We start from the raw sequence: 121896 nt of genomic DNA, 5'->3' as shown, positions 1-121896 counted from the left end.
TGACCCCGTCTAGAAAAGCGTTCCGAACCAAGACGCCGACGGAGGAAGGGCCCACAGGGACCTGCGGGACCAGCTCCGCTGTGCAAACGCCGCGGCGCCGCCGGGGACCCGCTCCCAGAGGCAGTGGGAGGCCTCAAGGCCGAGTCCCCGGCGCAGCCCGTCCTCCGCGCGCGCCGCCCGCAGCCACGAGGGGCCGGGGTCCTGACCAACCCGCGCGCGTCTAGCCCGGCCGGGGAACGGACGCGGGGGCGGGAAGCCGGTGCCCTCGCCAACCCCGAGCCGCTCAACCTCGGGCCCATGCTGGGCGGGCGCACGCATCGGGGAGAAAATGAAAACAGTTCCGCACGTGAGTACGCCCAGCCTGGACGCCCCGGGAGAGCGGCGACTGCGCCAGCTGCGCCTCCTCCAGAGGCGCCCGCGCGCACGACCAATAGGAAGCTGTGCCTGTGGCAGCGCTGGGGCCAATCACAGTGCGCCCGGCATGTGGGCGGTGCCTGGGTGGCCGCCCCGCCCCCCGGCATTGGTGGGAGCGGGTCTGTCAGCTTGAAGACTTGGATGATGGCTGAGGCTTCTCCTCGGGTCCAGGTGTCCGGCCGCCCGGGGTGCGAGCGCAGGTGACCTGGGACGTCCGTCCCGTGGGATGCAAGGTTCTTTCTTCAATGGGAGCGACGCGGCCGCTGGGGTCGCCTCCCCTTTGAGTTCCTGACACGCCCCCATGTAGTCCAGTGGGGTGTTTAGGCCAGGCCAGGCCTCTCCGCCTCTTACCCACTCATTGTCCTTTATTTTGCTACTTCTTTCTTTTTTTCCTCCTATTTGCTGAGGCAGAGCTTTTTCTTCCTCAGACAGACATGAGCCTGGTTTCCGAGGAGACTTATCTCAGGAGGCCGCCCCTGCCTGCCTTGACCTATCCGAAATTCGACCATCTTATCCAAAGAATTCGTAAAACATCTTCCCCTTGGGTTTTCTCCCTCCCTTCCTCCCTCCCTCCCTCCCTTCCTTCCTTCCTTCCTTGCTTCCTTCCTCCCCTCCCTCCCTCCCTTCATCCCTCCCTCCCTTCCTCCCCCTCCCTCCCTTCCTTCCTTCCTCCCCCTCCCTCCCTTCCTTCCTTCCTCCCCCTCCCTCCCTTCCTTTCTCCCTCCCTCCCTCCCTTCCTTTCTCCCTCCCTCCCTCCCTTCCTTTCTCCCTCCCTCCCTCCCTTCCTTCCTTCCTCTCTCCCCTCCCTCCCTTCTTTCCTTCCTTCCTCCCCCTCCCTCCCTCCCTTCCTCCCTCCCTCCCTTCCTTCCTCCATCCCTCCCTCCCTCCCTCCCTCCCTCCCTCCCTCCCTCCCTGTTCCTTCTCGTCCTTTTTTTTTTTTAAAATTTTGATCTTAACTAACAGCATTCATTTGTTCAACAAATATGAAACGTTCAGTCTCTAAAGACACACGGGCTGAGTTTGAACCCATCTGCTACTGCCTTGTTTGAGTGGGTGAACTCTCCTCTTGCTTCAGTTCTCATCTCAAAACCGAGGGTGGTGGTTCCCTGGTGGTGGATAAGGATTGTTAATACTTGGAACCAGTAGACCTGTGCCTGATACCTTGTAAATGTTCCAAAGTTACTATTACTGTTAGGTACCAGTCACTTTTCTAGGCTTTAGGACATAGGGATCAAGTCCCTGGTGTCGTGTCCTGGTGCTTATAAGTTAGTTCAGACACTTTGATACATTTTTAAGATACCTTTATTTTCATAAACACTGATAATTTTTGTTGAGTGAGGCATATTCTCAAATGAGTGTCTTTTCCAGTATTTAAAATACTTGTATTCTTTTAAAAATGTAGTTACTGTTCAAAGGGACATGGGAATGACATGATTTTGATAACACTGTAGAGGAGTCTTCTTTATTCATCTGATCTTTCCACATGTGGACCTCTGGCTGCTCTGAAAATTAACCTATGAATCATGGTTGCAAGGTACACTGTGTCCATGGTTCTTTACACCCAACATCTTTCAGGCTCAGATTTTGCACAGCTGCTAAAAAAGTTCCAGTGCAGAAAATGGAAATGAGCTTGCCTAGTTGGTGTGCTACTGTTTGCGCAAGTATACATTTGGGATAGAGTGAACAAAAAAGAGTGAAAGCGTGGATGAATAGATGTCTTACAGTAGACTAAAAAAAAATAAATAAATCTCCTCAGAGGAACTGCTTGATACCTACAGCAGGGATTTTGCAACAAATTTTCGAAATGGAAGAAAAAGGAATACTGGAGAATAACATCTTTGATGCTTTATAATTTAATTTTTAATCCTAAAAACTGTCAAGGGCTTCCCTGGTGGCGCAGTGGTTGAGAGTCCACCTGCCGATGCAGGGGACATGGGTTCGTGCCCTGGTCCAGGAAGATCCCACGTGCCGCGGAGCGGCTGGGTCCGTGAGCCATGGCCTCTGAGCCTGCGTGTCCGGAGCCTGTGCTCCGCAACGGGAGAGGCCACAACAGTGAGAGGCCCGCAAAAAAAAAAACAAAAAACTGTCAAATACTGGTTTGGTGACTGCTTTGTAAGCTCTGCTGTGTTACATGTGGATCCCTAAAGAAACTTGTTTGTAAGTTTAAATGCAGAATGCTGAAATTGGCTTAAAAGGATTCATGGATAGTCACAGTCTCTGTGTGGGAAACAGTATAATTAAACACCCACGTTCCAGCTCGTGCAGCACTGGGAATACAAAGTGGAAACTTAGAAGAATTTACTGCAAAGGATATGGTGTCATTTTATAGAATATTCTGTGATGAAAAAGTGGATCAACAATCAACTTTTAAAAGTAAGATAAATAACATCTCTCAGTTGATAGTTTCTAGCCTGAGTCCTGAATTAATAAGCCAAGTGTGCAGTGCCCTAGTGATTCTTGATCAGACATTACCTCTGATTATATGGTTTTTTTAATGAAGAACCAAATAATATCTCAGAGGCTTTCAAGTCTACGTAAATATGTCAGATGGCTGAATCTCAGTTAAGGGGAGTGTATACTAAGAAAACAATAAAAATAGACAATAATAATTTAGAGATTTATATTAATAAATATAGATTTATACATCTATATTTATTGTAAATATTAATTTATTGATATATGAAATACGCAGAAATTACTTTAGTAAGATAAAAGAATTTTATATTAATGTGAAATTTTATATTAATGTGAAATTTCAGTGAAATAAAAATACAAGGAAGTGAAAAGGAACTTAATTCAGGTAAAATTTCAGTGAAATGAAAATGCAAGGAAGTGAAAAGGAACTTAATTCAAGTAAACTTCTTGTAGGATTGGACTCAAGGGAGACTTGTGTCAAAAAAAGGAATTGAATTGCATTTAGTCAACTATAGATCCTCTGTTTTCTAATTATGGTCAGGTTTGGGGACAGGAGAGGAGAAGGCATGGAAGGGAAGAGTATGAGTTGTGGGTAGAAAAGGCTCTGGAGCTAGAAAAATTTAGTTCTAGTCCTCTGTCATTAAATAGTTCTCTTGAGAAAGAACAAGAAAAGGAAAAGAAATTGCTATTAATTATTCACTTAATTCCTATCTGTGTCAGACCCTGTATCAAGAACTTTCATCACATACCAGCTATGTGACTTGTGACAACTCAACTGACTTCTCAAACCTCAGTTTCCTTGGAGATGACAGTTTTAGGGTTGCGTGAGAATTAAATGATTCAATGCACGTAAAACGCTTAGAACAGTGTCTGGCACAGAGAAAGTAAGTACACTGTACATATTATAATTTTTATTTTTATGTCTGATTTTCTACCGTATCATCTTGTAATTCACCTCATCTTTTGTGTCTGTTTCTTTATCAATAAAATCCAGAGCAAGAGAAGTTAGGTTAGTTGATTGCTAAGATCATTTACAAAATTTTGTGGTTCTTTAGTTAAAGAGAGTGAACCAGGCAAAGAGAATAAAATAGACTGAGTGGGAAGATAGATTGGATAAATTCTGATTTGTTAAAGTATCCAGTTAACCATGATGCTTACTTGGGGATTAGGCTTCAACGGATTTTCCTTTCCCGTTGAAATCTTGTAATTAGTTGATTTCCAATTGTTCACAGATCTGTACTATTTAAAAGAGGTTTTCTTGACCTCAGGTCAAAGAGGTTTGTAGATATGGTTTGTGTTAGAAGATTCATGAACCTCCAGAAAGTGTACAGTTAAGTGTGTTTTCTGGAGAGAAGCTCTATACATCACATTTTTAAAAGAATCTGTGACCTCCCCAACCCCTACCCCAAAGCTTAAGAATTACTGATTTAAACCCTCTACATACTCCATCCTACCTTCTGCATTTCTTTCATAGCGTTTACAATGGGACAAAAATATCTTCATGCTGTGACCACTCAGAAAGGTCTAGCCAAGGACCTCTTTGTCACTCATTTTCCAATTCTGTTGCTTTGAATTCCTGACCACCCAGCCAGCCAATTAGCCACTGCTCATGAGTCAGTGTGGATATGTACATCTGAAAATCTCCCCCTCCAGGAAAAATGGACAACCGGGGCATCACTTGAAATTCTGCACACTAAAGGGGTTTCCATTCATCACAATCCTTCATAGTCCCTGAAGAGAAGGGCTACTGAGGGTACCCCAGGGTGGGGATCAGTGCTGTAGCGATCTGCTTTCAGGTGGTACCAGCATATTACACAGACTCACTGTAAATTTTTCTTCCTCCATCAACAAATCACAAAGAAGTTGCCACATGACCATATCTGGGTTCAGAGAGAAAAGACAGTGCAGCAGAACGAGCCATGCAAGTCTGAATCTCTCATTTTGTTTTACTTTTATCTTCAGGCCCTGCTGGAGCCAAATCTCATATATAAAGCCTCAGCTTGATGACAGAGTGCTATTATGCACATTCAGCTTTCTTACCTGGTGGCTTAGACATCTCCCAGTTCTTGAAGGGCAGATCAGGTTCAATGGGTACTTGGTGGCTTTTAGATGTTCTGTCTACTAGGTGTAGTGGTGAGCCAGAAGCTATCAAAAGAGAACACATCTGTGGAAGATGGCAGAGCTTTGGTCAAAATCCTAAAAGTTTGCAATGTGATTCTGTAGAGACCTTCCAAAGGCTCTGTATAGCATCCCTGTCTGCCATAAATACTTCAAGCACTTTTAGATCTACCCGATCATAAGGCCCCAGTGGCAGATTAATTTGTATGGCAGCCTGGACATATTGCAGAGCATTATTTTACTCTGGTCCTCATTCAAAACTAATAGCCTTTTAGATTTCTTGTTAAATAGGTCAAAGAAACACACTACAAATTCTAAGAGGCCTTCACTTTGGAAGAGATATCTTAAAATACCCCCAGAACTTTGGACCTGTAGACATTTTACCAAAGTAGCAAGGCCTTGTGTCTCTAATTGATTGTTTCCCATCTCTAGCATGTATTTATCTAGTCAATGTATCAAGAATGTTTGCTCGATTTTGCTCGCCATATCTAATTAACATGATATTATTGATGTAGAAGACCAGCATAATGTACTGTGGATTATGGAGGTTGGCAAGTTCCTTGTGAATTAGATTATTATACAGAGCTGCAGAGTTGATACGTTTTGCTGACCCTGCCAGCTGAAAGTAAACTGGTTTTAGTACCATTTATTAAAAGGTATGGCCATAAAAGAATTCACCACATTATTAGTCACATACCTGGTAACAGGACATGTGTTCATTGTTTCAGTAAAGGAATCACAATTGGAACAGCATCTGCAATTGGAGTTACCATATGATTAAGTTTATGATGCTCCATTGTCATTTTCCAAGATCCAAATCTCCTGTATAAGAGCTACATCCTTTAGGTCCTTGATGGAGGCCCTAATCTCCACATATCCTCCAAGAGTTTTATAGTCCTTTTATTGCTTTGTAAGTAGAAGCCTTCCAACTTTACCTTTTCTAGTATAATAGTTCTCACTCCTCTCTCACAGGTGAGGCAACCAATATAGAAATACTGCCAGAGCCAAGCATTTTTATTCTAACTTTGAATTTTGGAATTAGAAAAATAACCACAGAATAAATTTGGAGACTCACTGGGTCCACTGTGAGATGTAACTGAGCCAAAACTACATTAATCACTGCCATAAACTCTTACTTTGACTAGTGGACCATAATGATATTTTGGGTCCACAAGAATGAGTATCACTTTAGAGCCAACATCTAATAATTCCTACAAAGTTTATTTCCCTTCCCTAAATACAGTCATCCTGATAGATAGTCTTAGGTCCCTTTGGAGATGAGTAAGAGGAACAACTGCAGTATTAATTTCTGGCAGTGTGGCATCGTCCTTCCTCAAGGATATCAGGCCTTCATTTCATTCAAAAGACTCTGGGTCTGGAAACTGACTCAACTCTAGAATTAGTGGAGAGGCTTTAAACTATCTGCTGTGGTGATTCAAGTGAGACATCTGTTCACCAGACATGAAACATAAATTAGGAACATAGTAGGCTCCCATTTTCCAAATCTTTCTCAAGTTCTTCCTTTGAACTCTAGCCCTGAGCTACTCAAGAAATGAGATTCTGGGAAATGTAGTTCACAGCCTTAGCCAAGTTGAAACAGCACTATATAGCAAAAGGTAAATAAGTATATAAGTGATTACAGTTTAATATGATGCTCACATTCACACTATGGTAGTACAGAAGAAGAATTTAGGATTCCAGACAAACCAAGGAAGGATAGTGAGTGATTTATGAGCTGAATTTTAGGAGGAGATGTGATGGGGGTGAGAGGAGGACATTTCAGGCAATATTCCAGGTATGACTCAACTTGGCAAATTGCGAGTAGCTTACCATAGCTGGAACACATCATGCAGTGTACGCAGGGCAGTACAGAAGATGAGGCTAGATGTTACTTTTTCTGGCACAGTATTAAAAACAATCTTCAGCTCAGCAACTGTGCATGCGTTTTATAAAGTTAGGCTTGTAAATAACTTAGGCTGGTAAAAATTAACCTATATCCATCAAAATAGGAGAGGTGTTGAGAATTTAATTGAACTTAAATATTGCCTCCATATTTTGCATTGATCAAATTTAATGAATACACTTTACTGGAGACACTGTGATAGTTCAATTAAAAGTTATCTTTTCCCCATATCATAATATACATATGAGGGGGAGGCTATCAAAACTGGATATGAACGTTTTTGGTGGATAGTAATCAGTTATTAACCTGTGAAAGCACTGCTTTCATTCTTGTCTGTATGAATCACACAGTATGGCTTCATCTTGAGTCTTAACAGAATTTAATAAGACAAGATTGTGATGGTTAATTTTACATGTCAGTGTGGACATGGTACCCAGTTTTTGGTCAAACACCAGTCTAAATGTCCCTATGAAGGTATTTTTTAGTTGAAGTGAACACTTAACTGAGACTTTAATTAAAACAGATTATCATCCATAAAGTGGTGGGTCTCATCTAATCTGCTGAAGTTCTTAAGAGAAAAAGACCCAAGGAAGAGGGAATTCTGCCTTCAGACTTAAGACTGCAGTGTCAACGCTTCCCTGGGTCTTCAGAATGTTGTTCTGCTCTGCAGATTTCATAGTTGACAGCCCCCCAAATTGTGTGAGCCAAGTCGTTAGAAGTAAATATATACGTACACATCCTGTTGGTTCTGTTTTTCTGAGAATACTGACCAATACAAGGATAAACTGAACGTTGTTTTAAAAGATCAAATTTAAAAGAATTTTTGTTCACAAAAGAGTTACTGCTTAATTTAAAGAACTAGTCAACTTGAATAAATACTTGATAATTTATAATCAAGACTGGATCATTAATAATGTTGGGAACAATATTGGCATAAATAATTGAATTTAAACATGATTTTCAAATTCAGTTTTTACTAGTACCTTTCAAACAATTTACCAAGGAATCAAACGACCCTAAAATGCATTGATTTTCTTCTATTTTACTTTATTGTTGAGGTTTTAATAAGTATTAAAATAGCAAATAATCATAATGCAAAATAAGAAAATATCTTCAAGTGAGATAAGCAGTCTATGAATAACAAATTAATTTGGAATATTCATATTGGAAAAATAAGGTAGTATAATTATCATAGCAAAAAATAGAATTGTACAAATGCATAGTTGTCACCAGTTAAATTGTGTCCCCTAAAAATTCACATGTTGAAGTCCTAACCCAGAGTAATTCAGAATGTAAGCTTATTTGGAGATTATTTCCTTATAAAAGGGGGAACTTGGAGACAGACACACATACAGGGAGCACCTCATGCTAAGATGAAGGCAGAGATCAGGATGATGCTTCTACAAGCGAAGGAATGCCAAAGATTGTCAACAAACCACCAAAAGCCCGGAGAGAAGCATGGAGCATAGTCTTCCTCACAGCCCTTAGAAAGAACCAACCCTGCGAACACCTTGATCCTGGGATCCTAGCTTCCAGAACTATGAGACCATAAATTTCTGTTGTTTAAGCCACCTAGTTTGTGGTACTTTGTCATAGCAGTCCTACTAAAGTAACTCAATAGTACTAATTGATTTTTTTAAATAAACATAATAAAGAAATATCATTGTAAAATTCCTAATTATTCAACTAATCTCAGAACAGTCTTTATGAACTACTGTTTTCTGTTCATTATTTTCAAATTAATATTTAGTTATTGGGAGTAAATAATAATGATAATAATAATAGCTAACTCTTATGGGACATTTATTATTTGCCAGGCATTCTTTTACATGCTTTAAGTATACTAACTCACAGATACTACTATTAGCCCCATTTTACAAAAAGATACTCAGAAACACTGGAAAGTAAGTTGCTTAATTTACGTATATAGTAAGTGGTAGATCCAAGGCATAGACTCAGTTTGGTTGTGAAGTTTTTTCGTTCTAACCAAAATGACATACTACCTATTGGTGACATAATTAAGAAAGATTTTCCAGCCCTCCAAAAGAGCTTCCAAAAGCATTTGGGATGCTGGATTCACAACATATAGCTACATGACACCAGGGTGTCTGCTTGAAAATATTTCAGTCACATAGTGCTAAATATCCACATATTCTTCCTCATGATACACATTATTTTGGGCTGTTTACTATATTTGAGATTTATTAACAAAAAATAGTACATACCAATCCTCTGTTTTGGTCTTATTTCCATTAATATTTAAGTTGATTTCTTTATTAAAGAAGAAAAGCCTATAATGATCATTTATGCATTTGCAATAAAAGGCATATACAATTTCAATGACTTTAATTGCATCAATGAATGGCATTAGCTTCATATTTTGTGAATGTTATGCAGTTTAATGGCATGGAGTTCACTAACTGCAAACAGACATTTTCAATACACACACACACACACACACACACATGCACACACACAGGGAAGCTCATGGTCTATCCATGACTATAAGCAGATATTTCTGTCAGAGTATAAAATGTCTGTTATTTATTTCATGATCTCTGGAGAGCTTATTATAAATGCTTCAATTAAGGTGCTGGTAGATGTAAACTGTTAACATCATTAAATGGGTTTCCACTGAGGAATAAATATTTGGTTTCTCATCTGTTCTGCAGTTGAGCAACTTGACTGAGATGCCCTCTACAGTTCCATGGCTCCCCTCGTGTTGAGCTGGGCACTCTGTGCTTCAAAGGCCCTGGATTTCCTGGGGCATGATCCTACCATTTCCTGAAGTCTGGACACCTCACCTTCCTTCTGCACTGTGGATACAATTCCCAACGGCTCTGTGGTAAGGCATTTTTAGTTAACCATCTTATTTTTCTGTGATTCACCAGTTCCTTAGTGCTTAGAAGCTGATTTTTCAAATTTCTAAAGGAATTAAAAAAAAACTAAAGAAATCAAGATGTAACATATTTAATACTGAGAAATTATATATAGAAGAGCACCACATGGCTCTTTTGTATAAGGAATACAAACTATCTCCAACATCATAGAACTGAAGATACTGGAAATTATAATGGGCTAAATTTTAAATGTCAATTAATCATAGACTTAAGTTCTATATTTTCTATACAGGTTTTATCTTTTAAACTCTTATATACTACATATATTACTCTGAAGTGTGTGAAATTCAACATTGTACCAATTGTTTATCTATGTCCCTTTATTTCTTCTTCACTGCATCTCAGGGAAGGAAAATTAGCAACATTTTAATGAAATTTTTGGATCTTATCATATCAGTTAAAATGTTTTTGGCTGTAGATGACTCAAAAGTACTTGAACAGTAACAGCATAATTATTTTTTCACATATCTGGAAATTCACAGTGCTGCTTTATTTACTGACTAAAGAGAAAAGGACCCTGAGTCCTTTGCACTTTTCACTCTGCCATCCTCAGCTTGGTCCCTGAACTAGTTCCCCGAATGAATGCAAGATGGCTATGTGGTTTCAGATATCATAATCCATCAAATCTAGAGGAACTCTTTCTTTCATGGGTCTCTTTTATTTTGTGAAGAAACCTTTCCTAAGACACCCACAGCAGACCATCCTGCGTGTTTTCTTGGCCAGAAGCATCACAAGCTCACCTTTGAAAAAGTCACTGTCAGAGGAATGGGATCCTCATAATTCACTTAAATCTGAATTTACCCCAGAGCCGTGTGGTGACGGGCGAGATTATCTGAAAAATCAGGGATTAAACTGCTCCCTAGGAAAAACAGGATAATATATTTTGAATAGGCAACATATGACTATGCTATCCAGGGTCTGCTACATAAGGACTCGCTACTTGCATGGGAACGTATAGGAAAGTTTAGAAAATTAGAGAGGTGGGAATTAATACTTCATGGTACTAGTCATAGCTGGTTCAGGTCCCACATTTCAGCACTTCCTCAGTTTGCGACTCTTTTTTTTACTAGACCTTATAACACGTTTGTTCCTTGAATGTTCCCCACCTGCCTGGTCTGTCCTACTGTCTTTTTTTACTTTGAATGTTTTTCTTTGGTTCTCATTTATGCCACAGCTTGCCCTCCATTCCCAGCCCTCATCTCACAGGTGTAGCTCTAGACCTGCAGGTTCATTTACAATTAAATTATTTAAATTTCATTTAAATGAGGAGAGCCTATTGGTACCTCAGGTTCAGAAGGTTCAAACCATGGCCCTCCCTCTGCATTTTCTTATCTAAGATAAAAGCTGCGTGAGTCTTCCATTTATCCAAACTAGAAACTGACGTAGCATGTGAAATCACTCCTTCTCAAGAATGAATCCCCAAAATCATTCTACAACCAAGTCATGGCAAGCATGCTTTTGACATGTTTTTCAGATATATATATATATTTTTAGTTCTTTGCTCAAGTCTTACTCATTTGTTGCCTGAATCGCTCTACTGGTCCCTCTCTAACCCATTCTCCACAAGGCAGCCAGGATGAGCTTTTAAAAAGTTAAACCATTTTGGAAATAGTGGAGGTGATTGCAGAACACTGTGAATGTAATTAACGTTGTTGAATTTTACAATTAAAAATGGCTAATGCAAAATTTTATGTTATATGTATTTTACCACAATAAAAAAAAGCACTTTATAAAAAGTATCAAAAGCTATTTACCTATATTAAAGGCAAATCATGTTAATGTAATAGTAAGGTTGCCCGACCTTAATTATAAAAAACAAAAACACAAGAAACTAAATCAGATAAAAGAAAGTAAACCAGATTATTTCAGTGCCAGTACCACTGTCAGGCTTAAATACACTTTGAATTTTCTGGGAGGAGAAGAATTTTCGTTCCCTTCCATGGCCCTTGGAGGCCCTGCATGACTAGCTCTGGGACCTCTGGGATCGTATCTTTCTCCACTCTCTCCACCTGTTCCTCACTCAGCCAAGCTGCTCCCATCACCTACATCCTCTCTGACTCTGCACCCTTGCCCAGGCTGTCCTTTCCACCTGAGACATTCTTCCCCAGATCCCTCAGTCCTCAAAGCCCAGCCCCAGTTTCTTCTTCCCTGGTCATCCCATTTAAGGAGCCTTGTGGGTTACTCCACCCCATTACCCTTCTGTTTCCTTCCTAGCAGGAATCACTGTTTGTGATCATGACAACAGTTACGTGTTTGGTTATTGTCTGTCTCTCTTGCTAGAAATTAAATTCCATGAAGAGTCTTTACTGTCTTGCTCAACATTGTATCCAAAATGCCTGAAATATCCAATAAATGTCTAAAGAATGAGAGAATAAATAAAATAAATGAATACATGAATAAGGATGAATGAATGAATGAATGAATGGAATCTCTTATCTATTGCAAGTATCTTCTTTCTATATACAACCACCTTTTATTTAAAGTGCAAATTTGGTCATAATTCTCTTCTTAAAATTTTCCCAAAGCCCTTCATTGTCCCCACGAGAATGACAAACTCAGATATATCCAGGAGCCAGTTAAAAGTTGAATTAGTGGGCAGGCCAAGGGGCAGTAAGGACTGTGGCAAACCCAACCGTCAGGAAAGCTCAGTCAGTTGTTGCTTGTGTAGAACAGAGGACCATCGTTGCCCAGTTTTCTGGATTTCTCTTAAAAGGTTGAAAACTGGAATTTTTATGTGAACGCTTCTCTTTCTGAAATATGGGAAGTAATTTTTCTCACATTTTTGGGGTTAATGCAGTAGAGACAAAATAAAATATTTCTGTGGGCTGAATTCAGTTGCAGGCTGCCAGTCTGCAGCCACTGATTGCGGCACCTCTTCTGCCATGTCTTTATTTTATAGCCTCTTCTACCATGTACCCAGCCTGTAATTGCCTTCTTCTTTCCTTCTTTTATCCAGCGTCTGCAAAATGCAGCTGTCACTGTGAGAAAGCTCCCCAAACCTCTTTGAATCTTTTCCTCTCAGAACATCTTAGCTCCTTATCTATCTCTCTCTTTAGCTTTTATCCTGCACCATGTGTATGTCATGTACCACTGTATTACCAGGAATTGAGTTCTCTTTGAGGACAGTGCAGCTTAGAGGAAAGAAAAGAGTCTTTGGAGTTGAATCACTGCAGCCACTTGAACAAGTTGATTTCTTCCTGAATCTCAGTTTCCTCATCTTCACTTTGGTGATAAATACTGAGACTGTATATGCAGTGCCTGGCACACATTAAGTACAGTAAATAAAGGTGATTATTCATTGCCCAGTGTCTGATGCAATTTCTGACAGGTAGTAGGCAGTTAAGGGGCATTTGTTGAACGGGTGAGTGAACACCCAACCTGAACTCTGGCTCCTGAATTACTGACACTTAAAGCCTCCTCTTTCCATATTGTCATGCTATTCCTACTGTGTGATTTGCTCCCTCTCTGGCTAACCAGCTGTGGGTGCTGACCTCTCCTGGATTTCCTGCCTTTTGTTACCTACACCCAGGCCCCCTACAAAGCACATTCAGCACAGTGCCCAACACTGCTCACCCTTGTTTAGACTTAGCAGGGCTCAGAGCCTCTGGGAGTTTATCACTCATTATCATAACAACTGCTTGTAAATTGTAAGGAACAGAATTCCTTGTGTTAGGCATTATACAAGGTTATGAGCTGAAATGTGTTCCCCCCAAATTCATATGTTGACATGCTAATCCCCAGTGTCTCAGAATGTGACTGTATTTGGAGATAGGGCCTTTAAAGAGGTAATTAAGTTAAAAATGAGATCATTAGGGTCGGCCCTTATCCAATATGGTGGTCTTATAAAAAAAGGAAGTCTAGACACAGATACAGAGGGAAGACTGTGTGAAGAAATGAAAAGGACAGCCATCTACAAGCCGAGGAGCGAGACTTCAGAAAAAAACAGCCCTACTGATACCTTGATCTCAGACTTCTAGCCTCCAAAATTGTAAGCAAATAAATTTCTGTTATTTAAGCCACTCACTGTGTGGTACTGTTCTGGCAGCAAACAAATACATCTTCCTTGTCCCACCCTTTCAAGTTGTGGAAAGAAAATTGGCTTAGCACCAGAAGATCTAGATTGAGCCTATTAACTATGGCAAAAAACAGAAACAAAAACAAAACAGTCTTTGCATCTGTATTTATTTCTTGTGATTCAATTATCTGTAGAACAATTTTCCAAACACTGAGGTAGTTCATTCCTTAGTTCTTTGAATGAACATATGTAAAGCAGGGTTCTTTGTTGTAATGATTATAGCAATTACTAACATTTAATGAGTTTGCCCTGTACGAGCAATATGCTTGGCATTTTTCCTACCTAGTAATTCAGTCTTCCTAACATCACCCATCCATTGTCCATCTGTCCATCCATCCACACACTCACCAAAGTCCACTTCAGTAAGCCACTCCTTTCACAATTCCTGGGAGAGTGCCATAACTATGAAATCTTAAACTTGGATGCCTTACATTCTGACCAAGACCTTAATTCTTCTTGAGCTGCATGTGTCAAATTTTTAGGCTTTCTGTCTTAGCCTTATTGTTTTTATTTTAGTCACATGATATTACTTCATCTTTTCAAAGATAAATAGAGGTTCTCAGGTAAATTTAAGATTACCATATGCCCTGCTTTGCCTGCTTTGTCTTGTTTATGTCTAATTATTAACACTATCCCTTTCATTGTAAAATATGTCCTGATTTGGACAAGGCATTATGTCTACCCTAAATAGAGACAAATTCAAATCACTGTTATCAACTAAAATATCAATTCCCTGCTACCATACAATGCTGCATCTCAAACAACCACGAACCTCAATGGCATTCATCGACAAACATTTATTTTGATCATGGGTTTGTGGTGTTCATCTAATCTGTAGTGGGTCCTCTGACCCACACTGAGTTTACTTGTGCAGCTGTGGTCATCACCAAGCAGGCTCAGTGAGGATGGATTTGACTGAGATGACTAGGGTGACTCTGCTCTGTTCTGTGCAGGTAGTTTGGACATGTCCTTTCATGAAGATAGAGACACAAGAGAGGAGATAGAAATAAGCACTTTTTAAAGGCTTTGCTTGTGTTGTCTGCTGACATTCTATTGACTGGAGCAAATACCATGGTCAGACCCAGAGTGGGAGGGCTGTGTAGAAGGACATAGCAAAGGGCGAGGATTTGGGACAAAGGAAGACTCGGGGCATTGGTGCAGTCAGTCTACCACACAATCCACTGAAAATGTTGCCTACACCCACCTGCACCTCTCCTTTTGCCCCAGAGCCTTAGAGGCAGTGTGTCCCTCATTCTACTTGAGGGCTATTCTTGAATCTCTTTTGCTCCTCAAGTCCCTTGTTCTCAAGATCATACTTGGTTGGTAGGGAAAGTATTCTGAATTATTCCCTGAAAATATTGAATTGAAAGAATGACAAAAAGGGCACTCTGATGCCACAGTCTTAGACTGTCATAGGCACAAAGACTCTGTCTTCAGGAGATGTTATCTGATCATTTTAGTCTGGGAAACATTCAGCAATTTCAGGCCCTCTAGACCCCCTTGTTTCTAATGGCAAATGCACTAGGTTCTTCCTCGCCAGAGTGAGGCCTTGCCAAATGCAGGAAATGCTAAGTAAGAGCTTACTAAGATTCTTACAGTTCCAATCACACCATCTCGAAACTCCAGCGTAAGTATCTTTCATGGTCACAGAAAAATCCCTTTTGGAAGCCAGGTCATTTGGATCTAACAGTTTAGTTTCATGTACCATGTTTTACTATAGTGCAAGTGCCATCTTGCTACCTTGGCCATGGTCATATACTAATGTACTGTGCATTACACATGCATTGTTACAACTGTCCATGTTTTGAAGACCTGTCTGCTGTCCTCAAGGACTAGGAGGACATGAGCATGTCAGACCCAGCTGCTGCCCACCCTAGCTCCTTCAGTTTTATTTCCTTCTTCCTCTTCACTGGCCTTTTCTACTCTAGGATCAGTCTACTTTTCAGCTTTGGCTCTTGCACCCCCATATGTACCTCCTGTTTTTTTTTTTTAAGGAGCACTGAGCGGTCTCCTGAAGGCATCATGCTCATCCTTGCCTCTGTTTCCTTACAAATGGTGTCAGTTTTGACATTAGTTCCTTTCTTTTTTCCTCTTGGGTAATTCTTGCTCGTCCTTTAATCCTCCATTGAATTTTCAATTTTTCCAGGATTCCATTAGTTTCCTCCTTTACCAGCATCCTAAGTTATGATTCGTATTTTCACAGTATTGGAGCTCTTGGTCAATCTTCTGCTCTAAACTTCCAGCAGTCCACATTTTACATTTACTAAAATTTAAAACCCTCCTCTCTGCCCTCACATTCCTCCCTGTCATTTTCCCCTTTTACCCTCTATTTTGTTCACACAGCTTTAGCCCCATTGGCTTCCTTACTTTTTCTCTAAAATGTCAACCTTTTGCCCTTGCTTTTCCATCAACCTATTAAGCTCTTCCATCAGTATCCAGTTGGGTAATGATTCTTTCATTTCCTCTAAGTCTTTGCTCAAATATCACTTTCTAAGTGAGGCTTACCATGACCTGCTTACTGACATCTAGCATTCCTGACCCCTCTTATCTTGCTCTATTTTTTTTCCCATAGCACTTAGCACTTTCTAACATACCATAAAATATACTAATTTTTATGATTATTGTTACTGTTTGTCTCCCACCACTAAAATGCAAATTCCACAAAAGCAGGTATATGTTTATGTTTTGTTCATTGATGTATTCTAAGTGTTCACAACAGTGCTTAATCATAATATTTTTTAACGCATTGATAACTGTTTTATGAACTTTTTGAGGTTTAGGGTGACATCTTATTCATTTGTATGCCCAGCATCTCACAAATAGGTAAAAGATAGTCCAGGCTCTATCAGTAACTCTTGTACGAGTAAGAGAAAAACAAATTATCTTGAGAATCGGCAGAAATATTTAAAATATTGATAAATGAGAAGTGGGGAAAAAAGCTTCATTAGTTATCACCAAGAAGAAAACAACAGATTGATCTATTTTAAACAAAATAGGGCCAAAAATGGACAAGTCTTACTTTTATCATCTTTTGTACCCCTGTTTTCGATTGCTTTGTCAGTTATTTATTGAAGGAAGTAGAATCAACCATGTAAGTCACTAAAGAAAACAGGAACAATAAGTTATGTGTTTGGTAATGAATCTGAGTCTCAAAATCAGATCCCTTGCTTTGTCACTCTTATAATCAAATGTATGTGTTCAGAGACATTCAACACTGCTTTAATGCCTTAAAATATTTATCAGTTAATAACCCTTTTAAAAATCATTCTGTAAGGCAGGGTTACTAAAAAGAAGTGCATGTTTAATGAATAATAGCTAAAATAGAGACGCTGTAAGACCTGCCTTCGAGTAAATGGAAATTGAGGAAACAGGAATGACATTTCCAAATTAGAATGTAAAGTTGAGCTCCTGAGTTCAGAGTGAATTATATGCTTGTAAATAATGTGAGAAATCAGTGAGAACTTAGAAAAAACTAATTCCTAAGTCTTTAATAGATGAACATGGACATCAGTTTTTTCTACACTAAATGATCCTAATTTGTCTTCCATTTGTAGAAAAAACATTATTAGTCTGTCCACAATAGTCACAGTGAATTCCACTGTTTTCTTCCTTCTTAGGGTCCTGACTTCATATTGAAGTGATCTTTTCTGAAATCCACTTACTTACTACCTAATTACAAGCATTCTTATTTTAACAAAATCATTTTATGATCTATTATTTTTAATAAAGAAGACTCTTAAACATACTTAATTCTCCTGGTTTGAAATGTTTTGAAGATGTGAGCTAAGCATGATATAGACTCTCTCTGGTTTAAAAATTACAATCATTAACTTTCTAGTGATTAGGAGTAATTTACTGGAGGAAAAAGTCTTATCTGTGTTTAACTCAAGGAGAAATTGTCTCTGCTTATTGTGAAGACAGGTGCTTTGTGGAGCTTGACCCTGCTCCCTGGGAGCAGACGCTGCCTCTCAGTGGTCCAGGCAAGGCCAGGCTGTGGTGACTTTTGGGGTTATGTCCTAGGGACAGTGAGAACCCCTTTGGCAGAGTCCATACAACTCAGTGTCCCAAAGGTGTGAATCGTCTGTACTAAGTTCTCCCTGGACTGATGACATTTACTAAAGTTGGAAATTCATAAATGGAAGGGGAGGATGGAGAACAAGCAAAACAAACATAAGTGGGGATTGGGAATAAAGTATGTTTATGAAGGAAAATCCTCAGAATTTAACACAGAGATGAAGAAGGACTGTAAAATCAAAACAGACCAAGAGCCAGTTGGGAGTGCATTTTATCATCAGGGAAGATGCTTCAAATGGGGTGTCTTTGTGAACAGTGGGCACTCTTCAGAGTCAGCAAGCACATGGCTAAGGCCTGATTTCTAACTCCCAGAGTTTCAACCTGCTAGAGTGATGCTGTGTGGGCTTAGAGCATGTTGAACAGATGTCATGAAGTGTGATGCTACACAATGAGTCTCCCCTTCCTAACTTTCAGACCTGTTTTGGCCTCACCAGAGGGCACTGGGTAGATTTGCTATGTTGGGTACCACGGATGCATTTCAGAAATTTTGTTGCAAGTCAAATTTGGTGTCATGGTGTCAGAGGTTATTTTAAAGAAGTAGCCTCCCTGCTCTATTTATAATGTGCTAGGTATGGGGACTCCATTTACACGTGATCTATAGTCCTTCACACAATTCTCCATGCTGGATAGGGATGTCCTCCTCTTACAGATGAGCAGACTGAGGCTCAGACAAATTAAACACTTTGCCCTGGGCCCACGGGGGTTAGGATTTGAAAGCAGATCTAACTCCAGAGCTTCCTGCATTCCTCCCCCTTCACTTCTGCCGGCCTCCTCTTGCTTGGTCAGAACATTTTAAGGGCTACAAACCTCACAACCTTCTTTTGTTTCTTTGCTGAGGTCCAAGTTAAAATAAATGCATTGAGTTAGTGTTACACAGCTGATCCCCTGATAGATTTTGCCATTGACAAGGGGTATGAGGAAATTGAAAAAATTCGGAGTCTTTCTTTGATTGTTAAAGGCTTGCACAGAAGATAAATGAATCAGGATTATTAAACCCAAATCAGAAGCCTCTGGAGTAATTTAATAAACTTATTCATGTATATATACTTGTGATAAAAGACACCAAGGGATCAATTTCTTTGGTGCTCTAGAAATAATGTAGTATTCTGTCTCTTTCATTCATAGGTTAAGCCCTAAGTGCCTGAAAGTCGAGGAACTATGAAATCTGTATCTTTAGATAAGAGCTCTATACTTGTTAGTAAGTAATTTGAAACGTTTGAATTTAAACTTCCGTATTCAAATTAGAATGGATTAATCAACACTTCTATTTATCATCCATCTCCCTATCCTAGTGAAATATCATGAAGGCAAAGGGACAAACGTACACACTCACAGGAAAATCTGTAGCATAAAACATGAAATCCACACAAATGAGATATGCCTTATTATACAAGACTTCAATGAATTGCATGGGAATGTGCTATCATTGATATATCAACTCAGAAAAATGGTTAAAGGTTGATTGTCTGAAGATTAATTCTAAGGAGAGTTAAATCCTAGTTTATTCTTTTGATTGTCCTGGCGTAATTATAGCATCCTGTTTCTAAGAGTGTTCCAGTTTTGGGTCATAAATTATATTGTCACCCTATTTATAAAATGTTCAGATCTGGATGTTTTAGTAAATTTGCTCCAAATTGTTGAGTAAATTTGTTCTAATATGTTTATGTTTTGGTAAACATCATGAAACAATCATTCAACACTGTATTGGGGGAAAATATCTCTGGGTACTTCTATTTTCTTCGTATATTAGTCTAGATCAAGGCCTTAGTTTCTCAAAACTAGTTTCTTCTTCAAAGAGCTAGGAATCAAGGGCTAAGCAATGAAATGGATGATTCTCTCCTTGAATGCTGAAGAGGGCATTTGACGAAAATCAAGTAATGTTGTTGTACAATATATTCTTTCAATTAAACTTTATTTTTAAAAAATTAGACCTTTTAACTCTATTGCTATGTATAAAATACTTCCAGATCTTTGAATTCAGGTTAATATTTTTCAAAATTATTTTTCTTAATATTTTACTTTTAAATGTTTTCCACACTTCTAAGTGCTGTTTATGAGCCTGCAGGTTAACTTATTAAAAACAGCAATAATAACATTCAATTATAATTTAAAAAATAAAATCAGGAAACTTAGGTCATCCTAAATGGAATTATTTTATGAACTATACATAAATGCATGTTGTAAAGAAACTTGGATATATAGCCAGGCTGCAACTAATACTGGATTCTCTTCCATTCTTTTTGAGTTTGTTCATCTTCTCCATGCCAAATGTTTCTATAAATTTCATTTCTTTTCTGAGTAATCTCAGGGACCTTATTTTACATGACCATTTTGGAAACAAAGTTGTAAAACAAAATTCTTAGATTATATATAATTCCTTTCCTGCACATGAATTTTTATAGGAAACCATGTAATTCATAAGTAAATATGTTATCCAAGTGCATGGGATAAAAGCCACATCTCTATACGCAAATCGGGCTCACACAAGCATATGAAATCATTATGCAGGCTGACATATTCTCATGCCTATTTTCAGCCTTGATTAGTTAGCACATCTATTCATACGTACCCATATGAATTATGTACAAAGTCCCCTCAGATATCTCTTATCATCATTTATGTGATGCCGGCTTTATAATTTCTTTGATTAACTCAGAAGTGCCACAAATTAGGTTTGTGGAAAATTGCATTTTTTAGTAAGAAACAGACTTTAAATATTTAAATAAAGGAGGGAAAACAATTTGCATCCTCTTATCCTTCCTGGTGAGATTTACGCCCCCTCACCCTCTACCCCCTACCAGATTGTATCTGTAAATGGGGACCTTTGGATCTATTTACTATCTGAAGGCTCTATGGGGCAGTGGTAACTTAAATATTATTCCTCTTCCTTGACATCTTTGAAAAAGGATAAGATACTGCTTGCTTCATTTCAAGGAGCTCTGCTTTCTAAGGAATGGATCCTCACAATTCAACAGCTGGTCAAACAATCAGAAGCTAGGCATTGTCCTACAAGGCCATGCTGCGGGGCGGCACAGTTTCCCCAAGTATGGTTCGGCTCCTTGAACCAAGTGGTCTGTATGTACTCAAGCACACTTTTCTTGTTTACTTAGTGGGTTAAAATGTATTGATTTGGGCATTTCTATTAAAAACATACTTAGTTACAACATCATACAAATAACTTCTGGAGACAAGGAAGATCAGGGAGGTTTAGAGCCATCAGAAGAGGTTCTTCTGTGGAAGGAAGATGGTGAGGGCAAAGCTACCTGAGAAATCAGAGTTAAAGACATTTCAGTGTAGTAGAAGACAGACATGCAGCAGACACAGGAAAGAACTCATCACACGGAGGCCATGGTGGGTGCTATTTAAAATGCCTTGTCTGGAGCCAGGTCACATGTTCTCCAATGATATTCATTAAGTTTTAGAGTTATTGCCCCTTCCTCCCTTCTTCCTTGCTTTTCCTGTGGCATTCCCGAGAGCCCGTAGAGCCTGAGATCCAGTTCCATCGGGCATTTTTCTCCACCTGCAGTCAGTTCTACAACTCTTTTCAGCTGACTACTGTAAAAACCTGCCCTCCACACCACATGCAGTTTCGCGACTTCCCATCTCAGAGCTTGCCAACTTGGCCACTTAAGCCACTAGAGAGAAATCCAAATCTGGCCTTGAGTATTGTTAGCACAATTGATGTCCTCTTTGCTTATCATGATTTTTTTGAGTATTTTAGATGCAGGGGCTCTGGGTCAGATGGTCTGGGTTCAGACAATGATGGGAGTCCAGTTCTATATTTCAGTCTTTAGGCAAGTGTCTGTGAGTGTCTTATGCTAATGTTACAGGCTCTTTTGTAGTCCAGTGTGTTTTCATTGTTTTATTAATTATATGTCAATTGGAATACAATTCAGTTCAACCTACCAGATCATATGGCCAATAGACGTGTCTCAACAGATACCTAATTATCCCTGAAAATGTGTTCTAACAGATATAGTTGTTGTCTGCACCATTCTGAATATCAAAAGTTGTTGCTAGAATTACCCTAATTGCACTGTAAAATTCAATTACTCGCTATTAAATGGAATGTTCTTAGAAATAGAGAAAACAAGAAGAATCGAATCTAGTTGTTAGAATTTAAAAAGCATATATCTAAGAGGCAACTCTGTTTGTAAAGGCATAGATAGGTTCAATACTTATACCATCCAAAAGAATGTTATGCAAATAACATTTGAGAAAGGAAAAAAAAAAAAAAAAAAAGGAGCAGCTCCTGACATTGGGAAGCTGACCTGGCTCTCACAGCTAGGCCACGTTATCCTCATGTTGTAAATAAGTAATCTCAGAGAAAACTTACTTACTCTGATGCTATGATAAAGTGAGACCAGAAAAAGGCCAATTTTTAATTTTGTCTAAACATAGACAAAAACAAGGTCACTGCTATGAACTGAATGTTTGTGTCTCCCTCAGATTCATATGTTGAAACCTAACCCCCAGTTTGACAGTATTAGGAGGTGGGTCTTTTGGAGGTTTTTAGATCTTGAGGGTAGAGCCCTCATGAATGGGATCAGTGTCCTTATAAAGAGACCCCAGAGAGCACTCTCTCAACCTCTTTCCACTATGTGAGAACACAATGAGAAGTCAGTAGTCTGTAGCCCAGACAGAGTAGTGGTCTCACCAGATCCTGACCAGCCTGGCACCTAGATCTTAGACTTCCCAGCCTCCGGAGCTGTAAGAAATAAATTTCTGTTGTTTATAAGCCACCCAGTCTGTGGTATTCTGTTAAAGCATTCCAAAGTGACTGAGACAGTCACTGTGCTACCCACAGAATACCAAACACACCCCTTTTTAATAAATGAGTGACTGGTACTTCTTTATCTAACAACAGTATCACCCCAGCTTTCTGACGGCATCAGATATACAGGAAGCCCCTTGACCATTTACCTAACCAATATCTAAATACTGTAGTATTAGTATATCTTCATTTTAATGCTTTCTTACTGAGACACCCACTATTCTCCATGGCATATGCTCACCTTTCCTGCAACAAGTACTGAACCCAAATTATTCAACTACAGGTATGTTCCTGGTGATCTTTGGCTTTGTTTAAATGTTAAAAATAAAATTTAATTGGAAGTCTATATAATTCTCAAATTTCTCTTGAGTCTGCTCAATGAAGGTAAAACTTTGCACAATTTTGTCAGCTCTTTCTTTCCACTATTAGGAAAAATGTCTCTATCTGCTCTTAAGATTTTTTTCTTTGTCTTTAGTTTTCAGAAGTTTAATTATGATGTGTCTTGGTGTAGATTTCTTTGGTTTTTCCTACTTGGATTTTCTCAACTTCTAGAATCTGTGATTGTGTATATTTTCCATATTTTGGAAAATTTCAGTCATCATTTCTTCAGATACTCTTTTAGTCTAACCCTCTTTCTCCTCTGTTTGTGGGATTCTGAAAATAAATATGTTGGGCCTTTTGTTATTTTCCCACAGGTTCCTGAGGCTCTGCTACATTTTTTTAAAGTCTGTTTTCTCTGTGTTGTTCAGATTAGGTGAATTCTATTGATCTGTCCTCAGATTCATCCTCTGTCATCTCCAGTCTGCTATTGACCTCATCCAGTTTTTAAAATTTCCATTATTGCATTTTTCACTTATATAATTTCCATTTGATTCTTTTTTATGACTTCTGTTTTATTGATGAGATTTTCTATCTTTTCATTTGTTTTCAGAAGATGTGTGATAGATTGTGGAAGTATTGTTATGATAACTGCTTTAAAATCCTTGTCCGATAAATCCAACTTGTGATTTATCTTAGTGTTGCTGTCAACTGGTTGATTTTTTTTCCATTCAAGTTGTGATTTTCTTGGTTCTGGTATGACAGGTGAAGTTTGATAATATCCTAGACATTTTGATTACTATGTTAGGAGACTCCAGTATTATTTAGATTTTTTATTTAGTAGATGTCCACTCTGTTCAGGTTTAGCATGCAGGTCCTAGACTGCTTTTCAGGGCTGTGGTTCCAATGATAGTTTACTTTTTATTGTATGAAGGGTATTACTTTATTGTATCTGTTTGGGTTATGTGATATGACTTGAGCCCTGCTACCCTGCTGGTGCTGCCTGATGGAGCAAAAAGGGTTTCCTACTGTTTCTCTACTGGGGAAAGGAGTCTCAGACCCACAGGGACCAAGAGGTTTCCCTGGGTGGGCACTTGCTGTGGAAAGATGCCCCCTATCCCTTGGGGATGGAGAGGATTTCCCAAGTTGTATAGTTATTGTGGTCAGACTCCCTTACTGGTGCCCTTTGGCTGCCCTGGTGTCTCTGGTAAGGGAATGGAGTCTCAATTAAGTAGAATCAAAAGTCTTCCTGGGCCAGGCTGCTTTTTGTAGCCAGGTCCCCCGCTCTGCTGTTGCCTGCCCACTTAAGTATTTCTCAGCAGAGGAGAGCTTCCCCTGGCTGATTTCTGTTGGTGCGGGTCCTTATTGTCCCATTGTCAATGATGTTTAGCTCACTGATTTTGTCAGGGAGACTCCTATTCATTTGGAGGGAGGAATGGACCTTCTGTTGCTACATTAGAGGTCAGGAAATGCCAGGCCTGAGTTGCCTTCTCCTGTTGGATATAGGGTTGTAAGACATCCTGCCACTGTGCTTTTCACCAGTCCTGATGCCCTAAGTCAGTTCATCCTCCTGCCACCTTTCAGAGCTCTCCTCTGGATGTCTCTTGCATTATTCCCAGGGTTTATAGTTGTGCTTAGTGAGGAGGAACACAGAGGAATGGGTCTATACCATCTTGCTCAGATGAAAAGTCCCTATTAGCCCAAATGAATTTTGACAAAGGTATAAGAGCAATTCAATAGACGAAGGATAACTTTTTCAACAAATGATGCTGGAGCAATTGGACATCTATAGGCAAAAAAACCCAAAGTCCAAAAAACAACAACAAAAACTTCAACTTAAATGTCACACCGTGCACAAAAATTAACTCTAAATAGATCACATATTAAATGTAAAATTATAAAACATTTAGTATAGAAATAGAAAAAAACTTTCATGACATCAGGCTAGGCAAAACGTTCTTAGACTTTACATTAAAGGCATAATCAATAACAAAAAGTCAATAAATTGTACATTATCAAAATTAAAACCATTTATTCTTAAAGACCTCGAGAACAACAAAAGACAGTTATATACTGGGAGAAATATTTATGAACCATGCATCCAACAAAGGACTAGTACCTAGAATACATAGGGAAATTTCAATACAACTGTTTAAAACACACACACACAAAAGCAAAAAACAATTCAATTTGCAAGTAGGCAAAATACATGAAGAGAAATTTCACCAAAAAGGATATACAAATGGCAAATAAGCACATGAAAAGATGTCCAACATCTTTAACCATTAGCAAAATGCAAATTAAAACCACAATAATACTACAATGTATTAGAATGGTTAAAATGAAAAGTAATGACAACACCACATGTTTACAAGGATGCAAAGAAACTAGATATGTATACATTGCTGATGGGAATCTAAAATGGTGTAGCCACTCTGGAAAACAGTTTGGCAGATTCATATAAAACTAAACATGTGGGGTGGAGTCAAGATGGCATACTAGGAGGACGTGGAATTTGCATCTCCTTACAACTAGGGCACCTACCAGGCACCAGTGGGGGACCCTGGACACCTAAGGGGATGGGAGGAACCCCCAGAGACCGGGTAGGATGTGGGGCCTGGAGGCAGTGAAGGGGGAGGAGAAATGGAGGCTGGACAGGACTGGTGCCCCAGAGGTGTGGCTGGGGAAGGGGAAGGGATCCCATGCCCGAAGGGGGAAACGGGAACCATTGGGAGGCGGAGGATCAGAAGGGAGCTTGGCCAGGTTTCCCCTGCCCACTTGGGCCCCCGGGAACCTGCTGAGATCCCAGGCCTGATCCTCTGCCTACTGGTGGTGCAGTGGTTGAGAGTCTGCCTGCCGATGCAGGGGACACGGGTTCGTGCCCCGGTCCGGGAAGATCCCACATGCCGCGGAGTGGCTGGGCCCGTGAGCCATGGCCGCTGAGCCTGCGCGTCTGGAGCCTGTGCTCCGCAGCGGGGGAGGCCACAACAGTGAGAGGCCCTCGTACCGCAAAAAAAAAAGAAAAGAAAAATAAAAGCGCCTAATACCCTCAGCCTTGCGGGTCCTGAGGGAGAGGGAGGGAGGAAAGAGGGAGCAAAAGTAAAGTCCGGACCTCTGGGACCAGCACCCCTGTGGGGTGGTTAGGGGAGGGGAGGGGTTCCTACACCCAGAGGGACCCACCCACGGGCCACAGTTAGGGTCCAGCGGCGACGGGGGAGACCCTGGGGGAGATGGTGGGGGAGGGGCGTGAAGGAATGGAAAGGAAAGGGGCCAGCGCTTTCCCTGTCCAAGTAGGCACTGGAGCCTGTTGGGCTCCCGGGCCTAATCCTCTGCCCTTGGAGCCTCCCTCCTGCCGTGCAGAGCCCAATCCCCGCCCCTACCCCCCCACCCAGGGCCCCACCTCTACACTCGGAGACCCCCTCTGAGACCCCCTCCAATGCGCTGGGCCTAAACCCCACCCACACACCCTCACTCAGGGCCTTTCCTCCAAACTCCACAACTCCACACTCCAGAGGCCCCCCTTTCTACGTGCTGCCTCTCCCCTTCTGCGCAGGTCCTAAGCAGAGGCCCCACCACATGCTCAAAAGTTACCCCTGAACCTGCCTAGGTCCCAGCTCACCCAAAACCCCACCCGGACAAGTTCCACCCCTGCCTAGACTCTGCCCCCATAGCCAAGGCTTTTGCTTTTTTTTCCTCTTTTAGATTGGGGTTCTGTTTAACCTTGTTGATTCATTGTTGTTGATTCTTTTATATTTTTATTTTTCCTAACCTTTTATTTTTCTAATTATATTTTATTCTTTATACTTTGTTACTGTTCTCTCCTTTTGGCTTGTACCTGTCCCGCCCCGTTTTTCTTTTTCTTTTTTCTGTTGGGGTTTTATTTTACCCTGTTGCAATTGTTTCAATTATAGTTATTTTTTTCCTAATATATATTTTACCTTTCTAATTTTATTTTGTTTTTTATTCTTTGATACTGTACTGCTACTTTTCTTTCTTCCTTTTTTTTTTTGAATGAAATAATTTAATTATTCTCAATATACAAAAGGAAAAGTTAGCTGCCATGAATTTCTCTGGATCAAAGCATACTCAATCCTTGCAAATAAGTGTTCATTTTTGACATTCAATCAAGATACACTCAAATTCAAATATATCTTTTGTTAAGTAGAGTATTTCCTTTGGCATTCAAAATGATTCCAAACTTTGCTCAGAAAAGAGAAAGAGAAAGAGAGAGAGAGAGCAGATGTATTAAGGAACTTTAATTAATTTTACTTGGCACATCCCTGCCAATCTACTCATTGATTTACTTACACCAAAGAGTACATATAAAAGTTAAGACAGAATCCATGATTCTTTCATGGAAAGAGATTTTTGTCAACACTAGAAAAAGTCAGATTTTGGTGAAATTCTGACTGCAAGGCTGTTTCCTTAAATATCCAGACTCTGATCATCCATTTTATTTTATTTTTACAACTGAAATCATTTTTTGAGAAAGGGTAGCCATTCCAACAATTATTCTTTAATAGAGATCAGTTTCTTTTATCAAAATTTATCAGAGTAACCTCATAGCTTTTTTTTTCCTTGTTTTTAATTTATCTCAACCCTTATGTGGAGAAGGCTAAAATGGGCGCTGGGTGCTGTAAGTTTGTAGTGAGCATTCTCTGCATTTCTATGTGATCACTTAGAATTATCTTTTTTTTTTTTTTACAACTTTATTGGAGTATAATTGCTTTACAATGGTGTGTTAGTTTCTGCTTTATAACAAAGTGAGTCAGTTATACATATACATATGTTCCCATATCTCTTCCCTCCTGCGTCTCCCTCCCTCCCACCCTCCCTATCCCACCCCTCTAGGTGGTCACAAAGCACTGAGCTGATCTCCCTGTGCTATGCGGCTGCTTCCCACTAGCTATCTATTTTACCTTTGGTAGTGTATATATGTCCATGCCACTCTCTCACTTTGTCACAGCTTACCCTTCCCCCTCCCCATATCCTCAAGTCCATTCTCTAGTAGGTCTGTGCCTTTATTCCTCTCTTACCCCTATGTTCTTCATGACATTTTTTTTTCTTAAATTCCATATATATGTGTTAGCAAACGGTATTTGTCTTTCACTTTCTGATTACTTCACTCTCTATGACAGACTCTAGGTCCATCCACCTCATTACAAATAGCTCAATTTCATTCCTTTTATGGCTGAGTAATATTCCATTGTATATATGTGCCACATCTCCTTTATCCATTCATCCGATGATGGACACTTAGGTTGTTTCCATCTCTGGGCTATTGTAAATAGAGCTGCAATAAACATTTTGGTACATGACTCTTTTTGAATTATGGTTTTCTCAGGGTATATGCCCAGTAGTGGGATTGCTGGGTTGTATGGTAGCTCTATTTTTAGTTTTGTAAGCATCCTCCATACTGCTCTCCATAGTGGCTGGACCAATTCACATTCCCACCAGCAGTGCAAGTGTTCCCTTTTCTTCACACCCTCTCCAGCATTTATTGTTTCTAGATTTTTTGATGATGGCCATTCTGACTGGTGTGAGATGATATCTCATTGTAGTTTTGATTTGCATTTCTCTAATGATTAATGATGTTGAGCATTCGTTCATGTGTTTTTTGGCAGTCTGTATATCTCCTTTGGAGAAATATCTATTTAGGTCTGCTGCCCATTTTAGGATTGGGTTGTTTGCTTTTTGGTATTGAGCTGCATGAGCTGCTTATAAATTTTGGAGATTAATCCTTTGTCAGTTGCGTCATTTGCTAATATTTTCTCCCATTCTGAGGTTTGTCTTTTGGTCTTGTTTATGGTTTCCTTTGCTGTGCAAAAGCTTTGAAGTTTCATTAGGTCCCATTTGTTTATTTTTGTTTTTATTTCCATTTCTCTAGGAGGTGGGTCAAAAAGGATCTTGCTGTGATTTATGTCTAGAGTGTTCTGCCTATGTTTTCCTCTAAGAGTTTGATAGTGGCTGGCCTAACATTTAGGTCTTTAATCCATTTTGATCTTATTTTTGTGTATGGTGTTGGGGAGTGATCTAATCTCATACTTTTACATGTACCTCTCCAGTTTTCCCAGCACCACTTATTGAAGAGGCTATCCTTTCTCCACTGTACATTCCTGCCTCCTTTATCAAAGATAAGGTGACCATATGTGCGTGGGTTTATCTCTGGGCTTTCTATCCTGTTCCATTGATCTATCTTTCTGTTTTTGTGCCAGTACCATACTGTCTTGATTACTGTAGCTTTGTAGTATAGTCTGAAATCAGGGAACCTGATTCCTCCAGCTCCATCTTACATTCTAAAGACTGCTTTGGCTACTCAGGGTCTTTTGTGTTTCCATACAAATTGTGAAATTTTTTGTTCTAGCTCTGTGGAAAATGCCAGTGGTAGTTTGATAGGGATTGCATTGGATCTGTAGATTGCTTTGGGTAGTAGAGTCATTTTCACAATGTTAATACTTCCAGTCCAAGAACATGGTATATCTCTCCATCTATTTGTATCATCTTTAATTTCTTTCATCAGTGTCTTGTAATTTTCTGCATACAGGTCTTTTGTCTCCTTAGGTAGGTTTATTCCTAGATATTTTATTCTTTTTGTTGCAATGGTAAATGGGAGTGTTTTCTTGATTTCACTTTCAGATTTTTCATCATTAGTGTATAGGAATGTCAGAGATTTCTGTGCATTAATTTTGTATCCTGCTACTTTACCAAATTCATTGATTAGCTCTAGTAGTTTTCTGGTAGCATCTTTATGATTCTCTATGTATAGTATCATGTCATCTGCAAACAGTGACATCTTTACTTCTTATTTTCCGATTTGGATTCCTTTTATTTCCTTTTCTTCTCTGATTGCTGTGGCTAAAACTTCCAAAACTAGGTGGAATAAGAGTGGTGAGAGTGGGCAACCTTGTCTTGTTCCTGATCTTAGTGGAAATGCTTTCAGTTTTTCCCCATTGAGGACGATGTTGGCTGTGGGTTTGTCATATATGGCCTTTACTATGTTGAGGAAAATTCCCTCTATGCCTACTTTCTGCAGGGTTTTTATCATAAATGGGTGTTGAATTTTGTTAAAAGCTTTCTCTGCATCTTTTGAGATGATCATATAGTTTTTCTCCTTTAGTTTGTTAATATGGTTTATCACGTTGATTGACTTGCATATATTGAAGAATCCTTGCATTCGTGGAATAAACCCCACTTGATCATGTTATATGATCCTTTTAATGTGCTGTTGGATTTTGTTTGCTAGTATATTGTTGAGGATTTTTGCATCTATGTTCATCAGTGATATTGGCCTGTAGTGTTCTTTCTTTGTGACATCCTTGTCTGGTTTTGGTATCAGGGTGATGGTGGCCTCATAGAACGAGTTTGGGAGTGTTCCTCCCTGTGCTATATTTTGGAACAATTTGAGAAGGATAGGTGTTAGCTCTTCTCTAAATGTTTGATAGAATTCGCCTGTGAAGCCATCTGGTCCTGGGCTTTTGGTTGTTGGGAGATTTTTAATCACAGTTTCAATTTCAGTGCTTGTGATTGGTCTGTTCATATTTTCTATTTCTTCCTGATTCAGTCTTGGCAGGTTGTGCATTTCTAAGAATTTGTCCATTTATTCCAGGTTGTCCATTTTATTGGCATAGTGTTGCTTGTAGTAATCTCTCATGATCTTTTGTATTTCTTCAGTGTCAGTTGTTACTTCTCCATTTTCATTTCTAATTCTATTGATTTGAGTCTTCTCCCTTTTTTCTTGATGAGTCTGGCTAATGGTTTATCAATTTTGTTTATCTTCTCAAAGAACCAGCTTTTAGTTTTATTGATGTTGGCTATCATTTCCTTCATTTCTTTTTCATTTATTTCTGATATGATGTTTATGATTTCTTTCCTTCTGCTAACTTTGGGGTATTTTTGTTCTTCTTTCTCTAATTGCTTTAGGCACAAGGTTAGGTTGTTTATTCGAGATGTTTCCTGTTTCTTAAGGTAGGATTGTATTGCTATAAACTTCCCTCTTAGAACTGCTTTTGCAGCATCCCATAGGTTTTGGATCATCGTGTTTCCATTGTCATTTGTTTGTAGGTATTTTTTGATTTCCTCTTTGATTTCTTCAGTGATCACTTCGTTATTAAGTAGTGTATTGTTTAGCCTCCATGTGTTTGTATATTTTACAGACCTTTTCCTGTAATTGATATCTAGTCTCCTAGCGTTGTGGTTGGAAAAGATACTTGACACAATTTCAATTTTCTTAAATTTACCAAGGCTTGATTTGTGACCCAAGATATGATCTATCCTGGAGAATGTTCCATGAGAACTTGAGAAAAATGTGTATTCTGTTGTTTTTGGATAGAATGTCCTATAAATATCAATTAAGTCCATCTTGCTTAATGTATCAGTTAAAGCTTGTGTTTCCTTATTTATTTTCATTTTGGATGATCTGTCCATTGGTGCAAGTCGGGTGTTAAAGTCCCCTACTAAAAATGTGTTACTGTCGATTTCCCCTTTTATGGCTGTTAGTATTTGCCTTATGTATTGAGGTGCTCCTATGTTGGGTGCATAAATATTTACAATTGTTATATCTTCTTCTTGGATCAATCCCTTGATCATTATGTAGTGTCCTTCTTTGTCTCTTCTAATAGTCTTTATTTTAAAATGTATTTTGTCTGATATGAGAATTGCTACTCCAGCTTTCTTTTCGTTTCCATTTGCATGGAATATCTTTTTCCATCACCTTACTTTCAGTCTGTATGTGTCTCTAGGTCTGAAGTGGGTCTCTTGTAGACAGCAAATATATGGGTCTTGTTTTTGTATCCACTCAGCCAATCTGTGTCTTTTGGTGGGAGCGTTTAGTCCATTTACATTTAACGTCATTATCAATATGTATGTTCCTATTCCCATTTTCTTAACTGGTTTGGGTTCGTTATTGTAAGTCTTTTCACCCTCTTGTGTTTCTTGCCTAGAGAAGTTCCTTTAGCATTTGTTGTAAAGCAGGTTTGGTGGTGGTGGACTCTCTCAGATTTTGCTTGTCTGTAAAGGTTTTAATTTCTCCATCAAATCTGAATGAGATCCTTGCTGGGTAGAGTAATCTTGGTTGTAGGTTTTTCTCCTTCATCACTTTAAATAAGTCCTGCCACTCCCTTCTGGCTTGCAGAGTTTCTCCTGAAAGATCAGCTGTTAACCTTATGGGGATTCCCTTGTGTGTTATTTGTTGTTTTTCCCTTGCTGCTTTTAATATGTTTTCTTTGTATTTAATTTTTGACAGTTTGATTAATATATGGCTTGGCGTTTTTCTCCTTGGATTTATCCTGTATGGGACTCTCTGTGCTTCCTGGACTTGATTAACTATTTCCTTTCCCATATTAGGGAAGTTTTCAACTATAATCTCTTCAAATATTTTCTCAGTCCCTTTCTTTTTCTCTTCTTCATCTGGAACTCCTATAATTCAAATGTTGGTGCATTTAATGTTGTCCCAGAGGTCTCTGAGACTGTCCTCAGTTCTTTCCATTGTTTTTTCTTGATCCTGCTCTGCAGTAGTTATTTCCACTATTTTATCTTCCAGGTCACTCATCCGTTCTTCTGCCTCACTTATTCTTCTATTGATCCCATCTAGAGTATTTTTAATTTCATTTATTGTGTTGTTCACTGTTGCTTGTTTCATCTTTAGTTCTTTAGGTCCTTGTTAAATGTTTCTTGCATTTTCTCTATTCTATTTCCAAGATTTTGGATCATCTTTACTATCATTACTCTGAATTATTTTTCAGGTAGTCTGCCTATTTCCACTTCATTTGTTAGGTCTGGTGGGTTTTTATCTTGCTCCTTCATCTGCTGTGTGTTTTTCTGTCTTCTCATTTTGCTTATCTTACTGTGTTTGGGGTCTCCTTTTTGCAGGCTGCAGGTTCGTAGGTCCCGTTGTTTTTGGTGTCTGTCCCCAGTGGCTAAAGTTGGTTCCATGGGTTGTGTAGGCTTCCTGGTGGAGGGGACTAGTGCCTGTGTTCTGGTGGATGAGGCTGGATCTTGTCTTTCTGGTGGGCAGATCCACGTCTGGTGGTGTGATTTGGGGTGTCTGTGGACTTATTATGATTTTAGGCAGCCTCTCTGCTAATGGGTGGGTTTGTGTTCCTGTCTTGCTAGTTGTTTGGTATAGGGTGTCCAGAACTGTAGCTTGCTGGTCGTTGAGTGAAGCTGGGTGTTGGTGTTGAGATGGAGATCTCTGGGAGTTTTTTGCCGTTTGATATTATGTGGAGCTGGGAGGTCTCTTGTGGACCAGTGTCCTGAAGTTGGCTCTCCCACCTCAGAGGCACAGCACTGACTGCTGGCTGCAGCACCAAGAGCCTTTCATCCACACGGCTCAGAATAAAAGGGAGAAAAAGTAGAAGGAAGGAAAGAAAGAAAGAAAGGAAGGAAAGAAGGAAGGAAGGAAGGAAGGGAGAAAGGAGGGAAGGAGTGGGGAGGGAGGAAGGAAGGAAGGAAGGAGGGCAGGAAGGAAAGAAAAAAAAGAAAGAAGATAAAATAAAGTAAGATAAAATAAAATAATTAAAATAATTATTAAGAAAAAAAAATTTAAAAAAGAAGAAAAAGCAACAACAACAAAAGCAGACAGATATAATTCTAGGACAAATGGTGCAAGCAAAGCTATACAGACAAAATCTCACACAGAAGCATACACATACACACCCACAAAAAGAGGAAAAGGAAAAAATAATAAATCTTGCTGTCAAAGTCCACCTCCTTAATTTGGGATGATTCGTTGTCTATTCATGTATTCCACAGATGCAGGGCACATCAAGTTGATTGTGGAGCTTTAATCCGCTGCTTCTCAGGCTGCGGAGAGATTTCCCTTTCTCTTCTTTGTTCTCACAGCTCCCGGGGCTCAGCTTTGGATTTGGCCCCGCCTCTGCGTGTAGGTCGCCGGAGGGCGTCTGTTCAGACAGGACAGGGTTAAAGGAGCAGCTGCTTCAGGGACTCTGGCTCACTCAGGCCGAGGGGAGGGAGGGGTACAGGGTTCGGGGCAAGCCTGCGGCAGCAGAGGCCAGCATGACGTTGTACCACCCTGAGGTGTGCTGTGCGTTCTCCCGGGGAAGTTGTCCCTGGATTCCAGGAACCTGGCAGTGGCGGGCTGCACAGCCTCCCCAGAAGGGGGGTATAGTTAGTGACCTGTGCTTGCACACAGGCTTCTTGGTGGCGGCAACAGCAGCCTTAGCGTCTCATGCCCATTTCTGGGGTCCGCGCTTTTAGCCATGGCTCGCACCCGTCTCTGGAGCTCCTTTAAGCAGCGCTCTTAATCCCCTCTCCTCACACACCAGGAAACAAAGAGGGAAGAAAAAGTCTCTTGCCTCTTCGGCAGGTCCAGACTTTTCCCAGAGTTCCTCCCGGCTAGCCGTGGTGCACTAACCCCTTCAGGTTGTGTTCACGCCACCAACCCCAGTCCTCTCCCTGCACTCCGACCGAAGCCCGAGCCTCAGCTCCCAGTCCCTGCCCACCCCGGCGAGTGAGCAGACAAGCCTCTCGGGCTGGTGAATGCCAGTCGGCACCTGTCCTCTGTGCAGGAATCTCTCCACTTTGCCCTCTGCACCCCTGTTGCTGTGCTCTCCTCTGTGGCTCCGAAGCTTCCCCCCTCCACCACCCACAGTCTCCAACCGCGAGGGGGCTTCCTAGTGTGGGGAAACCTTTCCTCCTTCACAGCTCCCTCCCACTGGTGCAGGCCCTGTCCGTTTCCTTTTGTCTCTGTTTATTCTTTTTTCTTTTGCCCTACCCAGGTACCTGGTTTCTTTCTTGCCTTTTGGGAGGTCTGAGGTCTTCTGCTAGCGTTCAGTAGGTGTTCTTTAGGAGTTGTTCCACATGTAGATGTATTTCTGGTGTATCTGTGGGGAGGAAGGTGATCTCCACGTCTTACTCTTCCACCACCTTCCCCCCGTCTTCCCTTTTTTTGTTGTTTACTTTGCCACAAAGCTTGCGGGATCTCGGTTTCCAGGCCAGAGGTCAGGCCTGTGCTCCTGTGGTGGGAGCTCCGAGTCCAAACCACTGGACTAACAGAGAACCTCAGACCCCAGGGAATATCAATCGAAGTGAGGCCTTCCTGAGGAAGGAGGTCCTCCTGAGGTCCTCATCTCAGCACCAAGAACCAGCTCTATGCAACTGCCTGAAAACTCCGGTGCTGGACGTCTCAGGTCAAACAACCAGTAAGACAGGAATAGAGCACCACCCTTAAAAAAAAAAAAAAAAAAAAAGATGAAACCACAAAAAAATTTGTTACAGATAAAGGAGCAAGGTAAAAACCTACAAGACCAAATAAATGAAGATGAAATAGGCAACCTACCTGAAAAAGAATTCAGATTATTGATAGTAAGGGTGATCCAAAATCTCAGAAACAGAATGGAATAAATACAAGAACATTTAACAAGGATGTAGAAGAACTAAAGGGCAAAGAAACAGTGAGGAGCAACACAATTACTGAAATTAAATATACTCTAGAAGGAATCAATAACAGAATAACTGAGGCAGAAGAACAGATAAGTGAGCTAGAAGATAAAATGGTGGAAATAACTGCCAGGGCGCAGAATAAAGAAAAAAGAATGAAAAGAATTGAGGACAGTCTCAGAGACCTCTGGGAAAACATTAAGTGCAACACATTTGAATTATAGGGGTCCCAGAAGAAGAAGAGAAAAAGAAAGGGTCTGAGATAATATTTGAAGAGATTATAGTCCAAAACGTCCCTAACGTAGGAAAGGAAATAGTCAATCAAGTCCAGGAAACACAGAGAGTACCACACATGGATAAACCCAAAGAGAAACACACCAAGAAACGTATGAATCAAACTATCAAAAATTAAATATGAAGAAAAATATTAAAAGCAGCAAGGGAAAAGCAAATAACAACAACAAATAACATACAAGGGAATCCCTCTGAGGTTAACAGCTGATTTTTTAACAGAAACTTTGCAAGCCAGAGGGAGTGTCAGGACATAGTTAAAGTGATAAAAGGGAAAAACCTACTACCACGATTACTCTACCCAGCAAGGATCTCATTCAGATTTAACAGAGAAATTAAAAACTTTACAGATAAGTAAAAGTTAAGAGAATTCAGCACCACCAAACCAGCTTTACAACAAATGCTAAAGGAACTTCTCTAGGCAGGAAACACAAAAGAAGGAAAAGACCTACATTTACAAACACAAAACAATTAAGAAAATGGTAATAGGAACATACATATTGATAATTACCTTAAATGTAAATGGGTTAAATGCTCTAACCAAAGACGTGGACTGGCTGAATGGATACAAAAACAAGACCCATACATGTGCTGTGTACAAGAGACCCACTTCAGGCCTAGGGACACATACAGACTGAAAGTGAGGGGATGGAAAAAGATATTCCATGCAAATGGAAATCAAAGAAAGCTGGAGTAGCAATTCTCATATCATACAAAATAGGCTTTAAAATAAAGACTATTATAAGAGACAAAGAAGGACACTACATAATGATCAAGGGATCAATCCAAGAAGATATAACAATTGTAAATATTTATGCACCCAACATAGGAGCACCTCAATACATAAGGCAAATGCTAATGGCCATAAAAGAGGAAATCGACAGTAACAAAATCATAGTAGGCGACCTTAACACCTGACTTTCACCAATGGACAGATCGTCCAAAATGAAAATAAATAAGGAGACACAAGCTTTAACTGATACATTAAACAAGATGGACTTAATTCATCTTTATAGAACATTCCATATATGGACATGTCCATATATGGACACTCCATATTCTGTTGTTCCAAACAGTAACAGAATACACTTTCTTCTCAAGTGCTCATGGAATATTCTCCAGGATAGATCACATCTTGGGCCACAAATCAAGCCTTGGCAAATTTAAGAAAATTGAAATCGTATGAAGTATTTTTTCCAACCACAACACTATGAGACTACATATCAATTACAGGAAAAAAATCTGTAAAAAATACAAACACATGGAGGCTAAACAATACTAGATAAACAAGAGATCACTGAAGAAATCAAAAAATACATGGAAACAAATGACAATGAAAACACAATGACCCAAAACCTATGGGATGCAGCAAAAGCAGTTCTAAGAGGGAAGTTTATAGCAATACAATCCTACCTCAAGAAACAAGAAACATCTCAAATAAACAACCTAACCTTACACGTAAAGCAGTTAGAGAAAGAAGAACAAAAAACCCCAAAGTCAGAAGAAGGAAAGAAATCATAAAGATCAGACCAGAAATAAATGAAAAAGAAATGAGGAAACAATAGCAAAAATCAGTAAAACTAAAAGCTGGTTCTTTGCGAAGATAAACAAAACTGATAAACCATTAGCCAGACTCATCAAAAAAAAGAGGGAGAAGACTCAAGTCAACAGAAATAGAAATGAAAAAGAAGTAACAACTGACACTGCAGAAATAAAAAGGATCATGAGGGATTACTACAAGCAGCTATATGCCAATAAAATGGACAACCTGGAAGAAATGGACAAATTCTTAGAAAAGCACAACCTTCTGAGACTGAGCCAGGAAGAAATAGAAAATATAAACAGACCAATCAAAAGCACTGAAATTGAGACTGTGCTAAAAAATCTTCCAACAAACAAAAGCCCAGGACCAGATGGCTTCACAGGTGAATTCTATCAAACATTTAGAGAAGAGCTAACACCTATCCTTCTCAAACTGTTCCAAAATATAGCAGAGGGAGGAACACTCCCAAACTCATTCTACAAGGCCACCATCACCCTGATACCAAAACCAGACAAAGATGTCACGAAAAAGGAAAACTACAGGCCAATATAACTGATGAACATAGATGCAAAACTCCTCAACACAATACTAGCAAACAGAATCCAGCAGCACATTAAAAGGATCATATACCATAATCAAGTGAGGTTTATCCCAGGAATGCAAGCGTTCTTCAGTTTACACAAATCAATCAATGTGATACACCATATTAACAAATTGAAGAATAAAAACCATATGATCATCTCAATAGACGCAGAAAAAGCTTTTGACAAAATTCAACATCCATTTATGATAAAAACTCTCCAGCAAGTAGGCATAGAGGGAACCTACCTTAACATAATAAAGGCCATATATTATAAATACACAGCCAACATCATTCTCAATGGTGAAAAACTGAAACCATTTCCTCTAAGATCAGGAACAAGACAAGGTTGCCCATTCTCACCAGTATTATTCAACATATTTTTGGAAATTTTAGCCACAGCAATCAGAGAAGAAAAAGAAATAAAAGGAATCCAAATCGGAAAAGAAGAAGTAAATCTGTCACTGTTTGCAGATGACATGGTACTTTACATAGAGAATCCTAAAGATGCTACCAGAAAACTACTAGAGCTAATCAGTGAATTTGGTACAGTAGCAGGATACAAACTTAATGCACAGAATCCCTTGCATTCCTGTACACTAATGATGAAAAATCGGAAAGAGAAATTAAGGAAACACTCCCATTTACTGTTGCAACAAAAAGAATAAAATACATAGGAAAAACCTACCTAAGGAGACAAAAGACCTGTATGCAGAAAGCTATAAGATACCAAAGAAATAAATTAAAGATGATACAAACAGATTGAGAGATGTACTGTGTTCTTAGATTAGAAGAATCAACATTCTGAAAACGACTATACTACCCAAAGCAATCTACAGAATCAGTGCATCCCTATGAAACTACCAATGGCATTTTCCACAAAACTAGAACAAAAAATTGCAGAATTTGTATGGAAACACAAAATACCCCAAATAGCCAAAACAATCTTGAGAAGGGAAAACGGAGCTGGAGGCATCAGGCTCCCGGACTTCAGACTGTACTACAAAACTACAGTAATAAAGACAGTATGGTACTGGCACAAACACAGAAATATAGATCAATGCAACAGGATAGAAAGCCCAGAGATAAACCCATGCACATATGGTCACGTTATCTTTGATAACGGAGGCAAGAGTATACAATGGAGAAGAAACAGCATCTTCCATAAGTGGTGCTGGGAAAACTGGACAGCTACATGTAAAACAATGAAATTAGAACACTTTCTAACACCATAAAGAAAAATAAACTCAAAATGGATTAAAGACCGAAATGTAAAGCAAGACACTCTAAAACTCTTAGAGGAAAAGATAGGCAGAACACTTCATGACATAAATCATAGGAAGATCCTTTTTGTCCCACCTCCTAGAGAAATGGAAATAAAAACAAAAATAAACAAATGGGACCTAAAGAAACTTAAAAGCTTTTGCACAGCAAAGGAAACCATAATCAAGACTGAAAGACAACCTTCAGAATGGGAGAAAATATTTGCAAATGAAGCAACTGACAAAGGATTAATCTCCAAAATATACAAGCAGATCATGGAGCTCAATATCAAAAAACAAACAACCCTATCCAAAAATGGGCAGCAGACCTAAATATACATCTCTCCAAAGAAGATATACAGATGGCCAACAAACACGTGAAAGGATGCTCAACATCACTAATCATTAGAGAAATGCAAATCAAAACTACAATGAGGTATCACCTCACACCAGTCAGAATGGCCATCATCAAAAAATCTACAAACAATAAATGCTGGAGAGGGTGTGGAGAAAAGGGAGCCGCCTTGCACTGTTGGTGGGAATGTAAATTGGTACAGCCACTATGGAGAACTGTATGGAGGTTCCTTACAAAACTAAAAATAGAACTACCACATGACTCAGCAATCCCACTACTGGGCCTATACCCTGAGAAAACCATAATTCAAAAAGAGTCATGTACCACAATGTTCATTGCAGCACTATTTACAATAGCCAGGACATGGAAGCAACTTAAGCATCCATCGACAGATGAATGGATAAAGAAGCTGTGGCACATATATACAATGGAATATTACTCAGCCATAAAAAGAAACAAAATTGAGTTATTTGTAGTGAGGTGGATGGAAATGGAGGCTGTCATACAGAGTGAAGTCAGAAAGAGAAAAAGAAATACCGTATGCTAACACATATATGTGGAATCTGAAAAAAAATGTTTCTGATGAACCTAGGGGCAGGACAGGAATAAAGACACAGATGTAGAGAATTGTCTTGAGGACACAGGGATGGGGAAGCATAAGCTAGGACAAAGTGAGAGAGTGGCATGGATATATATGCACTACCAAATGTGAAATAGATAGCTAGTGGGAAGCAGCCGCATAGCACAGGAAGATCAGCTCAGTGCTTTGTGAACCCCTAGAGGGGTGGGATATGGAGGGTGGGAGGGAGATTCAAGAGAGAGAGGGTATGCGGATATACATATGCATATAGCTGTTTCACTTTGTTATAAAGCAGAAACTAACACAACACTGTAAAGCCATTATACTCCATTAAAGATGTTAAAAAAAAACCCTAAACATGTAACTGTCTTACAATGTCCAATAATTGCATGCTGGGGCATTTATCCCATGAATGCTACTCTGCAATAAAAAGCACAAACTGCTAATACATTCCACAACATGGATCTGCAGGGAATTTTTCTGAGTGAGAAAATCCAATCCTGAAAGGTTGCATGCTGCGTAATTCCTTTTATATAACATTATTGAAATGACAAAATTATGGAAGTGGAGAACAGATGAGTGTTGCCAGGGATTGGGGTGGGGAGAGGGAGGGAGACAGGCATGACTACAGAGGTTCAGGGGGAGCGATCCTTTTGGTGACAGAATTGTTCTCGGTCTGGGCTGTATCAATGTCAGTATTCTGTATTTTACTATAGTTTTGAAAGATATTAACATGGAATCCCTCTGTATTATTTCTTAGAACTGCATGTCTACATTGACCTCAAAGTAAAAATTTAATTAAAAAATCAAGGTCAAGGGCTTCCCTGGTGGTGCAGTGGTTAATAATCCGCCTGCCAATGCAGGGGACATGGGTTCAAGCCCTGGTCCCGGAAGATCCCACATGCCGCAGAGCATCTAAGCCCATGTGCCACAGCTACTGAGCTTGCACTCTAGAGCCTGTGAGCCACAACTACTAAGCCCACGTGCCACAGCTATTGAAGCATGCATGCCTAGAGCCCATGCTCCACAATAAAAGAAGCCACCTCAATGAGGAGCTCATGCACCACAAAAAAGAGTAGCCCCTGCTCACTGCAACTAGAGAAAGCCAGCATGCAGCAACAAAGACCCAACAGAGCCAAAAAATAAAAATTAATTAATTAAAAAAACATCAAGGTTACATTATCACCTCCATTAATAAGAGACAGATTGGTGGGGAAATCCATGTAAATAAAACATGTCTAGTCTTTTCTGTTGGTTTACCACTATGAGCTAGTTATGCTAGCATATGTTTGCTCACTTATATTCATGATACCACACTGACTGCTATATAGTGGTGAAAAGTTTTAATCTAGGGATGCTTCCATCTGAAATGTATCAAGTGCTTTTTTTGTCAATAATCAGCATTAATAAGTGATTAAATTTTTCTTATTCTTACTTTTTCAGATGATCTCTGTTTATCAGCATCTGGAAATGTATGTGTCATTTATATACTACAATTTCCAAATTCATTAGAGAAATAGAAAAGGGATTCAGGTACAGAATAAAAAGAGTGATTAGGACAGATTCTTTACCACTTTTAAGTACAAATATCTCAATTAAACAACCATGAACTATTCCCCACATGTGTCAGTTACAAGTTAGGAATTACTGTGGTTAGCACCTTAAAACTATGCCCAATTTAAGGCAACAGTAATACAGTAGTAATGCAAACTCAAAGCTTCATTATAAAAATTATGAGAAACAAAAACTTTTAAAAATATTCAGACCCAACCATAGTATGTCTGCATGTGGAGTAGTCTGTGCAGTGTTGTTTTTTACGAATCCTAACTTATACTAACGAACCAAACATAAGTCTGCTTGCCTGCCTCATAGCAAAGCCAATTTACTGACACTGGTTGTAGAGAAGGAAAGTACAGCATTTATTGCAGGGTCAAGCAAGGAGAATGGGTGGCTCATGCTCAAAAGATCCAAACTCTCTGATGGCTTCTGGGGAAGGGTTTTTTTTGTTTTTGTTTTTGTTTTTTTTTTGTGGTACATGGGCCTCTCACTGCTGTGGCCTCTCCCGTTGCAGAGCACAGGCTCCGGACGTGCAGGCTCAGCAGCTATGGCTCATGTGCTCAGCCGCTCCACGGCATGTGGGATCTTCCTGGACCGGAGCACAAACCTGTGTCCCCTGCATCGGCAGGCGGACTCTCAACCACTGCACCACCAGGGAAGCCCTGGGGAAGGGTTTTTAAAAGCAAGGTGAGGGAGAGGATTGTGGGATGCCTGATCAGCTCGTGGACATTCTTCTGACTGGTTCGTGGTGAGGTAGTCAGGAGTCAACATCATCAACCTTCTGGTTCCAACCAGTCTTGGGCCTACATGCTGGTGGTCGGCAGTTAACTTCTTCCACCTGGTGGGGAGTTTTAATACCCTCAAAACAACTCAAGGTTATGGCTCAGGATATTATATAAAGCCTTTACAGAGGAACTAAAGGCCCTTGACTTTGTTTTATGACTAAACTATTATTATTTTGTCTTGCTTGACTGTTTTCCTTTGTTCTGCATTTCTCTGATTAAATTTGCTCTTTGCAATTTGGGGGAGCCCAAGGAGGCTAAATCTTTTCTACAAACAAGCAGTGAACACAGAGGTGGTGAGTCTGTCTCCAGGAAAGCTCCTCAGGGTTGGCTGGTTTTCACTGATGGAGTTAAATGGTGCAATAAGACAGCTGAGATGACCAAGCAGATGAGTGAGACGTTGTTGGAGGACTAACTGAAGGGTTTTGACCTTTTTCTTCAGGACTTAATGTATGTTTGAAGCAAGATGGGTAGAAGAAGCAAGCAAGGGAGTAAAGGGTGTGATAAAAATCTGTTAGTCCTGAAGCGTGTAGTTTGATGATTATGGGCTTGTTCAGTTCAACCTATTTAGCAGTGCTAGATCCTGAAGGCATCTTATGCATGTAGAAACAATTAAGTGAGTTAAATAGAAGTCTTATCTTAATCATTAAAATCTAGATATCAGCAACTTTATTGCTTTTTTTACCACATCAATCCTTATGAATTTTAAGCAACATGGCAACAGTGCCCTAGTATGAGACCTGCAGCTTGACCATCAGCCAGAACTAGGTAGAGGGCAGTGCCCTTCACCTGACCTTATGACGTCTCTTCATCTGACTGGTGTTGGACTATATAATTGCCATAGGAAGGTTTTGACAATAAGTCAGGTATTGGACCTGGCAGGTAAAATTCAGTTAGCCCCAACATTCTAGAATTCTTCTGTTTTTTCCTCTCATTTTGTAGCATGCAGTACATTATATCAAATGTTACACATATATTTTTACTTTTATAAAGCATTATACTTTCATACCTCTAACCTATTATTAAAAGCAAGTACTAGAATGGCATGTTATAAATTGTAGTTTCATATTCTTATAGACAAAGAAATTTATATCATACCAACTTATATGAAATTCTGATGAGTATCAGTTATTATTTGTACTGGGATTTAGAGTTTATGAAAATAAATTTTAAAAGGCTTGTGGTTTCCTGATTCGGTCCTCTGTTCCAGGAGAGTTTAACATTCCTTCCTCTACTTTTTAGTTCCTCCTTCCCAGAGCTCGTCACACATGATACACTCCCCGCCTCTGGGACATAGAGAGAATTAAATTCTCAGCAAATTCAGGTCTTTCTCTTATATATACCATGTCCCTATTCATGTTTTTTCTCTACCTGAAAATCTATCTCTTTTCTTTTATTCTCTTTTGTCTCTTTCATTCCCTCTTGTCTCTCTTACCTCTCCCCTTCCCTCTGCCTTCTCACTATGCAAAATGTAGCATATTTCTCAGATTTCTAGTAAGTTTATTATTCTCTAAGTAAGTTTATTATTTCTTATAACTTGGAATAACAATAAGGCAAAAAGACAAGTAGAGATTTTTACAGCCCTTGTGAATGATGTTATAACAAAATTATAAGCTCTCCCAATAAAACTAGCATAATTCTCTCTTCATGGCCTCATAGGCCCATTGCTCTAATAGGGAAAGTAATAAATCTATATGATGTTCTTGATTGCTGAATTTCAATTTGGATACCTGATTTACCAGACAGATATAATAATATGCATTTAGGCAGTTCCCAAGTGACTTAAAATAGGCTGAGGAGTTTTATGCATATGCTATCCAAATTAAAGTCAGCCATAACTTCTGCTCTATATTTTTCACTTCTGATCATTTCCTTTTATGATGAAGTGGAGAGACTCCCCAAATATGATGAGTTCAAATCTAAAATGAGAGAGACGCCACAGATGAGGACTTTTGGGGAAATGGAGAAGCAAGCATGTTTGCACACTTCAGTTATGCATTGCAGCTTATTTTGCTTCCAAGTCAGACTCCATGTGGGGTGGTCAGGGTTGGCAGGGGGTGTCAAGGCGACTGGTTCCAGCAATGGCCTATTTCCTCGAGCAGCACAGCACCATGAACCAGGGCCTAAACAAGAGCCAGTTGGAAGGAAGCCTGCAGGAGGCTCAGAAGTTCATTCAGATATATGAGGTGGTACAGCCAGTGACCACAGTTCATTCCACATGGAGGTTAACAGCCATTTTCCCCATCTGACCATGGGTTTGGTACAGAGCAAGAACCTGCTCACCACATCGTATATTTGGCCACAGGTAGGAGCTCTCCCTTCTCTGATTTTGTGTTTAAAATTCTAAACATATGGGAATTCCCTGGCGGTCCAGTTAGGACTCGATGCTTCCACTGCAAGGGAAATGGATTTGATCCCTGGTTGGGAACTAAGATCTCACAAGCCTTGTGGCATGGCCAAAAAAAAAATTCTAAACATTCAATTTCAATGTCAAGCTTTCGGTTTCTCTTTTTTCCTCACAAGCAGCAAATTCACAATGCTCCCTCATCTTTGTCTTCTGTGGTACTTGCAGGAAATCTTAACTTTTCTTTTTCCATGCTTTGTTTACTTTGATTGGAAAGATAATACTTATACCTTTGCTACTGCTTCTTCACTTTTGATAACATAAGGCTTTTTTGATAAGATCTTTTAAATGTAATTTTGTGTAATTTAAGACAATAGCACTTTTTGTTAGATGACATTTTAAGTGAAATATAATCTTGTGTTTGTCATGATAATTTCTTGTTTTTTCAAAGATAATGTAGCAAAATATTTTTGTTGTAGAATAGTACATCGAAGCATTCCTGGTACTATTTCCTTTGTATTTATTCCCTTAGGGACAAATAACAGAGCATTTTATTAAAAATCTAGGGGAAAATACTCATTAGGTATTACAACTATTTCCAAAGTTTCCAAAGTAACTTATTGTAGTAGTACATTAAGTAATGCAGGAATGTTCCATCTCTTTGTTAATTACACGTACAGCTCAAGGTAATTCAGACCAGCTTCTGGGGGCTTCTTGCAGTTCTGCATGCTTGTCCTTTATATTGGATGCCCTTGGCCTGGAATGTACTCACTTCCTCTCCATTCCCACCAATTCTTTGTCTAGCAAACAATGTATTCACCCTTCAGGTCCAGTATAATTAGTACTTTCTCGGGAAACAAAATATCCACTATTTTATCTTAATAATAATTCACATTTCTTAGTAAAAATTCTCTTTTTATAATTATACATTTATCAGTTTATTTTATTCACTGAGTCACTAAAATTTATGGATTTTTTACTATTTTGTGGTTTATCTGAGCACTGATAAGTAAGACGGTGAACAGGCTGGCAGCGTCCTGCTCTCTTGGAACTTACATTCCAGTGGGGACAGCAGAAAATGAACCAACCAATAACTCTTTCTGTGACAGTGGCCACGTGAAGGTGAAGTGTATTTCCATTAGTTTATAATTACATGGTTTTGGAAGCTTCTGATGACTTTTAATGAAATTGGGTTTGTAGTTTAATTCTGGAAGAGTCAACTTGTTTAATCACTATTCAAAACCTGCATATAAAGGTATAAAGATGTTTTATATATATATATGTATTTATTCCATATACTGTGTTTGAATGGAACCTCAATCTGGTTCTGTTACCTAAATTACAGACTCCGAAACGAAATGATCATCAGCATCAGTTGCTTTTTAAACAGTACAACCACCTGGAAACCTGAACGCTGAGTCTGTCTTGAATGATCTCACGGTGAGACCAGTGCTCTTCCTGGACACTGCCGGGAGGGGATTAGCTCAGACCTCAGCAGCAGCAAGGATTCCAGGGTGTCTGATCATGTCAGGGCCTGCAATGGACTCCTCCACAGGCTTGTTTTCTGTTTGTTTATTTGTTTTCAGTTCTCAGCTATTTACAAATTGAAATTATATGGCATACATAATCAAGATGTTGCTAAGTCAAATCAGAGTTAGAAATTTTGGTAAAATACCCATACATACTAAGAACTCTTCTGGTTACCATTACTAGTTACCATTTTTCACTAGTAACGTGGTTTGTTAAACTCAGGGGGAAGAGGTGTTTACAATGGGTGAAGGTACCTTCCAGCAGAACAAAGCTGTGGATGCACGGCATCCTAAAGTTACAGCCCTGCTCCAAACCATATGCAGTGACTCAGGGCAGGTACATAAAAAGCTCTGGAAGCTGGATTCCCAGACAGCTTTTAAGATTGTTCAGACTAGCTTGACAATTCTATCTTCATCACCTCTACAAATTACAAGTTTTATGTCTTAACTAACTTCTGGAGCTTTTAAAATATATTTTGAAGGAGGTGTGCTGAAAGAATCAGTTTAATATCTTGGGTTAGGACTTTAGAAAAGGAATCTAAGTTTGGTGATAAGTTTATTTTCTCACACTTCAGTTTACTTGAACAAACACAAATTGGAGAAAACTTGCCAATGGCCATTTAAAAAGTTGGTTTATTTTATTTGTCAGTATTACCCAACAATTAAAGTGATTGTGATGCAGTTCACGGTGCATCTCACAGTTCATGTGGCATTTCCTTGCTGCCTACCATAAAGCTAAATCAAACAGCCTTTCCCAGACACATTCCAGGCCCATTTTCTTGTGGCACCCTTGTCTCTCTGCTGTTAGAAATTATCTGGGCACCTTATCTGGGCACTGTCTGGGTAGACATTTTTGCAACTTCTTTGAAGGTCTTCTCAGATCAGGAGGCAAAGTAGTAAATGGTGACTCCTGTAGAATGCTTATGACTGGAGTTCTATAAATAACTGAGTCTTATATCCAATAGCTGCTCAGTTCCTCTCAGCAAACACGAAAGTAGTGTTCACCATTTGTATAATCTGGGAATTGTTTCCTTCCTTGACTTCCAGAATACTGTCTCTTCTGACCCTATTCTTTTTTTGGTTCCACTTCATCTGCCTGCCTGTCCCTCCATGTTTCTGTTTCTTGAGCTCTGCTCATGGCCATGGTTAGACGGGCTTTCATGAGTTGTGGGCGGCATGTTGGGTCCATGAAGAAGGATAAAGTCTGGAATCCAGAACAGTCACCTCGCCTTTGTTGGTCAACCAGACAGCAGTGAGTGATAGGGATTCCAAGTTACCTTTTGTCCCCACTCATTATTTGTTGCTATCTTGTCCATCTTAATACCTATTAAGATAAAAGTATAATTACATGACTATGTTGGAATAGATAGTTTCAAGAACAGAGGCAGTCTTTTTCTTTTTCTTTTTTTGAACTCCATTCCACCCAATCAAAAAGGATATGAATTATGGTAGACTTTGCCTTGTGTGAAGAGTTGTAATAAATAATAATCCAGTAGTATTTTACTTTAACATATAAACTCCTACATCTCAAAATATAATAGAATAAAGCTCCTCAATTCTATCATTCCATACTTTGGCTACTGAGTCTAATAGTAGCCACTTCACTCTAACAGTATTTACTTTGCAGTAGAGTTTAGCCTAAGACATAATTGCCTTGAATTCCAGACAAAGACTTTAATTAATAAAATTAAAAAGTCACAGTTATGCAGTGACTCTGAATACATACCTCTGGGTTGTTACACCATATGTTATACACTCAATAAATATTTTAAATAAAATTGTTTTGTGCTTGGAAGCTCTGGCTATCCTTTAAGCTTAGAGGTTTTGTTGGCTATCAGGAGGTGGGCTCCACTGTGTTCATTCAAAATAATATGATGCAGAGGACTAATTTCAACATATGGAAAACAAAACAAAACAAATAAAACAAGGTCATGAAGTGGGGAGTCAGGGTGGTGTCAATTCATGGCTTCAATAAAATGCCTTGGTGGGCTTATATATTGATCAGTAGCCATAAAGCCTTGACTCTTAAAAGTTCTTGGAAATAAAAGTCTTTCCTTATCATTTCATCACTCTCTTTTCTATTTAGAACTCTGTGGTGCTAAGATTAAATAGGCTTTAGGACTTCTCAGATGCTGCAGAACTGGGGAAATCTATGGAAAGAACATAGGAAAAATGTGTATACTGACTAAATGAAGATCAAATTAGTTCTTTTATACTGTAGAGTGTTCCATTATTTGCTACACCTACCAGTGTATGATTTTGGCTGGTTTATTACTAAATTTGGCATGTTGAAAGTATTGAACAAAGTTGGATATATTGGTAACAATATATCCACATCAATTCTTTTATAGATTTAAAATTATAGACAGCCACTTTTGTTTTCTAAACTCATGCAAATAGCTGACAACTTGAAATAGAAAATAACTTACAAATTATATAACTTAAAACTTAAAAATTACATACAGAAAAATGGTCAGGAATTAATATTAAGTACAAAAGTAATAACTTTTGACTGCTGGGATAATAAAAGGATAATATACTGACCTTCACAGTTTTCAAAATACAAATTCGTCTGATTTTGGCAATATCTTTTCAGTTCTACAGAACTGAATTTTACTAGCACAGACATCAAGATACCTGTAGCATATAACACAGACAAGTGTGCAGTGGAGGTGAATTCGGCCTGTTGACGCTCACTCTTGATGAGTTTAGACTAAACAATACTGGGCCCTGATGGGATTAATATTACCATTAATTATATAATTAATAAATATTAATTATATAAGTTATCTTACTATTTTATTAAGCTCTTTGCTTCTCATACCTGTCTTCTTCATGAATATTAAAACCAATCTAAGTACAAGTTAAAATAGTAATAATAATAAAAATAAATCAATAAATAAAATGGAGCTCTATTTCCTAAAATTAGAGATGAGATCTTAAGTGATAAAAGTTCTAATGCCATAGGGCGTTTTTACTTTATGCTTTAACTTACACTGAGTAATGTTTTAGAAATATCACTTGGAATCTAGAATCTAGAAAAGATTACTTCTTTTTTTTCAAGATCTACTTTCTTAGTAACTTTCAAATATGTAGTACAGTATTATTAACTATTGTTTAAGGATTACTTTTTTAAATAAGTCAATAACAGGAAAAAGCAAATTTAGAATGAAACTCTGTGATGAAGATGGTTATGAGCATAGTAAATAACCCTCAAGAATGATATAAAGTATTTGGTGATCTATTCTCCATTACATAAAACCTTTTAATTTTCCAGCACTCTAACTTAAAATGATAGTGCATTGAATAGGGAATAAGAAAGGAAAAGTCTGTCAGAAAAGTACAATTGCTGCCCAAATGGAAATAAGAATTAGTTTCCTCTTAACTGTATATATTTTCCTGAATCAATCTCCTTTGTCTTCTAATCTAAGCCATTTAAAAAACTGAAAGTAAGTTTATATTCAAATAATATCCAATACCAGTTTTATTCAGTATGCTTAAGAAAAGCTATATACAGATTTTTAAAAAGTAAATATAACTAAAAAGCCTAAATAATTGTGTCTACAAACGCTAAAAGTCATTGTGCAGAGTTAACATAGCAGGCCTGAGACTGCCACCCTTAGGAAGACCTGTTTGCAAAGCTCATGCTTTGCACCTTCTGGGAACTTGGCTGGTAACTATTACCTGCACTGATATAGAACTTTCCCTAAATGATAAGAGTGGCTCACTGTGCCTAGACTGTACAAACAATGTAGTTTATGTGGAACACCTGCTTTCTTCCTGGGAGACTAAAAGTTCTGTCTCGTGGTAGTAGAGGGTGCCTATGAGTTCGCCAAAAATCCATGGCCACTGAGTCTCTAATGAGCTTCCCTGGTAGAGGACACTTTACCCATATTGTCACAGCTCACTGCTGGGGGAATTAACCTTGTCCTGTGTGACTCACTGGGAGAGGACTTGGAATTTCGTGCCTGGTTTCCTCCAGATCTCATTCCCATGTGTCCTTTCCCTTTGTTCTTTGTAGCTGTCAGTGTAATAAATCTTAGTTATGAGTACAACTATATGCTGAGTAATGTGAGTTCTTTTAACAAATCACTGAACCTAGGGATGATCTTGGAGACCCCAGATACAAACACAGGAATGTAAAGTAGTTGTGTTTTTTCTTCAAGTAAAAATTCTAACACATATCTGATCAATATCTTTGCAAATTCCCACATGTTATTATTTTTTTAAAATATTGCTCACATGTATTATTTATCACATCAAGGAAAGTATTAACATATCACTGGGTACTGAAGAAAACAGGCTAACTGTTGAGATCATCAGTTACTGAGGAAGAAATTCATTGGTCAAGGTAGGCAGTATAGGTTTTATTTTGTATGATAGTTTTTAAATTGTGGTTGCAGCTGGTATTTAAAAACTACTCAAGGATGCAGAGTTAGTTGATAAGCATGACAAAAAGGACAGTTAAATGACGGTTGACATGTTGAGTGATCTGTAATGTTAACTGTACTGAGAGCTGTACATGCACTGCCTCATGTAATCTTTTCAGAAACTTCCAAGTTACGCAGTATTATAATCTCCAAGGTACAAGTGACAATATTGAGATGAAAAGGGGTTAAATGACCTGCAAATATTGGTCAGCTGGTCAGTGGCAGAGCCATGTCTCCACATCAGGCTGTCAGACTGCACAGCTCCAGTGCCTAACCACTGTGATTAATTTCCCCGAATTATAAACTGGTCATGGCAGCCACTGGAGATGTTGTTAATACAGACAGGCTTGGGTTACAGATGTCTATCTTCATTATATAGAAGAGCGCACCTCTCACTGTTCAAGGTACAAGGGCTACAACTCCTGCTTTGAGTCTCTGCTCTTTGGGAAAGTAAATGGGGTGAGGTTATCTGAACTGTAGTTTGGAAGAGTAGGGGAAGGTGGAATTGTGTGGAGACTCTTGCCACCTTAAATTTCACTACCTCCAACTCAGGAATGTGTAAAATACCAAGTTTTCATGACCTCTTCTTTTCAGTTCTTGTTCTCATCTCTCCCAACCTCAAAAGTAGCTGATGAGAGGTAATTTGTCAGGGAGGAGAATTGCTTCTTAATTTTATCTCCACATCAACTCCTGAATTATTTAAGATCACTTGCTGTTATTGTCCTTACAAAGCATCTGTGACTTCTAAGAAATAAAAGTGACTTCTCTTTTATTAAACTGCTCTTAAATTTTACATTAAATCCCCTACATACAAACAAGTTCTGTTCCGAGAGTGCGTTTGTAAGTCCGATTTGTTCCTAAGTCCAACAAAGTTACCCTAGGTACCCAACTAACACAATTGGCTATATACCGCTGCTTTTATGCTTGCCTCCACACATCCTTGGCTTGAAATAAAGGTACTGTACTACTCTACTCTATACAGCACTGCACAGTAAAGTACACAAAAGCACGACTACTTGTAGAGGATGCACGCACGTGGGAATGTACGCCAGACACATGAACTAACTTATGTGATTGGACGTGAGAATGCACGTTTGCATCTTTGAAAGTTTGCAACCTGAAGGTTCGTATGTAGGGGACTTACTGTATTTTCTCCAAGTGTTTTTTATTTGATATGGGAAAAAGTCATCTCCAGCATCGTTTAGGTGATTTAGAGGACACCATCAAGGTGCTTCTGACAATGCAAAAATTACTCATGAAAGGCATTAAAAAAAATCTTAAAAATGAGATGTGTAATTTTGCCTGACCATTGTATGTGTTCTCTTTAGGTAATATTTCTCTTCACATATGATTTCCTTTCAGATGTTTGAGTAGTTTTCCCCCCAACTTTATTGATGAATAATTAACAAATATGATTGTTTACATTTAAATTGTACTATGTGATGATTTGATATATTTTTGAAGAGGAGCAGAATTTACCACCTCAAAATATGCCTCTTTGGCATAATGATTATTTTAAAGAAGGCCTGAAAAATGAGTATGTTACCCTTTTGTAAGACACATTTCTATTTCTGAGTAGAAGTTACCCCCAATCCTATCCAACATCTCCTTTTGTCTTTAGCTGGAAATGTTACTTAAGATAGTGACTTGGACCATTTCAAAGAGTTATTCAGTTTTCCTGGGTATTTTCCATGTATACAGGAGGTATACATGTTATTAAACCTCTGTTTGTTTTTGTACTGTTAATCTATTCTTTATTATAGTGGGTGTCTCAGCCAAGATCCTTGTAGGATAGAGGGAAAATTATTCTTTCCCCTCACACTTCTAATGACTAATCTACTGGCTCTGAGTTTGGGGGCTCTAACAAGCATTCTCTACGAAGGGAAATAAGATTAAAGCAGGTTGAGAAATGAAACACTTGGAACTTTGAGTCTCAGTGTTATGCTAGGTTACTATGTCTGCTTCCCATCAATGTTTTCTTCCCTAGAAATCATTCAGCTTCTCCCAGAGCATTTCTATAGCCAACATCATGGGGTCCACAAGATTATTCTTTCCCTTTTGAATTTTCTTGGTGTTTTATCAAAAATCAATTGACTATAAATGTGAGGGTTTATTTCTAGACTCTCAATTATTTCCATTGATCTATATGTCTATTCTTATGCTAATACCACATTGTATTGAGTACTGTAGCTTTATAGTAAGTTTTTAAATTAAAAGTGTGAGTCCTCCAACTCTGTTCTTGTTCTTTTATTTTTTAACATCTTTATTGGAGTATAATTGCTTTACAATGGTGTGTTAGTTTCTGTTGTACAGCAAAGTGAATAAGCTATACATATACATATAACCCCATATTTCCTCCATCTTGCATCTCCCTCCCACCCTCCCTATCCCACCCCTCTAGGTGATCAGAAACCACCGAGTTGATCTCCCTGTGCTATGTGGCTGCTTCCAACTAGCTATCTATTTTGCATTTGGTAGTGTATATATGTCCATGTCACGCTCTCACTTCATCCCAGCTTACCCTTCCCCCTCCCTGTATCCTCAAGTCCATTCTCTACATCTGTGTCTGTATTCCTGTCCTGCCCCTAACTTCTACAGAACCATATTTTTTTTTATATGTGTCAGCATACTGTATTTGTTTTTCTCTTTCTGACTTACTTCACTCTGTATGACAGTCTCTAGGTCCATCCACCTCACTACAAATAACTCAATTTTTTTTCTTTTTATAGCTGAATAATATTCCATTGTATATATGTGCCACATCTTCTTTATCCATTCATCTGTCAGTGGACACTTAGGTTACTTCCATGTCCTGGCTATTGTAAATAGAGCTGCAATGAACATTGTGGTACATGACACTTTTTGAATTATGGTTTTCTCAGGGTATATGCCCAGTAGTGGGATTTCTGTGTCATATGGTAGTTCTATTTTTAGTTTTTTAAGGAACCTCCATACTGTTCTCCATAGTGGCTATATCAATTTACATTCCCACCAACAGTGCAAGAGTGTTCCCTTTTCTCCACACCCTCTCCAACTTATTGTTTGTAGATTTTTTGATGATGGCCATTCTGACTGGTGTGAGGTGATACCTCATTGTAGTTTTGATTTGCGCTTCTGATTAGTGACATTGAGAATCCTTTCATGTGTTTGTTGACAATCTGTATATCTTCTTTGGAGATATGTCTATTTAGGTCTTCTGCCTATTTCTGGATTGGGTTGTTTGTTTTTTGATATTCAGCTGCATGAGCTGCTTGTATATTTTGGAGATTAATCCTTTGTCAGTTGCTTCATTTGCAAATATTTTCTCCCATTCTGAGGGTTGTATTTTCATCTTGATTATGGTTTCCTTTGCTGTACAAAAGCTTTTAAGTTTCATTAGGTCCCATTTGTTTATTTTTGTTTTTATTTCCATTACTCTAGGAGGTGGGTCAAAAAGGATCTTCCTGTGATTTATGTCATAAAGTGTTCTGCCTATGTTTTCCTCTAAGAGTTTTATAGTGGCTGGCCTAACATTTAGGTCTTTAATCCATTTTGAGTTTATTTTTGTGTATGGTGTTAAGGAGTGTTCTAATTTCATTCTTTTACATGTAACTGTTCAGTTTTCCCAGCACCACTTATTGAAGAGGCTGTCTTTTCTCCATTGTATATTCTTACCTCCTTTACCAAAAATAAGGTGACCATATGTGTGTGGGTTTATCTCTGGGCTTTCTATCCTGTTCCATTGATCTATATTTCTGTGTTTGTGCCAGTACCATACTGTCTTGATTACTGTAGCTTTGTAGTATAGTCTGAAGTCTTGGAGCCTGAGTCCTCCAGCTCTGTTTTTCTTTCTCAAGATTGCTTTGGCTATTCGGGGTCTTTTGTGTTTCCATACAAATTGTGAATTTTTTAATTCTAGTTCTGTGAAAAATGCCTTTGGTAGTTTAATAGGATTCCATGGAATCTGTAGATTGCTCTGGGTAGTAGAGTCATTTTCACATGGTTGATTCTTCCAATCCAAGAACATAGTATATCTCTTCATCTGTTGGTATCATCTTTAATTTCTTTCATCAGTGTCTTATAGTTTTCTGCATACAGGTCTTTTGTAGATTAATTCCTAGGTATTTTATTCTTTTTGTTGCAATGGTAAATGGGAGTGTTTCCTTAATTTCTCTTAAAGATGTTTCATCATTAGTGTATAGGAATGCAAGAGATTTCTGTGCATTAATTTTGTATGCTGCTACTTTACTAAATTCCTTGATTAGCTCCAGTAGTTTTCTGGTAGCATCTTTAGGATTCTCTATGTGTAGTATCATGTCATCTGCCAACAGTGACAGCTTTACTTCTTTTCTGATTTTGATTCCTTTTATTTCTTTTTCTTCTCTGATTGCTGTGGCTAAAAGTTCCAAAACTGTGTTGAATAATAATGGTGAGAGTGAGCAATCTTATCTTGTTCCTTATCTTAGAGGAAATGGTTTCAATTTTTCAGCATTGAGAATGATGTTGGCTGTGGGTTTGTCATATATGGCCTTTATTATGTTGAGGTAGGTTCCCTCTATGCCTACTTTCTGGAGAGTTTTTATCATAAATGGATGTTGAAATTTATCAAAAGCGTTTTCTGCATCTATTGAGATGATCATATGGTTTTTATCCTTCAATCTGTTAATATGGTGTATCACATTGATTGATTTGCGTATACTGAAGAATCCTTGAATTCCTGGGATAAACCCCACTGATCATGGTGTATGATCCTTTTAATGTGCTGCTGGATTCTGTTTGCTAGTATTATGTTGAAGATTTTTGCATCTATGTTCATCAGTGATATTGGTCTGTAGTTATCTTTCTTTGTGACATCTTTGTCTGGTTTTGGTATCAGGGCGATGGTGGCCTCATAGAATGAGTTTGGGAGTGTTCATCCCTCTGCTATATTTTGGAAGAGTTTGAGAAGGATAAGTGTTAGCTCTTCTCTAAATGTTTCATAGAATTCGCCTGTGAAGCCATCTGGTCCTAGGCTTTTGTTTGGTGAAGATTTATAATCACAGTTTCAATTTCAGTTCTTGTGATTGGTCTGTTTATATTTTCTATTTCTTCCTGGTTCAGTCTCAGAATGTTGTGCTTTTCTAAGAATTTGTCCATTTCTTCCAGGTTGTCCATTTTATTGGCATAGAGTTGCTTGTAGTAATCCCTCATGATCCTTTTTATTTCTGCAGTGTCAGTTGTTACTTCTCCTTTTTCATTTCTAATTCTGTTGATTTGAGTCTTCTCCCTTTATCTTTTTTATGATGAGTCTGGCTAATGGTTTATCAATTGTGTTTATCTTCTCAAAGAACCAACTTTTTGTTTTATTGATCTTTGCTATTGTTTCCTTCATTTCTGATCTGATCTTTGTGATTCCTTTCCTTTTGCTAACACTGGGATTTTTTTTGTTCTTCTTTCTCTAATTGCTGTAGGTGTAAGGTTAGGTTGTTTATTTGAGATGTTTCTTGTTTCTTGAGGTAGTATTGTATTGCTATAAACTTCCCTCTTAGAACTGCTGTTGCTGCAACCCATAGGTTTTGGGTCATTGTGTTTTCATTGTCATTTGTTTCCAGGTATTTTTTGATTTCCTCTTTGATTTCTTCAGAGATCTCTTCTTTATTTAGTCGTGTAGTGTTTAGCCTTCATGTGTTTGTATTTTTTACAGATTTTTTCCTGTAATTGACATGTAGTCTCATAGTGTTGTGGTTGGAAAAGATACTTCATAGAATTTCAATTTTTTTTAATTTACCAAGGCTTCATTTGTGACCTAAGATATGATCTATCCTGGAGAATGTTCTATGAGCACTTGAGAAGAAAGTGTATTCTGTTGTTTTTGGATGGAATGTCCTATAAATATCAATTGAGTCCATCTTGCTTAATGTATCAGTTAAAGCTTGTGTCTCATTATTTATTTTCATTTTGGATGATCTGTCCATTGGTGCAAGTCGGGTGTTAAAGTCCCCTACTATGATTGTGTTACTGTCAATTTCCCCTTTTATGTCCATTAGCATTTGCCTTATGTATTGAGGTGCTCCTATGTTGAGTGCATAAATATTTACAATTGTTATATCTTCTTCTTGGATTGATCCCTTGATCATTATGTAGTATCCCTCTTTGTCTCTTGTAATAGTCTTTATTTTAAAGTCCATTTTGTCTGATATGAGAATTGCCACTCCAACTTTCTTTGATCTCCATTTGCATGGAATATTTTTTCCATCCCCTCACTTTCAGTCTGTATGTTTCCCTAGGTCTAAAGTGGGTCTCTTATAGACAACATATATATGGGTCTTGTTTTTGTATCCATTCAGCCAGACTATGTCTTTTGGTTGGAGCATATAATCCATTTACCTTTAAGGTAATTATCGATATGTATGTTCCTATTACCATTTTCTTAATTGTTTTTGGTTTGTTATTGTAGGTCGTTTCCTTCTCTTGTGTTTTCTGCCTAGAGAAGTTCCTTTAGCATTTGTAGTAAAGCTGATTTGGTGGTGGTGCTGTATTCTCTAGCTTTTGCTTGTCTGTAAAGGTTTTAATTTCTCCATCGAATCTGAATGAGATCATTGCTGGGTAGAGAATCTTGGTTGTAGGTTTTTCTCTTTCCTCACTTTAAATATGTCCTGCTACTCCCTTCTGGCTTGCAGAGTTTCTGCTGTAAGATCAGCTGTTAACTTTATGGGGATTCCCTTGTATGTTATTTGTTGTTTTTCCCTTGCTGCTTTTAATATTTTTTCTTTGTATTTAATTTTTGATAGTTTGATTAATATGTGTCTTGGGGTGTTTCTCCTTGGATTTATCCTGTGTGGGACTCTCTGCACTTCCTGGACTTGATTGACTATTTCCTTTCCCATGTTAGGGAAGTTTTCAACTATAATCTCTTGAAATATTTTCTCAGTCCTTTTCTTTTTCTGTTCTTCTTTTGGGATCCCTATAATTCAAATGTTGGTACATTTAACGTTGTCCCAGAGGTCTCTGAGACTGTCCTCAATTCTTTTCATTATTTTTTCTTTGTTGTGGTCTGTGGTAGTCATTTCTACAATTTTATCTTCCAGGTCACTTATCCGTTCTTCTGCCTCAGTTATTCTGCTATTGATTCCTTCTAGAGAATTTTTAATTTCATTTATTGTGTTGTTTATCATTGTTTGTTTGCTCTTCAGTTCTTCTAGTTCCTTGTTAAATGTTTCTTGTATTTTCTCCATTCTATTTCCAAGATTTTGGATCATCCTTACTCTCATTACTCAGTTCTTTTTCAGGAAGACTGCCTATTTCCTCATTTGTTTGGTCTGGTGGGTTTTTGCCTTGCTCCTCTTCTGCTGTGTGTTTCTCTGTCTTTTCATTTTGCTTAACTTACTGTGTTTGGGGTCTCCTTTTTGCAGGCTGCACGTTCATAGTTCCCGTTGTTTTTCATGTCTGCCCCAGTGAGTAAGGTTGGTTCAGTGGTTTGTGTAGGCTTCCTGGTGGAGGGGACTGTTGCCTGTGTTCTGGTGGATGAGGCTGGATCTTGTCTTTCTTGTGGGCAGGACCACTTCTTGTGGTGTGTTTTGGGGTGTCTGTGATCTTATGATTTTAGGCAGCCTCTCTGCTAATGGGTGGGGCTGTGTTCCTGTGTTGCTAGTTGTTTGGCATAGGGTGTCCAGCATTGTTGTTTGCTGTTCGTTGAGTGGAGCTGGGTCTTAGCGTTGAGATCGAGCTCTCTGGGAGAGCTTTTGTCATTTGATATTACGTGGAGCTGGGAGGTCTCTTGTGGACCAGTGTCCTGAACTTGGCTCTCCCACATCAGAGGCACAGGCCTGATGCTCAGCTGGAGCACCAAGATCCTTTCAGCCACACGGCCAAATTCACAAAGCCAGACAGGAGAAGTGCTGGAAGTAACTTCTATGCCTGTGGCTCTGCTTAACCAGGTTAATACATCCTGATTGGATGCTGTTCTCCAAAAGTGGTGGAGAACCTAGGAAAACTTTGTTCTTTTTCTAGATTGTTTGGCTCTTCAGGCTCTTTTGTATTTCCAAATGAATTTTATGATGTGCTTGTCAATTTCTGCAAAAATGCCAGCTGGAATTGGGTAGGGATTGCATTGAATCTGTACATCAATCTGGGAAGTATTAAGTCTCCTGATCCATGAACATGGGATATCTTATGTTTTGTTTAAGTCTTCTTTGTTTCAACAGTATTTTCTGGTTTTCAGAGTATAAGTTTTGTATTCCTTTTATTAGGTATTTTTCTAAGAATTTTATTTTTTATGCTATTATAAATGGAATTTTTCTCAATTTCATATTGTTCATTGCAACTAGCAAAACACTGGTGTATAATGCTTTTTATATTTCACTGTATTTGGTTTGCTAGTGTTTTGCTGAGGATTTTTGTGTCTCTGTTCATATGAGGTATTTGTCTTTAGTTTTCTTTTCTTCAGATATCTTTGTCTGGTTTTGATGTCAGCTATTATTTCTTTTGAAATAAACCTACATGGAGGTGATGGGAGTTGAGGATTCCCTTAAATGATAAAAAAAAGAGATTTGATAGACCTGGGAATGAGAGAGTGATGTGTAACTGTTAATGTTATTGTTCTCACATGAAATTCATTAGAGTAAACAGGCCTTCTTTGAATCATCATGGGTTAATTTGTATATTTCCAGTCTCCTTTCCACCAGAATACCTGCAGTAAGCCATGACTTGGAATAACAGCTTTATAGCAGTGCAGTGACTATCAGTGGCCAAATCTAAAAATAAACCTTTCCTGGGCATATGGAAAACAATATTTTCTTCTTAGATATATATCATTATAAGAACTCATATGTTTCCTTTTCTTTTATCCTTCTTTCTCTTCCTCTTACCTCTCTCCCTACTGTTATCCTTTCATTTTTCTTTTCTTTTCTTCTTTCTTTCTTTCTTTCTTTCTTTCTTCTTAGTTACTTCAAAAAAATAGCAGCAGAATACTCCATGGTGATTTAATAAACTGATCATTTTTAATGTTGGTTTATAATACTGTCATCCTTTTCTTGAAACATGTAATTATTAGCTGAAATATATTTCACACATTATTTTTATGTGAATTTTTCTTTACATAAGGGCTTTTCTGAGGATTCTATTAGATAATCCCGTAATTGTCACAAACATTAATAATAGATTAGCATAATTCTTAGGATCGGTAGAGCTAATGTCTTTGAGAGCAGCTATGTAATGAAAAGCACTGTTCTTATATGATTTTCTCAGATTTACCCTTTAGATTAAATAAGTACCTCCTCAGAGAAGCTGAAGGCATGTACTTTGCTAATGAGTCATTTATGAGAAATCAGGGCAGCCTTTACTTAACCAACTACCTGAAAACAAGAATACCTGAAATTATAATTATGGAGAAACTGATCCTTGGAAACCAAATAAAAATCAATATGAAGAAGAAGTATTTTTCACTTTCCATGTTGGATGACCCTAGTAAGTGCTAAATAATTGTTGGATGGTTGGGATGGATAGAAAGCAGCTAGTTGTTTATCTACCATCTGTCATTAACATCCTCACTGGCATTATTTTAGCTAAATCAAACTATAAAAAAAAAACTTGATATTTAAATGCATTCAACACACACTTGACTTCAGAGGCCTGCAAAACCTAAAATATGTTTAACATTTGGCGACAAGTTTGAGATTAAAACAATATAATATGATATTACAGTCCTAATTACCTGCTTTGAGTCCAAATCCTGAGCCCCAGAAAAATATAATAAAACCAATTAAATATGCAACCCTTTCAGAGTTAAAATTGAGTTGAGAGAGAGGAAAAAAAGAGGGAAGATTTCTTTCTTGAACTAGAAAATATGTGTAAACATTGCTACATTTTGAGGATAAAATACTGATCATTGACTATAATTAATAAGAAGCACTTAAAGTAATACTGGTTTGGGCCTAGTAGAAGTTGGTTTAAATTATCACAGATAAGTTTAAAGGCTTTTATGTACAGCATTTTCATGTAATTTTGTCAAGGTTAAAGCATCCAATAGTAGAAAAGGGAACCCTCTTGCACTGTTGGTGTGAATGTAAACTGATACAGCCACTATGGAGAACAATATGGAGGTTCCTTAAATAACTAAAAATAGAATTACCATATGACCCAGCAGTCCCACTACTGGGCATATACCCAGAGAAAACCATAATTAAAAAAGACACATGCACCCCACTGTTCATTGCAGCACTATTTACAATAGCCAGGACATGGAAGCAACCTAAGTGTCCATAGACAGATAAATGTTTAAAGAAGATGTGGTACATATATACAATAGAATATTACTCAGCCATAAGGCATGAAATTGGGTCATTTATAGAGACGTGGATGGACCTAGAGACTGTCATACAGAGTGAAGTAAGTCAGAAAGAGAAAACAAATATTAACGCATACATGTGGAACGTAGAAAAATGGTACAGATGAATCTTGTTTGCAAGGAAGAAATAGAGACACAGATATAGAAAACTAACATATGGTCACCAAGGAGGGAAAGCGGGAGGGGGAGGGATGAATTGGGAGATTGGGATTGACACATATATACACTAATATGTATAAAATAGATAACTAATAAGAACCTGCTGTATAAAAAAAAAATTCAATTCAAAGAAAAAAACCTCCAATAGTTAATTATGTGAATGCTTAAATATCTTTCTAGAACTTTGGAAAAATCTATGACCCTGAGTACTAGGAGTGTTCTCTAAGCTTAATTAATGGGATTTAGAGCTTCATTTTGAGACTTATTGATATGAACAATTAATTAATTTTTAAAGTCTGACCTTGACCATAATAGCAAAAGAACACTGGCTAAAAGTGAAAAAAAAAAAAAAAAAGTGTCAACTGCAGAGGCCTTAAATTGTCCTCAGTAAACTAGGTCTTTAAAGGCAATCTTCATAATGAGCTGCTGCTCTTTATAAACTATCTTTTTTTCTTTCCGTTAAAATTTGTATTGATTACACAATGTTGTTTTTTAAAAAATATTTGTGGGTAGCATTAATTTCTCTCTGCATAGAATGGATAAGAGCCAGTGGTCCTGGTCTTTATTGAATTGCTGACCTGTGATGATTCACCTGCAGCTTGTTTTCAGGACCCTCTAACTTTCAAAGCTGGGGTTCCTTAACCTGCGTCTCTCGGTTCCTCAGATCCTGGGGCCTTCCTGTCTTGAGCACCAGGTGTGCCAGGAACATGAGGGCCCCGTTCCAGTGCCAGCTCATCTTGCCCTGGCTGGGCTCTGACCCCTCACCCGGTTTTAGTGACTGGGCCTTTGACATCTTCCCTTGTGACCTGTGATCCAATCTTCTCTTCAATGTCTGAGTTGCATCCCGTCTTCTCTTATATGTTCTTATCCCAGAAATCAGAGGGCCATTCCTGTGCCCTGTGGTTGGTGCCCACTCCCTCCTGCTCCATATCCAGACACTGACCTGCTGCATCCCCCCATCCCCCAACCGGCCCTCTCTCTCTTGGAGTCTGATTGGGACCCTCACCATGGCCTTCATGGTTGGAGGATGTACAACTGGTGTTGGGACCAGCCTGGCCCTCAGCCACTTGAATCCTAGTTAGGGGAATACAGTGAATTTTGTTATGACTCATAATTTTTCTTCTGCCTGAGTACGAACTGGGCGGGGATGCCATGTAGATCACAAACAAATTGGCACCATGGAAGATTTGGGAGCCACACCAGAAAGTCAGCACTGAAGCCAGCGAGCCGAGGGCCCTGGAACCTGCATCATCAGTGTAGGGCACATGCCTCCCCAGTGGATGCCGGCTGGGGCTTTCCTGCCCCTTGAATATTTGGTTCCTTATTTCAGACTCCTAAGTCCATGGCCTTGGAAGTCCTCAGCTCTCCCCACAATTTCTGTTACTTAATGTCTCAGCTTATGCTCATGAAGTCCTATCTATACTCAGGTAGAACGTGTTGTCTCACTGTCAAACAAACACAAATTCAGTGCCTTTACTCATTTCTGTATTTAAAAACTAAACTACAGCAAGTATCACATACGTTTGGAAGCTATTGTTGAAGGTTCGGTGGTCACAGGGTCGCAGGGAAGGAGTTTATTGAGAAGTAGATGGCTTTCTGTCATCTCCCCAGCTTCCCCTCTCTCCCAACCACTCTTTTTTCCCTCTTCTTTTTCCTTCTGCCAGGAAGGCACTGAAACTACCCTCCCTCCCAAAGAGTCTTTTCTTCTCTTGTCTGACTCCTTGATCCAACCGACCCTCAAATCCTGGTTGGAGGGGTCTCATGTCATTACAGTTCAAGGTGTAACTCAAGAAAGCCAGTGCACCTCCAAAAAGCCCTGGTGTGAATCATAGCTTGTCCCCCCATCATATATCTCTTCCCTTCTTTTTGTTAGTGCCACACACTCCTATGTGATATATTTACTTCTAAAGGAATCCATCTTGTGACTCTGTATGTGTGTATGTGGGTGTGTGCATACGCGTAGAGCATGGTCCAAATGATATGGGTCCCAGCTACATCAAAATGTAATTTGGCAAAGGACAAGACTTTCATCTTATTTGTATCTTTCCATTTTAAGAAGGTTATTTGTATTAAATGTTGAATACATAATACTATTATAATAAATATATGTATTTGCAAGTAGTAACAATAAAATTAAAACAATATATTACCCACCATCCAGCTTAAACACTAGGACCTTGTTGGAACTTTGATGTCTGCTTTGAACACTCTTCCAACCCACTGTTTTCTGCCTCAGCTACTCTTTGTAATTTTTATTATTCCCTCACTTTCTTTTATCACTTTACCACATAAACATATGGTTACAGTATCTATTAGTTCTGTGTGGTTTGGCCTAGAGATAAATGGAAAGATATTTTCTGTGACTTGCTTTTGTTCCTTACCATTATTTCTAAGAGATTTACCCATATTCATGTATGTAACTAAGGTTTCTTCATCTTCACTGCTACATAGTGATCCTTTGTATTCCTGAATTTCTTGTTATATCATTGACTGACATTTGGGTTGTTTCCATTGTTTTGCTGTTAAAGACAGTGCTTCTATGACCATCTCTCTTCACATCCCCTGGGGCAAAAGTTTCTCCATATCAGGGCTTCCCAATCATGGCAACTGCAGAAAATGGCACCATTTGTATGGCATTGGGAAATAAATAAAGCCATTTGTGATGACCCCAAGGTTGGAAGGGGTCAACATCTTTGTGGACTTGAAGCCTATTCATGGCCCAAGGGTGAGAAGCTGTGATCTTGTGGTGGAGCTGCTGGTTCATTGGCTACATGAAACTTTAACTCTGCTACAGTATTCTAAATTATTGTTGGGAGTCTTTTAGCAAATCTCAGTACTTTAATTACACTTGACCCAGTTAGTTATATTATAAAAACACATACAAGGTGGGATGTTTCTGTTTATTCAAAATAAAAATTTTTTCAGTTGCCCATCACAGTATGATATGGTTTGTATCAAATCTGAAGGTTAGAAGCATATATGAAATTTGAAGAGGCAGAAGGAGACAGATCTGATGATTCCCTGGCTCCAACCCAGTGTACCACCCTCCTAAGTAACACGGAACCCTCACATCCACAAGACAAAGCTCTAATCTTCTATACTTTGGTTGGGCCTCCCTCCCTCTCTCACATCCCTCCTTTCCTCTGACTGGAAAATGACTCTTCGCTGTTCAAAGTCAAGTTGAAAAGTATAGATTTTCCCTTCCCCATCTTCTCCCCAAAGACAGTTATACATTTCTAAACCTTGGAAGCACTGTTTCCACTCCACATTGCTAATCATGCACAGTGTCTGGTGTGACCCTCCCCTCCTTCCTACTAGGCTAGGGGCTCAGTGTGGGTGGGAGGAGAAGGGCAAGACATTAAAGCAGTTAGAACCCCTCAAAATGGCCAGACCCTGTCCTTACTTAGGCTAGAAGAACATAGCCACTCTAACTCCAGACTTGTAGATGAATACACTCCCTTCACCACAGCTCACACATGCAGGTGAGAAGAAATTCTTCCAGGTAACCCATTCCTTCAAACCAGAGGAAATGGTGGACACTAAGGCCAATTCCATATATCTGAAAAGCTTCTAAGTTTGATATTTTAGTAGCAAGAGAAGCTAAACCAGAACATGACCCAAAGTACACTCTCAACAAATGCTCACTAAATGAATAAGTAAGCTAATTAGTATTTGTGTCTGAAGACAAATGGTTGACAGTTCAGGAGGTAAAGGAAGGACAGCATCGCCAGAGTGTTCCGCCTGCAGATCTGGGCAGCATGTGGCCCCTCATGGTCATAACATAGCCATGTTCTTTGTGCATAAGGAAACAAGAAGGACTTCAGTCCTGATCAGAGGTCATGCCAAAGCTGCTCAGCTGTGTTGTGGGGACTCTTGCTGCCAGATGGAGGGGGGCAGTGGGAGAGCATCTGACGCACGAAGGTTTCATTTGTGCAGGAACAGATGGGAAATGGTAGAAGTATGATAACAAGTGAGCAAGCCCAATCAGTCCTGTGCTAAGTTGCCATCACATGCAATGTACACAGCCTTGCTTCTGGAGAGGAAATCCAGTTAATACATTCTAAGCTACAGGATGCCAACCAGTGCATTCAACATGTTTACTTGTCTTGGATATCATCTAATTCTCTAAACATGACCAACCTATTACACATGTGTTACTCATGTGGTTAATAAACAAGCATGGGTAGAGGACACATTATTTACTAGGTTAAGTTCAAGGTAGACAAGAAACATAAGAGGTGGTTCATAACTTTAAGTTGTTTGCAATTACGGTATTGAGGGGTGATTATATCTGGCCATAGAAATTCATTAGGGAATGGTGCAAATTTGTGTTAAAAGTAGCTGTTTAGATGATGGCTAATACACCAGGAACTCAGACAAGGATGAAATTGCTATGAGTTGGAGGAACTGGAAGCAGTGTGATGTGCTGGGAAAAGTATAAGCTTTAGTTCCAGACAAGACTAAGATCATATCCTTCTTTCACCTATTATAAGCTATGTGACACTAGTAATTTTCTAGACCTTTGTAAGTCTCAGTTTCTGTCAAATAAGAATCACAATATCTATTCTTCAATATTTTAAATGAGAATAAAAAGAGGAGATATATATCCAGTGTCTGTCACCCACATGTTTAAGTCCAGACACCTTCCATCTCTTACCCATTGGCTTTTACTGGATTTGTAAGTGTGTGTTGAGTTCTACCGGCAGCACTGTCTCTGCTCACCTGTGTCCTACTGCAGGTTAGTTTCTCCAGGATGTAAACACAGAGATGGAGCTAGGAGCACAAGAGGTTTGGGGGCGACTAACACCTGTGGAAGGAAAGAAAAAGGAAGCAGGACTGGGCAAGGGGAGCCATTAGACCCATCAAAAGGCTCTACCAGCACAATGTGGATCTTCAAGCAGAGTTTTTCTATTGAACTCCAGAAATGGAGAGGACCTTGACGACTGCCTTGCCCAGCCATTGAATGTGGGCACCCCTGAGAAGAACATGCCCTTGGCTACCACCATGTTCCCCAGGCTGAGGGTCTCCCCAAGAATATTTTGACCTTCCTTAAAAATCTGAGGCAGACCCTAAAGGATTTAATAGCTGGAGGCTCTCAGCTAACTACAGTCTTTGCAGCTGAACTAAGAATTGGGGTCCTGACTGATACATCTCCATGCTTGCCTCTAGAATTGTGCAGTTTGTAGAATCTCCCAAACGTACTGCATAGGACTTTGGGTCTTCTAACATATCAGGCTTACTACCTGAGACTGAATTAGAAAATGGAGAATTAGACTAATTATCTAATCATTAATTGTACATAACTTGTAGATCTCTTAATGTTCTCTCATGCTTTAGACATCAGATTTTCTCAACTATGGCTCCACATTACACTTACCTTGACAGCTTTTGGAAAATACCAATGCCCACATTCTACCCTGACCAATTAAATCAGGTCTCTGCAAATGAAGGCAGGACCCAGGCATTTGTAACGTTTTACAGCCCCGAAGTTAGTCTAATGTGCAGCGTGGTAGTAGGTTCACAGTATCTATTTAAGGTTATGACCTATTAGGAGCTACTTTTCAATGTATAGAAAAAAGGACTTCTAGAGTAGAAGAAGGGTTTCTGGCCATGGCATCCTTCTTCTCCTCTTCCTAGCATCATGGCAATGGCTCAAGCACAGTAAGTGCTTCCTGTCGTCCAGGCACTGTGATAAGCGATAAGCACTTTCCATAAAGTAGCTCATGGGGCTTAAGAAAGTAACAGATAGTCAACATGTCTCAAAGCTTCTCCATCACTGACCTTATTGTTAGCACCTTTGATAATATGGACTAAAATCAGTAGCCTCTAGTTGTTTGTCAAAGTACTATCCTAGACCATTTGTGTTAGATTCACCTAGAATTCTTAATAATGATGTTGGTTCCCAAGGCCCAGAGCAAACTTCCTGAATCCCAATCTCAGGGGTTGACCTGGAATTTATATTTCAGCAATCTCCCCAAGTAACATTTATAGGCATTAAAGTTTGAGAAAGAGTATGTTGTACTTATATATCTCTTGTTATGTCCACATTTTCAAATTTCTGTTGCTACCTCACCTCACTTCAAGTTCTCACCACTCAGGTAGTTTTCAGTGGAATTGGCACTAAGAGGGGTGCATGGAAGTTTATGGGCAACTTGTGTACTCTGGATGCCTCAAGTTGTCAAAATAAGTGATAGAATTTTTAATGTAATCATTCTTCTCCTATTCTTTAGTAATAACCAGGAAGATTGAAAATAAAAGATCCACCTTGAGCTTAATGCATGATTTCTGAGGCATACTTCTAGAATTTTAAAATCTTCATGTATTATTTCACTAAACCTTCATTGACGGTCTACAGTGTGCTGAAAAAATAAAAGTATCATGGATGAGAATAAGACTCAGTGCCTGACCTCCAGGAAAGCTCACATCATACAACAAAAGACAGGCACTTTTCCTACAGTTTGACCTGATGCATTATTTTAGTTGAAGTAAGGATAACCTCCAAAGAGCACAGAGATTTGGGAACACTGAAATGGCCGGCGAGGGTCAGAAACGCCCCACAGTGGAGAGGCATGAGAGCTGGCTCTTGGAAGACTAGGAGATGGTTGCCTGGTGGAGAATTTTTGGAAGGACCTTCCTGGGAGAAGGTACAGACTATGCAAAACATCTAGCTCTAGAAAGGCATGAGATGTTCTGGAAAGGTTGAGAAATTTAAGTTAGCTAGCATTGTGGGTAGAGAGATAGGAGCTGAAAAGAGATGAAGCTGAAAGGTAGGATGGGTCAGAATGAAAAATTTTATCCTAACAAATGAATTCAGAATTTCTGGTGCATGGATAGATTTAGGCCTCAGAGAGATACTGAGGTCAGTTTTGGATATGGTGAGATCCAGCAGCATGAGGTAGATCTAATAGTTGGTTGGAAATCCTTCTTTGAAGCTAAAGAGAAAGGTTTGAGACAGTAATGGAGACCTCAGATCAGCTTTGAGGCCATTGGAATGGATAAGATCATGCCTAAAGAAAATGTGATAAGTCAAGCTACCAAACAGCTTGGAATCTCAGCCACTAGTTCATAATTAGTATGATGTGGCGATTCAGAAAAATGACAAATTAATTGTTTTATTCCACTGAGTAGACAGCTCCCTTTTATTGCTTTTAAATTAATGTAGTGGAGAAGTGCTTTGCATAGATTTTTCTCAACCACTCCAACTCACACTAATGGGACCAGACACAGTATAAATTTCACCACTGGGGTGAGAAGGTAATTTAGACTCTGTGTTCCTGCCTGGTGACTGTCAGAGAAGGGCTGCCAGCTTTGACGATTGGTGGCTGTTTTGTAATTTAGATACAATAAATCTAAGGCAAGTAATTTCCCTTTAGAACCTTGAATTGCTTCCTTAGCAGAATGATTTTCAGTCTGGTTGGAGTAACATTTAAGCCACAGGGCTGACTGAGAGCTTAGAAAGGATGCCCAGAGGACTCCATTGATTGCACGCTTGTTTTAAATACAATTTGGTTTCCGTTCACAGGAAACTTACTGGCAAACTACTTTTAAGCTATCAGTTTACAATTTAAAGTACTTAAAGGAGTGTTTCATTTTGTTTTTCAGTAAGGCAGTAGAGCTATCATCCACCCCTCTGCTTTATGTGTGGCCAGTACTGACAGAGGCAGGGAGCTTGCTCATTTTAGACAAAACTTGAGTAGGGCTTATAATCTCTAAGCTAAACATAGCAATAAAATAATAACAGTGATTCTTACATAATGCACCCTGCCTGCCAGAAACCGTCCAAGCCTTCTGCGTAGATAAGCTTACTGCATGGCCCCTGGCCTGTGAGCTGGGCCCCAGGGTAAAGGAGACATTGATGTGGGTGACCTGGAGACAGGAGTCTAACCTGGATCATCGGGCTTCAGGGTCCTCACATGGAACCATGTGCTCTGCTTGAGCACCTACTGTGTATCAGGCACAGACACCAGTGAGATCACAGTGAATAAGACAGGCTAGGTCCCCCAGCACCTGACTACCTGGAATTTATATGCCGAGGGTGAGGATACAGGAATATGGTTTAAAAATAATACTTTGGGATAAAAGAATGTTGCATATAATTTATGACTAGGATGTTTAAGCTGGCTAACATATCTGTTTTTGAGAAAAAATAAACCATTAGTTGAATCTGATAAACTGAGTTAATTAAAATCTCCCTTTTGTGCATACGCTTGCCAAGAAGGCCTATTTTCTTCTTTTAATTCCCCTTTACTATATAAATGCGATACTGAGCTCCCAGTGCAAAGACAAATTTAATTCATTTGTTCAATTACAACTTAAGAGAAAAAACTTTCGAAACATATTAGCTGTCTGCTACTTTGGAGTAAGGACCGGTTGAATTGATGAACTTTGTAGAATGATCTATTGCTATGGTAACGTGCTGCCTAGGGACTGGAAGAGGATATTTCACAATTATCTCACTGATAATGCTTGGAAAGATAACATACAAATACAAAAGGTTTCCTTTTACTTTGCAGTAACTCTGGGTCCATGAGACAAATGCTAAAAATGTCTCTCTCAGATACAGCAGCAGGGATCTGGCCCTACACAATTTGAAATAAAGCAATTTAGCTTTCTGAGTTAGTAGTCTCAGTGTCCACAACAAATCTCTATGCCTTGTTAAAGATATCCATTGTTAGTGGGGCTGTTTATCCATAATCAGCTATAATTTCTGCATAGTATTTAGTGCACAGAAAGCATAAATGTTCCCTTAAACTACAACAAAAGTAAAAGGAGAAATTAAAAGAGAAAAAAGTCAAAAAATTTTGATCTCTCATACATTGGTGGTGGGAATATAAAATGGTTTAACCACTCTGGATAATAATTTGGCAGTTTCTAACTAAACTGAACATAGATTTACCATACGACCCAGCTGTTTCACTCCTGGGCCTGTATCCCAGAGAAATGAAGACATATCCACATAAAACATGTACATGATTGTTCGTAGCAGTTTAATTTGTATTAGCCAAAATCTGAAAACAACAATAAATGCCCCTCCATAGGTGAATGACTGAGCAAACCATGGTAACTCTATACCAGGGAATACTACTCAGCAATATTAAGGAATGAACTATTGATACAAGCAACAACTTGGATGGATGACCAGGACATTACGCTGCGTGGAAAAGCCAAGCTCAAAAGGTTCCATACTGTATGAGTCCATTTAAAAAGCATTCTCAGAATGACAAAATTATAAAGATGGAAAATAGATTAGTGGTTACCATCAATTAGGGATGGTGGAAGAGAGGAAAGTGACACAAAGGAGATATTTGTGGTGACAGAATGATTCTGTATCTTCACTGTGGTATCAATTACACAAAAATACACAAATGACAATAATTATATAGAGCTATACACACACATTGTACCAATGTCAATATCTTGGTTTTTGTTTTGTACTATAATTATGTAACAAGTAACCATTGGAGGGGAACTACGTGAAGGGTACTCTAGACCTCTCTATACTATCTTTGCAACTTTTTGTAAATGTATATTGTTTTGAAATATGAAAGTTCTAAAAATAAGCAAAAAAAGCAAGCAGGTTTGGAAGGTTGGTCAGATCTTTTTTTTTGTTTGTTTTGTATTTCAAAAATGTGAGACAACAGAAGCTACACTTCAAAAGAAAATAGGGACTACCTTGACCTCTAGTTAAGAATCACTCTACAACGAACCAAAGGCAGAAAGAAAGAACCTTCCCTAATGGTTATGATTGCTTTGTAGCAACCTGTAAGCCTATGCAATAATTGCATTCACTCTCACAGGACATCTGTCACTTGTCTGTGAGCAAATTGCCATCAGGTGATGCCAGATGGCCAGGTGAGGAGTTAGGGACCAGGTTCCAGTTCCAGGGCTGCACTCACTGGCTGGATAAACATGATCCATTAGTTAACCTTTGAGGACTGCATCACCTTACCTGCAGTAGGAGCTCTGATGCAGGGATTATCAAACATTTATGGAGATGGAACACTTTGTTCAAAGAAAATCTTATGACAAGTTTCAATATGTGAAATGCAATCAAATGAAGCTTGTCTTGTTGTAGACTGTGTGTATCTCAACTGTTTGGTTGGGAGGTGAGTGCTTGGTTCTCAGGGCAGCATTGGGACACCTCTGTACATCCTCAAGGTCTAGGTCTCCAATGACCAAAACCATAGCCACTGGCCACAAGGCTATTGAGCGCTGGAAATGTGGCTAGTTTTAATTGGGATACTCTGTAAGTACAAAGTGCATCAGATTTCAAAGACAGTAGGAAAGCAATGAATGTAAACCATCTCATTACTCATTTTTTACAACTGTTATGTGTTCAAATGCTAATGTTTTATTATACGTTGGTTTAAATAAAATGTATAATCAAAATTAATTTTACCTGTTTCTTCTTTACTTTTCTAAATATGGCTGCTGGAAAATTAAAAACTACTTATGTGGACTGTGTAATATATTTCCATTGGACAGTGCTGGTCTAGAGAAACTGTCAGCTCCCACCTCCAGACATCAGTGCTTGAAGGTTTTGTGGGGATTTTGATCTTTGTTGCTGCTTCCTCAGGTCCCATGTGCATGTCACGCTGTTCTCGTGAAATGCGTTAGGAATTTTCCTGGCAGCTTTATTTACTACCACACTCTGCTCTAAGAATATCATTTCATTTAAACTCAAATACTTTTTTAAAATTTCCTGCTGAAAAACACAGTTTTTTTTCCAGTTACTCTTCCCATAGGGTGCTTAGTAACTCATTTGCTGAAGGTCATGCACATATTTTCCTGTGGGGTGAAGGTTTTAGAGCAAGCTTCAGTGTTTCATGTGTCATTGCTTGTGGCTGGAATTCTCTGTGGGAATTTCTTCATGTCCTTTTCAGGTTACACTCCATTTTTTGATAAGTCTTGTGCAAAATTTCTTCCCCAGCAGTCATTTTTAAAATTGAATTTACTACTATTTCATGAGATAATGTGCAAACTGTACCCCTGGAAGCCATTTTTATTGATGACCTTTGTTTTTTTCCTTTGATCATGTTCCTAATGGCTGAGATTATTGAGTTGAAATGGCCATCTCTGTTATTACGGTAATCCAGTTCCACCTCTGCATTTTCTACACAACATCAGACTTGCCCCTCATCTTCCATAACGTCATTATTCACCAGCAAAAATCAATACTATGAATGTTTAGACCCATAATCTGAAGATTTGTGCCCAGGAGAGTTCTCTTATCACAGGCAAACCCACAGTGAAACCCTTTAATGGTTTCGGCATTAGTCTGGTGGCAGTGACCTTTTTTTTTTTTTTTGCGGTACGCGGGCCTCTCACTGTTGTGGCCTCTCCCGTTGCGGAACACAGGCTCCGGACGCGCAGGCTCAACGGCCATGGCTCACGGGCCCAGCCGCTCCGCGGCATGTGGGATCTTCCTGGACCGGGGCACGAACCCATGTCCCCTGCATCAGCAGGCGGACTCTCAACCACTGCACCACCAGGGAAGCCCAGTGACCTTGTTTTTTAAAGTAGTGTCTCTTTCTCTTACTTCTGGAACTATTACTTTATTTGTGATTTTTCTGTGTTTACCTCTGAGCATGTTTCCTTATTACTTCATTTGAAACAATAGGTATTATACTTTGTCAAAACATTTTAGATTTTTTAAATTCTCTGAATGATGATAAACATAAAAGTACAGATAATTGGGCTGGATATGACTTATTTTAAAATCAATCTTTCAACATGATTTGGTGGTTTCTTAGAAAGCTAAACATTCTCTTACCATATGATCCAGCAGTTGTGTTCCTTGGTATTTACCCTGCGTTGAAAACTTATGTCCACATAAAAACCTAAACAGTGATGTTTATAAAAGCTTTATTCATAATTGCAAAACCCGGAAGCAACTGAGACAACCTTCAGTCAGTGAATGGATAAATCAACTGTGTGGATATCCAGGCGATGGAATATCATTCAGTGCCAAAAGGAAATGATCTATTAAGCCATGAAAAGGCATGGAGGAATCTTAAAGGCATAGTGCTAAATGAAGGAAGCCAATCTGAAAAGGCTAAGTACGGTATGATTCCAAGCACATGACATCCTGGAAAAGGCAAAGTTATGGAGAAAGTAAAAATACCAGGGGTTGGGAGTGGGAAGGGATAAATAGGTGGAGCACAGAGGATTTTTAGGGTATTTTTAGGGTATCTTGGTGTACAACACCAAGAGTGAATCTTAAGGTGTACCATAGACTTTGGGTGATTATGATGTATCAATGTAGGTTCATGAACTGTAACAAATGAACCACTCTGATAGGGGGGATGTTGGTGATGGGAAGGTTATTCCTGTGTGGAGGTAGTGGGTATATAGGAAATCTTTGTACCCTCCTTTCAATCTTGCTGTAAACCTAACACTGCTCCAAAAAAAGTAAATTAAAAGTCCTTAAAATGAAAAAGAATATTTGATACATAAAAAGTAGACTAGTATTCCTAAATACATAAATGGGGGAGCTCTATCAATCTTATTAAGAGACATAGGCCCATGACATATTGCATTTTATGTGTGATAATCATAAAAGTTGTAAAAAAAATTTTTAAATCAAGTTTTTGCCACACCTGTTCCTGTGTGGAAACAGGGAATTGCAAGATTGGGAGTAACATGTTTATTTTTTTCTTTTTTTAAATTTTAAACTTTCTCTTGTAAAATGTAACAGAGATACAGAAAAGTACATTAAAAAGACATGTAACAATGAATTATTATGAATCAAACATCCTCACTACTTCCTCTGTTTGTTATATAACTGTATATCCCTAACTCGATAGTCTTTTTTATATGTATATTTTTTAGAAATAGTTTTAGTAAGGTATAACAGCCATACTAAGTACTACATATATTTAAAATGGACAATTTGATATGTTTTTACACAGGTATTCACTGTGAAACCATCAACACTGTCATGACAATGACTATTTCTTTGTTAGAAATCCTCAACTGCAACCCTTTCCTCCTTCCCCTTCTACATCCATCACCCATCCATCCATCTTAGTGCCTAAACAGCTACTGATCAGCTTTCTGACACTTTAGGTGAGTTTGTATTTCATATAAATGGAATCATACAGTACCTACTCTCTTTTTCTGTCCTCTTTCACTCAAAAATTATTTTGACATTCATCTATGTTTTTGCATTATTAATAGTTCATTATTTTTACTGCTGAATAATATTTGATTGCATGAATATACTGCAGTTTATTTATCCATTCACCTGCTGATAGACATTTGGGTTGTTTCCATTTTTGCCCTGTAACAAATAAAACTGCTGTGAACATTTATGTAATACAAGTTTTTCTATGAACATGTGTTTTCATTTATCTTGGGAAATACATAGCTGTGTTGTGTCTGCATCATACAGCACAAATATCTTTAAATGTTCAGAAACTGCCACACTGTTTTCCACAGTGATTGTACCGTTTTTTTCAGTTCCCACCAGAAATGTATGAGAGGTGCAATTGCTTCTCATCCTTGCCAACGTTTGGTATGATAAGTGGTTTATTGAGAAGTGTGTTAGTTTCCATATATTAGGGGATTCCCCACGTTTTTGATATTGATTACTTATTTAATTCACTTGTGTCCAGTGAACATACTTTGTGTGTTTTGAAATGTTTAAACTTTATTAGGGGGTTTTTGGACACAGAATATGGTCTATCTTGGTAAAGATTTCGTATGCACTTGAAAAGAATGTGTATTCTGCAGTTGTAGGACTGAGGATTTTATAAATCCCAACTAGATAATTTGGTTGATACTACTTTTCAAGTCTATCAATATCCTTATTGATATTTTGTAAAATATATTTCTATAACATTGTTCTATTAATTATTGAGAGAGCAGTGTGAAAATGTTCAACTACAATTGTGAATTTGTCTCTTTGCAGCTCTATAAGTTTGGGCTCATAAATTTTGAAGTTCTGTTATTAGTTGTGCACATGTTTAGGAATACCATGTCTGATTAATGAAATGATTCTCTCAATCCCTGGTAATATTCTTTGCCTTGAAATGCACTTTGGTATTAATTAAGCCACTCCAATAATCTTTTCATTAGTGTTAGCTTCTATACCTTTTATCCATATCTTTATTTTATTCCATTGGTGCCTTTATATTTAAAGTGGGTTGTGGGTGTTTTTTTTTTTGTAAACAGCTTATATTTGGGTATTGTTTATTTTTTTTATTTATTTATTTTTTTTTTTAAACATCTTTATTGGGGTATAATTGCTTTACAATGGTGTGTTAGTTTCTGCTTTATAACAAAGTGAATCATTTATACATATACATATGTTCCCATATGTCTTCCCTCTTGCGTCTCCCTCCCTCCCACTCTCCCTATCCCACCCCTCCAGGCTGTCACAAAGCACCGAGCTAATATCCCTGTGCCTTGCGGCTGCTTCCCCCTAGCTATCTACCTTACTACGTTTGTTAGTGTGTATATGTCCATGACTCTCTCTCGCCCTGCCAAAGCTCACCCTTCCCCCTCCCCATATCCTCAAGTCCGTTCTCCAGTAGGTCTGCGTCTTTATTCCTGTCTTACCCCTAGGTTCTTCATGACATTTTTTTCCCCCTTAAATTCCATATATATGCGTTAGCATACGGTATTTGTCTTTTTCTTTCTGACTTACTTCACTCTGTATGACAGACTCTAGGTCTATCCATCTCATTACAAATAGCTCAATTTCATTTCTTTTTAAGGCTGAGTAATATTCCATTGTATATATGTGCCACATCTTCTTTATCCATTCATCCGATGATGGGCGCTTAGGTTGTTTCCATCTCCGGGCTATTGTAAATAGAGCTGCAATGAACATTTTGGTACATGACTCTTTTTGAATTTTGGTTTTCTCAGGGTATATGCCCAGTAGTGGGATTGCTGGGTCATATGGTAATTCTATTTGTAGTTTTTTAAGGAACCTCCATACTGTTCTCCATAGTGGCTGAACCAATTCACATTCCCACCAGCAGTGCAAGAGTGTTCCCTTTTCTCCACACCCTCTCCAGCATTTATTGTTTCTAGATTTTTTGATGATGGCCATTCTGACTGGTGTGAGATGATATCTCATTGTAGTTTTGATTTGCATTTCTCTAATGATTAATGATGTTGAGCATTCTTTCATGTGTTTGTTGGCATTCTGTATATCTTCTCTGGAGAAATGTCTATTTAGGTCTTCTGCCCATTTTTGGATTGGGTTGTTTGTTTGTTTGTTATTGAGCTGCATGAGCTGCTTGTAAATTTTGGAGATTAATCCTTTGTCAGTTGCTTCATTTGCAAATATTTTCTCCCATTCTGAGGGTTGTCTTTTGGTCTTGATTATGGTTTCCTTTGCTGTGCAAAAGCTTTGAAGTTTCATTAGGTCCCATTTGTTTATTTTTGTTTTTATTTCCATTACTCTAGGAGGTGGGTCAGAAAGGATCTTGCTGTGATTTATGTCATAGAGTGTTCTGCCTATGTTTTCCTCTAAGAGTTTGATAGTTTCTGGCCTTACATTTAGGTCTTTAATCCATTTTGAGCTTATTTTTGTGTATGGTGTTAGGGAGTGATCTAATCTCATACTTTTACATGTTCCTGTCCAGTTTTCCCAGCACCATTTATTGAAGAGGCTGTCCTTTCTCCACTGTACATTCCTGCCACCTTTATCAAAGATAAGGTGTCCATATGTGCGTGGGTTTATCGCTGGGCTTTCTATCCTGTTCCATTGATCTATATTTCTGTTTTTGTGCCAGTACCATACTGTCTTGAGTACTGTAGCTTTGTAGTATAGTCTGAAGTCAGGGAGCCTGATTCCTCCAGCTCCTTTTTTCGTTCTCAAGATTGCTTTGGCTATTCGGGGTCTTTTGTGTTTCCATACAAATTGTGAAACTTTTTGTTCTAGTTCTGTGAAAAATGCCAGTGGTAGTTTGATAGGGATTGCATTGAATCTGTAGATTGCTTTGGGTAGTAGAGTCATTTTCACAATGTTGATTCTTCCCATCCAAGAACATGGTATATCTCTCCATCTATTTGTATCATCTTTAATTTCTTTCATCAGTGTCTTATAATTTTCTGCATACAGGTCTTTCGTCTCCTTAGGTAGGTTTATTCCTAGATATTTTATTCTTTTTGTTGCAATGGTAAATGGGAGTGTTTTCCTGATTTCACTTTCAGATTTTTCATCATTAGTATATAGGAATGCCAGAGATTTCTGTGCATTAACTTTGTATCCTGCTACTTTACCAAATTCATTGATTAGCTCTAGTAGTTTTCTGGTAGCATCTTTAGGATTCTCTATGTATAATATCATGTCATCTGCAAACAGTGACAGCTTTACTTCTTCTTTTCCGATTTGGATTCCTTTTATTTCCTTTTCTTCTCTGATTGCTGTGGCTAAAACTTCCAAAACTATGTTGAATAAGAGTGGTGAGAGTGGACAACCTTGTCTTGTTCCTGATCTTAGTGGAAATGCTTTCAGTTTTTCACCATTGAGGATGATGTTTGCTGTGGGCTTGTCATATATGGCCTTTATTATGTTGAGGAAAGTTCCCTCTATGCCTACTTTCTGCAGGGTTTTTATCATAATGGGTGTTGAATTTTGTCGAAAGCTTTCTCTGCATCTACTGAGATGATCATATGGTTTTTCTCCTTCAATTTGTTAATATGGTTTATCACATTGATAGATTTGCGTATATTGAAGAATCCTTGCATTCCTGGAATAAACCCCACTTGATCATGGTGTATGATCCTTTTAATGTGCTGTTGGATTCTGTTTGCTAGTATTTTGTTGAGGATTTTTGCATCTATGTTCATCAGTGATATTGGCCTGTAGTTTTCTTTCTTTGTGACATCCTTGTCTGGTTTTGGTATCAAGGTGATGGTGGCCTCGTAGAAGGAATTTGGGAGTGTTCCTCCCTCTGCTATATTTTGGAAGAGTTTGAGAAGGATAGGTGTTAGCTCTTCTCTAAACGTTTGATAGAATTCACCTGTGAAGCCATCTGGTCCTGGGCTTTTGTTTGTTGGAAGATTTTTAATCACAGTTTCAATTTCAGTGCTTGTGATTGGTCTGTTCATATTTTCTATTTCTTCCTGATTCAGTCTTGGCAGGTTGTGCATTTCTAAGAATTTGTCCATTTCTTCCAGATTGTCCATTTTATTGGCATAGAGTTGCTTGTAGTAATCTCTCATGATTTTTTTTATTTCTGCAGTGTCAGTTGTTACTTCTCCTTTTTCATTTCTAATTCTATTGATTTGAGTCTTCTCCCCTTTTTTCTTGATGAGTCTGGCTAGTGGTTTATCTATTTTGTTTATCTTCTCAAAGAACCAGCTTTTAGTTTTATTGATCTTTGCTATCGTTTCCTTCATTTCTTTTTCATTTATTTCTGATCTGATCTTTATGATTTCTTTCCTTCTGCTAGCTTTGGGGTTTTTTTGTTCTTCTTTCTCTAATTGCTTGAGGTGCAAGGTTAGGTTGTTTATTCGAGATGTTTCCTGCTTCTTAAGGTGGGCTTGTATTGCTATAAACTTCCCCCTTAGAACTGCTTTTGCTGCATCCCATAGGTTTTGGGTCGTTGTGTCTCCACTGTCATTTGTTCCTAGGTATTTTTTTATTTCCTCTTTGATTTCTTCAGTGATCACTTCATTATTAAGTAGTGTATTGTTTAGCTTCCATGTGTTTGTATTTTTTACAGATCTTTTCCTGTAATTGATATCTAGTCTCATGGCGTTGTGGTCAGAAAAGATACTTGATACAATTTCAATTTTCTTAAATTTACCAAGGCTTGATTTGTGACCCAAGATATGATCTATCCTGGAGAATGTTCCATGAGCACTTGAGAAAAATGTGTATTTTGTTGTTTTTGGATGGAGTGTCCTATAAATATCAATTAAGTCCATCTTGTTTAATGTATCATTTAAAGCTTGTGTTTCCTTATTTATTTTCATTTTGGATGATCTGTCCATGGGTGAAAGTGGGGTGTTAAAGTCCCCTACTATGAATGTGTTACTGTCAATCTCCCCTTTTATGGCTGTTAGTATTTGCCTTATGTATTGAGGTGCTCCTATGTTGGGTGCATAAATATTTACAATTGTTATATCTTCTTCTTGGATCGATCCCTTGATCATTATGTAGTGTCCTTCTTTGTCTCTTGTAATAGTCCTTATTTTAAAGTCTATTTTGTCTGATATGAGAATTGCTACTCCAGCTTTCTTTTGGTTTCCATTTGCATGGAATATCTTTTTCCATCCCCTTATTTTCAGTCTGTATGTGTCTCTAGGTCTGAAGTGGGTCTCTTGTAGACAGCATATATAAGGGTCTTGTTTTTGTATCCATTCAGCCAATCTGTGTCTTTTGGTGGGAGCGTTTAGTCCATTTACATTTAAGGTAATTATCGATATGTATGTTCCTATTCCCATTTTCTATATTGTTTTGGGTTCGTTATTATAGGTCTTTTCCTTCTCTTGTGTTCCTTGTCTAGAGAAGTTCCTTTAGCATTTGTTGTAAAGCTGGTTTGGTGGTGCTAAACTCTCTCAGCTTTTGCTTGTCTGTAAAGGTTTTAATTTCTCCATCAAATCTGAATGAGATCCTTGCTGGGTAGAGTAGTCTTGGTTGCAGGTTCTTCTCCTTCATCACTTTCAGTATGTCCTGCCACTCCCTTCTGGCTTGTAGGGTTTCTGCTGAGAGATCAGCTGTTAACCTTATGGGGATTCCCTTGTGTGTTATTTGCTGTTTTTCCCTTGCTGCTTTTAATATGCTTTCTTTGTATTTAATTTTTGACAGTTTGATTAATATGTGTCTTGGCGTATTTCCCCTTGTATTTATCCTGTATGGGACTCTCTGTGCTTCCTGGACTTGATTAACTATTTCCTTTCCCATATTAGGGAAGTTTTCAACTATAATCTCTTCAAATATTTTCTCAGTCCCTTTCTTTTTCTCTTCTTCTTCTGGAACCCCTATAATTCGAATGTTGGTGCGTTTAATGTTGTCCCAGAGGTCTCTGAGACTGTCCTCAGTTCTTTTCATTCTTTTTTCTTTATTCTGCTCTGCAGTAGTTATTTCCACTATTTTATCTTCCAGGTCACTTATCCGTTCTTCTGCCTCAGTTATTCTGTTATTGATCCCATCTAGAGTACTTTTAATTTCATTTATTGCGTTGTTCATCATTGCTTGTTTCATCTTTATTTCTTCTAGGTCCTTGTTAACTGTTTCTTGCATTTTGTCCATTCTACTTCCAAGATTTCGGATCATCCTTACTATCATTATTCTGAATGGGTATTGTTTATTAATTCAACCCTAGCAATTTATTCCTTTACCATTTATTTTAATGTGATTATTGACCTGATTGTGTTTAATCTACCATATTACATTTTGTTTTCTATTTGTTATATCTGCTCTTTGCTCCTTGTTTTTTCATTGTCTACCTTGTTTTGGATTGAGTATATTTTTAAATGATTTTCATAAATATGGGCTACATGGTCAGGTGAGCCTGTATAATTTCTAACTCTGTTCTTTACTGGCTGTATAAGTTTGGATAAGCTACTGTACTCCTCAAGCCTCTATTTAAATTATTTCCTACCTCACACTCTAAATATTGAATAAAATGGTGTATGGGGCTGTGCAAGCTCTGTGGACAATGACAACGTCTTGATGCTTCAGTTTTGTCATACATAAACTTAGGATGAATACTTACCTCACAAAGCTGTGTAAAGATTAAATAATTTATGTAAGCATAACTGTTGAATCATCACCTGGCTCACTGGAATTGGTCCATGACTCTTGACTATCATTAATAAATGGCAGTTCCTTCTTTGCTGAGAAAATGAGCATCTACCTTAGTTCCTGCCATACACACAGGAATAACAACTGCAGTCACTATGATGTGCACACCACCTTTTTAATCCCTACACATTGTTTGGGGAACCTCAAATGCAGTTATTCTTCACAACACCCACAGAGAGTATGTTCATTGAGCCTGGTCCTCTGATGGGCATTGGTAATATGACAGTGGATAAAAAATGCAAATGGTTTTTACCCTTAGGGAGCTTTGGCTCTAGCTTGGGAGAAGATATGGTCTAGTTCAGGAGAGGTTAATCCAATAATCACACAAATAAATGTAAAATTGTACCTGTGTTTCAGAAGAGATGTTTGGGGAAATTACTCATTTTATAAGGGTGGCAATTATCCCCAGTAATTAAGACAGAGAGGAGTTTGCTGAGTAAAAGGTGGTAGGTAGTGAAGGTTGGGGATTGTTGCAGACAGAGGAAACAGCACTTGGGAAGAAGGAAGAAACTTGCATCTTCTGAGGACCTGAGGACCTTGAAGATGATGGGTGTGGGTGAAGATTAGGGAATGATGGGGAAAAAGGAAGATGAGAGGAAAGAGAGTGAAGCAGAGGCCTGGAGTCTGGTCCCTAGAGGATGTTAAAGGAGCTTTGATCTTATCCCGAGAACAATGGGAAGCTTTTCAAGTATTCTATCACAGGGGGTGTGGTGGCTTGCTTTCAGCAGAGAAGAGCTATATGTTCTCACTTTCCAGGTGTGGTTGATTCCTGAGAAAGAATTACTTGTTTCCAGAGAAAACAGAACTCAGGTCTGCTGGCAATTAGTCAATTTTCCCTCCCATTAGTTTCTTTATTTTGCTTTGCCGTAAGGAGTAGATCATTTTCATTTTGTTCTGTGTCTCCATCAGAGCAGAAGGAGATTTTGTACCCACTTGATCATTCTAGACAGGTCTGCATTTTCCAAATATTTTAGACGTGATCCTGCAGCCCCATGATGGGCTGACCAAACCTGTACACAATTCTGTCCACCAAGATTAAGGCGTGTGGTGGGACCCTATCTTCCTTGATGATTACATTTCAAAGGGATGGCTCCCAAGTCCTTGAGAAAGAAATTTCTCTGTCATAAAACTGGCAAAAGCTCTAAGGAGATTTACATCTAAAAGCGGCAGAGAAATAATTTGTAATTTAAAGTTTTCTAAGGTAAATTTTCTGAGAAAAGGGACCTCAGGGGCCTAGAGTCAGGAAGAAGACAGTTCAGTCAAGTTGAGGGGAATTTTAAGCCTTCTTGGTTGGTTGCAAACAGTAACTAGAATTCTGAGTATTTTCTGTCAGTTTAGGCTTCATTCGGCTCATGTCTTATTTATTCCCAGGTTCTCTGCAGCCTCCAGATGGTGTTTCATCCAAGACAGGCTCAGTAAATCCTTGTCCAATAAACAAATGAGCCCTTGGCCCCTCTCCTCACTGCTATTTTACTTCATAACTTGGAAAAAACATCTAAATCCTTATGAGATGGAGAAACTCTCCCTTTACAGAAAAGGGTAGTGATATACAACAGTAGCAAATGAATTTGAAAACCCTTGTTTTTGTTTTATTGACTAGTTAGGGATAGAAGAAAAGCAGGGAATGGGAAGAACCTTGCCTACCTGGTTTTTCCTTTATGAATTGAAACCTTCCTTTATAAATCCAGTAGGAAAAAAAGGTACCATTAAAAAATTTACTTTTTCCTGCATTTGTGTGAATGTGTATCTGGACACCATTAATTCATTTAGTCTCTAATAGTCTAATTTAGACCACAAAAGTAACGCCTCATTAAGAAAATTAGTATGAAAATTAGGTAACTGCAGAGCAATTATTGTCTTAAAGAGCAAAGTTTTAAAAGGTGGAGTTAATAGGTCGGCACTTTTATAAATTAAATATTCTCTGAAGACAGCATCTGCCTGATGGGAGAAACATACATGTACAGAGAGAAACTGCAGGATCTCCACAAGGTCTTTCATTGCCCAAGCAACACATCGTTAGTCATTCAGCATGAATTGCATGAACATTCAGAAGGGTGTTTTGACATGCACTCACTTTACAAAATATACCTTCTCCCTTCAAAATGAATTGAATGATTTTCAAATCTCAATATCTTGAGGTTTTGTTTGCATTGGCTTTGGTTTAGTCTCTATGGATCATGACCTTTCTTTAGTTAATTCATCCATCACATATTTATTGAACTTAATATGTGCCTAGCACCAAGCCAGGCCCTGGGTGTTTGGGGATGGTGGAGACAGCTCTGACCCTGCTCCAGTAGGGCTGAAAGTTTAATGTGAAATTATGATATATATAAAAGTTTCTTAATACCTAAAGGGCCTTGACATTAACCTAGAGTTGACTTCACCTTAAAATATATTTATTGTTAAAGTCAGATTCTGGAGTAGGCTCAAATTAACCTACTGTCCTTGTATATCTGTCGAAATTTTAATAAAGCTATAACTGAGTAATAACTAGTGTTATCAACTTGAGTTTTCAATAGTAAGAGGATTATTAGTCAAATAACACATTATTAGTCAAATAGCACATTCACACAATGTATTATTTTGATGCCATTATGATGATTATGAAGAAATACTCATGATATAATGTTGATTGAAGAAAACAAGACAGAATTATAGGTATGCCATCATTACAACTACTAAAAATTGAAAGCAAAAAATTGAAACTAAATACATCAAAATACTAATTATGATGCTATTAGCACATTATTATAGGGATACTGAGTGAGAAGGGCTTGTACTGCCAGGATCACAAGGTAGCTACCAAAGTCTTATGGGCTGGGGTGAGTGGCTAAGGAACTATTTGAAATGCAGTAGAAGGTTGAACATTGAAATGTTTTAACTCACTTGATAAATTTTGAAACATGTTATATTAGTATTTGTCCCATGATAATTTGGGACTGATCTAGGTTTTATGAGGATCGAAGTTTATAATTTATGAGTTTATGAAACTTGCTTTTTTTTAAAGTAGATTTTATTTTTTAGAGAAGTTCTAGATTCACAGCAAAGTTAAATACAGACAGTCCCATATGACCCCTCCCTACACAAATGCACAGCTCCCCCCCCCATCAACATCCCCCACAGAGTGCTACATTTGTTACAGTCCATGAACTTACATTGACACATCACCCTGAGTCCATAGTTGAAATTAAGGTTCACTCTTAGTGTTGTATATTCTGTGGGTTTGGACAAATGGATAATGACATACATTCTTTACAGTATCATACACAGTATTTTCACTGCCCTAAAAATCCTCTGTGCTCTGCCTATTTATCTTTCCCTTCCACATCTCCCACAACCACTAATCTTTGTAGTGTTTTTGAGAACGTCATAGAATTAGAATCACAGAGGATGTAGCCTTTTCAGATGGGCTTCTTTCACTTAATGATATTCATTTAAGGTTCCTCCTTGTCTTTTAATAGCTTGATAGCACTTTTTAGCATTGAATAATATTCTATTGTCTGTATAGACCACAGTGTATTTATCCATTCACTGACTGAAGCACATTTTGGTTGCTTTCGAGTTCTGGAAATTATGAATAAAGTTGCTATAAGCATATGTGTGCAGGTTTTTATGTGTACAAGAGTTTTCAACTCATTTGGGTAAATAGCAGGGAATGCAACTGCTGTATCATATGGTAAAAGGATATTTAGTGACAAAACTGTCTAATGAAGTGCATTTCCACCAGCAACATATGAGACTTCCTATTGCTTCCCATTCTCAGCATTTGGTGTCGTTGGTGCTTTGGATTTTGTCCACTGTAATAGATGTGTAGTGGTAACTCATTGTTTAAATTTGCAATTCCCTCATGACATATCTATATACATCTGTGTATCATTTTGCCATCTGGGTATCTTCTTTGGTGAGGTGTCTGTTCAGGTCTTTTTTCTCGCATTTTTAAATCAGATTTTTTACTTATTGTTGACTTTCAAGAATCCTTTGTATATTTTGGATAACAGTCATATATCAAATGTGCCTTTTGCTAAAATTTTCTCCCAATCTGTGGCTCGTCTTCTCATTCTCTTGATGCTACCTTTGTAGAGCAAAAGTATTTTTTTAATTTTCATGAAATCCAGCTTATCAGCAATTTCTTTCACAGACTGTGACTTCAATTGTACAATTTACTTTTTCAAATATTTTTATTCATACCAAATTATGAGTAAAAATTGCTAGATCTGTGAGGGGATGAAAAAAGATATTCCATGCAAGTGGAAATCAAAAGAAAGCTGGAGTAGCAATACTCATATCAGATAAAATAGACTTTAAAATAGAGAATGTTACAAGAGACAAAGAAGGACACTACATAATGATCAATGGATCAATCCAAGAAGAAGATATAACAATTATAAATATATATGCACCCAACATAGGAGGACCTCAATACATAAGGCAATGGCTAACAGTGATAAAAGGAAATCAACAGTAACACAATAATAGTGGGGGACTTCAACACCTCACTTACACCAATGGACAGATCATCCAAACAGAAAATTAATAAGGAAATGCAAACTCTAAATGACACAATAGACCAGACAGATTTAATTGATATTGATATGACATTCCATCCCCAAACAGCAGATTACACTTTCTTCTCAAATGCACACAGAACATTCTCCAGGATAGATCACATCTTGAGTCAAAAATCAAGCATCAGTAAATTTAAGAAGATTGAAATCATGTGAAGTATCTTTTCTGACCACAATGCTATGAGATTAGAACTTAATTACAGGGAAAAAAACATAAAATACACAAATACATGGAGGCTAAACAATATGTTACTAAATAACCAAGAGATCACTGAAGAAATCAAAGAGGAAATCAAAAAATACCTAGAGACAAATGATAATGAAGACACGACCATCCAAAACCTATGGGATGCAGCAAAAGCAGTTTTAAGAGGGAAGTTTATAGCTATACAAGCCTACCTCAAGAAACAAGAAAAATCTCAAATAAAGAATCTAACCTTACACCTAAAGGAACTAGAGAAAAAAGAACAAACAAAACCTAAAGTTAGCAGAAGGAAAGAAATCATAAAGATCAGAGCAGAAATAAATGAAATAGAAACAAAGAAAACAATAGTAAAGATCAATAAAACTAAAAGCTGGTTCTTTGAGAAGATAAACAAAATTGATAAACTTTTAGCCAGCCTCATCAAGAAAAGGAGGGAAAGGACTCAAATCAATAAAATTAGAAATGAAGAAGGAGAAGTTACAACAGACACCGCAGAAATACAAAGCATGCTAAGAGACTGCTACAGGCAACTCTATGCCAATAAAATGGACAACCTGGAAGAAATGGACAAATTCTTAGAAAGGTATAAGCTTCCAAGACTGAACCAGGAAGAAATGGAAAATATGAACAGACCAATCACAAGTAATGAAATTGAAACTGTGATTAAAAATCTTCCAACAAACAAAAGTCCAGGACCAGATGGCTTCACAGGTGAATGCTATCAAACATTTAGAGAAGAGCTAACACCCATCCTTCTCAAACTCTTCCAAAAAATTGCAGAGGAAGGAACACTCCCAAACTCATTCTATGAGGCCACCATCACCCTGAAACCAAAACCAGACAAAGATACTACAAAAAAAGAAAATTACAGACCAGTATCACTGATGAATATAGATGCAAAAATCCTCAACAAAATACTAGCAAACAGAATCCAACAACACATTAAAAGGATCGTACACCATGATCAAGTGGGATTTATCCCAGGGATGCAGGGATTCTTCAATATACACAAATCTATCATTGTGATACACCATATTAACAAATTGAAGAACAAAAACCATATGATAATCTCAATAGATGCAGAAAAAGCATTTGATAAAATTCAACAACCATTTATGATAAAAACTCTCCAGAAAGTGGGCATAGAGGGAACCTACCTCAACATAATAAAGGCCATATACTACAAACCCACAGCAAGCATCATCCTCAATGGTGAAAAACTGAAAGCATTTCCTCTAAGATCAGGAATGAGACAAGGATGTCCACTCTCGCCACTATTATTCAACCTAGTTTTGTAAGTCCTAGCCATGACAATCAGAGAAGAAAAAGAAATAAAAAGAATACAAATTGGAAAAGAAGAAGTAAAAGTGTCACTGTTTGCAGATGACATCATACTATACATAGAGAATCCTAAAGGTGCCACCAGAAAACTAGTAGAGCTAATCAATGCATTTGGTAAAGTTGCAGGATACAAAATCAATGCACAGAAATCTCTTGCATTCCTATACACTAATGATGAAAAATCTGAAAGAGAAATTAAGGAAACATTCCCATTTACCATTGCAATGAAAAGAATAAAATACCTAGGAATAAACCTACCTAGGAAGACAAAAGACCTTTATGCAGAAAACTATAAGACACTGTTGAAAGAAATTAAAGATGATACCAACAGATAGAGAGATATAACATGTTCTTGTATTGGAAGAATCAATATTGTGAAAATGATTCTACTACCCAAAGCAATCTACAGATTCAATGCAATCCCTATCAAATTACCAATGGCATTTTTTATGGAACTAAAACAAAAAATCTTAAAATTTGTATGGAGACACAAAAGACCCCGAATAGCCAAAGCAATCTTTAGGGAAAAAAAAATGGAGCTGGAGGGATCAGACTCCCTGTCTTCAGACTATACTACAAAGGTACAGTAATGAAGACAATATGGTACTGTAACAAAAACTGAAATATAGATCAATGGAACAGGATAGAAAGCCCAGAGATAAACCCACACATCTATGGTCAACTAATCTATGACAAAGGAGGCAAGGATATGCAATGGAGAAAAGACAGTCTCTTCAATAATTGGTGCTGGGAAAACTGGACAGCTACATGTAAAAGAATAAAATTAGAACACTCCCTAACACCATACACAAAAATAAACTCAAAATGGATTAGAGACCTAAATGTAAGGGCAGACACTGTAAAACTCTTAGAGGAAATCATAGGAAGAACAGTCTTTGACATAAATCACAGCAAGACCTTTTTGTGTCCACCTAGAGAAATGGAAATAAAAACAAAATAAAGAAATGGGATGTAATGAAACTTAAAACCTTTTGCAAAGCAAAGGAAACTACAAATAAGACAAAAAGCCAACCCTCAGAATGGGAAAAAATAGCTGCGAATGAATCAACGGACAAAGGATTAATCTTCAAAATATATAAACAGCTCATGCAGCTCAATATTAAAAAAGAAACAACCCAATCCAAAAATGGGCGGAAGACCTATAAAGACATTTCTTCAAAGAACACATACAGATGTCCAAGAAGCGCATGAAAAGCTGCTCAACATCACTGATTATTAGAGAAATGCAAATGAAAACTACAATGAGGTATCACCTCACACCAGTTAGAATGAGCATCATCAGAAAATCTACAAACAACAAATGCTGGGGAGGGTGTGGAGAAACGGGAACCCTCTTACACTGTTGGTGGGAATATAAATTGATACAGCCACTATGGAGAACAGTATGGAGGTTCCTTAAAGAACTAAAAATAGAATTACCATATGACCCAGCAATCCCACTACTGGGCATATACCCAGAGAAAACCATAAATCAAAAAGGAATATGCACCCCAATGTTCATTGTATCACTATTTACAATAGCCAGGTCATGGAATCAACCTAAATGCCCATTGACAGACAAATGGATAAAGAAGATGAGGTACATATATACAATGGAATATTACTCAGCCATAAAAAGGAATGAAATTGGGTCATTTGTAAGGATGTGGATGGACCTAGAGACTGTCATACAGAGTGAAGTAAGTCAGAAAGAGAAAAACATTTCATATTAACGCATATATGTGGAACGTAGAAAAATGGTACAGATGAACCAGTTTGCAGGGCAGAAATTGAGGCACAGATGTTGAGAACAAACGTATGGACGCCAAGGGAGGAAAACAGCGGGGGGGTGGGGGGGTGTGATGAATTGGGTGACTGGGATTGACATGTATACACTGATGTGTATAAAATGGATGACTAATAAGAACCTGCTGTATAAAAAAATAAATAAAAGAAAATTAAAAAAAAAAACCAAAACATTGCTAGATCTGCTCCCATGTCCTTACAGGGCTCATGAAGTCAGGGGCCCTGATGTCACAGCTTCCTTTGCTCCATAGGAAATAGGCCTCCAGCAAGTGTTGTTATCATGATAGACAGTAAAAACAAACAAAAAAAGTTATGTGCAACAGCTTCTTGGAAGACAAATGTACTTCTTGCCCTACCTTTGGCCAAACACCCCACTCCACTCCACACACACACACACACACACACACACACACATACATGCTCTTTTATTTGTCCCTAATGAGCTATTGCATAATTGAAGCAACTAGTAGTAACAAATTAAATAAAGTGAAAGCAGACTCTCTAGCTAGTCTTGAATTCTTGCCATACTGGTTATACTCCATAGGAGTTTGTGTGCTTTCTTTCTGAGTGCTGTGGACACAGGGTCAGATTTTGACTGGTGAACCAATAGGGCAGATTATTCATAAATTCTTATCTCTACATAACAGAATCCAAGTAAATGACTTATAAACTTAAGAGATACTTTAACTCAGTAATTTTCAAATGGGAAATTGAGGTTCATGATCAATAATTAATGAGTTGGAAAATGTTTTAAAATATGATATGAATACTACAATGAAGAGAAGAGAATAGAATATACTATGATAAATTTTACATATAAACATATATATATATGGTAACAGTTGTCCTTGAAACTTCAGTTTCTCTTTGTGAATGTGTGTGTACTGGTTGTCATGTGAAGTGCAATTTTTATTGAGTATAGTGATCAAAAAAAAGACTGAGAGCTGTTCTTCTGAGTAATAAACATTCACTCCAGAATAAATATAAAAGATTTTATTTTTGAGTATTTGAATACATACAGAGATGTACCAGTTTGGGGGGTATTTGTGTATTTGTCGCCTTCTTTTAACCTTCAAAATTCAATAGAATCCTATTGATATATTTATGTTTTGGAGGCACATAAAATTCTGTGTAAAAATTAAGATCTATTACTTGACACCTTGTGCATTCTTCAGACATAATTGTTGACTCCCCTGTGTCTTCTGATCCTGCCCGTTAAATGCTTGTTCATAGAAGGATTTCTCATGACAAAACATGAAATGGAAAAAGAATAATTACATCTTAATTTTTATCTTTGATCAACCAGGGAGGAGAAGAGACTGTGAGATAGTGGACTTGGAGGAACCTATAATTATCTTTATTTTACATAATAGAGAACATAGAATACCAAACTCATAGGCGTTTCCCTGAATGAAGAGACCAGTGATTCTCTTCTTTCCCTCCTGGGTACATGGACACAGAGCTTTCTGACCAGCACTCCCAGCAATTAGTTCAACATCCCTGAGCTGTGAAGGGCTCGGCTTGGGCCACTCTTATTCCTGTGCCCTCTTTGTCCTGGTTTTTGTCCCTGAGTACAAAAATGGTCATAGCTGAGACTGCCTTCCTTGGAAAGCTTCATCCTGGGGGCAGCTTGGACTTTCTAGAAAGATTTTATGCTTGTTTTAAGATTGTGATTATGACTGAGATGATTAAAGCCCTTGGGGAAAGCAAGGTAAATAGCTGAGGATTCTGTGCATGATGAGAGAATGAACTGGGTTGTTTGTATCATATCAAAAACTAAAACTAATATCAATTAATTCCAATTACTAGATTACAGAAAGTACATTTGGATTGGAGTACAAATGCCCTCTATTCCTTTTGCTGCCTTTATCTTACTACTCATTTTTCCCAAAAGACATCATTGTAAACTTTACATCAGGTTCAATCAGTTTTAAGACACATTTTGCAGGAATATCAGTGTTATAACCACCTATTAATATTTCAACTTAAAAATCATTTGGTTGATAATACTGACAGTACGTAACAGTTAATGAGGTGTATTTTAAAAGCAAACTAAAATGTGAAAAAATATCTTTTGCATTTTAAACTTAGAGTATGATAGATCAATAATGAATATTTTTAATGTATTAGAAGCAAGTCATTCATTAAAATACTATTTATTAACATCATCTTCAACTCATAGCATATGATATGAATTACAGCATCTTTAGCAAGATACACATAATGAGTATAAATAGGTATTTTGGAGTTAATATATATTTGTTTATTGGCTATGTGCCTTTATTTAAAATAACATAATTACAGTTATAGTTAAACCATTTATATTTATGGGAGTTGTTCATTAATCTTCTAATAGACTTCACTGCCTTTAACTGTGGCATGTCCAACACATCCTAAACACCATAGCCAAGTTTTTTCTTCTTATGATGTTGCCCCCTCGACAACTTTTTCACATCGTGGAGGAATGCACAAGTTACCTAGGCTGCTCTGCTCATCTTCCCCTAACCGTGCTGTGCACGTATGACCTGTGTTCCCAATGCTGGAGATGTTCTCCACACTCAGCTAAACTTTAACCTTCATTCAAAAACCAGCTAAAACCTCCCATTTACCTGGAACTCCTTTCTATGCTCTCTCTCCTGTGGACTCCCCAGAACTCCTATTACAACTACTGCTTGGTCTTCTCATTTAATATTTATCTCCTGCTATCCTGCATTGTTTGGCAACCTTCGTGAATGTGTGCTTCCTCCATTGCTAGACAGCAAGTTCATCTCTATTCTTCTTTGTGTCACAGTGGAACAGGTACCACTATGTTTTTGTTGGGTTTTTTTTTGCGGTACGCGGGCCTCTCACTGTTGTGCCCTCTCCCGTTGCGGAGCACAAGCTCCGGACACGCAGGCTCAGCGGCCATGGCTCACAGGCCCAGCCGCTCCGCGGCATGTGGGATCTTCCCGGACCGGGGCACGAACCCGTGTCCCCTGCATCGGCAGGCGGACTCCCAACCACTGTGCCACCAGGGAAGCCCACCACTATGTTTTAAACATACAAGTAGTCATTGATTGATTCAGACATGTAGCTGAATTGCTTTGCATTACTTAATGGAAAACATTGTGACATCTCACAGTGCTTTATTAAATAATGAGCCCTGGGTATTTACATATTTGGCGTTTTCCGAGTAAAATGTTTACAAACACCCCTGAAGGAACATAATATGCAGTAATTTGTAATTATGTTGATACATAAATTAGAATAATTATATGCATTCAATCTCAAAGAAATGTATTGTTCTCATTTAATTCATACTATTATTTATTTCTCAAAATAGCCCTGTGAGTTGGGTATTACCATTCCAGTTTTACAGAAGAGGAAACTGAAGACTAACTTTGGATATGTTTCTCAGCCATATTGTTGATTTACTGTCTTGGGATTTTGTAATTTATTTCTAGTAAAATGATGTCAATAATGTAGCACTTAATGAAAGGAATGGATTCCAAAGTGCATGCTTACATGGGGTTAGGGAATAAGCCACCTCAGATCTTATTTGGAATTAGAAGTACAATTCATACATATATAAATTAATAGATACCACTACTATTATAATTATAGTATCAGTGTAAAAAAAATACTGATATTTTACATGTGGCCTTTCCACATTTTTTGGGAAGTGCTGTGAAGTTTACAAGCATCACTTTAGCCATGTCTGCAACTTCCAGGTGTCTTGCTGCATTTCTTGTTCCCATTGCAACTACCATAGAGGTAACACCAAAATTCCATGGTAATGATAATTATATTTAGTCAATAGATTTACAATGATAAAATGTGTAATCACAATAAAATGAAATGAAAGATTTTTTTAAAGGTTTAAACTTGTAAGTCTTTGGCCACCTAAGCTTTCTTTAAAATAATTTTTTATTGTGTTTAGACTGGTTGAGTCAATTGTTGCCTAAGTTTATTTCTATAAGAACTGGCTACTTTACTTTTTCCCCTGGGTCCAGAAGTTGGTCTTTCATTTAGACAAGGTATGGGAGATGGCACAGACCCATGAAGGAGGGTGTGGACACAGAACTTTTATAAAAATATATGGCCATAGATAGTCATAGCCATAAAGAAGTTCATGCTTTTAACATATAAGCTTACTTTTGGAATCTTTCCTGAGAAAATGACTCAATTGAATTAAGTGACCATTTGTATGAAGGTACATATTCCTTTATTTAAGATAGGAAATAAATAAAGGTAATTACACTATCCAAAAGGATGGAAATGTTTAGTAAATTATGTTATCACATTTAGTAGATTGGAAACATGAAAACAAGTATGGAGACTACGTATAAACATTTAAAAAGTTTTTTAATTGCTATTTTTCTTCTGTCTGCAGGTATGTAAATATGTCTTTGTGTTTGTTTGTATGCATGCACATACACACACATAAAATCATGTACAGGTGTTTCTGCTATAACACCATACATGATTCTTGAAAAAGTTTTACATTCTGTAAAACCTCACACTAAAATCAGCATGACTCATAGGACAAATAAGCCACTCAAAACCTTTGCCACCCTGAAACTATGTTACCCAGAAGAACAATTACTAGTACCTGGAGAGAGGACGTGGCAGTTCAGTGCAGCTATAAGTTTACTTTGGACACATTAAAAGCACATAGAAACAGTACAGCAGGAATGCTGACCTGTAGGCACTGAGACAGCACAGTTGGAAGCAGAGATCTGAGCAAACAGGGCTGCCATTAAGGTGGGCACTGATGGAAGTGCAGCCTACTGTGATCTGAAAATCATTCCAGCTTGGAGGCAGCCTCTCCGGGGAGGGAGAAAATCTAGGTGACCTTGGGTTTGATGATGAATTTTTAGATACAAAAAGAAAGGCATGATCCATGAAAGAAAGAATTGATAAGCTGGACTTCATTAAAATTGTTTCTGCTCAGTGAGAGACACTGTCAAAAGAATGAAGAGACAAGCCATAGAGAAAATATATTTGCAAAAGCCTTGTCTAATAAAAGACTGATGTCCAAAATATACAAAGAACTCTTAAAACTCAACAATAAGAAAACACACAACTTGATTAAAAAGTGGGCTTATTTTTAATACCACAACTACATTAATTTCTATAATGATCCATAGTCTACCTTTAAAATGGCTGTATATTTGTAATATTACCTGAGGTGTTTTCTGGGTATGCAATATTCATATCTATGCTGAATCATGCTTTTTTAACTTGACTTACTGTTTTCCTTATACAGATTTAGCTAATGCGTTTTTTTGTTTGTTTCTTTCTTTCTTTCTGTATCACATTTCTTCTTAGAATGCCCAATGGGGATTTGATACATATTAATTTTGTCCACAGCCAAAAAGCCATATTTCCAAGAATGTCTGTGGGTTTGTAAATGAAAGGTACAGGGAGCATCTTCAGCATTATTTTATAAAAATCCTGTTTTATCAACCAGAGCACTATTGACATTTGAATCAGACAATTCTTTGTTCTGGGACTTGTCTTGTGCATTGTAAGATGTTTACCAGCAGCCCTGGCCCTCTACCCACCAATTACCAGCAATGTAAAGCAAGCCCAATAAAGTCAATTGATACTTAGGTAATATAATATTTAAGAAGATCATACAATTCCCAAGAATACAGTGAAAAGTTGTTACGTTTTTTAAAACTGATCTTACCACCTTATTGATACATTCAAGTTGATAAAACATAACTAGATATTTTAAATGTAAAGCCAAAATAAAAATGAGTATCCTTGTTATGTTAAAAAAACAGAAAAATAGAAATATTTCCTTCTTCTAGTACAAAGGTCTGCCTCTAAATATATATTTAATTCAAAAACATAATCTCAGTAATTGTTTTAAGTTTTAAATCTTAATATTCCAACCAACAGCAGTCTCTGAATTCTGATACTTTTAAAAGCCAAGAGAATATAAAAATGAGAATAGTCTGAGTTCTCCAACTTGAAATGATAAGACAAGAACTTCATAAAATATTTTCATCACAGAGGGGAATACAAAGTGGAATAAAGAAGGCTATGTATGACTCTTGATTTCATGATACCTGTTGTAACAAGATGTCTGTGAATTTTCGTATGTTTACTCTTAAGAAATCTATCTTTCAAAAATAATAATTTTTTGGAGCATGGAAATAATTAACCATTTTTTATTAATTTATAATTTAGAATAAATGTTAAAGTGATCAAAAGTTTTCCCATAGTATAAAATATTCTGCTCAAGAAAAAATATATATTGTATTCTTTAATAGGGTAGGCTTTTGTATTTGGGTAGAAAAAACACACTGATTTTAAGCTCTGAGAGGAATTTTAAGAACATGAACAACTAGTGACATATTCAGAAAAAGGAAATATTATTGCAGGCAGCTTTTCATTTGAAACAGCTTAAATTGTTGCTATTGAACACTGCTGATTTATCAGTTATATAAACAGCTTTGCAGGAGGATGCCTGGCCAAAACTACAGGGAATTCTGTTTTATGTATCCATCAGAGAAGGAAAAGTTAAAAATATATGACAACATTCACCATTAGAGAGGGTGTCAATAGACACTGCCCTGTTGTAGATTGGTACAAAATTAATACCTTATATTAGTCAGGGTTCTCAAGAGAAAGAGAACAGGAGATTTTATATATATATATATATATATATATATATATATATGGAGAAATTTATTATAAAGAATTGGCTCATGTGATTATGGAAGCCAAGAAGTCCCATGACCTGCCATGTGCAAGTTGGAGACTCAGGAAAACCAGTGATGTAGTTCAGTCTGAGTCCAAAGGCCTGAGAACTCTGGGCATCAATGATATACATTCCAATCCAGATCTGAAGGCTGGAGAATCAAGAGATCTGAGGGCAGAAGAAGATCAATGTCCCAGCTCACAGAGACAGGCAGGAAGTGCCAAATCCTTCCTTCCTTCATCTTCTTGTTTATTTAGGTCCTCAGTGGATTGAATGGTACTCACCCACATAGGGGGCGAGTGGGGTGCAAGCAGATTTACTGCTTCTACCAATTCAAATGCTAATTTAATCTGGAAACACCCTCACAGACACACCCAAATATAATGTTTAGCCAAATATCTGGGTACCCTGAGATCCTGTCAAGTTGACACATAAAATTAGCTATCACATAACCCTAACTTTTAACTCAGAATTTTACTTGTCCTACAGTAACTTATACAAAGACGTTCATTGCAACCCATAGTAATGATAATTTGAAAATAACCTAAATTTCCTTTAATAGGAGATTGTCTAAATAAACTTAGGCTTATTCTTGTAATGACATATTCTGCAGCTTTTAAAAAGAGCAAGGTAGATTCTATACTAACTGACATGAAAATGTCTCATGATGAAATATTATGTAAAAGCAGAAATGAAGCAGTGTGTACAACTCCATGTACTGCAGCAATGTTAATTTCTTAGTTGTGAAGAATGTACTATGTTGGATGTTAATATTAGGAGAAGCTGTGTGAAGCATGTACAGGAATCCTGTACTCTCTTTAGGAATCTTCAGTAAATCCAAAATTATTTCAGAATAAAAAGTCAAATATGCATACTGCAGCATATTTACACTTTGAATACTGTACTGCACAACTAATTATTAACATGGAACAGGACTGTCCAAATCCTGTTTCATCCCATGTTAGATCCCAGGAAGGCTGGTATAAATATGGTAAATACAGATATCTGTTATCTCCTGACCCCTTATCTTACACAAGTGCCCTTTGGAGAAGAGGCAAGAGGGAGGCTGTTAAACAGGTGGAGATTGAAGTTGCAAACCCCAGTGGCAGGGACTTTAATGCTTTAAGAAATTTAGATAAATAATTAGTTGTTTGAATCATTCTACCATTCTGGACTTGGTTCTTCAACAAAAAGCTGAGGTCTCCAGGGAACTGTTTGGAGAGAGTAGGAGCTGGACTTTCTTCCCACCGGACAGGGAGGTTACAGAGGTTATGAAAACTGATTTTTCTCAGGAGAAGGGTGATTTTGTAAGTTCATCCACACTCCAGCATGTCACTTTGAGTCACCTCAGCAGATGAGGCAGTTCCACTCTCTCTCTTATGTCACAGCTTCTTATAGAAAGAGCCAGCCATGGTAGAGAATTTACAATTTAATCAGCCTTTGTGGATATAAAATATTAGAGTATTGATAAGAAAGTAGGAAGGAGAGAATCATAAATGTAGCAGTTGAACCAAGGATATGACCAACCAGACATATCAGAAAAAAAGTACACATTTAACATTTGACTGTTTCCTGTTCTTTTTGGAGAAATGGAGCAAAACCTAAGTTTGCCTGTATTTTCATGAACAAAATAGGGTGTCGGCATTATTATTAAATGATGGAGTACAGGACTCATTTGTAGCCCAGAAGGAGCAAACTTGTCTCACCATGGAGTTGTCTCTCCTTGAATGATGAATCTCTTCAAATGTAATGAAGAGTTCAGGGCAGGAATCTAAGGTCCAGAAGATGGGGTGGAGCAGGTATCAGAGAGTAGAGTGAAAGAAGGCAACTTACTTTAAATCATGTCTTACTTTGTCAAGAAAGTAAGTGAAGGGGCAAAAGGCATATTCACTCTATGTTTTCCATAGGCCACTTGGATACCACTCCAACGCTGAAATGATATTCACAGAGCAAATCAGGGCTAAGAGATGAGATTATTTTGTGTTATCACCTAATACACAGTTGAAAATACCAAGAGTCTAAGCTGTCTTGTATTATTTTTATAAGTCAGAAGTTTTCTACTGATACCTCCTAGAGACTTTATATGCTGCTGAATATTATTAATTCAGGATCACAAGAGTAAATAGTACATTCTTGTATATCATTTGATGGAGGAAAGAACCACCAAGTATAGCCTGGGGAACGTGTTTATTAATATGTTTTCGTCTCTGTTTTAGTTGACATTTCTGTCTCTAAAAAGGAGTGTGATACAAGTTGGTATTATAAGATGAAAAATCATCTTGGCAAACTAGTTGTAGTAATACTCAAGATATATCAGTGAATTATTCTGGACTGTATTTATTATAAAAATTATCCATCTGCTGATGTATGTTTAAATATGTTACTTCTTTGTTGTCTTCAACTAGTTCTGCCTCTAAAGCAGCATTTAACAGTATGTAAACTTAGGGACATATAACAAACACTGCCATTTAAAATTGTGTGCATATAAACTTGCTTGCTTATTGTATTCCTACTTGTTTTGCATATTTATGACATATATAATATACATCACATATACATATACATTTTGTAAATCTACCTCTCTATATACATGTCCCATATATAATAAACAGAATATTTCATATAATTACATGTTGTTAAAGATGTTAGGTAACTTAAATACTCCAAGCTCATTTGGAATCACTTGGAAGGAGTTTCAGTATCCTTTAAGATCTTGGTCATATTTAAAGACTTAAAAAAAATAAAAGCACTACTTCATTTTTATTGGAAATGGTTCTTTTTTTTCCCACATCTTTTAATGGATGACTTGGATAACTTTAAAATAATAATAGCTAGCAGAGAAGAATAAGGTAGTTAATTAACCTTGTGGGAAATTTGGAACTATCCAGATACATTTTGTGATTACTTAGTTTAAATTATGACAGGTTCATTTTATCATATTATCATATACAAAGTAATTACAAAATTGTGTTATTGCTAAATTTCAGAAAAGGAAGTGAATAAATGTGATGTACTGTATATACTTAGAAATATCTCAGAAGAATTTTTTATTTGAAATTCTTTTAGTAATTGTAACTTTAAATTATTGTTTATACTGGGAGTTTTAACTGTACAGGTATAGACTTGCATATTTCTGAAGGAATATATAAAGTAAAAATGGAATTTAATGTCAGTTGATTTATTATATTAATAAAGTGCTAAATCCTACAAATAAAGGCAACAGGTAATAATAGAAATGCATGTGTGATTCACAGGTAGAAAAATAATTTTTACATGCATGAAATAGGCTGAATGAAGGTTTAAACTCTATATTTAATACACATCTCAATATTTAAAATTCTTAAAATCACCCATATGTTTTTTAATATAAGGATAAAACAGAGATTGGTCTAAAATGGTGGAGGAGAAGGACACGTGCTAACTCCCTCTTGCGAGAGCACCGGAATCACAACTAACTGCTGCACAATCATTGACAGGAAGACACTGGACCTCACCAAAAATGATACCCCACATCCAAAGACAAAGGAGAAGCCACAATGAGGTGCACAATCACAATAAAATCATATACCATAACCACTGGGTGGGTGACTTACAAACTGGAGGACAATTATACCACAGGAGTCCACCCACTGGAGTGAAGGTTCTGAGCCCCACATCAGGCTTCCCAAACTGGGGGTCCAGCAATGGGAGGAGGAATTCCCAGAGAATCAGACTTTGAAGACTAGCAGGATTTGATTGCAGGACTTTGACAGGACTGGGGGAAACAGAGACTCCACTCTTGGAGGGCACACACAAAGTAGTGTATGCATCAGGATCCAGGAGAAGGAGGAGTGACCCCATAGGAGACTGAACCAGACTTACCAGCTAGTGTTGGAGTGTCTCCTGCAGAGGCAGGGGCTGACTGTGGCCCACCACAGGGACAAGGACCCTGGCAGCAGAAGTTCTGGGAAGTACTCCTTGGCATGAGCCCTCCGGGAGTCCACCATTAGCTCCACCAAAGATCCTATAGCCTCCAGTGCTGGGTCACCTCTGACCAACCAACCAACAGGGAGGGAACTGAGCCCTATCCATCAGCAGACAACTGGATTCAAGTTTTACTGAGCTCTGCCCACCAGAGCAATGCCCAGCTCTACCCACCACCAGTCCCTCCCAATAGGAAGCTTGCACAAGCCTCTTATATAGCCAAAGCCACCAGAGGGAAGACAGCAGAAGCAAGAATAACTACAGTCCTGCAGCCTGTGAAAAGAAAACCACATTCACAGAAATATAGACAAAATGAAAACACAGGGGGCTATGTACCAGATGAAGAAACAAGAAAAAAAACAGAAAAACAATTATATGAATTGGAGATAGGCAACCTTCCAGAAAAAGAATTCAGAATAATGATAGTGAAGATGATCCCAGACCTTGGAAAAAGAATGGAGGCAAAGAACAAGAAGATGCAAGAAAGGTTTAACAAACACCTAGAAGAATTAAAGAAGAAACAAACAGAGATGAACAGTATAATAACTGAAATGAAAAATACACTAGAAGGAATCAATATCAGAATAACTGAGGCAGAAGAACGGATTAAGTGACATGGAAGACAGAATAGTGGAATTCATTGCTATGGAACAGAATAAAAAAAAGAATGAAAATAAATGAAAACAGTCTAAGAGACCTCTGGGACATTGAATGCACCAACATTCACATTATAGTGGTCCCAGAAGGAGAAGAGAGAAAGAAAGGACCCGAGATAATATTTGAAAAGCTTATAGTCAAAAACATCCCTAACATGGAAAAGGAAATAGCCACCCAAGTCCAGGAAGCACAGAGAGTCCCAGGCAGGATAAACCCAAGGAGAAACATGCTGAGACACATAGTTAGCAAATTGACAAAAATTAAAGACAAAGCAAAATTTTTAAAAGCAACAAAGCAAAAATGACAAATAACATACAAGGGAACTCCCATAACGTTAACAGCTGATTTCTCAGCAGAAACTCTACAAGCCAGAAGGGAGTGGCATGATATATTTAAAGTGATGAAAGGGAAGAACTTACAACCAAAATTACTCTACCTGGGCAGGATCCCATTCAGATTTGATGGAGAAATCAAAAGCTTTACAGACAAGCAAAAGCTAAGAGAATTCAGCACCACCAAACCAGCTTTACAACAAATGGTAAAGGAACTTCTCTAGGCAGAAAACACAAGAAAAGGAAAAGACCTATAAAAACAAACCCAAAACAATTAAGAAAATGGTAATAGGAACATACATATCAATAATAACCTTAAATATGAATGGATTAAATGCTCCAACCAAAAGATATAGGCTTGCTGAATGGATGTAAAAACAAGACTCAAATATATGCTGTCTACAAGAGACCCACTGCAGAGGTAGGGACACATACAGACTGAAGGTGAGGGGATGGAAAAAGATACTCCATGCAAATGGAAATCAAAAGAAAACTGGAGTAGCAATACTCATATCAGATAAAATAGACTTTAAAATAAAGAATGTTACAAAAGACAAGGAAGGACAGTACATAATGATCAAGGGATCAATCCAAGAAGATATAACAATTATAACAATTATAAATATATATAACAATATATATAAGAAGATTAACAATTATAAATATATATGCACCAAACATAGGAGCACCTCAATACATAAGGCAACTGCTAATAGCTATAAAAGAGGAAATCGATAGTAACACAATAATAGTGGGGGACTTTAACACTTCCCTTACACCAATGGACGGATCATCCAGACAGAAAATTAATAAGGAAACACAGGCTTTAAATGACACAATAGGCCAGATAGATTTAACTGATATTTATAGGACATTCCATCCAAAAACAGCAGACTACACTTTCTTCTCAAGTGCACACGGAATATTGTGCAGGATAGATCACATCTTGGGTCACAAATCAAGCATCAGTAACTTTAAGGAAATTGAAATCTTATCAAGCATATGTTCTGACCACATCACTATGAGATTAGAAATCAATTACAGGGAAACAAATGTAAAAAACACAAACACATGGAGGCTAAACAATATGCTACTAAATAACCAAGAGATCACTGAAGAAATCAGAGGAAATCAAAAAATACCTAGGGACAAATGACAACAAAAAACACAACAATCCAAAATCTATGGATTGCAGCAAAAGCAGTTCTCAGGGAAGTTTACAAAAATACAATCCTACCTCAAGAAAAATCTCAAATAGACAACCTAACTTTATCCCTAAAGGAACTAAGGAAAGAAGAACAAACAAAACCCAAAGTTAGTAGAAGGAAAGAAATCATAAAGATCAGAGCAGAAAAAAATGAAATAGAAACAAAGAAAACAATAGCAAAGGTCAATAAAACTAAAATCTGGTTCTTTGAGAAGATAAACAAAATTGATAAACCCTTAGCCAGACTCATCAACAAAAAGAGGGAGAGGACTCAAATCAATAAAATTAGAAATGAAAAAAGGAGAAGTTACAACAGACATGGCAGAAATAAAAAGCATCCTAAGAGACTACTACAAGCAACTCTATGCCAATAAAATGGACAACCTGGGAGAAATGGACAAATTCTTAGAAAGGTATAAGCTTCCAAGACTGAACCAGGAAGAAATGGAAAATATGAACAGACCAATCACAAGTAATGAAATTGAAACTGTGATTAAAAATCTTCCAACAAACAAAAGTCCAGGACCAGATGGCTTCACAGGTGAATTCTATCAAACATTTAGAGAAGAGCTAACACCCATCCTTCTCAAACTCTTCCAAAAAATTGCAGAGGAAGGAACACTCCCAAACTCATTCTATGAGGCCACCATCACCCTGATACCAAAACCAGACAAAGATACTACAAAAAAAGAAAATTACAGACCAGTATCATTGATGAATATAGATGCAAAAATCCTCAACAAACTACTAGCAAACAGAATCCAACAACACATTAAAAGGATCATAGGGGTTCCCTGGTGGCGCAGTGGTTGAGAGTCCGCCTGCCGATGCAGGGGACACAAGTTCGTGTCCCGGTCCGGGAAGATCCCACATGCCGCAGAGTGGCTGGGCCCGTGAGCCGTGGCCACTGAGCCTGCGTGTCTGGAGCCTGTGCTCTGCAACAGGAGAGGCCACAAGAGTGAGAGGCCCGCATACCGCAAAAACAAAAACAAAAGGATCATGCACCATGATCAAGTGGGATTTATCCCAGAGATGTAGGGATTCTTTAATATACACAAAACAATCAATGTGATACACCATATCAACAAATTGAAGGATAAAAACCATATGATCATCTCAATAGATGCAGAAAAAGCTTTTGACAAAATTCAACACCTATTTATGATAAAAACTTCCCAGAAAGTACACATACAGGGAACCTACCTCAACATAATAAAGGGCATATATGACAAACCCACAGCAAACGTCATTCTCAATTGTGAAAAACTGAAACCATTTCCTCTAAGATCAGGAACAAGACAAGGATGTCCACACTTGCCACTATTATTCAACATAGTTTTGGAAGTCTTAGCCACGACAATCAGAGAAGAAAAAGAAATAAAAGGAATACAAACTGGAAAAGAAGATGTAAAACTGTCACTGTTTGCAGAGAACATGTTACTATACATAGATAATCCTAAAGATGCCACCAGAAAACTATTAATCAATGAATTTGGTAAAGTTGCAGGATACAAAATTAATGCACAGAAATCTCTTGCCTTCCTATACACTAACAATGACAGATCAGAAAGAGAAATTAAGGAAACAATCCCATTTACCATCGCAACAACAAGAATAAAATACCTAGGAATAAACCTACATAATGAGGTAAAAGACCTGTACTCAGAAAACTATAAGACACTGATGAAGGTAATCAAAGATGACACAAACAGATGGAGAGATATACCATGTTCTTGGATTAGAAGTATCAATATTGTGAAAATGACTATTCTACCCAAAGCAATCTACAGATTCAATGCAACCCCTATCAAATTACCAATGGCACTTTTTAAAGAACTAGAAGAAAAAATCTTAAAATTTGTATGGAGACACTGAAGACCCCGAATAGCAAAAGTAATCTTGAGGGAAAAAATGGAGCTGGAGGAATCAGACTCCCTGACTTCAGACTATACTACAAAGCTACAGTAATCAAGACAATCTGGTGCTGGCACAAAAACTGAAGTATAGGTAAATGGAACAGGATAGAAAGCCCAGAGATAAACCCACACACCTATGGTCAACTAATCTATGACAAAGGAGGCAAGGATATACAATGCAGAAAAGACAGTCTCTTCAATAAGTGGTGCTGGGAAAGCTGGACAGCTACATGTAAAAGAATGAAATTAGAACACCCCCTAACACCATACACAAAAATAAACTCAAAATGGATTCGAGACCTAAATGTAAGCCCAGACACTGTAAAACTCTTAGAGGAAAACGTAGGAAGAACACTCTTTGATGTAAATCACAGCAAGATCTTTTTTGACCCACCTCCTAGAATAATGGAAGTACAACAAAAATAAACAAATGGGACCTAATGAAACTTAAAAGCTCTTGCACAACAAAGGAAACTATAAAGACAAAAAGACAACCCTTAGAATGGGAGAAAATATTTGCAAACGAATCAATGGACAAAGGATTATTCTCCAAAATATATAAACAGCTCATGCAGCTCAATATTGAAAAAACAAACAACCCAGTCAAAACCTGGGCAGAAGACCTAAATAGGCATTTCTCCAAGGAAGACATACAGATAGCCAAGAGGCACATGTAAAAGCTGCTCAACCTCACTAATTGTTAGAGAAATGCAAATCAAAACTACAATGAGGTATCACCTCACACCAGTTAGAATGGGCATCATCAGAAAACCTACAAACAACAAATGCTGGAGAGGGTGTGGAGAAAAGGGAAACTTCTTGCACTGTTGGTGGGAATGTAAATTGATACAGCCACTATGGAGGACAGTATGGAGGTTCATTAAAAAACTAAAAATAGAGCTACCATATGACCCAGCAATCCCACTACTGGGCATATACCCTGAGAAAACCATAATTCAAAAAGAGACATGTACCACAATGTTCATTGTAGCACTATTTACAATAGCCAGGACATGGAAGCAACCTAAGTGTCCATCGACAGATGAATGGGTAAAGAAGATGTGGCACATATATACAATAGAATATTACTCAGCCATAAAAAGGAACGAAATTGGGCCATTTGTAGAGACGTGGATGGACCTAAACAATGTCATACAGAGTGAAGTAAGTCAGAAAGAATAAAACAAATATCATATAGTAACGCATACATATGGAATCTAGAAAAGTGATACAGATGAAGCAGTTTTCAAGGCAGAAATAGAGACACAGATGTAGAAAACAAACATACGGACACCAGGGGAGGAAGAGGGAGGGGCTTGGTGGTGGTGGGATGAATTGGGAGATTGGGATTGACATTTATATACTAATATGTATAAAATAGATACCTAATAGGGACCTGCTGTATAAAAAAATAAAATAAAATTCAAAACAAGAAAGGATAAAACAGATTTCAATAAAGTCTTTCAACTGAGAGGATATTTTTAAGTTCTAAAATATTCTAAATGTAAAATATTTTTACATTTTCCTTTAATGGAAGAAATGCAATATTAGCCAAATTTCTATATCTATCACTAATGGTTTATTTTATGATATCAGTATATCTTATAAGATCATTTGTATTATATCAATATACTATATATGTAATTTGAACTCCTTAATTCTGTTCTTTGAATCATTGTCAGTTTGAAAAGCAATAATTAGAAGTCTGAATTTAAATAGTCCCTTCATTTTACATAAAGTTTTGTCTGGTCTTGACTATGACAACACCTATTTATTTCTGTGACTGCTGTCGAAAGAACTGCTGATTTGCACTAATGTTAAAAGGTTTTAGGACAATGATTGTACATATGTTTGGGTGATTTTTTGTTCAAATGTGATTTTGTCTTACATTATATAAAAAGTGTAGTAATTTTGGCAGAATTAATAAAATATCTGGTGTTTAGGGGGATTATCTCTAAATATATTTCAATGTGGTTTGCCTTCTCTTTTTTCATGATTAAACTTTTTAATTGTATCTAGTGTAACTCTTTTGAATTATTTACAATGCATTTTAAAATATATTTTTCAATTTCCCTTTTGAGTTTAAAACCAGCTACTTCAAATAACTGTGCAGCAACTGAGATGACACGGTCTATTCAGTCCCATGACTCTTCTTCCTTTGTTTCTCACACAGCCTCACTCTCAGGCATACAGGAACATGTGAATTTGGGAGCAAGTAGAGAGACAGGTTGGATTCTGAGCCAGTTTTGATAGAGTGATCTCATTGCTTCCCCCTCCCCCAGGAATTGATGCTACACCCCTGGATTTCATGGTCTTCTTGTGGTGCCACCTGTGGGTTCAGATGCCAGATGTGCCAGGTGTGTACGGGACAGAACCATGAGGGAAGGTAGGCACTCGCTCTGCTCCTAGCATCACCATCCTCACATTCCCAGCATGGACCGATTTACCTGTAGTTTGAGGTGTGGATCTAGCTTTGCTTACCTACGGCATCCTTTTCTGTTGAGCTGAATCCCCCTCTTCTCTTTCTGCCATCCTTTTATTCAAACCTAAGCAGACAGCATTCCTGGACCTGAGTGGTGCCTTCGGTGTTTGCTGACCTGAGCTCTTCCTCACCAGGCACCGCTGTTCCAAGTCTCTTCTCTCTGTGTTCCCTGTACATTCGAAAACTGAGTCTGCTAGAAAATGAATTATGCTCTTTAGAATTCAACTAGACAGATCTCCAAAACCTATGATTCTGAGTAGGACCTAATAAAGTTCCAGGTTTAAGATACAGTCAGATGAAGTAAAGCAGCTAACATGAAATAAGCAGCTACAGCACATCCCAGAACATTTTCAGGATTTTGGTTATATTTTATAACTACCTACCATTCTCACTGAAAATGCCCTAAATTAAGCTGCAGTATAAACAAAATTGGGAGATTGTTCTCCCTGTTTCCCAGTTCATCATGATAACATTGAAGCTCAGGCTTGGATTTAACTGTTGGTCCCTTTGTATAAAATTAGAACAATTGTTTTCAACCTCACAAAATTGTGGTTTTGAATTTCAGTTCTTTCCTGTATGTTTACAGTGTATTATGGTTTATGGTTATTGTTAAGAATTAGTGTAGGTAAATTTCACATCATTTTTAAGATTCTTATTCTGCTATATTGATATATGCTTCTCTTTGTTTTGATTAATGAAAGAGCAAATGGCTTACAATGATCTTTTAATTAAGTTGTATTAATGCTATATCAGGTGATACCTCTTCAAAGGGCACTTTACTGAGGAAGCCTCTTACATAAATACTGCAACCAGATATTTGATGTTTGATTAATATTCCAAAGTACAAGAACTACAGATTTACTAATACCTTTACTAGGTATATATTACAACTAATAAATAAACCAAAGTGACTCTGCCCTTTCTTTCTTCACCATGTTACCCAGGTACCAATGAAGATGTCTTTCCTTTTTTAGTAAAAAGTAAAACAGAAGGATGATGTTGACAAAGCAGGGTTTGTTATTTGTGAAGCAATCCCATGACACAGTCCTACGCCAGGTCCATCACTGTTTAATCCCAGTTGATGAGTAGAGTTGTTCATGGGTTGAGTCGTCTCCTTGCTATTTAAGAACCTTGTACATTTTAAGACTGGTTAAAAGTTTTGAAATCTTCTAAAATATTAGAAGGTCAGGCAAGTGCTCTCCCACTTTGCTGGGCTGCCTCAGGAATCAGGACACTCCCTGCTATCAACCTGCCATGAACTTCCTCAGGCTGAGCAATGGGCCATGAAGTGAGGATCAATCTCCCTTACTCCAGGTACATGTGTACGCTGGCTATCCATGTGCAACTCTCTATAAAGCTGTCTTCCGGGAAAATTGGGATGGCAAGCTTGGTTGAAGAGTTTATATGATTAAAATGTTACTTGTTTACAGCAGTAGCATTTATAATTTATTTCATTAATGGAAGAAAAATGGAAATCTAATTAACAAATGAGATGAATAAGAACCAAACACAATTTATAGCATAAAGAAATATGAAATAAAATGTGTATAATGTTGATAAATCTAGTTCCTATGGGATTATAAAAATAATGTCTTTAGCAGAGACTAAGATTATAGAAGATGGATAATTTATGGAGAAACAATAATTGCTTTTAAATGAAAAATGAAAATAAGCCATCATGTAGCAAAACTAAGAATTTAATTTTTAATGCATCTTGAAATGCATCTGTGACTTTCGATGCTTTAAAATGCTAGATGCCCAAGAGATCCAGTAAAATTCAAAAAATTGGTAAAAGTTAATAGTGTGCAGAAGACTGCAGGACTAAAATCCCAAGAACTTATCCAATGTGTAGATATTTGTCTATTAAACAAATTTAAGAAACCCAAAACAAGCAATTTCAAAGTCTCTAAATAACTTCCCGTTCCCACTATGGTTTATGATCAAGAGTAACTTGAGACCACTCTCTCAGGAACACAAGTCATTTGGGGTGGGGGGAGAGGAGGTCTGAGGGAAACTGCTTTCTCACAGTTGTGGAGAATCCAGGGTTGAGGGCTTGTAAGGGTTTTGCCTCTGAGCAGTCCCTCCTAGGTCGGGTTCTTGAGTGAAAATCCTGATACAAAGGGACAGAGCTAATCTAGCAATTTCTATTTCCCTTCTGACCTCCTTGCTAGACATCCTGCAATTTCAGATGGTGGCATTTTAACAGATCCTTCTATGGCTTATTTCAGAGGACTCCTGCAGAATGGTGGCTTGAAGGAAAAAAGGAACTTAAAGGAGGAAAAGGAAAAAAAAGAAAGGCGATTTTTAATAAGCTTGAAATGCAGCCTAATAGATAATAAAACTTCCTGAAAACTCCGTGCTACATGCCCCTTTCAGAGTTATATTGCAGTTTGTGTTTTGTTTCATTTTGGCGTTCTTTTTTAACTATAAGAAGATGTCTAGTGTTTTCAGAGATGTCCTGCTGTGGGCAGTAGGAAGGTATTTGTGCACTGTGGTTTATTTTTCTATGGGGAAAATGGTAGCTCAGCTGCCCTGTGTTTATTAAAGGTCAAGAATTTTATGAGCATTTTAAAGAAAGATGATTCTTTGCCCTCCTTACCCCCTATTTTATTGAAGCTGAAATTAATGTCATAGAATCTAGGCAACTTATACCTTTTAAATGACGGTGAGTCGGCTCTTTTCTATTTCCTATTCTAATTACAGTGAGAGAAATTACATAGGGATATTTGGAAATAAACACTGAGAGTTTGGTCAGCATTTCTGACTTGAAAAAATATTCTCAAAATAAATCCCAATTTCCTCCTGGAATACTCCATGCACCAACACATATATTAATATTTACTGAGTAGTTGCTAAGTTTTACTTATTCTAACTCTGCGTGCACATTTGCATATACCTCCTAAGGTCAAATTCTTTCAATCAATTGTATCTTTAATTTTATTTTGCCTTTTTTTATAACCTGGCTTCAAATCTTCTATCCAGACACTACTCTCTCTTAACTAGAAAAAAAACTTCCCTCTTCCTTTGTACACGAGGATACAGAGGAAAATAAGAATGTCTAAAGGTCTTAGGCATGGGGACTTGGGGCAAGGGAAGAATAAGTTATCTTGAGAAGGAAGTCTAACGTTTCTCTTTTATCTTAGAAATATAAGATGAGAGAAAAGAAAGATAGCTAGGCAATATACATAGGTTATTTCTATATTTAAGTGTTTACAGAAATGCACTCGTATTATACGGTATCTCTTCGTCAGGTCGATTTCCTGGCGTTCTAGAAGATCCTCAACCATGACATATTAAAAAATCTTTCTCTGAAACTAAGAATGTCTCCCTCCCTCCTCCAAGATGAGACCTTGATTTTTGACATTACTGCTTTTTTTTAATTTGTTTTACTCAATATATTAACACAGGTGAGAAATCTTATTTCTGTTTTTACCAAACCCCGTATAAAATATATACCCTAAGTCTCTCTCTCTCATATGACAACCATCACATTTGTCTAGGTATTTGTTATCTCTCACTTTGATTGTGGTAATGTCTCCTCTACTTGTACATATAAGCCTCAGCGGACATACTCCACTGTCAGAGCCATTCATACTTAACGTGAGCAGGAATGCCAACATTCTTGAACATCGTTTCCTCGGTCTCCATTCATTGCTTCACCCTGATTCCAGCTTCAACACAGTCCCCATTTTGGTTATGTCAACACACAGTTAAATTGCAATCTTTTTTTTTTTTTTTTTTTTTTTTTTTGCAGTATGCGGGCCTCTCACTGTTGTGGCCTCTCCCGTTGCGGAGCACAGGCTCTGGACGCGCAGGCTCAGCGGCCATGGCTCTCGGGCCTAGCCTCTCCAAGGCATGTGGGATCTTCCCGGACCGGGGCGCGAACCCGTGTCCCCTGCATCGGCAGGCGGACTCTCAACCACTGCGCCACCAGGGAAGCCCTAAATTGCAATTTTGCTATTTGGTGTTTGGCATTTGTTTCTAGTCTCCTGATTCAGTCTGAAAGTTCCACATCAAAGACTGGCTTGTGTTTGCTCCATGAGCTCCTCCAGCTGGTGGCCTCATCTATCTGAGGGATCAGACCCTACACTGAAATGGTCAGCTCCTGAAATCTCGGGGCTCTTGGGCACCAGGACATGATGTACCAACTCCTGGGGATGAGCCTTCACTGTTTATGCTGGCAGAGCTATTTTGTCTCTGGAGCTTTGTGGAACCTTCTCAATTCCTTAAAAATAAAGTTCAAGCTCATCCTCACTGTACCATAAAAACCAGTTATCCTAGTTTATTTATCATTTCCTTTCTTTCTCTCTTCTCTTAAATAACATTTTCCACTCCACTCGTACTACTGCTACCTTTCATTTTTCTTTAAAACATCACCTGATGCTCAAGATGCCCCACCTCGTTGATAATTTTAATTTGACATTACATTCTACCTTTTATCAGGAAGTTTTTCTGATTTGAAGGAAAAGAAGTTGTCACTTCCCTGGATTGACTGTCAGGAAACTATACACCCTAAATTACTTTTTGTAGTTACTAGCTATCATTTTCCCTTATTCTACTCTGAAGATGCATTTCCTTTGTATGTACACAATGAAATGGTATTACTGTGCTAACATAATGTTTTCTGTCCTGCACATCCTGAGATTTTGTCCTTTTCCTTGTGTTCATCTTGAGTTATGTACATCTGTGGTCAGGAAGAGATCTTTGCAATTTCCTTTGCATAGTGTCCTGCAGTGTTAAGCCATAATTGGAAATGATGACATTAAAGGTGACTGACTTAGCTTAGAAGACAGGAAACTTTGCCTCCTATTTCTAAAGGAGGATAATCTGGGAAGGAAAAGGGAGAAAAGGGTGTCCTACTGTTTCCTAGAAGTCTATTCCTAGTAGACTTAGTACACAAACTATTAAATTTAAATAGACCTTTAGATCACTGAATGTGTTTCACTGAATTTTACTATATTCAGACAAACCTATTCAACCCTAGAGGCAGTGAACTGGAGAACAATGATTTTTCTTTTTTCTTTCACAATGCTTCACATAGAAATTTTAGTTTGAAATGCATTTTAGATTTGTTATACCAAAGAGTGTAGAGAATGCCTAATTATAAGGATAAACAAGACTTTAGATAACTAAAAACTGGAAATATAGGAGTATACATAGAAGAATGTCCAAAAATTTAAAAGTAGGATCATTATTCAAAGGTAGGAATTCAGTTCTTTTGGATATCTGTTGAACTTTTTTCAAAAGTTGTCTGACAGTATTCTGAGATGTTTATTTAACATTTTTTTAAATATAAAACATAAGAACCCAAATAATATATAGGAGGGATTTACTTCAAAAAATCACTGTTTACATTTTTTTTAATTATATAAATATATATATATATGTATAGTAAAATATTTTATAAAATATATGTGTGTGTGCATGCCTATACATATACAGAGGGAGCACTTTTGCCCTTGGTTTAATATTTTAATCCTTAGTTTTTAATTTGCATGTTTAGAATATCCATGTTCTATATGAAATGTTTTTCTATATGTTCCCCCATTTGGGTGTCTGTTTGAAGGGGTTTTTGTTTGTTTCTCCTTTAATTGGTTGCACGGGAAGATCCATCCTGCATGGTGAGTCCAGCATTTTCCTCGTTGTCTCCCGCGCATCCCATTGTCTGTGCACACACAGCGTGGCCAGCGCCACATTGGCCTCCTTCCCTGGGTGACCACCCAGAACACGAAACGCCCCTCACGCGGAGCATGCCCATGGGTTCAACATCCCGTGCAGGGCCAGAGAGTGGAAAGCCTGTGGCCTCACGTTCCACTAAACCCTTGCTTTTTCCTCTTGGTTTCCTCATTACAGATACTGCAATGAGCATCTGCTGTGCCCCCCACACATGTTCTGGACAGGCTGGGGTCCCTGGGAATGGTGTCCAGCACAGTGTGGAGGCGGCATTCAAGATCGCCACAGAACCTGCGAGAATGGTCCTGACTGTGCGGGCTGTAGTGTGGTGAGTAGCCCTCCTCATCCCCAGCCCACAGTCTAGAGCTGGGAGTCCAGAGTCAGCACACACTAGATGCTCTGCAAACACAAGGTGTTCTACAAACTCTGAATGCTCTGCAAACACAAGATGTTCTGCAAACACTAGATGCTGTGAATCACACAAATTTCTCTGGTTAATAAGAATGTACAGGGGAAATATTGAAAGGTCAGAGTAGCCTATATGCTTCCTGAGCTAAGTAGACCTAGCCTAGAAATTTCTCAGTTCTGATTTCTGTGCTATGACAAAAATGTTAGAGTGCTTAATTCTGGACACAATATTTGGTCTGGGAAAATGAAAGGAGCTTTCCATTCTAAGCCCATGCTAAGATATAGAATGCAGGATGAACCTGACACACTATGAGGGTAAGAAAACTCTGAAGTCAGAGCAAATTGGTACTAATTCAGAGGAAATAAATCACAATCTATGGCTTCATTTTTCTTTGCCTTCACAGATCATATTTCCTTTAACACTGAACTGCTCAAATAAAGTTTCATTTGGGCAAGCACCTTCCCAAAGGCCCCTTGTTGCTCTTCCTGTGCCAGCTGCCAGAATGACTAAGCATGGAAAGCTGCTGGGCTTTCACTTGTCCCTGGTGCTGGCACTGCAGAGTAGATACAGAGACAGTAGGGTGGTTTTGGTGAAGAGGTTCAGCCTGAGCAGCTCTGGTTTGGCATGCTTCCTCCCTGATCTTTCCAGTATGTCTTTGCAGTACTTTGGACCCTTGGTTCATGAAGTTGAACAGTGTTTTTGCGCTGCTGTAAAGCTTTTTTGTGAGATGCAAAAATCGAACAGCCCAGATAGCCTTGGGAAATTCAGAGAGAGGAGGAGGTTAGAGGTGCTTCATCAGATACTATGCCTGATCCAAGGAGATTTCGGTTACCGGGATTTGTAGTTACGTTTCTTTCCTTTCAAACTGGCAAAGAGATTGTAGTAGCCGTAATAGAATCTATTACTGATTATAGAGGCACTTGTTTCTAGCTCAGCCTGAACTAACTTTGGATTAAGAAAAATCTTAGTCTATATATAGGACGAAATATTTATTGACTTTTCAGATGCTCAAATTTAAAACTTTTTATAAATGTGAAGGTAATTCATGGTAATTATAATGAACACCCCCATGCTCTAGGAAAATAAACCCAATGTGGTAGCTCTACTCTTTGCTGAAGCATGTAGCTTCCTGAACAAGTGTCTGGAGACTAGGGTCTACAATCCCACATGGACATTTGCCTCATCTGCTGGGGAACAACAGGGATGGAACCCAACAGAATTGATCTTCTTAATCTTCTTGCCTTTAGTTTCTAAGAAAGTTGAGGTACTAAGAAATCTGAATGCATTTTACATCATTCATTTATAATTGCTTATTGCCTTCAACAATATCACCCATACGATATTTTACTATAACAAAAAAGTATATTAAGGAAAAACTAACATATCTCATATACATACATATATTTTCTTATGATTATAAATGTGAATGATTAAGTACTTCCTCAAGATAGCGCTGAATTTGTTGTTTATATTTAAATAATATGTTGTTTTCATTTATATTTAATAACAGATAGTTTATGAAATAAATGCAATACCAGTTTCTAAATCCAGGAGAACTTTACATAGGTCTCTAATAACTCTAGTTGGGGTTTTAGGTTGTGTTCTTTTTCTCCCTACTGGAGTTTACTTCCTAGCAGATGTAATTGGCATAATCAATCAATCTATTTCCTTATGTAGAAGTACAAAAATTGTTTTCCTTATTTGTTCCAGCTTCTGTCTTGCCTAAGGCAGGAATGCTGGCTCAGGTAAAATTAATAAATGTAGAACAGTTGAAGCACGAGTTAAGTTTCTTCAGATTGCTTGGAAAGTGTATTATCTCCATTACATGTCCAAGAAATTTATTTAAAAAGAAAAGTCACAAGGAGGAGAGCAAGATGGCAGAGTAGGAGGATGTTGAGCTCACCTCCTCACATGAACTCATCAAAAATCCATCTACATGTGGAGCAACTCTCACTGAAAACAAAGTGGAGACTAACAGAAAGGCTCCTCTACAACCAAGGCTGTAAAGAAAGACCCACACAGAGTTAGGTAGGAAGGGGGAAGAAGTGATCAGGTTGGGACTCATGCCACTAGCAGGGGACACAGAAGAAGAGAGGGATATCACAGGCTTGGAGAGTTAGTTCTTTACTGAATATTTGTTGGACTTTTTAAAAAAGTTGTCTGATAGCATTCTGAGACATTTATTTATTTTTTTAATATAAAAATATAAGAACCCAAATTAAATATAGGATGGACTTATAACTCCCTAGGGAGTTAGGAGTTCAAGCCACATATTGGGCATCCCAGCCCTAGGGTCTAACACTGGAAGGCAAGTCCCTTTGACTGGGTTGAAAACCAGTGGGGCTTACAGGAGAGCTGTAAGAAACCTAGACTGTTCAGGAAGAACACAAACACATTTGCTTACTCCCAGGAACAAGGCAGAGGAAGCAGACTGAAACTACCCAGGGCTCTAGTCTACCCTGTAGCCACCCCAGCATGTATCCCAGCCCATGCTAAGCACCCTACCTGGCCCCTCTAGCTCCCACGCAGTTCCCCACTAAGGCAAAGACTGCAGTTGCTGAGAAGAGTGCACACTTGTGTGGACAGAACAGGCTTGGAGCTGAAACTGCATTTGAACAAAGTGAGGGCAGCCATTGTTGAAGCTTGTGGAAGTGGTGGATTAGAAGCTGTCTTGAGCTCTGACTGGTGTGCTGGGATCATCCAGCATGCACCACAGTCTGCACTGAGTACCCACTGCAGCCTCTGTTGCTTTAGTGCTGCTCCCTCTGGGGTGAAGGTGCTGTTGTTGGGAAAGAAGAGAGTGCAGACTTAGAGGGAATGGAACCAGCTTGGGCCCAACCCTCAAAGCTTCTGCTCCAGCACCTTGGGCCCCAACCCTGCCCCTGATTGGGTGATGAAGGCCACCAAGAAGCCCTGGCCCACACCTGACTCTGCCTGTAGCTCCTCTGTCTCCAGCCCCACCTCCCACCAAAGTGATAGGTACTAGCACACCCTGAGGAAAGACATGGCTTGTGTTCACATCAAATCCAGCTCTCCCACCAAAGACACTGGGCACCTGCAGATTGCATGGGACAATAGAAAACAAGGACACCCTTTCAAGAGTGGGATAAGTAAATGTTTTAGCTAATTTCATAGGATGCAGGAAAAGTTAAACAAAATTAGAAGACAGAGGAGTTTGTCTCAAATGTAAGAACAAGGAAAAGTTCCTGAAAAAGCAACTAATGAAACAGAGGTAAATAATTTAGCAGATAAAGAGTTCAAAGCATTAGTAATAAGAATGCTAACTGAAAAAGAATAGATGAACACAGTGAGAATTTTAACAAGGAACTGGAAATTTTGATAAAAAGAACCAGTCAGAGCTGAAGAATATGATAACTGAAATGATAAATACAATAGAAGGAATTAACAGCAGACTAGATGATACAGAAAAACACATAAGTGATCTGGAAGATAGGATAATGAAAATCACCCAAAAAGAGCAACAAAAAGAAAAACAAATTAAAAAATGAGGATAGTTTAAGGAACCTCTGAGACAACATCAAGCATTATAACATTCTCATTGTAGGGGTCCCAGAATAGAGGAGAGAAAAAGGGGTCAAAAATGTATTAGATGAAATCATAGCTGAAAACTTCCCAAACCTGAAGAAGGAAACATATATCCAGGTGAAGGAAGCACAGGGTCCCAAACAAGATGAACCTAAAGAGACACACACAAAGACATATGATAATTAAAATGGCAAATGTTAAAGAGGGAATTCTCAAAGCAACAAGAGAAAAACAAAGAGTCACATACAAGGGAAGTCCCATAAGGCTATCAGTAGATTTATCTGCAGAAACTTTGCAGGACAGAAAGGAGTGGCATGATATATTTAAGTGCAGAAAGAGAAAAAACTTACAACCTAGGATATTCTACCCATCAAGATCATCATTCAGAATTGAATGAGAGTTAAAGAACTTCTCAGAAAAGCAAAAACTAAGAGAATTCATTAATACTAAACTTACCCTAAAAGAAGTGTTAAAATGTCTTCTCTAAGTGTAAAACAAAAGGGTACAACAAGAAGTAAGAATTTATAGGAAAAGAAAAATCCCACTGGTAAAGGCAAATATATAGTAAAGACTGGGGATCAAAAATTTAAATAAGCTAGTAGGAAGATTAAAAGACAAAAATTGTAAAATCAGCCAAAACTAAAATAAATAGTTAAAGGATAAACATGAAGATGTAAAATGTGACATCAAAAACACAAAACATGGGGGGAGAGGAGTAAAAAATGTAGTTCTTTTAGAATGTGAGCTTAAATGACTATCAGTTTAAAACAAGTAGATATACTTATAGAGCAACATATATGAATCCCATGGTAATGACATATCAAAAACCACAATGAGGTACACAAAAACTAGAAATAAATGAACACAATCATACCACTAAAGAAAATCATCAAACCAGAGGAAAGAAATGAAAGAATAGAAGAGAGAAGAACTACAAAAACAATCAGAAAACAAATAACAAAATGGCAATAAGTACATACCTATCAAAAATCACTTTAAATGTCAATTGACTAAATGCTCCAATCAAAAGACATAGGTGGCTGATAGGATAAAAAACAAGACCCATCTATATGTTACCTACAAGATAATCCAGAGCTAAAGACAGACATGGGCTGAAAGTGAGGGGATGGAAAAATATTTCATGTAAATGAAAATGAAAAGAAAGCAGGGTTAGCAATACCCATATGAGAAAAATGAGACTTTAAAACAAAGTCCATAACAAAAGACAAAAAAGGGCATTGTAAAATGACAAAGGAATCAATACAAGAAGATGATTGATATAGCATTTTTTAACATACATGCACCTAATATAGGAGCACCTAAACATATAAAGCAAATATTAACAGACATAAAGTGAGAAATTGACAATAATACAATAAAAGTAGGGAAATTTAAAACCTCACTTACATCAATGGACAGATCCTCTAGAATCAATAAGGAAGTACTAGTCTTAAATGACACATTACACTAGTTTGAATTAATAGATATCTACAGGACGTTCCATCCCAAAACAGTAGAATACACATTCTTTTCAAGTGCACATGGAATGTTCTCCAGGATAGATCACATGCTAGGCCACAAGATAAGCAGCAACAAATTTAAGAGGATAGAAATTATATCAAGCATTTTTTCTGACTTCAATGGTATGAAACTAGAAATCAATTACAGGAGGAAAAATGGGAGTAGAAAAAACATGTGGAGACTAAGCAACATACTACTAAAAACCAATGGGTCAATGAACAAATCAAAGTGTAACAGAAAATACTTTGAGACGAATAAAAATAAAACACAACTTTTCACAATCTATGGGATGCAGCAAAAGCAGTTCTAAGAGGGAAATTTATAGTGATACAGACTACCTCAGAAAACAAGAAAAATTTCAAATAAACAGCTTAACCTACCATTTAAAAGAATTAGAAAAACAGAAGAAACAAAACCCAAAGCCAGCAGAAGGAAGGAAGTAATAAAGATCAGGAAGGGAAATAAATAAAAAACAGTAGAAAAGATCAATGAAATCAACAATTATTTTTTTAAAAGATAAACAAAATTGATTAGCCTGTAGCTGGGGTCATTAAGAAAAACAAGAGAGATCAGAAATAAACAAAACAAGAAGTGAAAGAAGAGAAATTATAATTTATATCATAGAGAAACAAAAATATAAGAAAATTCTATGAACAGTTATATGCCAACAAATTGAGTACCCTATAAGAAATGGATAAATTTCTGGAAACATACAATCTTCAGAGACTGAATCAGGAAAAAATAGACAATCTGAATAAGACTGATCACTAGTAGTGAAATTGAATTAGTGATCAAAAAAGTCTCAGCAAACAGAAGTCCAGGACCAGACAGCTTCTCAGAGGAATTCTCCCAAATATTAAAGAGGAGCTAAAACCTATCCTTCTCAAATTATTCCAAAAAAATTGAAGAGGAGGGAACACCCCTAAATTTATTCTATGAGGCCACCATTTTTCTGATACCAAAACCAGAAAAAGACACTACAAAAAAGGAAAATTACAGTCTGATATCTCTGATGAAAATAGATGCAAAAACCCTCAACAAAATATTATCAAACTGAATTCAACAATATATAAAAGAGATCATAAACCATTATCAAGTGGGACTTACTCCACGGCTGGAAGGATGGTTCAATATCTGCAAATTAATCAATGTGATATACCACATTAAAAAAAGGAAGGATAAAAATCATATGATCATCTCAATAGGTGCAGATAAAGTGACAAAATTCAACATCCATTTATGGTAAAAACTCTCATCAAAGCTCGTATAGAGGGAACATAGCTCAAGACAAGAAAGGCCATTTATGACAGACCCACAGCTAACATCATACTCAATGGTGAAAACTGAAAATGTTTCCTCCAAAATCAGGAACAAGACAAGGATGCCCATTCTCACAACTTCTATTCAATATAGGATTGGAAGTCCTAAGCACAGAAATTAGACAAAAAAAAAAAAAAAAAGAAAGATAAGACATCCAAATTAGAAGGGAAGAAGTAAAACTGTCACTATTTGCAGATGACATGATATTATGTACAGAAAACCCTAAAATCTCCACCAAAAAACTATTAGAACTAATAAATGAATTCAATAAAGTTGCAGGATACAAGATTAAATACAAAAACCTGTTACTTTTCTATACACTAATAATGAACTATCAGAAAGGGAAAACAATATCATTTCAAATTGCATCAAAAAGAATAAAATACCTAGGAATAAACTTATGTAAGGAGAAGAAAGATCTACACTATGAAAACTATAAAACATTGATGAAGGAAATTCAAAATGACTCAAAGAGACAGAAAAATATCCTATGTTCATAGATTGAAATAATATTGTTAAAAGGTCCATACTACCTAAAGCAATCAACAGAGTTAATGCAATTTCTATCAAAATGCCCGTGACATTTTCACAGAATTAGAACAAATAATCCTAAAATTTATATGGAAAACACAAAAGACCCCAAATAGCTAAAGCAATCTTGAGAGAAAAGAATAAAGCTGGAGGTATCATGCCCCCTTACTTCAGAATATACTACAAAGCTACTATAATCAAAACAGTGTCATACCGGCACAAAAACAGACACATAGATCAATGGAACAGAATGGAGAGCCCAGAAATAAACCCATACACTATTGTCAATGCATCTATGACAAAGGAAGCAAGATTATATGATGGGGAAATAGCAGTTCCTTCAATATGTGGTGCTGGGCAAATGGAGAAGCTGCATGCAAACAAATGAAATAAGAACATTTTCTCACATCATATACAAAAATAAACTCAAAATGGAATAAAAACCTAAGTGTAAAACCAGAAACCATAAAACTCCTAGAAAAAAAACATAGGCAGAACACTCTTTGACATAAGTCTTAGCAATATTTTTTTGGATCTGTCTCCTATGGCAAAGGAAACAAAAGCAAAAATAAACAAATGGGACCTAATTAAATTTTAAAAGCTTTTCCACAGCAAAGGAAACCATCGACAAAAGCAAAAAACAACCTACTGAATGGGAGAAGATATTTGCAAATGATATGACCAAAAAGGAGTTAATATTCAAAATACATAAACAGCTCATAAAACTCAATATCAAAAAAAACACAACCCTATTAAAGAATGGGCTGAAGACTTGAATAGACATTTTTCCAAAGAAGACATACAGATGGCCGAAAGGCACATTAAAAGATGCTCTACATCACTAATCATCAGAGAAATGCAAATCAAAACCACAATGAGATATCACCTCACACCTGTCAGAATGTCTACCATCAAAAAGAGCACAAATAGCAAATACTGGAAAGGATACGAAGAATAGGAAACCCTTGTACACTTTTGGTAGGAATGCAAATTCATGTAGCCACTGTGGAAAACCATATGGAGGTTCCTCAAAAAAAACTAAAAACAGAACTACCATATGATCCAGCAATTCCACTCCCATGTATATATGTAAAGGAAATAAAAACACTAATTTGAAAAGATACGTGCCTTCAGTGTTCATAGTAGCTCTACTTACAATAGCTAACATATGAAAGCATCCTCAGTGTCCATCAGTGGATGAATGGATAAAGAAGATGTGGCATATGCATTCAATGGAATATTACTCAGCCATAAAAATGTATGAAGTTTTGCCATTTGCAACCACATGAATGGACCCAGAGGGTGTCATGCTTAGTGAAATATGTCAGACAGAGAATAACAAATAATGTATGTTATCACTTACATGGAATCTGAAAAATGAAACAAGTGATTGAATATAACAAAACAGAAACAGCCTTACAAACATAAAGAACAAACTACTGTTTACCAGTGGGAGAAGGAAGTGGGTAGGGGTGAAACACCAGTAGGGGATTAAGAGGTACAAATGTTTAAAATAAATAAGCTGCAGTGACATATTGTGCAGCACAGGAAATATAGCCAATATTTTATAATAACTATAAATAGTGTATAACCTATAAAAATATTGAATCACTATGTTGTACACCTAAAACTAATATTGTAAATCAACTATACTTACATACATGCATACAAAAAGTCACATAGATTTTGTAGCATGATTGATTTGTACATTCTAGCTGCAGCTGGCAAATCTTCAGACACAAAGTGTGTTTGATTTGAAGTGGTCTTTTATAGAAACTAGCTCTAAGTATAGGCATTGTAATTTCTTAATTTCAAGTTGTAAATTTGATCCTTTATCAACATCAAGCTGGATAACAAGTCAGGTGATATTTCTGAGATTCAGCCTCCTTCTCTGAGAAGGAGGCAACAACAGTCCATCCCTCCCGGGGCAACTTTGTCAAAGACGATGTCATCTGTGAGGTTCTGGTAGAAGGTCTCACATTCAGAGCAATTTAGTGTGAGTTTTTCTTCCTACTCTCATTACTTGTTGTTACTTTTTAAAAACTCATTCACTTTAAATCCTCAGATCTTCATAATATTATGATAAGGTCTATTCAACTAACAGTGATAGGAACATTAGGGAATTATCAATAGCAAGGAAATTTAATTGAAGAGAAACTCATAAAGAACATGAATTTTTATATTATTATAACTAGTTATTAAATAACATTTAATAATTAATAAACATTGTAAGTTAATTATTATAAAATCCATGAAGTTTTATCTTTGAAAATTACAATACATGATATGAAGGAGAATCCCGCATATTCATGCTAGGTAAATAGAATAGTTTCTCAATATGGTATAAGTCAAAGTCTCCCTCAAAGGTTTAAAGAATTAGAAATAAGTGCTGGGCTAGATACATCAATTGCATTACAAACACCGAAATAGTGTTGGTATTTCAAAATTATACCCTTATTGAAATTTCACACAAAAAGGAAAATGGTTGGCCAAAGGCTATCATCAAAGATATCAGCATGGGACATAGAATTAATATGAATCTTCCTGATCTAGGAAGATGACCACAGAAGACCCTTTTTTAAAAAAAATATCATTTTTAGATGTTTTTATTTATTTTTACTTTTTATTATTTTATTTTTTTACATCTTTATTGGAGTATAATTGCTTTACAATGGTGTGTTAGTTTCTGCTGTATAACAAAGTGAATCAGTTATTCATATACATATATCCCCATATCTCCTCCCTCTTGCATCTCCCTCCCTTCCACCCTCCCTATCCCACCCCTCTAGGTGGTCACAAAGCACCGAGCTGATCTCGCTGTGCGATGTGGCTGCTTCCCACTAGCTATCTAT

The 121896-nt window shown here is 37.8% G+C and overlaps 1 long non-coding RNA gene across 1 annotated transcript; it reads left to right on the top strand.

Annotated features, from left to right (window-relative positions):
• Window positions 1–1330: 1330 nt before the first annotated feature.
• On the top strand, window positions 1331–53010 carry LOC149749505 (uncharacterized). Its single transcript, XR_016392591.1, has 4 exons — window positions 1331–2787; window positions 3550–3713; window positions 9523–9695; window positions 51623–53010. It is a non-coding gene; the product is annotated as an uncharacterized LOC149749505 (long non-coding RNA).
• Window positions 53011–121896: the final 68886 nt, after the last annotated feature.

This window comes from Delphinapterus leucas, chromosome 3 (genome assembly GCF_059928025.1).
Source record: "Delphinapterus leucas isolate spDelLeu-1000000601 "Yukka" chromosome 3, BTC_Dleu_Yukka2, whole genome shotgun sequence".
Lineage (NCBI taxonomy): Eukaryota > Metazoa > Chordata > Mammalia > Artiodactyla > Monodontidae > Delphinapterus > Delphinapterus leucas.
Note: the sequence above shows the minus strand (reverse complement) of the source record. Positions and strands in the feature narration are given on the sequence as shown.